Source organism: Marmota flaviventris, chromosome 4, assembly GCF_047511675.1.
Source record: "Marmota flaviventris isolate mMarFla1 chromosome 4, mMarFla1.hap1, whole genome shotgun sequence".
NCBI classification, from domain to species: domain Eukaryota; kingdom Metazoa; phylum Chordata; class Mammalia; order Rodentia; family Sciuridae; genus Marmota; species Marmota flaviventris.
Genome location: NC_092501.1, coordinates 52,610,193 through 52,735,573, shown reverse-complemented (window position 1 = coordinate 52,735,573; position 125,381 = coordinate 52,610,193). Strand labels below are relative to the sequence as shown.

The following is a 125,381-nucleotide window of genomic DNA, read 5'->3' as shown; positions in this document are numbered from 1 at the left end:
CGCCTGGCCTCCCAGGGCATTCTGGCAATACCGCTCATCCTCACAGCAGGAACAGGACAGACACCCTCCCCAACCAAATAACCTTGTGACAGATGGCCCTTCCTGAGAAACTGCAGAGAGAGAGAGGTAAAGTTACCAAACAGGGGCTTCTGAGAAGCAGAACCCAGTGGGTCCCAGAGAATTCTAGACTGATAGAGGTGGACAGGAGTTTCCTCTCTCTTCCAAACTTTGAGATGACAAAATTGTAGTTCAGAGATAGTAAGCAGGGCACCCAAAGCCATACAGCATAGGAGTCTCAAAGTCACTGCAAGAAACCGTAAGTTTCACTACATTTTCTGAGTGTGGGCTTTTGGAGCTGGAATACCGGGAGATCTAGGTTCAGTCTCTTCCAGTTGCAGGACTAAAGCCTAGAAATAGATGAAATTAGAATCAACAGCTGTTTTCCAGGAGTGCACTATACACAGATGTCTAGGCCCCATGATTCCCTCAGTCCGCCAGAGAGCTCCAACATGGGAATTTGGAAAATCTCTGGTATTCAGTGCTAGACAACAAACACAGGCCTGGAGGTTGCTTCGGTCCTTTTTGGCTTGATGAATATCCAGCCGGAGTATATTCCTGACGTCCGCTTGCAATGGCGTCCTCAGCGGGGCCGTCTGGCTCCCAGAGAGCATCCTGGAAATGAAAAAAACGTCTGGTGGTCTCGAGGATGTGAACCCTCTGGCCCTCGGTGCTGGGACACAGCTCCGCACAATGAAAAACTGTCTGGAGACCTGTACCTCTTCCATCCTGCCAGAGCACTCACCTGCATGAAAAGCCAGTTCGTAGGCACAGGAGCCAAAATCTTGACTTTACATACAAAAAGTGCAGTTCTGTTTTTGTAAACTACAGTTTTGTTTTTTTTAATTAATTCATTTTAGTTTTTATACAGATGGAACACAACTTTTCATTTCCCTGGTTGTACATGATGTAGAGTCCCACCATTCATGCAATCATCCATACATAGGGGTAATAATGTCCATCTCATTCCACCATCTACCTCCCCACCCTCCCCACTGCTCAATCCAAAGTTCTTCTATTCTTCCCTTGCCCCCCTGTCCCATTATGGATCAGCATCCTCTTATCAGAGAAAACTCTTGGCCTTTGGTTTTTAGAGATTGGCTTATTTTGCTTAGCATGGTATTCTCCAACTCCGTCTATTTACCCATAAATGCCATAATTGCATTCTTCTTTAAGGCTGAGTAATATTCCATTGTGTATATATACCACAGTTTCTTTATCCAGTCATCTATTTGAAGGGCACCTAGGTTGGTTCCATAGTTTAGCTATTGTGAATTGAGCTTCTATAGACATTGAGGTGGCTACATCACTGTAGCATGCTGATTTTAAGTCCTTTGAGTATAGACTGGGGAGTGAGATAGCTGAGTCAAATGGTGGTTTCATTCCAGGTTTTGTAAGGAATCTCCATACTGCTTTCCTAAGTGGTAGCACAATTTTATTCCAGGCACTTTCTAGAGCACAATTACCACGTGAAAAGTTGCATGTACACTATTCTTCATTGTGTTTAGAACTTCATCAGCTCAACCATAGTGCTGGACAATAACATCACTTGTGGCAAAAATGCTCACATGGTAATTGAGTCACCGAGACGCCTCCTCTTTCCTGATCTGCTTTGTCAACTTCCCATTCATGGTGATTGTGCATGCTGTATGACATTCTGATCTAGTTCTTAATGCTCTGGTATTTGAACCAAAGGACCAAGGTCTCTCTGACCTTCTCCTGCCCTCCTCTCTTGCCCTTCCTTCTCCTCTGAAGTATAAAAAGAGACTTTCTCCAAATTTCCCTTATGCACTTGACAGATCCTACTACAAGTAACTCAATTGCTATGCACCCCCCTCAGCAATCTCATCAACCAGGGAAAAAGAACTAATTGTGTCACAGGAGAAGACACTGGAGGTGACACCACCAACTCTGTCACAGGCTAGCACTTGTACTTTTTTTTGAGGGGGGTGGTACTAGGGATTGAACCCGGGGGTGCTTTAGCACTGAGCTACATCACCAGTTAATTTGCTGAGGCTGGCCTCGTGCTTGCAATCCTCCTGCCTCAGTCTCCCGAGACACTGGAATGACAGACATGTGCCACTGTGCCTGGCACAGGCACCTATACTTCTGAGAGTTGTTAGGCCACCTTTACTACCTGAGAAAGATATATTTATCTGTATACTAAGACAAGCTTTATTTACCATAGATGTCCCCATACCTTGTGTCCCCCCCCCCATTCCCCGCAGAAGCCCCAAGCCCCTCTTACTTTCTGTAACTCAGGACGCTATATAAACTTCAACCATGTGGCTCTCCTTGAGCCTCATAATTTTGTGGGGCTTCTGTGTCTAAGCACATAACCAACATGCTTCCCCTCCTATTAATCTGCCAGTTTATTCATAGACAAATTATCGAACCTTTAGAAGATAGAAAGAAGGTATTTTCTCCTCTGTAGTTATAGGAATTTGATTTTAGAACAATGAAAGGGAATCAGCCTGAAGCAGTGGTGCATGCCTGTAACTCCAGCTACTCAGGAGGCTGAGGCGAGAGGATCTCAACTTCCTGGTCATGTTGGGCAAATTAGCACGATCTTGTTTCAGAATCAAATGTGAATAGTGGGGGGTAGCTCTGGGGTAGAGTGCCCTGGGTTCAATCCCGGTAGCAGAAAAAAAATGTTTGTTGTAAACAAGGATGTTGGATTTGTTGATTCGTGACTTGACAGCTCTGTGGCTCTCGGACAAGCCTAGCAAAGGCCCAGGGTATCCTGGAGAGGGCAGAGGCTCAAATCGTCATGTCCCGATCAGATCCTAAAGGGGATGGGAGCCAGACTAATGGCAAAAGCTGGACTGGGCTTAGCTGATCACAGAGCTCTGACTGGGATCTTGTTTGCATACATCCACGGTGTGGGGGAAGGGTTCCATTAATAATTCTGGCATGCCTCCCCTGGGTCAGGTCCCATGTGTGATGCAGTTGTCTAGCCAGTCCTAGGGGAGATGTGATTCTCTTTTTACAACTGCAAAATCCCAGCTCAGACGGCTAAAGAGCCTCACTGTGCCTTGCTCTGCTTCCCTGGCAGCATATGGCGGAGACAGGAAACTTGATAAGGTGAAACCGAAGAACACAGCCACACAGGAGAAAAACCCACTGCCTTCCAGAGAAACAACGGAATGGAAGAAGCAAGCAGACCAATCCAAAAGAGGGCTAGATGCACGGTGCACACCGCAGAGCTGGCCACTGAGGGAAGGAGGGCTAAAAGCTACTGGACGTGGGAGCCTCCTTATCTCACTTATCTTTTCAGAGTAGGGAATGTGTGCTCAAGTCTGAGGGGGAAGGGATGTCATTATCTTGGCCCCATGGGTGGCTGTCATTTTGTAAGATGCAGAGAGGTTGGATCCAGTCCACTTTAAATGACTCAGCAGCCCCTTTTCACATCAAAGAATCAAGAACTTGTGAAAAGGAAGGCCGTGCCTGCTTCTCCCATCTGCCCGCCTCCTGCGTGGCAGAGAAGGAAAAGGAACTTCCATGTTGGTGAAGGAAGCAGCTCTGGCCGGGATGCTGGTGAGCTCCGGGGTGAAATCCAAGCTGTTTCCGAAACCCAGAGCTCCAACTCCCTCACGCCGAGAGTATAAACCACCCCTGGCCTGTCCCAGTGCCAAGAAGTGAGGCCTCCTCGGCTAGCACAGACTAGCTACGCACTCACATCACCAGGCTTTGTTCTATCAATTGCCATGGCTTCTGGGGGACCCCAAAGAAGCCATCCAGCTGCTTCTCCCCAGTTTGATCCAACTGCATAAAATTCATTACTCTTGTCTCCATCACTTTCTTCTGCAGGCAGGCGGCTGAGTCTGGCCAGCTGGGATCCAGGAAGCCGCCCTGGCTGGGTGGTGGTAACCGTCCAAGTTGTCCTGCAGGCTGTACAATCAATCCAGTTTAATAAGAGTGCCATCTCGTGTGTGTGTGTGCGTGTGTGTGTGTGTGTGTGTGCAGGTGTGCAAATGATTTTAAGTATTGGGATGAACGAATGTTAAATACGCAAGTAGAAGTTTTAAAATTTGGAGGGAAAAATACAACTTTGCTGAGGACCACACAATAGCCCCCAAGGAGAGGCCCATCGGGCTGCCTTCAGAGCTGTTTTGTCATCGCAGGTCCCAGCTGGTTTCCTTCTGCCAGAGGAAGTTTGTATTTCTTTGCTTTTTGATAAAGTCGCTGTTTTTGATGTTTTGCTAGAGGTGAAAGGGCGGCTCCATGGTGGCCTCTTTGGGAAGGGTGGGGTTTCCTTGGGAAATAAGTCTCAGTCCTCTGAGGGTTTGGCCACATTGACTTGGGTTGAATTGGCACCTGGAGTATGTACCTGGGAAGGCCAGGGGGCCCACTTGAGGCATTAGAATTCGGTGACTCTGCCCCTTGATGCTCACTGCAGTGTGGTCAAGTCTGGGCACTGGCTTCCTGCGTGGGTGCTCCCACGTCTCTGTTGGGATCCGCCCAGCCTGTAACTGGAACTGACTTCCGGGCTTCTGTCCTTGCTTGGGCATTCTGGCTTGGGGGCGCTCCTGTGGGTCATTCCTTTCCAGTAGAGGCTGAGAGGCTGCAAACCCCCTAACCCTGACTGTCCTGGGGTGAACTTCCAGCTGAGAAAGGATATCAGGGACAGGAGAGGAGGCCTGGATGGGGAAGTCCTTCTTGTCAGAGTAGGGAATGTGTGCTCAAGTATGGGGGGGGGATGTCATTATCTTGGCCATGGGTGGCTGTCATTTTAAGCAGAACCAGATTTGCTGGCATGAAAAAAAAAATATTTTTAAACAAGCAGTAGATGCAGGCACTGCAGTGAGATCAGCCTCAATTAAAGATGTCACATGGGAAAAATCCTACGGCATCTTCCTCCACTCTCCCCACCCCACCCAAACCCAGTGCCATCGACAGGAATGTCAGCTTCTCACTGGTTCCCCACAGAAACTTCCAGTTCCTCCCAATTTTTGGTTATGTTGGAAGGTACCAGGAGGGTACCAGAGGACAGTTTGGGGAGCATTAGCCCTGCCCTCCCCTGACACACATACATTTTCTTCATTAACCTCCTGAAACTAACCCAAACACAACAATCAATAAAAACATTGTGCTTTCTCTGAAAACAGGGTGTCCAGGGAAGAACTTCTCAAATTTTATTGTGCATATACAGCACCTGGGGATCTTGTTAAAATGTAGATTCTGATTCAAGAGATCTGAATTGGGGCCCCCCAAACCTGCATTTCTAACAAGCTCCCAGAGGATACTAAAGCAGCTCTGGAGAAACCACACTTTGTTTCTGGAAGCTCCAGGCAACCCCATCCCTGCCTCCCACCGGTCAGCTAAATGCCTCCTGATCTTATTCCACAGACTTCTAGGAGGGCTGTAGGGTAGGAAGAGGGTGCCCTGAAGTCAGAGTCTTTCTGTCTGTCTCCATCTCTGTCTCATACACACACACCTCAGAGACTCAGATTGCAAGTCCAGACCCAAGCCATAGTCTCGGCTCAGCAGGGAGTTTCCAGGAGTTGCATCCTTTTCTGGGCCTCAGTCTCCTCACCGGCATTTAGTGGGCTTGATCTGAGAAAGAGCTGAAGCTCCTTTAGTGCCAACATTGTTTCTAATTTATCAACAAGCATATCTGAACCCGTCCCTACAAATCTGAGGCCTTGGCTTCCCATGCAAACTCCACCCCATTTTGCTTATGCACCTTTGAAGGACCATTACCTCCTCCGGTCTTGGTGCCCTTGTTTACCAGGTAGGGGATGACAAGGCACCTTATCTGGGCAAGTCAGGATGTAAACAGGGCCTTGTACCGAAAGGTGCCTAGCATAGTTCTTGGCAAAGTAAGGATCAGTCGATGTGTTTGGATTGGTTCATGCTTGTGGGGAGAATCAGACTGCCTACCCCGTGTCGCTGTAGAGTGGAATCAAACTTGACCCTGCCCTCCAGTCATCAGAGTACACAGATTCCAGGTTAAAGGATGGGAGGTGGCAGCTAAGGAGACCGGGAGGGGATGCCTTTCCTGTGATCTGAAGAAGAAATAAAAGAAGGGTAGAGGATGGTGAGTGGGGAGGGCATGCCTGATGTAACTCCTGATGAGCAGGCATTGGTAGGAGACCCCTGACCATATTCTGACTCAAACACTGAAAATGCATGTTTGTTGGGGGAACCGCAACAAGAGGGGCAGGAGTATGGGGGTATCTAGATTTGGGGGCTTTAGATGGTAGAAATGTGTAGGACTTCTGATGGGATGAGGGTGAGGAAGGTCAGGGATAATCTCTGCCTGACTTCTTCTGGGCCTTAATCATTCTGGCTGGGAAACTGGAAAGTGCTGACAGGGTGTGCAGCAGAGGGCAGCTGTGATAACAAGGAATTTCATCCTAAAAGCACCAAATCAGGATAATGATGGTGGTGATGACATGCCCTAATTTTAATGTCATGACATTTCACCAGGGGAATGGAAAATGGATACCCTCACTGATGACATTTCTGTTTGGAAGCTCTCAAGATTCCATGTAGGTGTTTTAAAAATTTTTTAATTTATTTTATTTTAGAAATTTATTTACTGATAAAAACATACTGTATGCAGGTCCTGGATGCAACTATGCTACCTTTGATTTCCACTTAATTAGTGTCATGACAATATGGGCAAAGTCATGGAAAACCTATTTGATAGTCAAATGGAAATGAAGGGTGCCCTTTGTGACCCTGATGGGTCGTTTCACTTGACTGTTGTTAGATGATTCTCAACATTGCTAATGAAAATAAAGTGGGTAGCATGTTTGCCCAACCCCTGGTGTAGGAGAGGAAGGAAAGGGGCAGTAGGGCGTGGTATTTCCATTAAACAGTTTACATGTGCCCTTTTGTCAGGCACTCAATGGAACAAATCGTCTCTGAGCTAGGAAAGCGACAAGGGGCAACATACTTTAAAACCTCCAAGCCCTCCCCTAGAGACCATGTTGGCCTACTCTCTCAGGGGCTTAAAGTTACCAAAAGTGACCTAAAGTTGTTTTTAATAACGTGGCCTGAATGAGAAGCTGGTAACCAACAGGGACCAACTGCAGTCCCAGGCCACAGTGCGGGAGACCTTCCCTGAAAGGCCCGGGAACCCCTGCCTGGCCAGCAGGCGGCGCGCACGCGCCGTGGGGCCCGGAGGAGAAGGGGGACCTGGCGCCGCGACAGGACGTGCTCGCGGCCGGCAGCGGCGGGACCGCGCACGCCGGGGCTCCGGGAGGCAGCAGGCGCCTCAGAGAGCCACTTCCGGGAGGGGCGGGGCGGCGGCGGGCCGACCTCCAATCTCTGCGGCTGCGGCCGCCCTGAGAGCTCCAGCCCTGCGGTCCGCGAGTCAGTCGTGCGCTGTGGAGGAGACGCGGGAGGTGGGACGGCCGGCGAGGGAGAGTACCCTGGGCAGGAACCGGCCAGCTGGTTCCGGCTGAGGAGGTGGAGGGGCCCCGCGGGCTCGGGCTGGGGAGAGCCGGCCCGCCGTGAGCCCGGGAGGCGGGCGGCCGAGGCCGGGCGGGCGCGGGCCGGGGGTCCGGGCTGAGCGGATGGGAGGCCCGGAGTGGACGGAGCGCGGGAGCAGGGGCCGGGCCGCCCGGGCTCGCTGGCCCTTCTGTTCTGGAGGGAGCCGGGGCGGGGGGACCCCGGGTCCGACCCTCGGCCCGGGTTAGGGGCTTGGGGGGCTGGGACTCGGCGACCCCTGACGAGGGTGGGCGGGGCGTCTCCCCTGGTGTCTGCCCGTGTGCACTGCTTTGTGGGAGGCTGGATCTGGGTCCGTGTCGCCTGCTGTGGGAGGAAAGCAAGTTGCAGCAGGATTCTGATTTTCTGGTTTGGGGTGGAGTGTGATCTCAGGGAGTGAAATCGAAGCAGTCCAGAAAGGGAGAATATTCTGTCTTGGTTGCTTTGGTGAATCTAGGTGGACCATCGGGGCCGTCTCAAGCTTTAGAAGTAAACAAACCTGTTTCCCTTTTTCAGAAGCTGCAAAAGGGGGGCGCCGAGAGGACGTCGGAAGAGGAAGATGCCTAATACCGACCTTCTGATGTTGGTGAGTCTTTCCTCGATGTCCTCCTCCTTAGACGGTTCTTGTTCCGGAATTTTTATTTTTAGTCTGAAGGATCTGAGTGTGGGGATTTTACCCCTGATGTTTTCTTTTGGTAGCTGAGCGTTGTTGCCATCTTTTGGGGGAGAGTCATGATCAGGATGAATAAATGATTGACTGAAATATATTGATACAGCACACAGAGACCTTAGAATCCCCGCCTCTGTGCTGGAGATCAACTCGGCACCTTGCCCACACTAGGCAAGTTCTCTACCACTGTGCTGCATCCCCAGTCCCTTTAAAATTCTTAAATCTTTTTGAAAATTCTTGCAGGTGATTTTAATCTCTTTCTTTCATACTACCAGAGCAGTTTAAAAACTCCTATTTATTCATTTTATGCTGCTCTTTCATGTATTAGTTTAGCAGTATTTGTCTCCTAGAGTTTTGATTCCTTGGAAGGCAGATAACATGGTTTATATGTTTAGAGATGAGTGAACAAGTATCAAAGGGCTCTGAATATAGTAAGTGCTTAATAAATGCTTGTTGAATTTTTTTTTAACTAGTCTGGATTTAAGTTGTTGCCTGATTTTGTGGAAGCTGTTTTCTTGCTTCCTGAAATCTTTTTAAAATATTTTTTTAGTTATAGACGGATGCAATATCTTTATTTTGTTTATTCATTTTTTTTTTAATGTGGTGCTGAGGATTGAACCCAGTGCCTCACATGTGCGAGGCAAGCTCTCTGCCACTGAGCCACAACCCCAGCCCCTCCTGAAATCTTTATGTTTTTTTTTTTTTTTTCACTGAGCAGGAAGAAAAGCATTACAAAATGCACAATGACATTCTATTCTTAGGATATTTATGATTCCATGATTCTGCATAGGCTCTTTAGCGTGAAAGTTGTGGGGAGCCCACAGCAGTACAGAAAAAGTATCTGGGTTTAGTGTTTTGTTGAATAAATCACTACTCTGAGTCTGGTATCTCCTTGTGCACTATCAGTGATTTAAGAACAAGTTTCCCACGGCTGTGGTTATGGCTCAATGGGAGAGTGCTTGCCTACTATATGCAAGGCACTGGGTTCAATCCTCAGCACCACATAAAAATGAATAAATAAAATAAAGGTATAATTTTTTAAAAAAAATAACAAGTTTCTCTTTATCTCATTAACCTAGAGAGTTGGTTGTTGTCATTGAGAAATTGTCAAAAACTAGTTGTATGGTTCTTATATTAGCACTGACTTTCTGTAGTGGTAAACCTGTAAGATCTTCAGGAGGGATAATGAAGAGGGAAACTAAGTTGTGATCCCTCCTGGTTTAAAGTGTTTTTTTCCTGAATGTAAGAGCAAAGGAATACTTGGTTTATATACAGAGCCTGATGATAAGTTCTAAAAATATATTCTTGCCCCAAATGTCATGGATTTTCAGTAGATGATAAATAGCCTTATGTAATTTAAAACTTGTATTATAAGAGCATTATGTTAGAAACATTGTAAACTGCAAATAAGAGAAGGAGACAAATCTCTCATGTCCTCTCCTGCTTGCAATAATTTCATCACCCAGACATAATCACTATTAGCGTTTTGGAATGTTCATGCAGAATGGCTTATATCAATTGTTAAATCAAAAGTTTTTGATTTTCCTCTTATAGATTGACATGTTTACATACATTATAGATATCTATATTTAAGTAGGATATTTCTCCATATACAGAGTTGTGCTTATTTCTTCTGGGGCTTATGAGTGTACTCTAGCAGTCAAAGCAGTGATTGCATTTATTTAGAGTATTAACTTTGGAGTCAGTTTTCTTTTGAAATATTTCTCAGCTGTTGCCATATCTTTTACTTCCTCACCTAATAATCTAGAATGTTCAGTATTGCTTTGCTTTTTGCTGTAAGAATTAATTTATGTAGGTGTGAGTGGCCCTTGATAGTTATCATTTCCTGAAGATAATGTACAGGTTGCGTGAAATGCTTGTACTGGAAAAGCTATCATCCCCTCCTTGATTGCAATGTTCTATAGGCTAAATGGTAAAGAACCAATGACCAGCACTGGGGTTTTCAACAGGACACTAAACTGTCATGATCTAAGTTCAGCATGCTCTAAATAGTTTATGTGATATATAGGACAAGTTCTTGGGCCTCTGACTTGGAAGAAAGGATGCAAGTGAATGAAAAATAACCTTGGTGCAGGGCAGTATCTCATAGACTCTCACAATTAAAAACTGTTAATTATGATATTGATCATATAATTATATGATGCAGCTTCTTATATTGCATATGAATCCTTTTTTGGAACATCTCTGTTAAATGGATACCCAAGTCACTCATCCTTTCTGCTAGCAGAATAAGAGGAGCAAAAGCCAGGAACCAATACAAGGTGGAGTCAGCAATAATAGCATCACTCTTAGAGTTAACTCTTATTGAGCATATATTATATACTAAGTGCAAAATATATATATTCTACATATTTACTCAATTTTCATAAAAACCATTTGAAAAATATGCTGGCATCCTTCTTTAATAGTTGAAAAACTATGCTTATAGCAGATATCACAACAGTGAAGTAGAGGGCCAGATCATACCTCAGATGGTCTGACTTCAGATCCCTCCCTCTTATCTACCTTGTGCCAATGGTGTATGTTCATGATATGGAACTGAGTTTGCTGACTATCCACTGGGACTGACAGGAGAGGGTTAGTGTAGAACACAAAGATTGGATTGCTCTGCCCTCTAGGGAGCACTTTGGAAATGTTGGGGTGAGGGAGAAGGGAGTCTTTGTCTTCTAATATAGTCTTGTCTGAAAATACGTTTCATTATAAAATTTTCTTGTTAGGAACACTATGTAGAAGAAGGGATTGAGAAGGAGGGAGGAAGGAGATACCAGACTCAGAGTAGTGATTTATTCAACAAAACACAATTGATATAAGCCATTCTGCATTCTGGGGAAGTACAGAGGAATGAAATCTACCAAGTTATACTGTGTCCTTATGTGAGTATACCACAATGAATCTCATGTCTGTGTGTGTGTGTGCGTGTGTGTGTATACACACACATATGATTATATATACTTATAATGCACTAATTAAAATAGCTATGATAATAATAGAAGGGAGATTAATAGAGCAGAGCAAGTGGTTTGAGGGAGGCAGGAGGGAAGGTGTTGGGGAGTGAGATTGATTATTTTATGTTATGTGCGTGCACAAATAAGATATAATGAATTCCACTATTATGTATAATTATAATACACCAGTAAAAAAAGAAAAACATTAAAATCTTGTTTATTCTACATTGTAGTTAGGTCATTATATTGAAATTTAAAGTTTGTATCTCTATAGATGCAATATTATAATCTTTGGATTTCACTTCAGAATAGTAAAGGGGCATTATAAAATATTTGTTATTAAAAAAGATTGGGTTTGATAGGGGTGAAAACCACTTGTGTGGACAGATGCTGAGAGAACACCTGAAATCATCTGACACTCACAGGTAACAGCTGAATCCAAGGGAGCTTGGGCTGTCACTCCTCAGTGCATTTCTCCTCTCAATTTTGTACTCATTTGAGGAGGGTGGTTTGCCTGCCTTTTCCCATTTGCTCATATGTGCATGTCAATGACTGTTAATATTTTCCACCTGTGTCCCAGTGAAAATAAAACAAGTATGTTCCTCTTCTGAGAGTTGTGATGCTTTCAAAGGGAATTCAAATCCGGCAACTTGGTAGCCTCCTCTCTCTCCTTCAGTAGCCTTTCTTTTCATCCATATTCTTCTCAGTGCCAGTGGGCGGCGTTACTTTGCAAGTTGCCAAATACTTGTAGTTTAAAGGAAAAGGTACTTAATAAAGCCAGGTGTACCCCGTAGATCACTTTTCTCTTTTCCCATTCAAAGATGATGATTAAATTAGTTGGTATCATAGGTAAAAAGGTTAGCATTTGTGGCCTGGTAGTACTGCGTGGGGTTTGAGTGGTAATTGTTTATCTAGGGCAGTGGTTCTCAACCTGGAGCATGTTTGCTCCCCAGGAACATCTAGCAATCTCTGGAGACCTTTTTGGTTGGCACACCTGAGACCTTCATCTGGAATGAAGGTGGGAATGAAGAATGCAACCAAACATCCTACGATGTACACAGTTCACAAATAGAATGATCTAACTAGGAATGTCAGTAATGCTGAGGTTGAGAAACCATAGTCAGAAGTTTCCTAACAGAGATAACTGGGTGTCAGTGTAGTCTGTGCTTTACTGTAGGTTGGCAAATGAGTCTTTTCTTAGAGTTGGTGGGTCTGTTCCCTTGTTACTTACAGTTGTTGTGACTGTGAATCAAGCCCTGCTGCTTTAGAATAGACCTTGGAGAGTGTGTAGCATGGACTGCAGCAGAGCAGAATTCTTAAGAAATGCTTTTCTTCTCAGTATTTCAGCAGTCTTCTTGATTTCAAGAACAGCAAACCTCCCTCAGTTTGGGGTTTTGGTTCTTGGTTCAAAATCAAATCTTTACATGTCTTTGAGTTTTATCTTTGAACTCCCTGAAACCTTTTTCAGGATTTTTTTCCCCCTGAATTTCAAATGGAATGTAAGTAATAAACTGACATTAAAAGCTCATTTATATTATTTGTGCCTATTTTTTGTTTGTTTATGAAATTAGAAGAAAGGTAAAATTCATTGGAACTGGTAGATAGGACATTTAAAATTTATTGACATTTGGGTGGCCATTATAGGATGAACAATAATATTTGGTATTGTTTCAATCTTATAAATGAAGTGGTACTATGATAACTTCTACAGCCTTTGGTCTAAAGAAAAGGGGAGTTATAAATAGATAAACCCCCAAATCCCAGTATTTGGCTTAGCTTTGCAGTCTGTGTGTAAAGAATTTTTAGTAACATTTGCCTTCTTAATTCGGCATTGCCCAATCTAATATTATATACAGGTTGTACACCTAGGTGGCAGAGTTAAGAACCATCCTGGGGTTAAGAATTTTCTATAGAGAATTGATTTGTAGTGAATTAGTCCACTTGTGTAAACGTCGAGAACCCAATTACTGAAAGGAAAACCATACTGTGGGGTGAGGGGAGATAGGAATCTTCTGGAAAGATGTAATAGTGAAAGCTGTAAGTAGTGTGTTGAATGTACCTCTTCTCTCCGCACACCCCCACAGCGTGATTGAGGTTAAGAGACTGTTTACGAAGGCTGGTCAGGGTTAAGGAAAACCAATAGGGGATGGCCAGACGTCCCAGGGCTGGGGGGAGCCTTTGCCATTCTTAGGCTTGAGAGGGCAGGGAAAAAAGTAGTTTCTGGAAACTTGACAGAGTTTGGCTAAAGGACGGGCTAGCCTGAAGGATTGCAGCCACTGTCACCAGTAGCCCAGGAGGAAGGGCATCATGTTTTCCCACCCTCTGATTCCCTACCCAGCCCAGCTGGAAACCGGAGGAGAAGGAAGCCTGGGTTGATTTAATTCTGAGGGCAGCCTTGTGAGACGCACAGCAGAGTTGGAGAAAGTTGAATGGAGGATCTGGAGGAGAAAGGGAGAGTAACCAGCATGCTGAAGTTGAGGTCAAATTAGTTTTAAAAGGTACAAGTTAATGCTTGAGCAGAATCTTAAAAATGGATAGGATGTAACTGTTATGGAAACGAAATATTCCCACTGGTCACAATGGAAGAGTAGATTCAGAGGCAAAGTGTTGTCAGGCTTTGGCACACCCAGAGCTGCTTTGTCCCAGTGGTAACCTTAGCATCTTAACTGCCTTCATGAAGGGCCTTTCAAAGCCCTGTGGTCCAGCTGCCTTGGTGCACAGCAATCCCTCCTATACTGCCCTGTGGGTGTGAGTGCTGACGATGCTCTCGGGGAGTCTTTGTGCTGTTGGATGACTTCATTGTGGGAAAGTTTTTCATTTGTCCAAATTACTGCATGTGTAAGGATTAGGCTTGACTATATATAACAGAAAAAGCTTAGTAGAGTTTTTAAAAGACAAGGATGTATTTCTTTAAAGTAAAAGAAATTAGGAGTAGGCACTCCTGCCTGATATGACCATTCCTCTGGGTCTTTGAGGTTCCAGGCCACCTCTGTCTTGTGATCCCACCATCAGTAGTGGAATCCCCTTCTGGTCGAGGGTAGCTGCTCTGGGTTCCACTTAATGAGGTTCATGTTTCATTCAGCATGATGAGGAAAGGGAAGAAGAAGGGCTCACTCTCCATTGAAATTATAGATTCTTTTATATGAAGTTTATTATACATACAGAAGAGCCTTTAAAGCACATATCTATATTTTACAGAATAATAAAGAAAACAATCGTGTAATATGCATGTTAAGAAATAGAACATTTACCCTGAACCTCTTGTGCCCACCCTGTTATAGACATCTCCTTCCGTTCCTTCTAGGGGTAACCACTGTCCTGTTAGGATAATTATTTCCTTGCCATTTTTTTTAAAGCCGTGTTATCACCTATGTGTGCGTCATTAAGTTTCGTTTCTTTTAGTTTGAAGTAAATGGATTTATGTGTATTTTTTTTCTTTGTTGTTCAGTATTTGAGATTTGTCCACATTGTCACATGTCACTTAGTTGGACTCATTTTCATTGCTATATGGCATTTCATTGTAGGACTAAACTGTAATTTATTTATCCTCATTTGTACCCAGGAGTGACATTGCTGGATTGTAAAGCCCATACACCCTTGAATTTGCTAGATGCTGCCACACTTTTCTAAAAAAGGCCAATGCATACTGTCAACAGTTTGTGGGAGTTCTTATTTCTGTACAGCCTTGATGAATTTGACATTTATAAGTCTTTTGATTTTTTTTTTTGCCAGTCTGGTAGGCAGGTAAGACTTTTTTTTTTTTTTTTTTTTCCTTTTTTAATTGGTTTTATTTTTTTAAATAACATGACAGTGGAATGCATTACAATTCTTATTACACATACAGAGCACAACAGGTAAGACTTAATGTGGTTTTCATGTACATTTCCTGGTTACTGTTGAGGTCAAGTGCCCTTTTAAATGTCTGTTAACCGTTTGGATTTCCTATTTTGTGGGTGTCTCTTTAAAACATGTGTTTTAACAATCGTCCGTTTCTCCTTGTGATTATATTAGATTTTGTTGTCGTATATGTTGAAATTTTGTGCTAGATGTGTACAGATTTTGGATTGTTACATCTTACCTAGTGAGTCAAGTTTTTAATCTAATAACTTTTTAAAACTTAATATAGCCACATTAGTTTTTTTGACATGAAATAGGCATATGTAAAATTTGATGAATGAATGAATTTCCTGTTGTATAGGCAGAAGATGCAGAATAGTCCTCCTAGCCCAGTCTTCTGTCATATTGTCATTTGTGTGTCCTGTTGTCCCATGAAGTGAGTAAATCATATTTGAATTAAAAAACAAACAAAAAATACAACGAAGGGCACAAATCTTAACTGTATAGGTCAGTAAATATTTCCATATGGATGCACTATACTACTGTCCAGATGAAGGTCTAAAAATTTTCAGCACTCTAGTGGGCTTCCCACATTCCTTCCCAATTGATATCTACCAAAGGTAATCATTCTTCTCACTGTAGATTAGGTTTGGTGATTTTGAACTTTAAATGGAAATATACAGTATATTCTCTTCTGTGAATGACATTTAAAAAAAATTTAATTTGTGGTACTGAGAATTGAACCCAGGGTTGCTCTACCATCAACTTACATCCCACCCCACAACCACCACTTTTTAAAAATTACCAAGCTAATTCCTAACCCTTCTCATTTTTTGTTTTGAGATAAGATCTTGCTAAATTGCACAGGCTGGCCTTGAACTTGTGATCCTTCTGACTCAGCCTCCTAAGTAGCTGGGATTATAGGCATGCACCATTGTGCTGGGCTATGATTGATCTTTTTTTTCAACATTTTGTCTGTGAGATCTAGCTAGGCTCTTATGTAGCAATGCAGTGTGTTTATACAATGTATAATGTATCACAATTAATTTATTCATTCTGTAGTTGAAGAACATTTGTGTTTCTAGTGTTTTGGTTATTATGAATGTTACTGTTACATTCTTGAATTGCCTTTTGTAACCCTAAAACATAAATACGTAAGTACACTTCCTGTATCACAGTGTATTATGCCAAACAGGTTTCCAAAGTGGTTGTCCCGCTTTTCATACCTATTGGGTTTTCTTAATATAGAACTTTTAGATTTAGCTTTGGGCAACAAATGTTAATTTCTGTCATCTGCAAGTGAACACTTGAAGAGAGCACCAAGAACGCTTCCTGAAGCAGCATAGGTACTTTGTAAATATGAGATGCCCTTCCTTTTGAGTAGAGCCTATGTTATAATATTTATAATATCTATAAATATTAATAACATTTGATGGGAACAAAAAAGCCTTGATTTTTATTATTTAAAAGGTCCTGTTAAAAGTCAAATGTAGAGTTGTAAAAAACCATTTTTAATAGTTAATTTCATGGCTAAAATCATAATCCTCTGGAACATTTTAGAGTTAAAGTAGCTCTTGTGGTTTATTTACACTCTATGCTCAGTATTGGGGAGCCCATGGTATCTGGATGCTTCTTCTGAAGTATTTAAATGTACTGTTTTGAACTGCATTTTGGCAGATGGTTCTAAAATCGAATAGATTTAGTTTCTGAATTCCAGTCTTAATGGTGTCTAGTCTTTGAGACATTTGAGGCAAATAGAAAACAAGTTTTCTAACTCTTAAGAGAAGGCAGTCCAGGGCAGATATGAGAATGCTGTGGAGGACTTGTTCCTTATCTAGTTTTAATTTTTTTTTATTTTTAAAAATGTTTGTGTGTGTGTGTGTGTGTGTGTGTGTGTGTGTGTGTATGAGTCAGTTTGTTTGTTCAGGGTGGAAGAAAACTTGGGGTGTATCACTCAGTCCATTTTGAAAAGCATTTTCTTCAGATGATTTTCCAAGAATCATGATGTAACAGTTAATAGCTTCTGTTTGAATGACTGAAAATATACAAGTTTATGATTTGCAAACATAGTGGGTAAGTGATTTAATTCTATTTTTTTGGTAGGTAAGAGGGCACTTGCAGCCTTCTGACTGATTTAGTAGGTTGTTGACTCAACATAATTCTTACCAAACTGAGGCGCAGCTCCTCTCTAAATGTTTATTACCACCATCTGCAAGAAAATATAACAGAGGTGTGGGAGTTGACCTGTTGAGAGCCTCTCTGACTTCTTTGTTATTTTGCTTGAACTCAGCAAAGGTTGCTTCTCCTAGCTGATTGCTTAGAGGAAAGGAAAATGTTTACCATCAGAGAATTCAGGCTTATCAATATTTATTAAGTATTTATTATCTGCAGTCATTTTCTTACCTCATTTAATATTTATAATAACCCTAGGAGTAGATGGTAGTGTTTTTTTTTTCCCCTGTGAATTTTTTATTTTTGCAGATGAGCAAATTCCAGTCATATAGAAGTTCAGTAATGTGACAAAGTCTCACAGCTTCTTAGTGATTGCTAAAGTTGGAGCTTTTGATTACCAGTGGTGACTTTCTAGGGCCATATAGCTGCCTTTCTGCAGAACACATCAACATGTCTTTCAGAGTCATAGAAGTGATAAGAAGTCAGTTCTGGGAGGACTCTAAGGTGACTGTCTTTCTCACATGTTCTAGGGAGTTGCTGTAGTGTGTACTCAGGAATTGCCAAAGAAAAACAATGGTTTTACAAAGTTTCATCATTTTAACAGTAATTATGTTTCTAAGTTCTTAAAAATATGCTTTTAGACAGTAATGACTTTCTTTGTCTAGTTTTATACATAATTGTCCTACAAATTTATTTTTCTCCTTTTTTGTTTTTCCTCTTTTTCAGTACCAGGGATTGAACCCAACAGATGCCCAACCTGTTTTTATTTTTTATTTTGAGATGGGGTCTTGCTAAGTTGCTTAGGGCTTTGCTAAGTTGCTGAGACTGGCTTTGAACTTGCCATCTTCCTGTCTCAGCCTCCCAAGCTGCTGGCATTGCAGCCGTGTGCCACCAAATCCAGCCTGTTCTGCAAATGTCTAAGTTGCTTAGAAACTTATGTTCAATCTTATTTGGAGTTCAGAATTGTACTCTCAATTCTGGAATTGCAGTTTCTGCTGTCTTTGGCTCATTTGGAAACTTTTCAGAAGAGTCCCCCCTACCTTTTCTTTCTTAAAGAAAGCTCGTGAATCCAAAGAATCTTAGGGAGCTAGTCTTAGCTGAGAGAACATCCAGTGATCACAGATAGCATTGCTGGGTCATGGTGCTTTTTAAGTGTACAGCTCAGTGAATGTTTTGTATATTCAGAGATTTGTGCAGCCATCACCACAGTCAATTTTAGAACACTTTCCAAAGAAACCTTGTATTCTGCAGTCATTTCCTTATTTTCCTCTACTTCTAGGAAACTACCAGTCTACTTCTGTCTGCTGATTTGCTTGTTCAGGACATTTTATATTAAAAAAAGTTTCATTGAATTTCATATATGTAGTTTCTCATGATATGATCTTTTGGGATTGACTGTTTTCATTTATTACAGTGTTTTCAAGGTTCATCCATGTTTAGTATGGGTCAGAACTGCTTTCCTTTTTATTTTGGCTGTAGGGCTTTTCCTGGAGAATTTTAAATAGTGGCTATATACAATAGTGTTTCTAAAATTCTCACCTACCAAAGACATAGGAATCTTGGGCTTATTTGAATTGTAATAGGGCTTTTTATAATACTAAGGCCATGCATTGTTAATTAGGGAATATGGGCCCCAATGACTGGCCTTCAGGATATCCTTAACTCTTTTATAATTATTTATACAAGCTTTTATGTTTCTAATCATTTCTGGGGAGGGGTTGAGATTGGAGGAATTATAAAGATCTCTAGCTTTTGTTAAAAGATAATGTTCATCAAGTAAAATCATGACCTGCATATAGATATAAAATGAACAAGTTGAGGATTTTATTTTAAAGGTTATTTATACATGTTATTTTTATTTATACATGAGTGCCACAGGGGTTATATGAGGATTTTCTGTACCTTTCTATCAGTTTTTCTGTGAACCTAAAATTGTCCAAAAAGTCTTATTTTTAAAAAGAAGATTTTACTCAGAATGAGGAAATCAGGCACATGTTTTAACTAGTTCAAAGGCCAGTAATATTGAAATGAATGTGCAAATGGAGGCAGAACTAGTTTCCACAGTGGGGAGGGAAGTCAGCTGAACCTTACAGGACCTGGCACAGTTCACTGGTTTATAGATGAAAGGTAATTTGTATTGCTGTCAGTCTTTAAAAGTGGCTCCTTGGAGACTGGACTTGGAAGGCAGACTTTTCAAAGGCAATTTATATAGGCTGAGGGTCAGTTGGAGACCCGCAGATAGGTACCTGTTTTATTCTTTAGAACAAATTTGCATTTCAGAAATCTCTAGGGAAGTAGCCTTAGCAACTTACTTAGGTTGTTCAGATGTTTAGTATTTCTCATCTCTGATAGCAGCATGACTTTCAAAGGGATGGTATTTTTACAAATAGTTAAAAATTTGGAAAAATCTGTGTTTCTTAATGACAAAGGTAGATAATCCTGTTAGTAAGACAGGTAAATGGAGGGAGAAACTCAGCTCTCTTCTTCCCTAGCTGTTGATGTGTTCAGAGAAATTAAGGCTGTTCTGGGTGAAGAACATGGGGTTATTTCAATAGATCTTACTATCCAAGAAATTCCCTTTTCTAGTCTTCAGAAGTCAATACACTTCTTTTGTACTTTGAAAGATAGCCTCTGTGCATATGCACAGTAAGTCACTTAGCTATATATTTTAATAGACTCTGAGAGTTCATAGCAAATTTTATAAGACATCATGTGCAAGCTTGAATGAGTTTTTCCCTTTGTCTTACCTAGTTACCTTAGGCCAAGAGTGTATTTACCTAAAAAGCCCATAATCACTCTTTTCCTCTGTATTGCTTGGCATGATCTTCTGCTTATGGAACTTAATTTTATGCATTTTACTCTTCTCTCCTCTTTTAAGTTCCTTAGACTACCATGTACCACTGAGCTACATGATGTATTTTAGAAGAGAGGTTCTAAGAATTTAACTTGACATAATCATCCTATGTCTTTACTTCATTCTTTGTCCTGATAACAAGTAAATAAATAAAAACAAGTAAATAAATAAAATGACCTTAAAGCAATGTTTCGCTCATTAGGTTTTATAAGCTTAGTCACATTGGTTTTCTCTGAGTGCCCTCCTGATGACGTGGGCACATTGTATTCTGTCTCCTTTCTGTAGCCAGGATTATTTTGTATCTCAGATGGAAAGATGCTTTCCTGATTATTCCAGTATTAAGTGAAGAGCTGTTAATTTTGGAAGTGCTTGTTGAATAGTACTGAGTATGCATATCTGACCCTGACAAAGTATGGCTGGAAGGGAACCTGTGGATTGTTAAACTTTTCAAGATGAACTCCTCAGTTACTGACATATTGACTCACATAGTGGAATCTTAGGGGAAGTATGTGGTTTTGCTGTTGATTGCCTAAGAAGCGATGATTCAGTCACTCCAAACATTTCTGAATCATACCAAGCATGGTGGTGCCCCTGTGCTTGCAGTTACTTGGGAGGCTGAGGCAGGCGGATTGCTTGAGCCCAGGAGTTGGAAACCAACCTGGGCAACATAACAAGACTCTGTCTCAAAAGAAAAAAAAAAAAGAAAAATTATGTGTGTGTGTGTGTACGTACATTTTCCTTTCCTTTATCTGCAGTAACTACTGATTACTTGGAATGATGTTTAGTTTTGTTGCTCAGTTCTCACTTCTTTAATGACCCAAGGGAGTTTTCCCTTTGGGCTTGTGATCTGTTTTGCTGACAAACTCTAATGCCTTTTGAAGCTCTAAAGACAATAGTGTTTTCTTACCTGTTTGCTTTGCACTTGAAGTTCTGCAGAATGTAACATGAAAGACAACCATGTTGAGTTACCTTTGGTTTGTGTATTTTTAGAACATAAGTACAGTAAGGATAAATATACTAACTCTTTGGGTTTATTTTATATTTTAACTTCACCCTCTAAACTGAGGTTTGGTCCTTAGACCATTTGATCTTAGGACTAAGGCAGTGGGTGAAAACAGGTTTTTCCTTTCCTCAATAGCCCATTCTTGCTTTAAAGCTCAGATTTCTGCTTTCTGGAAGAACTGCTGGATGTTGAATCATGCATTTGTATTAGAGGTGAAGAAAGTGAAAGGATTGCAGGGTGGAAGATTTTGATTTTCATTAGTGTCTGACCAAAGAATAAATATTAGCCAGGAATAATTAGTTGATTTAGTGGATTGATGTGGCTAGTCTCTTACTTAGACAGTTGGCAAGAAAGCTTAGTGGGTATCTGTTTCCCCCTTGGAGATCTGGGTAGTCACTAACTTTGATGATTGTGTCTAAGTATTATGTTAAGTTAGCTGTTGGATGATTCTTTTATAAAAGAAAGAGATGGGAACATTTTTAAATCATGGGATGCCTGTCAGAAACACCTGGGGGAGGTTTTTCAAAAGACACATTTCTGGGCTCCATACTGCACTTTTAAAGAACCTCTGGAAGGTTCATTAAGCTCCTTGGATGATGTTGATGCACCTGGTTTAAGGAAAGTGTTGAATAAGAAGTTATATTCTGGCCAGCCTATGGTAGTGTACACCTCTAAATCCAGAGACTCTGGAGGCTGAGGCAGGAGGATCACGTTTGAGGCTATCCTCAGCAACTTAGGCCCTAAGCAGATTAGCAAGACCCAGTCTTAAAATAAAGATTAAAAGGGCTGAGGATGTGGCTCAGTGATAGAGTGCCCCTGGGTTTAAGCACTAATAACAAAATATGCCTTCCCTGGGCTCAAACTAGAGTCAGAGACATATCAGAATCTAACCTTTTTTTTTTTTTGTGGTACTGGTGATTGAACCCAACACCTTTTGCATGCCAGGCAAGTTCTATATCCCTGATCTACATCCCTAACACTTTTAAAAAATTATCTTGAGACAGGGTCTCCCTGAGTTGTCTAGGCTGGTCTCAGACTTAAAATCCTTACAGGCATGTGTTGCCATGCTCAGCTCATTTTGTGATTTTTGAAGACAACTCTTCCAAAGTACTTTCCAAAGAACTTTCTAACTTTCTTTCTTTCAGTCTTTTGGGAGCAGATGAATAGTGTGAGTGGTGAAAGTCTGGCAGAATGAAGCTTGTAGTTTGAGAAGGCCATTCAGTAGCTTCCCACATCCCAGAAGAGTCCAGCCTTTGTGGACACCTCATCATCTGGCAGTGTTGGCTTTCTTGAGAGTAGCGAAGCTGTGGGCTCTTAATTTGGCTCTTGGAGTAAACTAGATGAATGGACTTAGAGAATTGTTAGTTTTGAACCTATTGGTCTTCTGATTTGTACCACAAATAGTTTGTTTCTGGAAAACTGCAGAGTGGAAAATGTGGAAAAAATAATGTACTTTTGAAACAGGAGGTTTGAGTCCTTTCTATGGCATTTTGAGCTGTGTGACCTTTGGACTCAGTGCCCTTGTCTATGAAGTACATATCACCTCTGATAGCCTGTGGTGTGGCTTGTCAGAATAGTGCCTATGTATGCAGCGTGGTTACAAATAACCAGCCTTTCTCTTCAGATTCAACCCACTACTACTGTCTACACAGCTTAAATAAGAGAGATGTGGGAGATGGGGAGGCAGAGACTTCCTGGGATATTAACAAAACAAAGCTGTCAAAAATTAGTATGCCATTGTAATTATTTTATTTTAATCAAACAAATGTTGAGCTCCTGCTGTGTTAAAGATGCTGTTTTAGGAGGTGCAGGGGTTATGAGACCTATATACTTTCTTTTTTAAAAAAATATATTTTTAGTTATAGATGATACAATACCTTTATCTCATGTTCTTCTTTTTTAACGTGGTGCCGAGGATCGAGCCCATGCCTCACCTGTGCTAGGCAAGTGCTCTACCATTGAGCCACAAACACAGCCCCTATATACTCCCTCTTATTTGCATTTTTATCAGCATCCAGTACCATAAGAGAGGTCATGTGTTGAAATCTTTTACTTATTCTCCCTCACTGGGATTGAATGCTTTGCCTCTAGGTCAGATTAACCCACAATCCAATAGGCTAATTAGTTTGCCCCTGTTTAGCTCCTCAGAAATAACCTGAATTGAGGCATCTCAGGTATTTAGCATATCAGATATTCAAAGAAGACTAACATGGTGTGAATAGGGAAGGAACTTTCCCAGAGCCCAAGTTTTATAGTTAATCTGCAGAGATCAATAACATTAGACTTTACTGTTTTGAGTGTCTCCTTGAGTAAGTGACAAACTTTCTTGGGACTCTCTGCCCCCAAGTCTCTGTGGTGGTCAGCAATCTGCATTGGGTCAAGCACATTTGAAAGGTACGTGTTATTTAAGGAGCCCAAGGAAGCTGGCTTGTGTGCATTTTGCTTTTGACTGTACAGACTGTAGTTTTGTACTGTGTAAAAATCAACACTGAAATTGCTGTTATGAGAAATAGTGATTATATTAAGTTCTCATGCCAGCTCCCCCTAAATGTTAATCTGTAGTTGTAACCTAGCTACACAATTTTTTTTGTATATTTATTTGTTTATTTTTATGTGGTGCTGAGGATCGAACCCAGGGGGTCTTTGCATATGCTAGGCTCAACCGCTGAGCCACAACCCCAACCCCTAGCTACACCATATATCCGGATAGATTCTGCCCAGAATATGAATCATAACAGGAAAACTCTTGGGGTGTCACTGGACTGAAATGTGTTAAGGGATCCTCTGCCCAGGGACACTGAATTATGGGTTGAAAGAGTGCTGAATACTGAGTCAAGGGGCTTGGGTTCCTAGGTTTCACCCAGCATGAGCCTGTCTGTGCAAGGTCAGCCACCCATTTCTCTTCGGGCCTCAGCCTGTGAAGTGGGAATACTGAACTTGATCTCTAATGCTCTCTTTCAGCTCCTAAATCTGATGCTTCCCAAGGGCTGGGGTATTGCATCAGGATCCAACCTGAGGTTTGTGCTGTTTTCAAGGCCCAAAGGAACTACCTTGTCCTTTTTTTCAAGATAGGATGCGTTACCCCACAGAGCCCAATAATTCAGTGAGCTCTCAGTGCTATGAGGTGCTTCTCCACTGGGGACTGAATCTAGATTGTTTGTAGTAACCTAGAAGGACCTTAGAATGATGCCAGGACATGTAATTTCTATGACCAGCTAGTCACCTACTCAAAAAGTTGTCAAGACCCATCCAGTTACAACCTCATGCTGTCTTCAGAATTAGAGAATTTAGAGATTATCTCCTCTTAAAGTATCCCTTTTGAATTCAGGGATTCCCATTATCATTTGATCTTAAGAATCAAACCTATTAACAAGAAAATATATTTTCTCTGAATTTAATTATATAAATGTTAATGAGGCATGTCTTCATATTTTAATTTAAAAACATTTAAAAAATTAGATTGCATTTGTTGTTCTTTGCTTTCTCCCTAATATAGGCTCTGTTATTTTTCAGTTTTGTGCTAGGAAGAATTGATTGCAGTCATTTTTTGACACTGGTAATCTCTAATTTCTGAGCAGATTAGAAGTTAGTATCTGCAAAAGAAAAGCTGATCTGAGTGATTATTCTTTCATCTTTGCATCATTGTATTCATTATTATGTACACTACCTACATGTGGGGGGGGGGGGCGGTGGGGGGCGGGGAGGAGATATGCTGGGGATCACACCCAGGGATTTACACATGCTGGGCAAGTGCTGTACCATTGAACCACATCCCCACTCTTGTACCTTTGATGACAGACTCTGTGGTCTTTCCAAGATTCTGAATGGTACTGCCACTGCTTTGTAGGATTGAGGTTATTGATAGCAATAGTAGGCTCTAGGGGATGGCCACCAAGGACTGTGGGGGGTGGACATTGCAGATTTGGTTGTTTCCATGGATGGCCCTCAAGGGAACTCAGTACTTGCAGTAATTGTCTGTACCACATTCTAATTACTAAGGGTATTGTCCTAGTCTATTTGGGCTGTGATAACAAAATGCCATAAACTGAGTGGCTTATAAACAACAAAAAATAATTTCTTATAGTTCTGAGGGCTTGAATGTATAAGATCAAAGCAACAGCATATTGGGGGTCTGATGAGGGGCTAAAAGGTCTCTCTCATAGAAGTGAGTTCATACAAATGCTTCATAAAAACTGTCTTCTTTCTGTGTCTTCACCTGGTAAAAGGGATGAATTAGCTCTTTGGGCTCTCTTGTATAAGAGCACTGCTCCTATGATGAGAGCCTCTGCCTTCCTGACCCAATCATTTCCCAAAAGCTTCTACTTCTTACACCACCAGCATTAGAGCAGTAGGTTTCAAGGTGGAATTTTGGGGGAACATAAACATTTGGTCGATGGCAGGTGTAAATGTTTTCAAGAAGCACCTGTTAAGCACCTGGCCTCTCTAAGCTTTCATGATCAGTGCATATGGATAGGAGCAGAAATATATGAAAAAGAGAAGAAATAATGCAGGTAAAATTTGATAAAAATCAATCAAGTCTAATCAAGAAAAAAGCAAGAATACAAAAATCAATATCAGTAGAAAGGGAGCTATCAGAGTAACCCTACAGATGCTAAAAATATATTAAGGTAATATTACTATTGTATACCAACATATACGATAGCTTACATAATATGGTCTATATTAGAGAAGATTCCATGTGCTGAGAACAAAGTGTATTCAGTCATTGATGGATGAAATATTCTATATGTGTCTGTTAGTCTTAATTATCAATTGTATTTTTTACTTCTGTAGCTTTTTTATTTAGTTTTTGTTTGGAGCATCTATCCAGTAGTGACAAAGGCATGTTAAAGTCATCCAGGATTATTGTGTTGTGGTTTATTTGATTCTTGAAATTGAGAAGGGTTTGTTTGATGTACATAAATGCTCCATTGTTTGGGGCATAAATATTTGTGATTGTCATGTCTTGTTGGTGTATAATTCCCTTAAACAGTATGAAATGGCCTTCTTTGTCCCTTCTGATTAACTTTGGCTTAAAATCCACTTAATCTAATCTGAGTATAGAAACCCCTGCCCAAACCCATTTTTTTTTTTTTGGACCGGGGATTGAACTCAGGGGCATTCCATCACTGAGTCACATCCCCAGCCCTATTTTGAATTTTATTTAGAGACAGGGTCTCACTGAGTTGCTTAGCGCCTTGCTTTTGCTGAGACTGGCTTTGAACTCATGATCCTCCTGCCTCAGCCTCCCGAGCCACTGGGATTACAGGTGTGCACTACCATGCCCAGCTCCAAGTCCATTTTAAATATAGGCCTACTGTCTTTCTTCTGGCCTTAGTACTCTGACTAATGAGTTTATTAATTTACTTGGCCCTGCCCACACTGTCCAAGTTTTATTCAGTACAAGTTGTGTGCTGGGCACTGTGCTGTGTGTTGGGGCTTGAGTACTGGTGTAAGACAGATGTGGTCCCTACCGTCCTCTAGCTTTATTTTTACCACACGGAACCTCTGCCATTCCCAGTTTCTTTTATGCTTTTGCAGCTGTTCTTTTCTCTTCTGGTGTGACTTTTTTTTTTTTTTTTTAACTTTTCTGCCTAGAGAATTTTCTTTTACCTTTGTAACTAGCTGAGGTTTTATCCTGATTTTCATTATCTCAAGTAGAGTGAGGTAGGGCTTCCTCAGTGATCTCTTAGATCTTACCTATGTCCTTCTATGGCTTTTCCTCTGAAGAGTTTTAGTTGTGTGTGTGTGTGCGCACGCGAGAGAGAGCCTGTGTAGGTATGCACGCACCAGGTATATAGCAACACACAGATGCCTCTCCTGCTAGGTTGTAATCTCAGTAAGGATCAGGAGCTATGCTGCTTACCCAAAGCTTCTCCAGCTTTGTGCCTTCAAAATGCTGAATAAGTGAGTGAATAAGAAGCTATCAGATGAACTTATTTTTGCAGGGCACTATGGGGGTTGTAAATAAGAAAAGAGCCAGTCTTCCTTCAAGGCCCTAACCTTGTAGCCAGCGAGATAAGAAATAGATGAGTAGACTGCAAGGCAGGTTGGGATCAGTTCTATATGGAGCTTATCATGAGTGAATACTTGAATTTAAAGGGAGAGATGAATTCTCACAAAAAAATATTCTGGTAAGTTTACAGATGACAGTGTTTTCTTCTTGTTTATGACAGGGATACATTGTGAGGGATACAAATGATGATAAAATATGGAACCTGATGTAGAATTTTACAACTCAAGTAGAGCCTTACAACAGGGATTAGCAATCTGTAGCCTACAGGCTAAATCTAGGCCATGAACTAAGTGATTCTTACACTTTTTAAATTGTTGGGAGGAAAAAGATTTTGATGTGAGAAAATTAATATGAAGTTGAGATTTTAGTGTGCATTATTAAATTCTGTAGGAACACAGCCGCATTCGTTTGTTCACATACCATCTAGTGGCTCGGGAGGCTGAGGCAGGAGGATCATGAGTTCAAAGCCAGTCTCAGCAAAAGCAAGCAGAATATTTATAACAGAATGATTGATTTGCTATGTCTGGCCCTTTACAGAACCAGTCTGCTGACTGTTGGGTTAGAGAAGAAGAGAAATGACATTTTTATTGAGAATGGTGGCATACACCTATAATCTGAGCTACTCAGAAGCCTTGGGAATCACAAGTTTTAGGCCAGCCTGGGCAACTTAGTGAGAGTCTGTCTAATTTAATTAATAGGGCTGGAGATTGACCTGGATTTAATCCCCAGTACTGTCCAAGAAAAGGGTGGGGGGAACAGAGAATATTGGCAGTTGTATAAAAGCTTTAGAACTCATATGATGATCAAATTTAGCCCTCTTATTTTGCAAAATAAGCAGAAGATCAAAAATTGTGTCAAAGTCCACAGGGCTCACAAGTGGCAGTGTTACACTGGAATGAATGGTGCAGAAGCTTTCAGGGCTGTAGAGGATGATAAGATTATTGCTGAGGTAGGGCTGCATCATGAATGGCCTTGCCCTTGAAAAATGAGAGCTGAGGAACAAAATAAGAACAGGCTTCTTTTCTGACTTTGAATGTAATGTTTCTTTTTCTTTTTTTCTTTCTCTTGTATTTCTAGAAGGCCTTTGAGCCCTACTTCGAGATTTTGGAAGTATACTCCACAAAAGCCAAGAATTATGTAAATGGGCATTGCACCAAATATGAGCCCTGGCAGCTAATTGCATGGAGTGTCGCATGGACCCTGTTGATAGTCTGGGTGTACGAGTTTATCTTCCAGCCAGAGAGTGAGTATACTGTTCCTTCTGTAAAGGCATAGTGGAGTGTCACTAGCTGTGGAAGTCATGGCTGATGGGTTTGGACTAGTTTCTTGACTTTTGGTTCAGTTCCAGTTTTTAATTTTTTTTTTAAATGGAGAGTGATAGATTGTTTCCTGGTTGGTAAAAGAAACCAAATGGGATTTTTGGGTAACCATTACTGTTTATATTGATTTTTTTTTTTTTTTTTTTTTTTGCATTTGTACCTTATATAAAAACTCCTCAGAAAATTAGTCATTGTAAGGATCCACAGATGTCTCAGTGTGGCATATGCCTTCTTCAGTACCTAGAACATAATTGTGTCACCTGGAGTTCCCAGAGTAGAAATTTCTTGCTTTCATTTAGGACCATCCTTTTCAGTAAAGACTAAATGAAAGTGGAACAGCACTCATGCAACTACCAGTTGCGTGCCTGTTACCTGCCAGTCACTGAACTAGGCTCTGGGGATATCTGCATAAATAGTATAGGGTCCCTCTCCTCTTAGAGTTGAACTTCTGATGTCAGGGGACAGTGGTAGTGACTGAGGGAGCCAGATCACCATGGGGAAGAAGGAGGCTAGTCTCAGGGAATGCAGAAGAGAAGTTTCTTAGTGATCTGCTTGTGAATCCTCCACCCTTCCTAATGTGTAAGCTTTGACCCTGCCAACTTATCTCCTCCCCACTTAGAAACATAATTGCATGTAACCTTCTTGTGAATTATTTTCCCCCCTGCAGGTTTTGCTGGGTAAGTTTTATCTGATCACACCTAAATCCAAATAGTAGATGCGGTAGTGGAGATTCTGGAACACCCTCATCCACCCTTTCCCCATTCTTATGAGGTTGTCTTAGTTAATGCCCTTGGTATAAGAAACCAGTACCATTGCTTATTGTCTTAGTTAATGCCCTTGGTATTTGAACATTTGTTCAAAATGTTTGCAATGCTTTTGTCACTCTGATCTCCCTGATAATATCTGTTTATCTGTAATTTTTCTGCTTTTCATTCTCTTCCCCAGGAAAGTCAATTTAGAAGCCAGTTTTTTTCTCTTTACCATGCAGATAGCCATTGAGCTATTCGTGTAGCATTGCAGAGTTGGGCATAACAAACATTGCAGAACATGACAACCAGGGAGCAAGTTCCACTGCTTTTGAGCTTTAAAACTAAAGTGGAAATGGGAGATGACTGTCTTGCCTAAAATTATTGTTCACTGTATCTTTAAAAACCCTGTCCTGAGTTTCTGTTCCCAGTCCTTTCAAGATTTTATCATTAATTTTGACAGAGTAGACTGGCCTTCCTACTGCATCCACTCAGTGGTTTGGTGTGGATGCTGCCTGTGTTTGTCTATCCAAGCATCTTCCTTTCCCAGGAAGATTTGAGTCAGTGACTGCAAGGTGAAGTGCCCCATTCCAGAGGGCTCCAAGAAGTAGCAGTAAATGTTCTTTCTTTCTAATGGGATAAACATAACATAAAATTTACCATTTTAACCACTTTTAAATTCAGTTGCATTGAGTACGTGCACACTGTTGTGTAACCACCACCACTATCCAACTACAGAACTTTTTTTTAATATATTTTTTTTTAGTTGTAGATGGTCACAATACCTTTTTTATTTTTGTGGTGCTGAGGATCAAACCCAGTGCCTCACATGTGCTAGGCAAATGCTCTACCACTGAGCCACAATCCCAGCCCCTACAGAACGTTTTTATCATTGTAAACTGAAACTATTTCTTTAAAAAGTAATTATCTTATTACTTTCCCTCTAGCCCCTGGCAACCATCATTCTGTACACTTTTCTTTTAAAATAGTGTATTTATGAAACCAGACTAAATTTAGAGCTTTTTATATTTCTTTGCTATAATTAGTAGTAATCTTAGGTATGCTTTAAAAATTTTTGTTAATTTGTTTTAATTAACAAAAATCATATCTATTGTGCATCACATGCTGTATTGAACTATGTATACATTGTGGAATGGCTAAATTGAGCTAGTTAACATAGGCATTAACTAACGCTTTCCATTTTTTTACAGTTAGATATCTACTTGCATTTTCAGTTTTGCAGCTCACTGTGCCAGGCATGTAACTTAACTGAGGCACAGTCTTCTGCACCTGGTATTTACTTACCTCCTTTTTATGTTTAAAAGGGAATGTATCCTTGCATTCCATGAGAAAAGTTAACGATAGTATATTAATAAGTTGTGCCATCTAAATCTTTGTGGGCTGAATTCCAAGCCAAAGTTGTTTTGTTTTTATTTGTTTTTGTGTTTTGGTACCAGAGACTAAACCCAGAGGTGCTTAAACACATTTGTGCTGAGCCACATACTCAGTGTTTCTTATATTTTATTTTATGACAGGGCCTTGCTAAGTTGCTTAGGACCTCACTAAGTTGCTGAGGCTGGCTTTGAATTCGTGATCCTCCTGCTTCAGCCTCCCAAGCCACTGGGATTATAAGCTTGTGTCACCATACCTGGCTGTTTTGTTTTTAATAATACATATTTTTCTTTTTATAAAAATAGTTCATGTTTATTGTAGGAAGTCTAGATATATGAATAAGCCATAGGAACAAAATTAAAATCTTGCTACCAAAGGATACCGCTATTTGTATCTTTTTCTATGTCTAATTTCAATCAGGTTGACCCATACAAAAGGTAGTTTTTATGTCAAAAATTGTTGAACACTGATAGTTTTATACTCCTTTACACATACACACAAAAAGCAGTTATTATTTTGTAAATTCCACATTGAATTTGAGATGCAGATCATAATATCTTTCCTCCAAAGATTAGGGATAATTTTAATGGAATTGAGGGTTTTTTTTCCCCCTTAGCACCTTGATAAGGTAGAAATATGCTACCTATTGCTAAACAATCAAGTTATTTTTAGTGTATGGCACTAGAGGAGTCTAAAATCTGGACTCGTATCAAATTTGGCTGATTTTTACACTCTGCATTCCTTTCTGCGGGGGAGACAGTCATTCTGGAACCTCAGGGTGGAGACTAGTGAAGGTAAGAAGTGGGAGCAACAAGAATCTGAGCAGAGGTCAGCCGTTCTGGAAGGCACAGTCTTCCTAATTCTCTGTGGTGATCAGTCATAGCGATGCCTCCATACAGTAGTGTTGATTCTAACTGTGGGATTGTCCATAGCACATTAATAGAAACCAGTTTTATGGGGGGGGGTCTTTAGCCTGGCTTCCTCACAATCAAATGGGCATAATATTATCTACCCTAATTAGTTATTTGTGTGAAAGGAATTTGTAAACTGTCAAGAGCCAAACATTGTTGTTCTTACATTGGCACTTCTTATTTTAGCTTAAAAAATTCTTATTAAAATTCTTTCTTAAAAATTGACAAAAATTAGGGCTGGAGTTGTGGCTTAGTGGCAGAGCACTTGTCTCGCACTTGTGAGGCACTGGATTTGATCCTCAGCACCACATAAAAATAAACAAAGATACTGTGTTCATCTATAACTAAAAAATTTAAAAATATTTTTAAAAATTGACAAAAATTATATTTGTGATGTACAAAGTGATATTTTGAAATATGTATACATTGTGGAATGGCTAAGTCAAACTAAACATACACTTTATCTCCCATGCCTTTTTTGTAATGAGAACACTTAAAATCTACTCTCTAGCAATTTTCAAGTATATAATACGTTGTTATTTATTGAACTCACCGTGCTGTTAATGAATCTCTTGAAGTTATTCCTCCTGTCTGACTAGAATTTTGTATCCCTTGACCAACATCTCCTCAAATCTCACTTCCCAACCATGCTTGGTAACCACCACTAAAAAGTTTTGTTTACTTTTCTTTCTGTATCTCCAGGGACTTTACTTCTGAGGTGATCGCTTAAGTTCACATGATATTTCACTTTAAATTTCTCCATTATTATGCTGTATCCATTTCTTTTGCTCTGTCCCTTTTTTTCCTTACAACTTTCACAGAAGTAGTTTATTCTTTTACTTTCCTCCGTGGACACATTACTATACTTAAGGAAGGCTGGCCCAGTCTGCTGATTTTTAGATAATTTTCTACCTCATTAATTAATTAGTTAATTCATCTGTTAAAGAAGCAGTTCTGAGTCTTTATAAGTAACATCGTTAAAGTTGAATAAGCTGGTTACAGTGGTGCCCACCTGTAATTCCAGGAACTCAGGAGGCTGAGAAAGAAAAAGAGTTAAATAACAAGCAGCTTAAGAATCCCATGTTGTTATTCTTATTTGATAGTATTAAAATGTGCTTGGGGAGAATTTTTAATAATGTAGAAAACGCTCACCATGAGAAGAGGATGTGGTTACATAAAGAAGGCCTCGGTTGTGTATTACAGTGTGTAGAACTTAGGACTGGAAGGAAATGCTCTGAAATTCACACAGAAAAGTAACTACAAATTAATGGTTTTAGTTCCTTTGTCTTACTATTCAGACTGTGTGCCTTGGTGACTGGTTTTGTCCCAGGCATCCACAGAGTGTTGATGATAGAGGGAGGTGGAAAGACAGGGAATGGCCTGAGCAAAAACAGAAGCCAAAACAACTAGCAGAGCTGCAAGCTGTCACGTAATAAAACACGAGAAGAGGGAGGTCGCTCTCCATGGTAGTGGAATGGAGAGCGAGTGGGAATGCCCGGTCTCCTAGACATGCAGGAAAAGTTCATGCCTGGATAACAGCTGGGTCTAGATTATTACAGTCTGATTTGGGATAATAGAAAATTCCTACTGTGCATTTGAAGTAGCATAGATTCCTGGAAGTCCTGGACTTAAAAAATGAAGACTTCAGTTAAATCCCTGTTGTCATTGATCTCATCTGTGGCCTTCAGCTAGTGCTCAAGCTGGGTCATCTGTGCCTTTTTTTCTATTGGATGGTGTGTAAAACCTTTTAGACCAACTTTAGAATATTGTGGTCAGTCAGTTGAGACATTTTCAAATGTGAATATATTAGAAGGCATATCTGTCTATTTAGATGCCTGCCATGTATTTGTAATTATTATAATTGACAAAATCAGATTTCTGTGTTTATCCTTTATACTGCCTGACAATATGGACTTTGGTTTCTATGATTTTCAAGCTCTTTTTAGATTCAAAAAATGTTGCTAGGATCTGTGTTGGTTGAGAGACTGGAGCATAGATCCAGAAAACAAAAACAAAAACACAAACATGCTCAGCCATTTGGTTCAGGGAAAGGAAGAGAATTGTTGGTCATCTGTGGAAACCCTGGGAAAGTCAAGAACTCTGGGAAGAATACATCTGACATTTAACTGAACAATTCTGCTTCTGAGTCTATCCTGTAGATATTCTTGTATGTATGCACTGTGGTATATGTTACAAAGTTAGTTGTTTTAGCCTGATTTGTAATAGTACTATTAGAAATTATCTATATATCTGTCAGGGGAAGGTTAAACGGATCATGGTACATTCATATAGTGGGATAATTTGCAGTTTTAAAAACGAATGAGTGAGGTAGCACTGATCTTTTGTCTTTCTTTTTTTCATTGCAGTACTAGGGATTAAACCCAGAGGTACTGTTCCACTGAGCTATGTCCCCAGTCCTTTTTATTTTTTGAGACAGGTTCTCTCTTGCCAATACTAGCCTTGAACTGGTGCTCTTCCTGCCTCAGCCTCCCATGTAGCTGGGATGACTGACGTGTGCTACCACATTCATGGAGGAAATACAGTCTTTAAGACATTTCTGAGTGGAAAAACAAAGTCTCATATGGTGGTAGATGGTTACCTTTTGTGTAATAAGGGCAACAGATAAGAAGATGCCTTTTTTTCTGGTACTGGGAGTTGAGTCCAATGCCTCATGCATACTAGGCAGGCACCCCACTGGGCTATGCCCCCAGCCCTTTCTTTCTTTTCTTTTGAGACAGGGTCTTGCTAAGTTGCTCAGACTAGCCTGGAACTTGTGATTCTCCTGCCTTAGCCTTCCTGATTAGCTTGGATTACAGATGTGCACCACCATACTGGCTAGGAATGTACTTTTGCTTTTACTTCATATGTGTAAAGAAACCATTGAAACGTAGGCTAGAAACTAATAGAAGTGTTTACTTGAGGGCAAGATGAGGCCTGGAAGAGAAATACAAGAGAAAAACTTTCATTGTAAATATGTTTAAATTTTCGACTATGTAAAACTGAATTTAAAAGTTTTTTTTTTTTTTTTTGGTAATAAAAAAATTCCATAATTCATAGGCAAGTGAGGTTGTGAGAGACATTGAATAATTGCTCTCTTGGACTAGCAGATCATATCTATGAAAATTTATTTGACTAATTTTCTTCTTATAGGTTTATGGTCACGCCTCAAGAAGAAATTTTTTAAGCTTACCAGGAAGATGCCATTTATTGGTCGCAAGGTAAGTGAACTTTCCTTAGGTCTTTTCTCACCCCTCAATAATCATACTTCTTTCTGTTTTTGTTAGATTCTTAAGGTGGAGGGGTGATTTTGTTGCTTACCTCCAGGGAAGATTTGGTGGCAGTATCTGGAGACAGTTTTAGATTGTCACAACTTTGTGGCATGGTATTGGCATCTAGTGGATAGAGGCCAGGTGTGCTGTGACATATCCTACAGTGTACAGGATACACCACAGCAGAGATTCTCTGGCTCCAGATGTCAAAAGGGATGTCAGGGTGGTGGCACATGCTTGTAATCTAGCTGCTCAGGAGGCTGAGGCAGAAGAGTCTCAAATTCAAGGTTATCCTGGCCAACTTAGTGAGAAGGACCCTAATCTCTAAACAAAAGTTTAAAAAGGGCTAGTGTATAGATCATGAGGATACAGATCAGAAGTAGAACACTTGCCTACAAGAGAGCCTGAGTTTAATCTCTAGTGGAAAAAAAAAAAAAAAAAAGTCAAAAGGGGACAAGGTTGAGAAACCTTGACTTAACCCTTTCTCCAACATATTTGGCTATAGGAGGGATGATGAGAGGCCTGTTTCAGACGAATTTGAAAATAGAAACCCTGAAGTGTTACTGAGCTTTAGAACATCATTTGGCAGGGCTGAGTTGGACATTTATCTAGGGGTTAGATTGGGATTGGCACACTTCTATAAAGGCCTACCTAGGAAGCATTTTAGACCCTGCAGACCATACTGTGTTGCAGCAGGAGGACACAGGTTAAGGAATGAGTCTGGTTGTGTTCTGGGAAAACTGTTCACAAAAACAAGCCAGCTTTGGCCTCTGGATGCAGTTTGCTTATCCCAGGTTTAGAAATGTCAAGAGATAACAGCCATTCTCTTGCTCTTTGAACCTGTTTGCCCTCTCCACTGTGTCCTCTCTATTCTCACCCACACTGGGATAAGATATGTTCCTTGGTGTCCTCAGACTCCTTATCATAGGCAAAGATAAAACAGGGCAGGCCTCTTGCAAGCTCTAAGGAAGGCAGTTGAGGCCTTGCTATTATCATACCCTGCTGTACCTTGCCCCTCACCTTCCTTTGGTTTTTTCCAACTTTACCTGCCTTCAAGTGTTTTTTCAGTTTATCCTTTCCTGGGTGGGGAGGGGAGAGGCTGGAAGATAGGCTGGCTCATAGAGGTTAGCAGGATTCCCCCTTAGCATTCCCTGCATTTTTTTTCCTCTTAGGCTTCTCATTTTCTTCTTCAATTTCACAATTTCGAGACAAATAAATGCTAGGGTTCCAGAACCCATCTTTAAATTTATAAAATAACAGAATTGGGAGATCCTTAGAGATGATCTGGTTACCCTCCATTTTTCAGACACAGATTCTGAGGCTTAAAGGCAAAAAGTTATTTATTTCTTCTGTATGTACACATGCAAGAATCTGTTATTCACTTATGCAACACGTGTTATTGACATTTGCTCAGTGTCATCATGTACTTCCCTGGTGCTGGGGATAGGGTGGTGAACAAGAGCAAGTCCTTCCTCCTTGTGGAATTAATAGTTTAGCAATGACGACAGAAAATAAACAAGTAAACAAGTTCATAACAATTTTATTTTGAAATAAATGAACAGATTAAAATTGGGTAATGTGATAGAAACTCTGAGGCAGGAATTGGAGGTGGGAAAGTGCTTGCTGTGTTTTCTAATATTCCTCTCATTGTTGTTTTTAGTCTGCTTTCTTTTATTATAGTATCATAGTCCACACAAAAGCTCAGCTTTCCTGGTTTCTTCCTGTTGCGGGGTCACTGTGTGTTCAGCATAATTTTTTATTTACAACTTTTAAAATATCTCTATGTCCATAGATGCCTCGGCATTGCCTGAGAGTGTGGACTCTGCTACCTGCCAGCGCTGACATGGGATGCTATGTAGACATGCTTTAAAGAAGTGTTTTTCCTGTGGTTTCTCTGAGGGCCTAAGAAGATCTTGTATTCTAATCATCCATGACTTGGACTGAGAAAGTCTAAATAGTTTAGAGTGAGATCTTGGAATCAGACTTTAACAAATACATCACTGAAGCTCTAGCACTGTAACATGGCACAAATTGCAACACTTAGCCCCTCCCCAAACTTACCACCAGAGACCTGCCTCTTACTCTGCTCTATTGTTTTTTTTCCCCTAGCACTTTTCATTACATGGCTTTTCATTTTCTGTCTCTTTGACTAAAAGTACACCTCTTGAGATCAGGAGTGGTTTTTTTTTGCTGTTTCCCACTGCCTAAGTTTGTTTTGTTCACTGTGTAACCCTGACCTGCAGCAAATATTTGTTGAACAAATAAGTAAGGGAATGAATGAAAGAAAATGGCTCAGAAGCTGTGGTTATGGGAATGGAAAAGAAATAACCTTAATTGATAAATTACTTAGCAGAAAAGCCCTTAGTTCCTCTAGGATTTCAGGGTCAGATAGTACAAGCTGTTGACAGCAGCTTGAGGAGGATACAGTTATCCGGCAGCTCCTGAAGTCTTGTGCTTATACATGGGCACTTGAAGGGGCTCTCCAGAGTCCTAATGTGTACTGTGAATGTCTCCTGAAGTTGCTTATCACTTGCACAGTGACCAAGATCCCTTTAATACAGTGTGGTGGGTTTCTTGACTCTGCTTTTTCTTTTTCCATATATGCACTTCAGGCTGCTACCAAGACAGGGACAAAGTCCAAATATTGCATTCAGATTATTGCTGATTTCAGCAACTGCAAACCAAGTAAGGCAGTGGTGATGTCAGCGTGGCAGAGAAAAGGGGTGTAGAAAGAAATTGAGCATATCTTTGACCTGTAGAGAGATGGTTGACTCTTCAAACTTCTAAGAGACTGTTGAATATGCTCGGTAAACCGTCAAAATATCACATCTTTTTATGAAAAAAATAACCTGGTTCAGTACTCCTCATGCATTGCTTAGTGTTGAGCAGTTGATTGACTGTCTAATAACTGGCGTTTGTATACTCTCTAATGCGTCTTCTTGCTAATTTTTTTCTCTCCTTTTTTTTTTAAACTTTGTCTTTCTACCTTTAAAGATCCAAGACAAGCTGAACAAGACTAAGGAGGATATCAACAAAAACATGTCATTCTTGAAAGTGGACAAAGAATATGTGAAAGTTCTCCCCTCCCAGGGTCTGAGCTCATCTGCAGTTCTGGAGAAACTCAAGGAGTACAGCTCTATGGGTAAGATGCTGTTCAAGTGTGTTTTGTCTCCTTCCTTGCAGATGCTGATTTTGTCATTGTGTAATGTTCATGTTGGTTAAGAGTAACTCATTCCTGCACAGCTAGGTGCAGTGGTACAACCTATATTCTCAGCGACTCAGAAAGCCACGTCAGGAGGGTTGCAGTTTCAAAGCTAGCCTCAGCAACTTAGCAAGACCCTTTCTCTGAAATAGAAAGGGCTGGGGATGTAGTTCAGTGGTAGAGCACCTCTGGCTTCAATTCCCTGTATAGCAATTAAAATAAAATAGCTGGGTATGGAGGTGCACACATGTAATCCCAGCAACTTGGGAGGCTGAGGGGCAGGAGGATGGTGAATTCAAAGCCAGCCTTAGCAATATCAAGGCACTAAGCAACTCAGTGAGACCCTGTCACTAAATAAAATACAAAATAGGCTGGGGATGATGTGGCTCAGTGGTTGAGTGCCTCTGAGTTCAATCCCCGGTTACCCCCCAACAAATAAATAAATAAAATAAAAATAAAAATAGCTCATCTCTAATCTTTATATTTTCAAGAGGGCCAAATTACATAATTTGAAAATTATTTTTAGATTCATCTTTCATCCATAAAGCAAGCAAATCTCACAGACAGTGGAACTTGGTTTCGTTTCTTTCTGGAAGCATAAATAAAACATACATTTGTGTTTAAAAAACAATATATGTAATACAAATGGAACACAGAATCATATTGAAATTACAAAGTCTGTATGAAGGCACGAAAGAAAATAAAAGTCATTCTGATTTCATAGTCAGAAGGTGAACACAGGTCACGTATATCAGATAGGTAAAAGTAGGTATGGTCTTTCTCTCTAACTCTACCTGATGTCCCTGTGTATCTCACAGTTACACAGTGCTTTGTGTGTGTGTGTGTGTATGCACATGTGCATGACCATATATGGGAAGGATAAAGACAACAAATAGCTTGAGGTTTAAGAGTGTAACCCCTGGAATCGGCCTGGATTCCTATACTGGTTTTGCCACTTACATGGTAATCCTGGGAGAGTTATTAACCCTCTGTCTGCCCCATTTGCTCCATTTCTACAGTCTCTACTTCCCTGGTGACTGTGGGGATTAAATTAGATCATACATAGAAATGTTGTGTGGCATACCTGGCATGTAGCAGGTGTTCAGTAAATGTTCACAATTATTGCTGCTATTTTTAACACACATTTATGTTTATTATAGAGTAAGATTATATTACAATTACTTTATTTAAAATATGCTTTTTAATTTGGCTTACTTTTTGATTTATGGAAAAGTAGCAAAGATGATACAGAGATGTCCTCTATGTCCTTCATCCAGCTTCTCCTGATGTTAATGTTGTACATGACCGTGGCACATTTGTCAAAACTAAAAAATTCATCTGGGGACAGGACTATTATCCAAACTACACATTCCGTGCAGTCAGTTTTTCTTTTTCTTGTTTTTTAGTTGTAGTTCTACACAATACCTTTATTTTATTTATTTATTTTTATGTGGTGTTGAGGATCGAACCCAGCACCTGGCATGTGCTAGGTGAGCACTCGACTGCTGAGCCCCAGCCCCAGCCCCCCATTCAATCAGTTTTTCTACAAATGCCCTTTTTTCTACTCTGGAATCCAGTCCAGAATATTATGTTGCATTTTGACAACTTTACAAATTTCTAATCAATGTATATTGAATTACTGGTGTTAGATGGTACAGCATTAGATATAGTGCAATATGTAATGGTATAGAGCAGGGTTTAATACCCTGTTTAAAGATTTACATGATTATGAGGGCTGGTTGCTGCCACCATTCCTTCCTCTTTGGTTTTTAAGTCATGGTTCCTTACTATACTCTCTAACATAGTAAAAGAACAGGAGATAAAGCCACGTGTCCTATTCTTAAAAGGCTGGTGACTGTGGGTCTGAAGATACATCTGGTACCCAGCAGTGTCCTCTAAGGAAAGAATGAGAGTCAAGTCAGTAGTGAGCCAGAGCTTGGCAGATGACCTTAAGAGTGAGGAATTTGTTAGTGTACTTGCTTCTCAGCCTTCTGTCTTGTAAAGCTGAAGGTCTTTGTTTTGTGGGGCCTGTGGCTCTGTGCGGTTTTCAGTTAGTGTGTTTCTGTGAGAGCTGTCTCACTATTCACTTTCAGTAGGGCACAGTCACGCTATAGCAAAAAAGGACCCGAGACACTCACATCAGCAAATGTGTTGGTATAAGGTGGAATGTCTCTGGAGAGCACCAAAGACAGGAAGTGGGAAGTCCGACCCTCATTCTGATCCCCCTTTTAGCCAGCCTCATCTCGGGGTGACTGTGCTCCTCATTTTGAGTGGTTGGCATATGCAGCTGGAAACAGGAGGCTGCTTCTCTGTGGGTTTCCAGGCTTATAGAAGAAAGGGCCCTGAGGCCAGATGCTCTCCGCTTGTCCCTCCTCATGGCCAGTGCTCTGTGTGGCTCCAGCCCTGAGGATAGTGTCCTGAGAATTCACACTTTTGTGTTGTTCTGCCGACCTGCCCACAGCAGTTCTTACACTTGTGACTGGACAGGAAGGTAGGGAAGGAGGGTTCGTTAACAGAAAACAGTCACTCTAAAGCCATACAGAGAACAGAGAATAAGTATAGGTAGCTTTTCTGCTGAGAGAAGGGGCTGAGGATGGGGGCAGCATTATCACTAGACTGTCTGAACAAGTTTTTTTCTTTCTTAATTTAGTGTAAGAATGACATGATTTCACCCAACTTTTGTTTTCTCCTGTGCCCAGAGGGGTTTCTGCGTATTTGCTCTTTTAGAACCTAGCTGTCTTCCCTGGGCACCTGCCTGCTGATGGAGTGACCTTGACTTTCTCCACAGATGTCTTCTGGCAAGAAGGAAGAGCCTCGGGAGCAGTCTACAGTGGGGAGGAGAAGCTCACGGAGCTGCTTGTGCAGGTGAAGATGCAGCTCTAGAGCCTGGGTGCTGCTCTGTGTACTTGACCTCATTTTTCTCCTCCTTGTAATTAAATAAACTTAGTTAAGAAAAAGCTGCTTGTTGAATAAAACCACAGAGGTTTAGAAATTTTCTCTTTACACAGACATTCATGAATATGCATAATATTGTTACCTCTTCAGTCTGTAACAAAAAGTAAAATGTTATTTATGTTTCTATGTTTTGGAGAATCCCTATGAAAAAGGCAGAGTACTAGGGAAGGTAGTCCTATCATTTGAGCTTTTAATGGTAGGACAGAATTGATTTGACAAGAAGACACAGCATAGTGTCATTTAGTCATAATTTCCTCAAATCACACAACCTGAGATGAGCAGTATTCTCACTTATACTTCATATTATTCTCATTTTTTGTTGACTTTAGGATGGTCCTTAGCTTCTTTCATTCCTAATAATTTTTTTTCTTTTTAAAATTTATTCATGGTGCTGGGGATTGACCTAGGGCCTTGTGCAAACTAGGCAACTGCCCTACCACGAGCCATGTCCCCAGCCCCAGTCAGTTTTATTTATTTATTTTGTATGTTTAGGTTTGGATTAAACCCAGGACCTCACACATTCTAGGCAAGTGCTCTAACACTGAGCTAATCCCCAGCCCTAGATTCATCATAACCCTACTTCATCATATAAAGTTAGGATTTGACTGATGATCTCTAAGGCCTTTGTGTTTGATTACTGTAATTACAAAATTGCACACAATTTACTCAGTTGTTACAGTTTTGCTTAGCTGTATGTTGGCTATGCTCTAGTCTGTCTTCTATGCTTAAATCTTTCAGTTAGCTCTCCATCTGTCAGATGAAGCCTGGATCTCAATCATCAGGGAATACACAAGCAGCTCCCTCCTGTTGTTTTAAACACTCCCGATACCTTCCCATGTAAACACTTACCTTCCATTTTTCTTTAATCAATGCGCTTACTCTATCTCAATGTTTTCTTCCACATTCAATTCCTCCTGTTCTAGATGAACCTTACATCTCTCAAGGTTCCACTCAATGGACACTTCCAGAGTGCTCAGGTGTTAGTTATGCCCTCCTTAGAGGCCCTCACATTGTGCACGTAAACCCAGTATTGTACTCAGTAATAACTGCAGCTTTGTGCCAGGTGCTCTACGAAATGCTTTACATGTGGTATGTTGTTTAATTATTGCTAGAGCTCTATAAAGTGTGTACGGTGATTTTCCCCCTTTGCATATGAGGAAAGTCAGTCTCAAGGAATTATTTGACCTACACAGCTAAAAGTGATAGGCAAAGCTACGATTTCAAACTGCATCTGTTGGTGTCATAGTCTGTACATTTACTACATTTATAATTCCTCCCTTACCACATTATAAAATCATTTATGCATGTCTGTCTCCTCCGGTATAATTTGATCTTTAGTTGTAGAACATATATAACCTTTTTTTCCAGCTCCTAACATTGGGTCTAATATTTTGAAACTTTTATTTAGTGCATGATTTTTTGTCCTATAGAGTGCAAAAATCTTGTCTCACATCTTACACTTCTTTGCAGGCTTATGGAAATTTTGCATGGAGTAACCCACTACATCCAGATATATTCCCAGGACTACGTAAGATCGAGGCAGAAATTGTGCGGATGACTTGTTCCCTATTCAATGGAGGTCCAGATTCCTGTGGCTGTGTAAGTATACAGAAGTGACATATACTTAGCTTTGAAGACAATAGTTTATTAAAAATGTTTTATTATACAAGTAATGTATGGCTATTGTAGAAAGATCTAGATTAAGTGCAGTTTTAAAATGTTACTTGTAATTTAGTAATCCAGAATATCAACATTTTGGTATGTATTCTTTTTTCAATGTTTTTTTTTTACTTGTGGATGGACACAGTACCTTTATTTTATTTATTTATTTTTATGTGGTGCCAGAGCCTCACACGTGCTAGGCAAGCACTCTACCACTGAGCTACAACCCCAGCTCTGGTATATATTCTTTTAGACATTTTTTTCTCTTTACCTGTTTTAAAAATTTTTAAACCTACCTAGAGTTTCTAGCATGTTTAAAGAATATTCCAGATCCACCAAATGTAAATATTTTGCCAAATCTGTTCTCCACTGCTTTCATTCCCTCCCTCTTTCTTTTCAAGCTTAGTCATTGACATACCTACCTATCACCCATTTATCTTAATTCTATCGAACCCTTTAATAGTCCTTTTTTAAAAAAAAAATAGTGTTTTTGTATTTTTTTTATACTTTTATTTTGTTTATGTGGTGCTGAGGATTGAATCTAGTGCCTAGGCAAGTGCTCTACCACTGAGCCATAACCCCAGCCCCAAGTAGTATTTTTTTAATTACTGTATTAGCATCATGAAAATCAGCATATTCTGGTATTCACTAATTAACCAAAGTGGTATTCCTGGTATTTCTTTTCATAACAAAATTCTGAAACTGTTAGGAACTGAACTAATCACAATACAGCTAATCACAATACACAATACAGGCCCAACTGAAGGGGTAATGACTTAGGGGACATAGTGACGTACTTGCACCAGGTGGGTATTCTTTTCACTATTAGACTATGAACTTTTTGAAGTGACCACAAGTTAAACATCCACAAAATAATTTGACCTTTTCTAGTAAACTTGAAGATACATATGCCTTGTGACCTAGAAATTCTGCTACTCAGGATAGACTTTAGAAAAATTAGTGCACATGGGTATCAGGATATATGTACATGAATGTTCATAGCAGCATTATTTGTGATGGCTAAAAACTGGAAGTAATTCAAATATCTCAGTCCATTGTAGTTTTTATTCATATTCACACTCAAATTACCCATTTTTGGCCAGTGGGAATATCTTCATTTTGGCTCTTGGGTCCTTTTTCATGATTCAACTAACCAAGTAGCCTTTGAAAACTTCCTTGCAGACTCAGAATCAGCTGTTTCTTCAAGGAGCTCTGGTTTAGTTACAGCTATGTAAAATATTTACATGGTTTCAGAGTCACATTTATGGAACGTGACAAATTCTGGAAAAACTTGAACACAACGAGAAGAAGAAAGAAATAGAAAGTACAAAAGAGAGGCTAAGACATAAGAGGGACAGAAAGAGAAGAGCCAGCACATGTGATTTGGCTATTTGAGAACAGCCAGAGAAAACAGATGACCTGTAAAGGGAGAACTTTAAACAACTGATGTTCTCAGTAGCTACTCATGGGGGCTGTTTGGGTAGTTGAAAGATCCCTTATGAGCTGGAGAATTATTGGAGGTAGATGGTAAGTAGAGAGTTTTATTAATTCCCTCTTTAATCATGGCTAATCTGCTTAGTTGTTCCATTGGGCTTTTGAATTCACTTACTGTACTTTTCATTCTTTGAGAATTCTGCTCTTATTTTATGATATTGTTTTTTTGCCATACTTGGGATTGAACCCTGGGCTTGCACATGCTAGGCAAGCACTCTCTCTCTGAGTCACATCTCCAGTCTTATTTATTTATTTATTGAGACAGGGTCTTGCTAAGTTGCCCAGATTGCACTTAAATCTGCCTTAGCCTCTGAGTAGCTAGGAATGTAGGCATGTGCTACTGTGCCCCATTTGTTTATTTTTGTTTCCTTGTTTTAAGTCTGCTTGGTTCTTTAAAGTTCCTTTCCTTGGTTTATAGATTATTTGTTTAAATATGTTGCACATGCATACTTTATGTTCTGCGTGATGATTTTTATATCCATGAGCCTTACCTGTCTTACTCTGCTCCTTTTCACTTTTTATTTCCTTTTATCCATGATTGCTCCCCTCCGCCCATTTGAGTCACTCATTTTCCTGGGAACTTCACCTATAGGGATTCTTTGAGCCTAGATTGAAGTTAAGTTCTTGCAGAGAACATTTTGAATTACTTTTGCCAGTTGCTGGGAGGTTACTGAGTATTGTACAGTTCTCAGGTTGGAAATAATTTTGTAGCACGGAGGTCATGTCAGTTCAGACCACAGACTCACATAAAGCTGTCTTGTCTCAAATTCTAGTCTTTTTCTTTCCCTTAGTGTGAGATTGAGAAAGGCAACATCCTTTTGTTCTAGAGGAGTTTGTTTCTCTTGCACCTAAGAGTGTGTGGGTCTTCAGCCATCTTCTGTTAGAGCCCTCCTTGGATAGGCCCTCAGATTAGCTCCTGGTCCACAAGCTGTTCATTTGTCTCCTGGGGTTGGTTCCTCCTCAGGAAAAGAGCTAGTTTTGGCAGTCACTTTGTCTTGCAGGATTCTGGATTTCACTTTGTTTTGGAGCTTAGTATATTTCTTTATGTTAACTCAGTGATGGGTATAATTTTTTTTAGGTGTAGATAGATACAGTACCTTTATTTTATTTATTTTTATGTGGTTCTGAGAATTGAACCAGTACCTCATGTGTGCTAGGCAGGAGCTCTATCACTGAGCTACAACCCCAGTCCTGGATGTAAAAAAAAATTTTTAAATGTTTTATCCGCCTTTTTACTTATTTTAGTTAGAAGGATTGCTCAGGGTATTAATCTGTGTTGCTGGAAATAGAAATTCCATAATTTTCCCCCCCACGTGACAGGTCTTTGTATATTTGAAAGCCCCTTTCTTTCTGAATCTTGTCTTTCACATCTTTTCTAAGTGGCCTGGGTATTTGTATTATTTCATGGGTTACCAGCCATTGCAGTCCTTCTCTGAATGCCCTTGGCTATATCTCTGGTCAGATGAGCATGCTCTCTAAGTGGAAGGTGGCATTGATCTTTCAGTCTCTCTTTTTAAAATCTGGGTTCACTAAATTTATCTCAAACTTTTATCTCTAAATCAGTAGTTTTATCTTTATTCTCAGTAGTGTTTGTTCTGTTTCTTGCTGTTCCTAATGAATTTATTATTTCTGTATTGGTGCCATTTGCTACTTCTGTTTTTTAGGTCTGTAGTTTCATTGCTCAGTCTTTGAACTCTGGTTTTCTTGAATTGCAATCCTGTGGTAGTGTCCTAGAGTGAGAGGCAGCCATAAGGGATTGCCTTCTGTACTTTGGCTTATTCCTTGAGTAGAGCTTTTATTTTGCATACTGCATACTATCCTACCTCCCCCATTTCATAGGTTGCACAGTTGCTGTTTCTTCATCTTGGCTCATCCTGGGGTGACTCTCTTCAGTCTATTCTGACACACACTGGATGACTTCTTGTCTGTCACTATTTGGTTGGTGGCGGGAGTCAGCTAAAGCTTTATTCTATCTGTTAGAATTTCTAGTCTGTATTTCTGAGATTATGTTATTGTTCTTTCTGGCCAGTTGGAAAAGAGCAACTTGCTTTGAGCTTTGATTATTGCTTTAATCCCCCCTGTATCCCTGAAGTCTTCATTCAAAGAGTCAGGCCTGGTGTTCTGACTCTCCCCGGTTCACTCATTTCTCCTGAGCAGCCATGTCCAGTATTCACTGATCAGAAGAGAGGGAAGGTCAGGAAGCTCTCTCCATTTGTTTCTCTGAAGGTTTTTATAGGCTGTTAATGAGAATTCTCCAGATTTTCTTGACTTCCTAGTACATTTTCCTTGCAGATTAGGAACTATGTTTTGCTATGTAACTCTTTCAATGCTATGTCTCTCTCTCTCTCTCTCTCTCTCTCTCATTCATTCACTCACTCTTTTTTTTTTTTCTTCTTTGCTTCCTATTTTATATGTAAAGGGGAGAGGAAACTCGGTGAAGTAATTTCAATTTTCCATTTTAATCCAGAAATCCAACCCTAGGAGCTTTTTATATTGTGACAATTAAACTAAGTCTCTCCCATCATGATCTTTTCTGGTGACTGGGGTAGGAACCAGGGGATAGTCTGATTCCCAGTCTCTTCTAGTACTTAGACTTCTGTAAGATAACTAATTAGCTCTGGCATTATCTGAGTGTCTCTCTCACCCCCAGCTCTTCCTGTCTCCTGTTTCCCTCTCTCCTCCCTTAGTCTCTGCTCTTATTTCTGTTTCTTTATCTTTATTTTGCTCTGTCTTTCTCTTGAGGAGTCGCTTTTGGTGAAGGAAAAGTTTAGTGTTGAGAAGTAGGAAGCAAGTGAAGGCCAAATGACTGGGCCATCTTTAGACTATTCCTAAGGGTCTTTTACTCTTCTCGTTCTTAATTTTTTAACCTTGAAACTTTCCTTTTATTAACTCTGTTTGCCTCAGCTATTGTGTATGAGCGGTGACTCCATACATTGAAGAAATCTGGTTGTCATGTGGAACATTGCTGGCTTATACAAACATCATCAGGACCAAAAGCGTCTGAAAGAAAATATCTTGTTTTCTTAATATATACATTAGAGTGAGAGTTTTTATACATGCTGAAAGAAGTTGAATAACATAACAAGTACTTAACTGGCACCTCCGTTTTCTTACCTCACAATTAAATACCTGTTTAGATAGAAGTGGGAGAGTAACAACATTTTTAAAAGCAGAATTTAGGAATCAGAAGTAAAAATTAGAAGTAGGATTTAGGCATTCCTGCTTTCACAGTACACTCATGCTTGCCCAACAAAGTAATGATGTTGATTTGATTAGTTATTGATCAAAAAACAGGACACATGAAGTGGGTGCATCGTAATTTGAAAATGTTTTTTGCTTCGGTTATTACCAAACCTTAGGAACCTGAGATTGACGTGCTGGAGATTGGCTTTGCTGGCACTTCCCTGACTTTCTTCACAGCTGGCTGGCTCCTCACATGACATTCTGAGGTTTTGTGCTAGGCCACAGGACGGCCTGCTGATGTGTAGAGCTGGTCTCAACTCTGAGCACTTTATCTTCTCCCGCATGGAAATGCAGAGACCTACAAACAAGTGTTCCATGCCCGCTCTGCATGTGTTATTTTGCGGATGATAATCACATGTTCCATGAAGGCTTCCTGAGTCCAAAAATGGCTTAACTTTTCTGAGTTAGTTTTCATATAACCCCTGGTCACTAGGATTCTGTATCCAATGGTATTTTTGTCCTGTATATGGATGGATATTAGGAAATAATCACCCTTTCTCTTTCCATCTTGTATTAAGCTACACTAAATATCAAAACATAGATGGGCTACTACTCACCACCAGATGCTAACATAAGACATTGAATGAATTGTTAGGGATTCAGTTTTCTTACCTTTGAAAAGAAAAGCCCGAGATGGTCTGAATTTTCAGAAATGGTAAATCTAAGAAGATATTCTGCTAGCTAAGTGCTGTAGTCTTTTGTTTGTTTGGGAATTATTCCTTCTCAGATATTTTTAGAAGATAGCCAAGTGGCTATGATATGCCTGTGCTGGTCACAGTTTACGGAGATCAAGTCAGGCATCAAGAAATGTCAGGAAGAAAAGGCAGGAACCACCCCTAGACTGACCAAAGTAGCTGTGTCCCCACGTCCAGCACCTGGTCCCTCTGCCATCGCCACCGTGCCCAGGAAAAAGGCTGAAGGGGATGTTAAAGGAGATGAAGCCAAGGTGAAGGACGAACCATAGAGAAGATCTGCAGGGTTGTCTGCCAAACCTGCACCTCCTGAGCCAGAGCCCAAGCCTAAAGAGACCCCTGCAGAGAAGCGAGAGAAGGTACCCACAGGGAAAAAGGGAAGAGCTGATGCCGGCAAGGACGCGAATAACCCTGCAGAAAGTGGAGATGCTTTGATAACTGTCTATTTTGGGTGACTGTTCAGTTTGAAATACTATTTTTATCAAGTTTTATAAAAATACAGAATTTTGGTTTACTTCTTTTTTTTTAAGCTATGTTGTTAGCACATAGAACATGTCATTGTGGTTTTGGGGGAAGGAGCATACGTCACTAGTAGAATGTCTCCAAAGCTGGATTGCTGTGGGGGAAAACATCTTTCCCTGATAATTTTAAAAGACTTCCCCCTGGCTCCCAGGAAGAGGGACTCCCTGATATTGGCACACAGATCCTTGGCACAAAGCCTTGTGGTATGGAAAACTCAAATTCATTTTTATATCCTTGTCTCCCTCTCTGCCATTGGCATAGACTTAGCTCTTCTAAACTCAGACCTGTTGGGACCTGACTCCCAACAACTGGTTTTACCCTTAGTGTGTAGGGCAATCTGGACTTCCAGTGACATCATCGAGATTGTGTCCCTCAGAAAAGCAGCAGTTCCTTTTCTGGATTGTGGATCTTCAGATTAATAATTCTGCCATTTTTATTTCATTTTCTGAAAGTCAGGGTCAGCTCTTGAAAAGTTTTAACATGTTAATGTGAAATGTCAACCCTCACTCTAAGTTTTCTGTATTCAGACCATCAAATCAAGATTTCATTGGGTTTTATAGTGGCTTTCTGATTTTGATAGTCCATCTAAGAAGGGAGTTTGAAAGTTATATACTATTAATGATTGTTTGTTCATGTCCTGCCTGAAATACCATGATTCTTTTTGAAAAGTATTTTTCGTAAAGCTGGATACAGTTTGGCTTGGGAAAAAAAAAAAAAGAAAAGAAGTGTTGACTGAGGGTCTGTTAGGTGTCAGCTCTCAGCTGATTTCTAGGAATATAGTTAGGAACAGATTGGCCTGTACCTTCAGGGGTCTGTAGTCAAGTGAGGAAAATAGAATAAATGAAAAGAGTTCTGCATGTTTTTTGAACTCTGGTAAAGAAATTCACCTATCAGTAGGGCTAAGCCTTGCTTTCAAAAATCTTTTATTTCCCTTAAAAACATTAGGATTTTTGTTTTGCTTTCAGATAAGTAAAGCAACAAACTTCTAAGTGGAAACTTCTGCATTTTTCTATCTTCCAGACTTGTCAAAGCCACAGGTTCACTTTGGAAAGTCCAAATTTCTTTTTTCTGATCTTCTAATGTATTGCCTACTTTACTAGACTTGTAACTTCACAACTTCACATTCTTCAACAGGCTTTGAAATTTTAAATTAAAATCAACAATCCTGGGCTGGGTGCAATGGTACATGAGTATAATTCCATTGACTTGAGAGGCTGAGGCGGAGGATCACAAGTTCGAGTTCAGCCTGGGCAACAGAGCAAGCTTCTGTCTCAAAATAATAATTAAAAAGGGCTGGGAATGTAGCTCAGTGGTGAAGGCACAATCTGCAGTGCCAAACCCCCCAACACAAAAATATCAGTAATATGGGGCTAGGGCTGTAGTTTAGTGGTAAGAGTGTGTGCTTAGCATGTGTAAGGCACTGGATTTGACTTCCAACCATGAATAAAATAAATCAGTAATCCTCATACTTGTGAATGGGATAAAATGCACTATCCTCTCTGAAAATCGATGAATTAATGCAGAAAAATAAGTGGATTGTAAACAGGGTGAATCTGGGCAGATACGTGTTTCTCCAGACAGTGCTAAGCACTCACTTATTTAGAGTTTTCTTTCTTTTTCTGAAGCAAGATTAGGCTTTGCAACATAGCCAGTGTTCCTTCTGAAAGACAGAGCAGTGTCTGCCCTGTAGTATGGACCCAAATCCTTATATGTTTCTGCACCAAACAGTGTCAAGATTAGGGCAGGTAGTACATTTTGATATCTGTCCCTAACTCCCCCTATTGATGGCTTCTTTTCTTTATTATAGGTGACCTCTGGGGGAACAGAAAGCATCCTGATGGCCTGCAAAGCTTATCGGGACCTGGCCTTAGAGAAAGGGATCAAAACTCCAGAAATGTATGTATGTGTGTCTCTTTCCCCTCTGAGATTGTCCCTGTTGAGTGCTGCTATTTGTCTGCTGGTGGCCCATTTCCTGCTGCCTCTCTTCTTCTAACAATCCAGTCTCCTGTCCCTCTCTCCTGGCTCCTCTCCCCGTCCTTTCCCATTCAACAAAATTCTGTTACTGTTACAGACCGTTCCCACTCCTGCAAGTTTGTGTGTGATAATGTATTACTAGGAAGAATGACATCCTGTTTCCAAAAGTGACAGAGTTGAATCCTGTGGTTTGAATCCTATGGTTTTTAAGTTTTCTGAAGCCTAAGGAAAACTGTCTACTTATCTTAGTTCAGTGGAAGTTTCTCAAATGTTTCAGGCTGAATGTATTAGGGTGCTCCCTAGAAAAAATTCAATCTGAGGGTTATTCTGGAAGGACAAATTATTTAAAAATCTGTTTGAGATTTACTCATGTATCTACCTGTGAACATAATTTTGGTGTTTAGTTATATATATTTTTTTCTATAGACCATCTCCTACAGTCTAATTACTCTGGACTGTTTGGGTTAATGTGTTTTCTGTAAGTGGCAGTGACGAAGGAGTTTCTGATACACGTGATCTTAGAATGTGACTCATACTTAGCCTAAGAGAATAAATCAGGCTGCCATTCTTGCTTCATGTGTAAGTCTTTGGTGCTTTATACTTACCATAATAAGAGTTTTCTGTCTTAAAGGGAACAGAGCAGTTGTGAGGGTGAGTGAGGAAAGTCAGAGAGCAAGTATGTCTATGCACAGCTCCTCTTGCAATACTGTTTGACATGCTGCTTCCAAGAGTGAAGGAGAAGTAGAGATTTTAGTTTCTCATAGGCTCATGATCTTTCAGAGTTGGGAGGGACAGCTGACCTGGTGCTTGACCACTTTAGCATCCCTGCCAGGAACCCTGAGTCCCTGAGGGAGCATAGGTCGGGAAGCTGCTTCTCTTTGAGGTGCCTTAGCATAGCCAGCCTTTAGAATGCTCCGCCTTGTCCTGCTCTTATCTAAGCCCCTTGTCGCTGAATTCCTCCTGCCATGCCTAATTTGTGCTTTGATTCTCTCCCTTTGGAATTACTTCTGAGTTCTTTCTTTTGCCAGAAGGATTTCCTAACTAAATAGTGGGGAGAAGGTTTCTACAGAAAATGATCAGACTTCTTTTTGTTTACACTTAGAAAACAATGTGAATACTTCCAGTAATTTGAGGAAAAAATAAGTTTACTTCTGATGAGTTAGTTGGCTGCTAACTGTGCCCTCTCTTGAACCCTGTCAGGTCTGAGTTTCATTATTCTCCTTTCCCCCGTCATCTAGTGTGGCTCCCCAAAGTGCCCATGCCGCCTTTGACAAAGCTGCCAGTTATTTTGGGATGAAGATTGTGAGGGTTGGCCTGAATAAGATGATGGAGGTGGACGTGCGGGTGAGTGCTCTGGAGGCATGGGGGCAGGATGTGCACCACTTGCCTTCCCAGTCACACACAGACAGCCCCACTGTCGCAGAGTACCAGCAGCTGCCCCTGACCGTGGTGATGGACTGTGCTTCCATCTTTTCCTAGATCTGTGAATCCTAGAATATGACCAAGCCCCTAGGTTGGGACCTTAAAGACTTGCATTTTGCTTTCAGCGCCTTCACTTTATTTTCCTTTCTCTGGATTTTACTTCTAACATGAAGTCAATGTGAATGAGCCACTCCAAGACTCAGCTGTGGTTTTGATTGGCCTGAATTAGTGCCATTGTCATTCCCAGTAGTAATTGTTTTTAAGCTTCACCTTTGTGTGGAAGAACATTTCTAACTGCAGAGTGCTGTCAGAATCACACTTGAGAACCTTGCGAGAGTCCAAGGGGTTGTGGAAGCTGTTTTATTATTGTAGTCCACAGATGAGGAAATAGACTGTGAGGTTAAATGATTTACTATTGCTTAGTGCATTGTGGGGCTGGGACTAAATTTGGGCTCTCTGCCTCTTACGTCGGTATTTCTTTTCACTTCTTATCTTGTGCTCTGGACAGTTCCCTGAATAGCCTTCTCTGTCCCCCATGGTGGGAGGAAGTCTTTCCCCAGGCTGCAGCAGTGGAGGGGACACTGGTGCAAAACACTAAGTTGTGGCCCAGATTGCACCACAGCAGAAGAGAAGAGTAACTGTAGATTACTCTTTTTGCAGAAACATAGATTCCCATGTTTCTTGAAACTTTAAATCCCTAGGCAATGAGAAGAGCCATCTCCAGGAACACTGCTATGCTGGTCTGCTCTGCTCCACAGTTTCCTCATGGTGTGATAGATCCTATCTCTGAAGTGGCCAAGGTGATGAGATAATTGAGCTAATATGGTGGTCAGACTGATATTTTAAAATAGAATCAAATGGAGGGTTGGGGATGTAGCAGAGTGGAAGAGGACTTGCCTAGATGTGGGGCCCTGGGTCCAATCCCCAGTACTACAAGGAAAAAAAAGAAAAAAGAAAAGCAGATGATATGAAAATAGAATCTAATGGTGCAATACTTGGCGGACAGAAGTGGTTTTGATTTTAGGTTTGAGCACAGTGGTGATGAATTGCTCTCATCAGCCCCTAGGGTAAGCCTTGCAGCCCTGTTTGGGACCTCTGAAAGTCATTAGTTTATGCTTTGGGGAGTGTAATTAATACATGACCAAGGTGTCTCTTTAAACTAGATATTCTGAAATAGTGTTGACTTTTAGATTTAGATCAGGAAGTAATCTGCATTTAGGAACACGGACACCATCGACTGAAGGCTAAATACAATTGAAAGATAACTGTGTTAGAAATATAAAAAATAGCCAGGTTTGACCACAGGGGAGACATGGTACAGGATGGCTGTGCCTTTGTAGCCCACCTTTCCACCCATGTCCTACAAAGTTTTTATTATAGGGTTATAATGAAATTCTCTGTTTTTTGGAACCAGCTGGCTGTCAAGTACAAAATACCTCTTCATGTAGATGCGTGTCTGGGAGGCTTTCTCATCGTCTTTATGGAGAAAGCAGGATATCCACTGGAGAAACCATTTGATTTCCGGGTGAAAGGTGTGACCAGCATTTCAGCTGATACCCACAAGGTGAGTTAGGGAGGAAATCAAATACTGACAGTTGGTTATTTTGACTGTTATCTATAAAATAAATTGGCTAATGCATTAGTTTGTCCTATAAGCATAAAATTAAATCTGGCTCTTTGCTCTCATCTCGTCAACCATTCAGGTGATGGGATTGTAGTGGTACAGGTGATAAGCCATAGTGGAAAGGATCTGGTGTCTTTGCCTCACAGTGGCTAAGAGACCTTCCCTGTCACTCACTGCATGTAACCAGGGCATGCCAGCTCAGTGGCCATTGTAACAGGGTTCGCTGAAGCTTTGAGGCTACTTGAGGTGGTGGTGGAGTTGGCGAGTGTTGATCCTGGAGTTCCTTAGCAGGTGGCTGTTGATGCTGCAGCTCCTGTGCTGGGGCCCTGGACTGAGTACTGTGCATGACTGGGGTGCACTGATGGGAGAATCCTTGGGGAAGAGGGTGCCTGTGTGCTCAGGTGTTTGGCTTATGATGTTTGAAATGCCTGTGCCTGTGCTGTTGGTGAGCCAAGGTGAAGTTGAGATCAGCTGGCCATTCTTGACAGTGTATCCAGATGTAGGAGTATTCAGCCTCAGGAAGCTGAGCCTTGTTGAGAGTGCATGTTTTAAATTAAGAGCTTATTTTAAATTAAGAAGATTTCATAACATAGGAAGATTTGTTTTTCAAACTCTAAATGATCTGCAGTCAGTTTTCAATCAAGATCTGTCTTGCCTTACCACACCAGCTGCTTCTGGGCCCCTGCTTCTTCACCATGCATTTTTGGGTGGGTCTGGGGATGAAATTGGTTCCATATTATCTTCAGTAAGAGTTAATTAGGAGAGCACATTTTCTATTAGGAAACCAGTTACACAGTGTATTTTCATGCTGGATCAAGTAGCTTTTAGATTCTGAGCACCACAATGTTCTTAAAAAGAAATATAATATTAAGCAAAAAAAGATGGGAAAGTGGTCAGATTGTGATTTTAGTTGCTCTGAGTGACTTCTTGCTTTCCTGGTTTCCAGTAGAAATTCATCCTTGTTTCCATCCTGATGTATCATCCAGAGAAAGTTTTTAAATAAGGAAAACCCCATGCTAGGCTCGAGAGGAAACCCATCAACTGAGCGAGGCACCATTCTTCCCTGGCCTCAGTTCCTCACCCCTCACTCACAGAGAGAATCTGAATTCCACCCATTAAGTTCCTTCTCCCTTTCAACACTCTAAGTGTGAACCCTTAGTGTGAGTGCCGAACATCGCTGTGCCTTGTGCTCAGGGCCAGTGCTGCTGGGCAGAGCCACTCTGACATGTCACCTTCTCTCTTCAGTACGGCTACGCCCCCAAAGGCTCGTCAGTGTTGTTATACAGTGACAAGAAGTACAGGAGCTACCAGTTCTTCATTGGCACAGACTGGCAGGGTGGCATCTATGCTTCCCCAAGCATCGCTGGCTCACGGCCTGGTGGCATCATTGCGGCCTGTTGGGCGGCCCTGATGCACTTCGGTGAGAACGGCTATGTTGAAGCTACCAAACAGATCATCAAAACCGCTCGCTTCCTCAAGTCAGAGTATGTGTGGAGGACGGGGACTCTGCCTTGCCTCTTGCTCTTTCTGCTAGTTGGCTTAAGGCATCTGCCTGGCCATGCCCCCATAGCCTGACCCCTTTGACATCTCCTGGGAGATCTGGGTAGAGGACAGTAGCTCAGGTGTCAGTGCTGGCGGGAGGAGACGCTTCCCTTCTCTGCTGTGACCTGGGAGTGGGTAGAGGGATAGAAGCCAGTGGTTCTGATTCTTTAGGTCTTGATGGAGTTTGGATTTGGGATTTGTAGTGTTCTCCTGTGATTCTGGTCTTCTAAGAAACACTGATCCCAGCCTAGCTGCTTTAGTGTAGAAGATGAGAAGACCAAAGCCCCAGAAGGTAGACTGTGTTATAGGGAAGGCTTTGGATGATTGAGAGATGATAGCCAAAGGACGTATGTGGCTGAATTTCCTTTTTGTTTGCTTATTTTCAGACTGGAGAATATCAAAGGCATCTTCGTTTTTGGAAATCCTCAGCTGTCAGTCATTGCTCTGGGCTCTCATGATTTTGACATCTACCGACTGTCTAATTTGATGACTGCCAAGGGGTGGAACTTGAACCAGTTGCAGTTCCCACCCAGGTATGCTTGAAGAAGCCTCTTTTCCCCCCTTCACTCCATGGCTTTTGAAGAACTTGGGTAGCAAGGTAACCTGATGCACAGTTTGACTGCTGGAGCCTAGCATTTTCTTGGTGACCTCATTATCTGTAGGATTTCTGTCTCACCACCTGCAATTTAATTAGGCATTAAGAGATTTGCTGTCGATTTTAGCAGAATCAGGTAGCAGCCACCTGAGATAAGTGGTCAGCTATGAGAACCACCCCCCACTCTCTCTCAAGTCATTATACTTTCTGATCTCTTTTGTATACAGTCATGAGATTGCTAATAAAATACTTGTAGCCTGGTAATATTTATCTCACAACCCTCTAGAAAGGTCTCTGACATCCAGGCCTGCCCCTGTGTTCTTCGTATGCTTTTCTAACCTGTCTTTCACGATACCCTTAGGTCCTTTGCTCCAGCTGAATGGGTCTGCTCAGTGTTCTTTACGTAGAGCCTGCCTTTTGTGGATGGCTGCCATTGCCAGCCCTATATCCTTTTTTTTTCCTTCTGGTACTGGCAATTGAACCAAGGGCCTCTCAAAGGCTGGGCAAGTGCTCTACCACTGAGTCATACCCAGCCTTTTCCTCTTCATAATTCTGCCCTTATCCTCCCTTCAGGGTGAATGAGTTTCCTCATTGCCCTGGAGTCCTTTGAGACCCAAGCCACATGGTCCTTTCCCTATGAAGGCATTTCATCTAAAATAAAGCATCCCGCTGGTGGTCCTGGGGTTGGAGGAATCATGATGGACAGCTTGAAGGGAGGGGTGGCACAGGACAAGCAGCTGTGTTCATTCTCTTAGGATGGTTCTAGATTCTGCCAAGAAGCCCCGATGCCAGCCTGTGCTCGACAACCCAAGGATTTGAGAGCCCTGACCCATAGGACTGGGAACGATGGGAAGAGGCAACCAGTCGATTCCTGTATTGGGAAATGCTTTATTTTAGAGCATATTTTTCTTTTTTCAAGGTTTATCTCTTTTTCTCTTCCCATAGTATTCATTTCTGCATCACATTAGTACATACCCGGAAGCGAGTAGCAATCCAGTTCCTAAAGGACGTCCGAGAATCTGTCACCCAAATCATGAAGAATCCTAAAGCCAAGACCACGGGAATGGTGAGGACACATGGAGATTTTTTTCCCTCCTTGGAAGGTTTTGGCTTTGGTGTGGGGTCTGAAAGAATCAGACACTTGGGAGTGTGTTCCTGTCTCTGTCCCTTTTCACAAACTTCCCTGTTTGTTAGTTAATCGTTGTGGATGATCTCTCCCTGCCCATTCCCAGGGTTGTCTGGGAGTCTCAACCGACATATATTACATATAAAGCTTCTATAATTGTGGATTAGAAAGTGCTGTACAAAAGCAGGTGAAAACAGTGTCCATTTGAAAAAATAATTTGACACAGAAAAGTCAACAGACACATTTTCTCTGGAGTTTTTTTAACAGCAAATCCTGTAGAATAGTTCCTTTATGCAGAAAGGCAGACGGGAAAATACCTTTGCATAGTACACTGTGCCAGCTGTTTATCTGATACAATGAGCCTGAGTCAGGAAGGTCAGTGGGTGCACATGGAGAGCTAGGACTGGGGGAGCAGGGATCATAAGCACAGTTTCATCCTTGTTCCTTATTCATCACCACTGATAACGTATCCTTGATTGGATTTATAGGGTGCCATTTACGGCATGGCCCAGGCAACTGTTGACAGGAATCTGGTTGTGGAATTGTCCTCAGTCTTCTTGGACAGCCTGTATAGTACGGACGCTGTGACCAAGGGCAGCCAAATGAATGGTTCTCCAAAACCCCGCTGAGCACGGACCCTTTCCAGTCCCAAGGAGCATCTGGTCTTTAGAAGGTTCTCGAGGGATGGAACAGGCTGCGTGCAACTTTGACATCTATTCCTGCTCCATAGAGCACCACGAGGTAGACCACGAGACAGCTTGCGCCTCAGGACGTTGGTTCCTCTTGTTACTTTTTAATGATTTTTAATTTGAAGACCCCCAGAGGATTCTACTGCATAATGATTCTTCCTTTGTCATAAATGTTACCCTAGGAATTGTTTTAACTTTTTCCTTCTCTAACTTCTCAGCTTTCATCTTTGCTCAGTTCTTATGTGGTGGCTCTGGCCTGTCTTGATTCTATAGGGAAGCTGTAAGATAGCAAAAGGGTTTCCTTGTTACCTAGGTAGATGTTTTGGCTAGCTAGGCAGCACAGAGTATGTAACAGGTATTTCCTTGGGTGGGTGTTAGGTACATTCTAAGTAGGAGTCTCTCGCAGCCCTCTACTCAAGAGTATTTCAGTTATCTTTCAAAATCTCTTTCATTGTAGCTCGTTCTGTTTTTCCGGGACACAGGTTGGCCAGGTTGCTGTTCCCTGTTGTGCAGCACTGGAGTGGTTGACCACGTCTGCCCACGGCAGGGTATGGAGTGCTCCATTGTCCTCTTGTTTGCTGACAGGCCCTATGAAATGTTGGTTGTCGCCATCTCTGGAGATGTTTATTTGAAATGATGTGCCCATGGGTTTGTTACTGTTTCCCTAGAGTATGAAGAGAATGGTTTCCAGAGCATCTAGGGCTTTCTGGTTGTGGTGCTGCCTCCCTGCGTTGGCAATGGCCAGAGTATACTTGAGTCCTTTCGGTGATGAGCAAAAACCAAATGGTTTTCTATACTTCCCTGAATATCAGCATAGGTGAGCATCCAGGTTCCGTATGGGTCACCAAAGTTAGTGGTGGTTCTGCCTCGCCCTAAGGGATTCTGTCTGCTGAAGGAAAGCTCAGAGCACCTCCACAAGTTGCCTTGATTTACCCTAGATGGGTGTGGAAGGGCGTGGAGAACATTTCCTCTCTCCACATCTTCCTGCCTCTTCTTCTTTGATTTACTTTCCAAAGGTACTAGGCAATTTAGCCTCAGGTACTGGATGCTCCGCAGCCCTGGCTAAAAGGGAGCAGCAGGGGAACAACAAACATTTTGGAATAGGAATGTACGACTTCCAGCAGCCATTATAGTCTAGGGCCTGGAGTTCCTCCAGGAGACTAGTTGCTCAGGGTGTACAGAGGGAAAGAGCCAATCCTGCGCTCACTTCCTACTTTTCTCCCTTTTGGGGGGCCCTGATCTAGGTTGAGACACTGTCCTTCTCTAGTGACATTATACCATGTGCCTTTCTCCCCAGCAGTGAGCTCTTCCTGACCCAGTCCTAGGGGAAGTGGACCAGTCTTAGAAGTCGCTGTTCTGGTGACAAGAACTTAGGAACAAGTCCAGAGCAACTTCACTCTGTTCCCTCCCCTTCTCAGGGACTTGTGCCTCCCAGGCTGCTGTCCTCAAGCTGCCCTCGAGTTCCTTAGCACGTCTGTCACAGGTGTTCTTTAGCACTGTACTTTTCACCCAGTAACTGTGACAAGCTGGCCACATCATTGCAGGGCTGGTGTGTGTGAGTGTGCGCTCACGTGCTTGCTTCCCTCCTGTTTGCTCTGCAGTGCGTTGTGGGGTTCAGGAGCGGTTGATGTACCTTCGTGTGTGTGTCAGGAAGAGGCTGAGATCTTTAGGACGTGGGAGTCACACACTTCCTCCTACTTGCTGAACTGGTGGGCACTTCCTTGAGAGAGTAGCTGTGGGTTGGAGCCAAGAATTGTCCCAGGCCTCCAGGCATCATGTTGGAGGTGGTCCAGGGAGTCGGGGCCACCCAACAAGCTGCACCATGGCTTGCTAGCTGCTAAAAAGGAGAAGCACATGCCCTTTCTGTTTCCCCAGGACCAGACCCTGAGCCACTCACTTCCTCTGTACTGTGACAGCACTGGTGCTGGGGGCGGTGGTGGTTTTCAAAGGGACCGACTGTAACCACTTTAATTTATTATTAAGAGCCTTAGTTTGACTTAACACTTGTGTAGGCTTTCATTTTGTGTAGATTTGTGTGTGTGTGTGTGTGTGTGGGTGGGTGTGCACATAATTCCTAGTATGTGGCTCAGGTGAGTAGGGTATCTATTAATGGTATCATGTTGCTAACAGATGTCACATTGGCTTCTGCAAAAACTATACTGTCTTGTTTCTGCATTAGAAGTAAGTAGTCCTGTGAAAATACTGCCACGTCACTTTTAATATTACCAGTTTTATACTTGGAAAATGGTACTTGCCTCTTTTAAATCTTTTTTGTCTTCTCTAACCTTCCCCCTCTTCAAAAATACGCTCCCTTCCTAATTGCAGCAATAATCTCTTTAAAAGAAATTAAACAATTAAATGTCCCACTGTGGATGGTTGCATTCATTTGTTTACTGGGGTGCACACAAACCAGATCATCATGCCCTGATGGCAGCGCTCCAATGGGCTGTTGGTGAGGGATCGCCCCCTGGTGGTGAATCGTCATGTGGCTGCTAATTGGCAGGGCCAAGGGACACAAGCTAGCAGCAATCGGGCTGGTGTCTAGGAGCTTCAGTAGGTAGCTAATTGGTCTCTCTACACCAGGACTGGTAGACACACCTGTTCTGGGAGTCCTGGAGGACAGGACATCAGTTCCCCAGGACCAGCGCTATCTTCTGTTTCCTGCCATCTTCATCTACTCTACTTGCCATGTACCAAGGAATAAGCCACCTGGATGGTCTTCGGCCAGCTGGGCCACACAGCTCTATCTGACCAAAGGACATGTCATGGCTCTGAGCCTGGCATTTGGTCTTGGGGCTGACAGAGCTCTGGTGATCTTCACACGTCACTACTGGGCATCTTGTTCCATTCTGAAAGAGGAAGAGGTGGTTTCCCAAGGGCTGGTCAGGATCTAAGGCTGTCTTCAGGTAGCCTAGCTTTCCATTCTGGTTTTCATCCCATTCAGACTTTTCCAGAATGAAGGTAAGGAGTGCTGGCTTTGTTGTAGCTACTGTCAAATGGCCTGGTCCCCTGAGCCGCATATAAACCCTAAGGAGAGGCCAGGGTGTGCTTGCAGCCGGGGCCTGGCCCATCTAACAGGTAGTGACCGGGAGGCCTGGCACTGCCTCTGCAGCTCTAGACCCCTTTGCCTTCTCTGTAGGGTTCTTGGAGGCACCAAGCAGCTTCTAGCTGGTCCCAACAGTGACAGAAATAATGACAGGCCATAGCCTGGGCGGGCAGAAGGCTTTGATAGCCCTTTCTTGACTTGGGGTTTTAATGGCCTTAGTTTTCACTTGTGCTTTTGTGCTTGACATCATCTTTTCTCTGCTTAATATCCCCTCTTATTTTCAATTATTGGGATTAGTTTTAGAATAAACATATGTTTCTGAAAAGTGTTGCCTATGTCTTTGTCCCACACAAAGTTACCTTATACAAATGGAGGGCTGCATGGGTGTCAATTTTTTGACTCTTGATCCATGATAAAAGCAGAGGCACAGTCCACAACTCCATGTCTGGTGTCTTCTGTCCCGTAATCCTCAGTCATCAGATATAAGAGACCTCTGTCTGAATCTTGCTGGTCTTGATGTTAAGCATTGCAGAAAAATCACCATCCACATGGGTCTTGATTGTCTTTTACAGCATGTAGGCTAAGAAAGGGTCCTGCTTACCCTCTTTAGACAGCAAGCTTATTTCTCAGCCACCAACCTCTGCCTCTTTTGTGGTCCTGGGGTTTGACTCATCTTGACTGCCTGAGTTGGGATCTTGCAGGATGCCTGCTCCTAATGACTCTGGCATTTGCCAGGCATCTCAGGGCCCAGGCAGTGCTTCAGGTTGGCACCACAGGTGAGCGATCCTGGGAGAGAGCTTCCCTGTCTGTCTCACAGCACATGCAAGGTGGGGGGTCTATGTGGCATGCACACTGGGGTGAAGGTGAGTCTTCTCTGACTGTCCCCTTCCCAGTCATGGTACATCTGTAGACCTATTCTGTCTTGGAGTTACTGACTGGGGACCAGTCCTGTGCAAATCAGCCCTTAACTGACTCCTAAACCACAGCTCATTTCCTGTCTTATAGAATAAAAGCAGGTGAGCCCTGAGACCTTGGCTAAGATTTCAAGAAATGCAAAGGTCATCAGGATTAGGAGCTCGCCTTTGGTGTTACAGGTCAGTGTATGAGGTTAAAATAGCCAGTATACACACAGGAGGAACTGGCTCATGTGACTAGAGATCAGAAAGTCCCAAGATCTGTGGTTGGCAAGCTGGAGCCCCAGGAGACCTGAGGTGCAGCCTCAGTACAGAGGCCAGCAGGCTTGAGACCCATGGAGCAAGGACTGTTCAGTTTGAATCTGAAAGCAGGAAAAGACCAACGTCCCATCTCAAGGCAGATAGGCAAGTGTTCTCTTTTTTTTTTTTTAAAAACATTTTTTTAGTTGTAGATGGACACAATGATTTTATTTTATTTATTTATTTTTTATGTGGTGCAGAGGATTGAACCCAGTGCCTCATACATGCAAGGCAAGTGCTCTACCACTGAGCCACAACCCCAGCCCAGGGCAAGTGTTCTCTATGTGGAAGTGGGCCAGCCCTTTTGCTCTATGTCAGCCTTCTGCCTTAGGGAGGGCACTCTGCTGTACTCAATACCAACACACGAATCTCATCCAAAACATCAACACTGATACACTCAGAATAATACTTGACCCAAGGTCTGGGCACCCCATGGCCCAGCCAAATTGACACATAAAATTAGTCATGACTGCAAGAAGAAGACAACATCATCCCAGACGGTCTAGATAGAGGTCCCATGCCCTATTCATCTTTACCTGTGTTCATGATGCCCCCTTAGCCATCTCTGCCTCTCAAGAACCCTCCTTGGGTCTTTGACTCAGAATCATCTTTGTCACCATTAGTCACTGCTCATTTCTTATCCTGACATTTAGCCTTAACCTAGTTTTCCTCTGCCTAGTCGATAGTCTTCCTGATTAAGTCCCCTACATGATAATGAACCTGAAGTTGCCTGGTGTGTGCAAGGCCCTGGTTCCATCCCCAGTAGGACCACATGATGCATTAGATTTTATTAGAAGAATAAAAACACATGTGTTTCCTAAGATAGGATTTTATTTCACCCTGTGTCACAGCTGCTTGGGAAACGGATTTGGGATCAAGACACATCCTGGGAAGCAAATCACTATTGTTGTTGGGAACCTGCCAGGAAAGGAAGGGCTCACTCTAATGTAACAGCCCAAGGATGAAGAGTGGCAGAGGGGAAGGGGCTCAGTTCCTGGTGTTGGCAGTGACGCTGCCATCTTCCCACAACATGGACTCTGCCCCTACATGGAGGCAAGAAGGGTGGACATAGGAGAGACGACTTCAGCAGTCTCAGGGACCAAGGGCTCCCTACCTGGATTCCCAGTTCAGTCACCCGCCCTTCCCCTGAAGAATGCAAAGAAGGGCAGGGTCTATGTCATGGACACTGCTACTTGTTCGATGAAGCTGGCCAGATTTATGTCCCGTTCTGAAAGGCCCGCACATTCATGGGTGCTCAGGGTGATGTGCACCTGAAACAAACAAACAGAAGTTCAGGGCAACTCCACTGACTTCACCTAAGAGTAGGAGACTCACTAACTTGGGCTCAGCCCCACTAAGCGCTCCAGAACAGCAGCTGGTCACTGCCATCTTTCCTGGGTCCTGCTTCCCTGACAGGTCTGTGACAGCAGTGCAAAGCCATCTTGTACTGCACCTCTCCTTAATGTTTTCCAAAAACAATGGTGACTTCAACTACAGAATAAAAATTTAACATCCAGATGTCAAGAGCAACCTAAAAGCTAAAGGCAGAACCCAAACTACTGCTGGCTCCTAAACTACCCATTTACAAAGAGCCTCTTCCATCCTTAATGTTTTTAAACAGGCCAGCAGAGTTCTTGGCACATGCTAGGTATGACTATTGACTATTCAATTGATTAAGCAGACAGATCTGTTTGTTATGCATGGGGATTCTCAGTTCAAGTTTATTACTTTTTTATTCTTCTATCCCCCCAGAAAGATTAAAACCACGTGGAGCTATTAATAATTATGCCTGATTCCCACAGCCTTTCCTTTCTTGGGTTTTGCCTTATCGATATCTACTTTAACCACAAGTATCTCAAAGTGTTTTAATTTGAATGTCCTTAATTTGTAGTGAGACTGACCACTTAATGTTGATTCTAGGAAGGAGGTAGACAGATTGAATGGACAGTCAACCTGTGGTGGGGGGCAGAGTCCAGTTCAAGGGAGAGCCTTCAGAAAGCGCCCAAGTGCTCAGATGTGGATGGAAACAGAGCACAACACAGGCACACAACCTTGCTCACCTTGTTGTACATGTTAAACCACTCAGGATGGTGGTCCAGCTTCTCTGCCTGCAGGGCCACTCTGGTCATGAAGCCAAAAGCCTATTTAAGTGAAGTGAAACCCAGGTTAGCGCTCTAAGAGAAAGGACTCCTGGGCACCTTTTACTGGTCGATTGATACAGGAGGCTGGACTAGCTTCCCTTAGCTCTAATCATTTCCCATGACAACCTGCCCCTGCTCTGAGATCTGACTTCCAGGTTGTCTCTCTATAGCAGGAAGAAGGCCTTTTACTAAGATCCCTAACAAGTTCAAGAGGTTAAAGTCTTAGTCTTTTGACTATGAAAACATCCTCAGATGTATCTCTGTTTGCTACTTGGGCTGTCTTTTCTGAGGACTGTTCCAGGTAGGGAGAGTCCAAGACCCACATTCCTACTCTGTGATTCCTGAGGATGCCACTTTCCAAGTTATTCAAGGAAATGAATTTCCCCACCAGCGGTGCCTGAATAAACTGGATTAGTGTGTCTGGCACTGTAGGACTTGAAGGGAGGGACAGGTGTGGCCCACCAGCCCCAGAATGGGCAAACCCTCCCACCCTGGACACACCCTATTGAAGTCTTTGAAATGGAACTGCTTGAAGATGGCGTCTCGGCCTTCCATCTCATTCCACCCCACAGCCCTCAGGTTTGGCAGCAGCTGGTCTCTCTCCTCAGCACTTAGCCTGTGTGCTTTGCCAGCCTAGAAGAGGAAGAGAGCAGAGGCCCAAGGGCATTTCTTTCATAGGTCAAAAGAGAGGGCCCCAGACCACAGGGAACTGAGCCAGCCTGTGCTGGCTGCTGTGGACACGGATGACCAAAGGGCAGCAGCTCTCTAGGCAACAGACCAGCAGGACTTGAGAGGGGTGCTTCACCCAGGAGGTGGGGTCTGGGCTTACTCACTGATAGGCTCTCAGGTGTTGAGTTTTACACTCCCCTCAGAGAGAGAAAGATCCCAAAGGAAGTGTAATGCCAATCACAGGACGAAGCAGCACTCCCCCCTCCAACCCGCCCCAAGCCCCCCAGCTGTGTGGATTATATCTATGATGAGGAGTAAAAGCAAAATCCTGCCCAGATCTCACACAAGGTTCAGGAAAAGGGCACCAACTATCAGTCCTCCCTTTATCAATCTTCCTTTTTTTTTTTTTGGTACCAAAGATTGAACCCAGGGACGCTCTACCAGTGAGCCACATCTCCAGCCCTTTTTATTTTTATTTTGAGATAGGGTCTTGCTAAGTTGCTGAGGCTGGCTTTCAACTCATGATCCTCCCACCACAGCCTCCCGAGTGGCTGGGATTAGACCTGCACTGCCACTCCTTGCTCCAGCCTCCCTTGGTATCAACTCTGTCCTCTCTGCGCCCCCCACCCCCACCCCTCCAGAGCTTTCAGAGAAAGCGGAGGTATAGAGAGGAGACAGGGCTTCTCCACCCCTCTCACCCCAGCACTAGGAGGTTCTCAAAAGTGTGGTCTGTGCATCTGCATCCCTGGGCTGGGCTGGGCACAGCATGTAGAACGCGTTTCCAGTGATTCTTAACCACACTGCAGCCGACTGCCGTGGCTCTGCGCCCCAAAGGCACTTAACCACACCACCACCTAGCCTCTGGTCCCCAGCTGCCAGGCCTAGGTTCTCAGGCTTTCTGTCTCCTGGAAGCTTGGGGAGCTCTGGCCACAAGGCTCAGTCCCAGAGGGGGAGTAACTTGTCCTGAGGCAGCTGGCAAACCCCATCCTGTTTGTCTATTGGTAGGGCACACTGGAGGAAGCCCGATGTGACACGGGTCAGGCCACGAGTGAACCCTCAGAGAAGAAACCAGGGTCAGTTCTGTCCTCTAGAGGGACCCAGGAGCTTAAAGGACCCCAGAAGCTAGACTTCTAAAATAAAACCACCCAAGAGCAGACAGGGACAGGGGCCAAGCTGAAATCAATTAGGTCTGGGGAGAGAAAGCAAGGGAGTTTCCTTGAGGTTTTAGGAAGCAGCCCACAGTCTGGACGCCCTGGGGGGAGTTGGCCCAGCTGGTTTAAGTCTCAGTTTTCACAATTTACCAGTCAGGTGGCCCTGTGGCACTCAGAGAATTTTGGATTCATGGGTCAAGCGACAAGAGCTCTACCTCACGAATCATCCAGAAGTGCCAGTGCAACACTTTAATAAACCACACGGCTACTAAGTAAATGCATGGGTTTTTAAAAATACCTCCTGGGTCAGGTGCGGTGGCATAGGCCTATAATCCCAGCGGCTCAGGAGGCTGAGGCAGGAGGATTGCAAGTTCAAAGCCAGCCTCAGCTTACCGAGGCCCTAAGCAAGTCAGCGAGACCCTGTCTCTAGATAAAATATAAAAAGGGCTGGGGATGTGACAGTGGTTGAGCGCCCCTGGGTTCAATCCCCAGAGGCCATGATGGGTTCACTGCATTGACCTAGCACTTTGGGTAGAAGATTTTCTCCCTCCAGAAAATGTGGGATCTTTCTCTGAACTGGATGAGGCTTGGTCCTTCTCTTGCCATGGCTACAGACAGGGACAGGGATGGCAGCTGAGATGTGCATGGTCCACCTGACAACAAGGTCTCCTTTCCAGAGCTGCCTTTTCTGGGGCTGATAAGCCTGGTCTGTTTCCAGGCAACCAAATGTCAGCCAAGACATCAGAGACCAGTTTATTTTCTTTGCTCTGAAAGGGGGCAGGCAGGTACAGGTGAGCTCCTGAAGGGCCCCTATATCTTTTTAGAATCTTCTAGGATTTCCAAAGTCCCATAGCCTGGGCAGACTGACAAAACTGAACTCTGGGGTCAGAGGGAAGGAGCCTTGTTTGCTTAGTAAATCAGGGTCAGGCCTAGACCCACCTCTGGTCTCTGGGGGAGTGTGCGGAGGGGTTACTGATTACCCAAACCTACATCTCAGCCCCTATCACCAAGCTGTAACTGCCAAAATGCCCTTCCAGTCCTGGATGCTCCCAACGACGGTTCCTGGCCTAGCCGCTCCCGGATGCACAGCCCGGAAGGGTCTGATAGCCCGCCCCGGGGTGGCGGGGGGGGGGGGGGGAGTTCAGCCTGGAAGAAGGATGATCCGGGGCCATCAGGAGCCCACGCAGGGCACTGACCTCCAATCAGGCGCAGGGGCGGGGTCTGAGGCCAGGTGCATTGGTACCAGGTCTGAATCCCTGCTAGACCCCCAACCTTAGTGGGGGCAGGAAGGGGCCTGGATCAGGCCCTGCCCGGGCGCTCACAGCAGCTGCCCCCGCTCTCCGCCCCGCCTCTGGGGCGGGCGCGCAGCTGTGCGACAGGGAGCCAAGGCCAGGCCCAGCTGCCGCCTCGCAGTGCCTGCCCGCCACCGCCCCTCAACAGCCCGGTGGCCACCCCGGCCAGGGAGACCCGACGGTCCAAGGCGGGCCACGTAGGCTCTGCAGAGGCTTGAAGGGACCCCACCGCCCTCCCCACGCCCGGCCCTTCCCCGCCCCGGCGCGGCGCGATCTCGAGCTCACCATGTCGGGCGCGGCGCGCGGGCAGGTGGCCGGGCGGGCAGCAGGTGGCGGAGGCACGGCGAGCGCGCGGGGCGCTCTGGAGGCTGCCCCGGGGCGGAGCCGCGCTCGGGCCGCCCACTGGTAATGATTAACGGCGGCCGCGCTCAGCTCGGGGCCTTCCAGCACTTTCCTGGGCCAGAGAGCCGCTCCCGATGGCTGGCCCTTCTGAATCACGCCCCCAGTTCCCGACTGGGTGATCCTGGGCTCTAAGTCACCTGACTTTATCTTGAAAAACAATCGGATATAATTGACTGGGATAAATGGCACATATTTAGAGCACAATTTGACATGTGTCCGCCATGGAGCCATTACCACGATCAAGATCATGAAAACATCCCATCAGTGCTAAAAGTTTCCTCATGCCACTTAGGAAACTCTCCCCCTCCCTAGGCGACCACTGATGTAATTTGTCACTGTAGTTTGCATTTTTTAGAATCTTATGTAGAGAAGATGGAACCGTACTGTACCCACTCAGCATAAGTCTTTTGCGGTTCATCCATGTTGTGTGTATCAATAGTTCCTTGTTTCTATAATAAAGTAAAATTTATTTAATAGTCTTGCTTTGTATGGGTACACCCCAAATTGTTGAGCAATTCACTGTTGAGGGACCTTTGGGTTGTTTCCAGTTGGGCTATTACTAACAAAACCCTTAGGAATTGCATGCACAAGATTTTGTGTGGACACCTGCTTTCATGTTTCTTGGGTCAATACCTAGGAATGGAATGTTTGGGTCCTATGACAGTGCATGTTTATAACCTTGGGAATAACACTTGTTTTCTGAGAGGTTGTATTATTTTACATTCCCACTAGGCCGGAGTTCCAGTTCTACATTTTACACTCTCCCAGACACTTGGCACAGCCGGTTTTTTTTCTTCCTCCCCCTCCCCCTCCCCTCCCCCTCCCCCTCCCCCTCCCAGATTGAAACCAAGGATGATTTACCTTAGAACTAAACTCCCAGTCCTTCTCCACCTGCTTCAGACTCGAAATCCTCTTGCTTCAGCCTCCCAAGTGGCTGGGATTACAGGCACGTGCCACCACATACTTGTGGATTTATTCTGCACTTGCTCTTCTGTTCCATTGATGTATATGTTCATCTTGACACCAATACCACACTGTCTTGATTACTATAAGTTTATTGTTATTATTTTATTTGAATAAAAATAAAATTTATTTTTTATATAAATAATGTGGATTGAACCCAGGGATGCTCTAATGCTGAAGTACGCTACAGCCCTTTTTATTTTTTGAGACGGGTCTCACTAAGTTGCCAAGGTTGGCCTCAAATTTGTGATTCTCCTGCCTCAGCCTCTGGGATAGCTGGGATTACAGGTGTGCACCAATATGCCTGTCCTGTAGCATTAAAATAAGTCTTATAATCAGGTAATATCACTTCTCTAAACATTATAAAAATTTTTTTCTATTAACTTTTTTTTTTTTTTTGGTATAGGGGTGTTGAACTCAGGGGCACATAGACCACTGAGCCACATTCCCAGCCCTTTTTTTATATTTTATTTGGAGACAGGGTCTCACTGAGTTGCTTAGTGCCTTGCCGTTGCTGAGGCTGGCTTTGAACTTGTGATCCTCCTGCCTCAGCCTACTGAGCTGCTGGGATAATAGGTGTGCACAACCATGCCTGCTTCTATTAACTTTTATTCCTGTAATCCATTCTTCTTCTCCCTATAGTAGCAACCTCTCTAATGTGCTAAATTTCTGTAAGTGATGGTGTTACCTGTCACATTCAGTTTCTTATAAAATAGAACAGTTAGTGGAAAATTAAGATATTTCCAAGCATATATTTAATCTGCAGTACTAAGTGTTGTCACTGCTGCTTGGTATTCCTTGATGAATCTCCACTGTGGTTAAACATAGTACTGCTCATACTTAACACCACCGCCATCATTCTCGGGCCCTAGACTGTGGCAGGTGGTCGGTCCCTCATGCCTGTGCACAGCAGTAGACAGTGATTCTGCAGTGAACAGCTCCAGGAGCTCCCTGGTCTGCAGGAAGCTTCTTAACTTTAGTATCTGCATAACCCATCAGCCAGCAATTCCCCTCATGGGTGTGAATCTCAAAATAGTTCCAGATGTTGTCCAGAATGGCCATATCAGTCCCACTCACCTGTGCTGCATGAGCATTCCTATTTCCCTCCACATCTCACGTGGGCTTACCCTTTTTATTTATTTTGGTTAGGCTAATAGCTACAAAATGAGAGCTCACTGTTTTACTCTAAGGGACTTGCTGTTTGTAAACTGCTTTTTAATATCCTTTGCCATTTTTTTAAACAATTTATAGTTCTTTTTTTAGTTGATTCTGTAGGCGTTTATATTTGGACAAATTGCTTATCAATTTAAGATGTTGCAAATATTTCCTTCCATTCTCCCATCCGTAAACTAACTTTAGTCTTGATGTTCTTTGTAGGTAGAAATCTTATATTTTAACCCAATAAGACTTATCTTCTCAACCCACACTGCCTTATAATTTTGTGTTTTTTCAAGACATTTAATAAGCTGGATGTGATGGTGCACATCTGTAATCCCAGTGGCTCAGGAGGCTGAGGCAGGAGGATTGCAAGTTCAAAGCCAGCCTTAGCAACTTAGTGAGGCCCTAAGCAACTCAGCAAGACCCTGTCTCTAAATAAAATCTTAAAAAAGGACTGGGGATGTGGCTCAGTGGTTCAGTGCCCCTGGGTTCAATCCCTAGTACCAAGAAAAGGAAAAAAAAAAAGATTTATTAATAAAGTCCTCTCCTCCCCGGGTCACAAAAATATTCTCCCTTTACTTCTGTTAACTTCATTTTTAGATTATGACTTTTTTTTTTTCCCCCAGTACGGGGGATTGACCCCAGGATGCTCTACCACTGAGCTACATCCCCAACCCTTTTTATTTTTTTGATTTTGAGACAGGGTCTCGCGAAATTGCTGAGGCTGCTCTCCAACTCCCCGTCCTCCCGCTCAGCCTCCTGAGTAGCTGGGATTCTAGGCACATGTCATGATACCCAGCTTGAAAGTTCCCTTTTCATTACTTGGGATATTAGCTAGTCTCCACATGGTTCCTCAACTGACCCTTGACTCCCAATAGTCATACTCTGTGCAGTTCTTCCATGTTGAATCTGGGGTGGCCCTGCATGACCAACTGAATATGGTAAAATATCACCACGTAATTTCAAAATCAAGGTCAAAACCAGCCAAGGACTTCTGTGAATCATTGGCCAGCCACGGAGCCTTGGTTATGCGAATTTTCCCTACCATGGAGCCCCAGCCCCAGCCCTGCATGCAAGTTTTTGTAGAATATCTTCAGTTGGCAGTTGGTTGAAGGGACAGATGATAAACCCACAGATACAAAAGGCCACTGTGCTACAGGCTCGGCCCTTTTCCCAAGCTCACCAAGAAAGTAAGGGAAGGGCAACAAGGAGACTGAATTCTACCTGGGCAGGCCTGTTCACAGGGACACAGGTGACTGGTCACTTGGGTGGTACTAAGAAGGGGTGCCCTTCGTAAAAGAGACTGAGAAAACATTGGTTCAATTTGAACCAACTGCTGGAAGCCAGGTGTGGGCTGCCTGTCGGTCTAGATAGCCGGGGCTAGAGCTGGGGAGAGCTGACCACACTAACAGGTTTTTATCCAGGTAGGGAAGGGTGACAGAGGGAGAGACACCTCCAGGGCGGCTGCCACCGTGGGAAGACACCAAACCAGTCCCGTGCTGATCTAGCCCTGACCCAGTGCTGAGTGGCCAAAATCTTTTTTTTTTTTTTTAAGTGCTGCTTGAGGGAGCACAGAGTAAAAGTGGTCAGCCTGGAGGAGAGGCCAACAGAGCTTCTGGTAGAAGAAAATGCCCTCTGACCCTGGCAAGGCTCAGGAAGCCATACTGGGCCCAAGTCCTACACCAAATCCCATAGAGGACGGGACCGCTGTGAAGAGCTGGAAAGGCCACCTCAGAGCTGGAAAGTCTCACCTACTCAGAGGGTGAGCGGGAAGGCTTAGCACTGGGCTGCCTGGGGCAACCAGCTCACATCTCCACCACTTGCCTAGCACCAGGTAGTAGCCGCTGTCACACTGGAAGAAGGTCCGAGATGGGGAATTCCTAGAGATCCCCTTCCTTGGGGATCAATGAAGAAATGGCAATTAACATCCCACCAAGAGACCCCTGCATACCTCGGGGACCCACCTGAGGACGCCACGGGCATGCGCAGCCCCTGGAACTCGCTGACTTTGCTGATGCACATGCAAATTGCTTTAGCCACTCTGGAAACAATCACAATTTCTTAAACACTCCTGAACCAGCAAGTCCACTCCAAGAGCCATGGAAACAAGTCCCCCCAAAAACCTCTGTGCTGATGGTTAGAGCAGCTACACGTGGAAGCACCCCAGTGGCCTGGACAGGAGTAACCAACTGGTGCATTGGTGCCCTGGAGTCTACTCAACAGTGAAGGCACCGGCGACTTTCATCTTCAGCAACAGGAATGGATCTCAGACTCAAAGGCAGCCACACTGTATTCTTCTAGGACATTCTGAAAACCACAGAACAATAGGGAGAGAAGAGGTGAGCGACTGTAAGGGCCTGAAGGTGGTGGGGGGACCGGGGTCCACCACAGCAGGGCACAGGGAACATTCTGAGGTAATGGGAGTAGTCTGCCTTGACCATGGTGTGCTCACATGACTGGATGCCTTAGTCATAAAGAATGGATATGTAAATTAGGTCTCAATAAATGAAAAACAGTTACCATTGGGAATTAGTGACAAAAAAAGGCCTTAAGTGGACTTCTGTAATGTTCTATGTCTTGGTCCCCATATTGGGCACATTGGTCTGTTAGTTTGTGAAAATTATTCAATCTGTACACCTTTGAATTATGCAGTTTTATATGTATGTTGTATCTCCATAAAAAGTTTTATTTTCTTTCAGTTTTTTTTTTGATACTAAGAATTGAACTCAGGGGCACGTGACCACTGAGCCACATTCCCAGCCCTATTTTATCTTTTACTTAGAGACAGGGACTCACTGAGTTGCTTAGCACCTCGGTTTTACCGAGGCTGGCTTTGAAATCGCGATCCTCCTGCCTCAGCCTCCGGAGCCTCTGGGATTATAAGCATGTGCCACCATGCATGGTTTCTTACCTGTTTTTTAGAAATTAATTTTAACATACAGATACAAAACAAATATAGATTCATAGCATTTACAATAAATCATTCAAATAACATTGTAAATCATTTTTAAAGTTTTTTTTTCCTTTTTCTTTCTTTCTTTCTTTTTTTTTTTTTTAAAGAGTGAGGAAATTGTTAGGACAAAGAAAACTCAAGAACAATCAGAAACATGACTCTTGAGTAGCCTTGGAGAGAGAAATGGCACATATTGAAGTCAGTCCTAAACTTGTAGTGACCTGTGATAAGATTGAGAAGAGTAAACTGTGAGTTTAAAAATGAACAGTTCTGTTTTTGAACAGAATTTAGAGGGCGTGGTGGTGCACACCTGTAATCCCAGTGGCTCCAGAGGCTGAGGCAGGAGGATCACGAGTTCAAAGCCAGCCTCAGCAACTTAGTGAGGCCCTAATCAACTTAGCAAGACCCCATACAATTTAGAGGAAATGTAGGAGGCCCGGGACAGTCTTCCCAGCTGGCAAAATGGTTTTCCAAGTAAGAATTGTTTTATGGTAAAGGTCAAGATGAACCCAAAAGACCTTCTGTTGGGACCTTGGAAAGATTTGAGGCTCTGTTGCATTCAGGGAAACGATCAGGTTTCTAAGAATCTCCATGATGACACTCTTGGAACGACATTGCCAAAGAAGAAGGCTGATGGAAGCCTTATCGCTTCTAGGGCATGAACTGCGCCCCAAAGGACCCCGGTGATGCCTCCTGATGGAGACTAGAGGTCAGGGATACCTGGATTTGTTTGGACCATCTGATTGTCCCATTCTACCCCAGAATTTTGCCCCTCCGTTAAAGTGACTTAGTAGTCACCTCTTCCAAGGACCAGGGGCAGATCTAGGATTTTGATTCTTCTCAAGTTTTGTTCTTTAAGACACAGGGGCTGGGGCTGTAGCTCAGTGGTAGAGCGCTTACCTAGTATGTGTGAGGCCCTGGGGCTGGGGATGTGGCTCAGTGGTTAAGCGCCCCTGGGTTCAGTCCCTGGTACCAAAACAAACAAACGAAAAACACATGACATGTTGCTCCTCAGACGGGTCCCATTCAAGGAGGAGTTCCCAGGCTCAGGCCTCACTTGCTTCCCAGGACACCCAGCATTAGCCGTTGAGCCCGCTTCCTTCAGACCATGTTATGAGGTCCCTTTCCTCCGTATTTCCTTTGTTTCTTTCTCTTGCACCTGAAGGATGAAAACGGAGCATCTCGGGTCTCCACCGTGCCTGGTGCTCTGCCCTGGATTTAATACCTTTCGACAAACGTTTCCCAAATCTATGTTTCTGGTTTTGGGTGGCAGCGATGGCCACTCAGCACCTTATAAACTATATTCAAGAAGAAACATTTAACAATGATGACTCTGACACTCTGCCATTTAGGTAGTGTTCATGTTTTGCCAGGCCCTGGGCTGAAAATCCAAAGATTTTTTTTTAAAGCTTTTTAAAAAATCACAGAAGGAAACTTGTACTCATGGTGCAGGGGACCATATGGTTGGGGTGTGAGGAAAAATGCCCAGGGTTACCACGCAGGTGTCCACTGCCTTTAGAGAGAGCGTCTGCTCTGAGGTCAGGTTCCTTCACTCCATTGTTGTTGAGATTTACCTTTGGAGTATCAGTTTCCTCACCTGTAAAAATGGGGATGGCAATGACAGCTGCCTTGGAGGATTATTCTAGTGATTAACTGAGATATTCCACATCCGGTGCCTAGCATTGTCATCCAGGTCCTCTCCACCCCATGCTGAAGGTCACCTTCACAATGTGGCTTTCTGCCTCTTCTGCATGCAGGATGGGCTGTGCCCAGGTACTAGGCAGACCGCAGGGGACGGGAGTCAGTGCCCTATCCTCAGCCTTCCAATGTCCAGCGGGAGTTCCAGGATGGAGACCCACCCTCAACGCTCCTCTGGCACTGCACAAGGTCTCTCGTGGGGTCCCCAGCAGGGTTCTGTGATCAGCTGCTCACAAGCCCTTTCGTCTTGGTCCCCCCCCCAATAACCCACCTGCTATCACTCCTTTTATTCTCTTTCCTATTTCAAGGTTATCTTTTTCTCTTGGATTTGTAGGGTAATAGCCCTTCATTTATTATTTATGTTATAAATATTTTCTCCAAATCTCATTTGCTTTTTGGCTCATTAATACAGAGAAATGCTTAATTCTTAGATAGCCAAACCTGCCTGACTTTTCCTTCATGTTTCTGGTTTAGGAATTCGACTTTCTGGCCCCAAGATTAAAAAAAAAAAAAAGTGTCCTTTTTTTGGGTGGGGTACAGGGGATTGAACCCAGGGGCACTTAACCATTGGACCACACATCCCCAGCTCTTTTTTTTTTTTTTGTATTTTATTTAGAGACAGGGTCTTGCTGAGTTGCTAAGTGCCTCACCAAGTTGTTGAGGCTGGCTTTGAACTTGCATTCCTCCTGTCCCAGCCTCCTGAGTTGCTAGGATTACAGGCATGCGCCACCCGGTGACAAACATGTGTCTTGATTGCATTCTCAAACTTTACAGTGAGTAAAAAGTTGGAAAGAGGCTTGTTTCTCTGGGATTTACTTTGCGGCCTTATGTGAGGAGCAGTAATAACAATAACAATGTTCGTTGTTTACTCTCTAGGAGGGCCAGCACGCATCCAGGCAATTTTGTTAATACACTGAGGAAGGAGATTGGGATGATGCTCACAGATGTCCTTGCAAGGACGCAAGCAGGGTGACACATCCTTTGCTCGTGTGTGCTGCCTTCCCATAATCCCCTCATTGGTTTCCTCATTCTTCTCGTTCCTTTGATCCAGCAGCTTCACCCTGTTTTAATTTCTCTAGCTTTGTAGTTCGTTTTGATGGCTGGTAGGTCACATCCCTCCTCATTTTTCTTCTTCAAAACGTTCTTGCCTGATCTTGCTTGTTTACTCCTTCGGGTGAGCTTGAAAATCAGCTTGTCAAGTTCTATAAAAATCCCTTTAGGAATCTGATTGGGAATGCATTGAATTTATAGATTTAATTTGGGAGGAATTGACATCTCCGTATTATCGAGTCTCCCCATCGTGGAACATGATATATAACTCCATTTATTCAGAGCTTCTTTATGTCCTTCAGTAAAGTTTTATCGTCTTCCTCATATAGGACTCGGATGTTTCTCGTTACAGTTATCCTTAGGTTTTTTATAGTCTCGGTTGGCCACTGCATATGGGATGTTTTCTCCATTACATTTCTAATGGGCCCTGGCTGGGCTATGGTGGGGGGTGTGGCTCTCAATATGTTATCTTGTCTCCAGTTGGCACATCAGCCCTCTGCTGAATCCTACTATTTGCCAGTGGATTGGAAGACCTTTGAACCAGTACTGCCCAGGCCATGTGGGGCGGGCCTTCCAGTGACTGCTTTTGAACCCACAGGAGTGCCTAATTGTGGCCCCGAGGTCTGTTTCCGTGCCCTGTCTCCCGAGCTGCCTGGTGCTCGAGGGCAAGCTCCCTTTCCTTCCTTCCTTAAGAGTACTTGATTCTAGGTGCCAAGCTCTGTGGCAGGGGCTGGGAAGGCGGGGAAGGAGATTGGGATGATGCTCACAGATGTCCTTGCAAGGACGCAAGCAGGATGACAAGATTCTCAGACTAACATGGGTAGAGCCTGGCTTTGGTGCCATCTGTATCTGGGGGCTTCTCTCCTCCTCAGGTGGCTCATGAACCCCAGGGGTTTGCCTCGTCCCAAAGGAGGGCTGCCACACTCAGTGACCCAAGAGCCCCGCGGCTGTCCCTGGGTGCTGTCCTTGCCTTTGATACACATGGTGCTGTTTTGGGGCCCTGGACTTCCCACCTATTGTCCCACTGTGGGGCTGGGAAAATCTTCTGAGTCCTGCATGGAGGTGGCAACCCCACGGGAACCAGCCTTCAATGACAGGGCCCCGAAGGAGGCTCCCTTTCCCTCAGGGACCTCTCTGCCCTCCTTCTCTAAGTGCATGCAGACTCAGAGCCAGAGGACAAGGACAGCGGGGCAGGCCCTGGCCTGGTGAGCCTGAACTGGCCACCTCTGGTCCTTCCCTTAGGCCCATGGAGCTCCTCCAGGTCTGCTGTTCCCTTCCCTCCCTGCCACACAAACGCCTCTTCCTACCTGGCTCTCCCAGGGGACATGAGCAGAAGGCTCTGGGGCACTTGTTCTCAACTGGAGTGGCTGTGAGTTTTGTTCCCTAGGCGACGGTTGGCAGTGTTTGGAAACGCTTTCTGGTTGTCACAACTGGGGATGGGGTGCTATTGCCATGTAGTGGGTACCGCCCAAGGGTGCTGCTAAGCGTCCTGCAGGGTGTGGCGCAGCTGCTTGCAAGAAAACACCAGTAATTTCCAGCTCCAGTGCCTCAGAGGTGCTGAGGCTGAGAGACCTCTGTCAGCGGGGCGCTGTCCAGCAGAAGCTCGACAGACACGGCACAGGGAGCCATGTGTGAACTTTAAATTTTCTAATGGCTCCATTTTTAAAAAAGCAAAAGGAAACATGAAATTACTTTCAATGTCCTCTTCTATTTTACAAAAATTTTATCATTTCAACCTATAATCAGCGGAAAGTTGAGATATTAAATGTTTATACTAAGTCTTTGAAATCCAATATGTGTCTTACAATTAGGGAACAGCTTCATCTGGATGCTAAATTTTCATCAGAAATACATGATCTATATTTAGATTTCATAAAATTTGCAATTGAAGAAGTAGATTTGCACACCCAAGTCATTGGAGTGTGAATATTTACATGTGAATTAAAATCAATCAAAATTAAATAAAATGTCAAATTCCTTTGTCTCTTGGTCATATTTCAAGTGCTCAGTGGCCACATGTGACTGTTATGAAGCTAGGGCCTTCTGAGAAATTGAGGCAGTATGAAGACCCCCTCTTCAAACCCCAATTCTTACCATCAAGTCAGAAAGATTTCAGACAAGTTGCTTAGAGTAACAGGAATGAGCTTATGGAAGGACAGGAAAGGGGAAGGGGACACTTTCAAGGGAGACAGAGGATCCCCTCAGAGAGAAGAGGGATCATGTACCTCTCCTGCATTCCAGTTTTATTGGGGACCCCAAAGAAGTTTCTAGAGTCCCACCCAGGTCCACCTTTTGACTTTTGAATGACAGCCGGTGACATCAGACTTTCAAGTCCTATTGTGGCACTGTAGGTCTCCTTGGCCCATGCTGCCTGGTTCTGACTGGATTCTTAACCATATATTCCAACAGATTTTATGCTTAGGAGGGACTATCCTTATCTCCCAGAGTTTCAGGATCTGATCACAAAAGTCTCCTCCTTCAGGGAAACTTGGGTTCCTCTTATCAACATTATTTTGGGCCTATATTTCTCCTGCAGGAAACAGAATGTGACATATTCTGTCAACCAAGCCAGGCAGGACTGCAGGTAAATTGCTTTTTGGAAAAGAAAGAATGTAGGGGTCAGCACAGTGGACGCATTTCCTAGAATTATTCTGTTAACCTTGTGTTCCCGTGGTTCTGCCTGTTCCCTAACACGAGTATAGCTGCTGTATTGGACAGCCCAGGTCTGGACGTTAGAAAAGAAAGCCCCAGTTTCTTCCTCAGGGAGGCAAAAACTGCCCCTTGTCCTTTCCCTTGGGCCAGCCTGCCTTCCCAAGGACAGAGGGACTTTCTACCACTGGTGGAAGCTAGACACACAAGTTCACTTGGTAATGGGTCACAGTAATGCTGAGAGCCAGTGTTTTCTGTCAGGGCCTCCTGATTTGGAGAGAGATGGTCACCAGTGCTATAGGTGACAAGCACTCTCATCCAGGGCATGTGTCAGGCTATATGAAGCAGGTGACATTGGGTAACTCTCCATGTGGGAAGCACTTACCCAGGAGGGGGTTTGTTGCCCCCCTGAAAGATCACTAGGGCTTGGTGAGGTAGAGATGGGTGTGGTGGAGTCATGGGCACCCCAAGAGGGAAGGCAGCCTGAGCAAAGGCCCCGGGTCTGCATGGGCACCGTATGCTCCTAAGGTCAGTCCCTAGAGAGCTGGAGAGATGGCAGGCTCTGCATATTCTCCCATGAGCTTGCTGCCTGGATCTCAGTCTCAGCTCTGCTCTGGGCAGGGGGTGGTTGACTTGGACCCCCCCAACTCCCACACCGCCCCACCCCCTGCCCCGCTTCCCTTCCAGCTGTCCTGCAACACTTCTTTCCACCAACAGGGGGCAGGGCGCCCTCAGGAAATGATACCCATTCTTTAGGATATTGCCACCAAGTTGAAGTCTTGAGTTAGGTGAGACCTTTCAATGCTCAGTGGACATTTTCAGGCCCTGTGCTGGGACCTGGCGTGAATTAAGATGAGCCCCATATCCTGTAAGATGTGTGCCCAGTGTCTCAGGCTGCAGAGATTGTGGGGACTCCAGGAGGCAAAGGGCCGTTCTGTCAGCAGGGAGGCCAAAGGAGAATTAGGACTAGCTTCCCAGAGGAGATGATCCGTGAGCTGAGCCAACATGAGAAGTGCCCCCTCTACCAACGGAGAGGTGCCCTCCAAGGGGAGGGGCAGAGCAGGAGGCTAGGCGGTGGGACCTGGGTGTCTGGCAGCTGACTGGTCCTGCATCTTGGAGGGCAGGGGACAGGCACAGGGGTGATGGGCCATGACTTAGAGAGCCCAGGAGCCTCTGAGGCAACAGGGAGAATCAGACAGACTCTCTTTTGGAAACACACACACACACCCATTTTTATCATAAAAACCTTTCACATATGCATCAGAATACAGAGAAGATTTCATGAACCCCATGTCCCCATCACCTAGCTTCAACGTGATCACATCCATTTTGCCACCCATTCTCCCCCTCCCCATCTACAATAAACTTTTTTTTTAATTATAGAAAATTTGAACCCACAAAAGTAGGGAGAGGAGTCACGATCCCCACAAACCTCCCCAGCTCCACAAGGAGCACTAAGCCCACCTTGGTTCAGCTCTATGCCTACCCGAGCTCCTTGCCCTCAGGTTATTTTAAAGTAAATCCCTTATTGTCTCATATATAAATATTTTAGTACGATCTCTAAAAGTTAGAGAAAGACCATCTTCATTGCCCCGTTATGATCACACCTGAATAAAGCCAGCAATAGTCTTCTTTCTATTCCTCTCACATCCAGGATTGACCAAGCCCTGGAAGCTGACCCGGGCACTGCAGGAAGCTCAGTGGCAGAGTGAGGGGAGGAAGGAGGGAGAGGGGCTGGCAGAGCAGCCGCCAGGAGACTCCTGGGAGGGCCTGGAAGAAGCCAGAGGGCCTGGACTTGGCTAAGGCAGAACAAGCAGGGGAGGGGGGTGAGCTATGGGAGGCTCACCAAGGCCACTCTGCTTGTGATGTCGTAAATCGTCCCATGAGGGGTTTTATCATGTCCCTGGTTACACATGAGGAGACAGTGGCTCAGAGAGATCGAATTGCTCAGGGCCCCACAGGAGAAACCACAGAGCCAAGTTGCAGAGCTGGGATTTGAACTCGGGTCTGGGTGTTCCTGAAGCCCTGACTCCTAACCAGGGGACACAGCCTGGGGGCCCAGCAGGGGGCAGCTCTGCAGAGCCCTGCCTGCCTGGACGTGAGGCCTGGAGGAAATAGATTTGGTCTGCATTTAAAGCTCCAGAAGCCGTGGGGGACAAATCTAGCACCCTCTCCTCTCACTAGTCATGACACTTCAGAATTTGCAAGTGACTTCCACAGAGGTGACCTCCCTGGGGCCTCATGACCACTCCGTGAGCCTTGTGTGACCCGTGGAAAACACAAGGCCCAAAGGGGCCCCAGTCCTGCACAGGTCTCCCCCAGGCAGAGGAGGGAGCTGTCTGTTCCACTTCCTCTGGGCGGACTGGGCAGTCCTGGGTGCCCAGAGGGGAGTGGAGGTGGTGGTGAGGGGAGCCAGCAACATGCCAGCTGTCCCAGGTGACTCTGTGCAGGCCTTCAAGCCACCTACCCTTCCCTTTCTTCTCCCAGTCCCATCTTGGTCAGGGTCCCAACAGGTCCCAGGAGGGCTGGACCATCTGTAGGTTCCCGTCTTGGAGGAAGAGATCACACTGGGGTCGTCGCCCAGGGGGGATTCTGGGCACAGAATGTAGCTCAGCTGAGCTGCCCCCCCGCCCTGGTTCCACGTCACAACACTCCTAGGACAAGGCCATGCTCTCCCACTCTTCAGCTCCCTCACACCACCCCTGAAATCCCAAGCCTGTCAGCAGGGCGGCCAGCTCTCCTGGGCACCAGGGGCTGGTGGAGTACCCCTCTTCCTGGGGCTTGTCTACCTGGGCCAGCAAGGCCTTCAGGGACGAGGAGGGTCTTCCCAGGGCGGCCCCCACACGACCCAGGGATAGGGAGGGACCTGCAGTTGGGAGAGTGGGCATGACGACCCCCGCGGGCTCAGGTTGCAGGTTGAGAGCGAGTGGGGGGCCTTCCTGGCTGGGAGTTAGTCTCCCGGCCACTGCTTACACCCTCTGGGCCTCCCCTTCCCATCTGTCACATGAGGCTCATGGAATGGTCCTGAGGCCCCTGGGAGATCACCCCCATCAGAGCCACTTGCAAACTCTGCGGTGCTGGGCCTGGTGAGGGGCAGGCGCTGGATTATTCTCCATGGCTTCTACGGAGACCATTTCTGCTCTTTCGTCCCTCCTCAAAGTCCGGGGAGGGGCTCTGCCCACCTGAGACACCAGCCAGCTGCCCTCTGGGGCTGGAGCCCTGTGTCCCCCCAATGAGTGTCTTTCTGGGGAGGAGGCCGGGGGTCACCCTCCAGGCCTTCGGCTCCCTTTCCTCCTGTCCTTGATAATGAATGCTCCTTCCCTCCAGTGCCCGCCCACTGAGCAGCTCCCATTAGTCCCAGCCCTGCCCACCCCACCTCCCCTGCCACCTAAGTGGCCCCATGCGTCTTCATTACCAGAGATCTGAGCAGCCAGCCCTCCCCATCGGGGCCTCCCAGGGATGGGCACCCGGGCCGAGTGGCTCTGGAGGAGGGTGGACATAGCCTGGCGGGTTCCCCTCTATAGAGGGGAGGGTCCTCCAGGGCCTGGCCATTGTAGAGCACAGGGAATCATGGCTCCAGGTGTCAGAAGGACTCAGAGGTCATCCCTGGAGACGAGGAGACAGATGACCATGGGGTGAGGGACTTGCCCAAGGTCCCTGCCCGTTGGAGGGCAAGTGGGCCAGGCCCTGGGCCCCCTGTCCTGCTTCACCCTGCCCCTGCCAGGCCAGCTTCTCCCCTCTGCTGCGGAGCAAGGCCCAGGGAGGGGCGGTTCTGCCGCTCGGCAGCCCATGAAGGTCTCCTCCACCTGCACCCCCACTTCTGCCTCGCTGCCCTCCTTCCAACCCCCTGCAGGCCAAGGGAGGGAGCTGGCCACCATGGCCATCCCTGTGAGTGGGTCCCAGAGTGCAGTGGCCCTGCCTTTGTCCCCTGTCCTCCTCCTGCAGGATGGTGTAACAGGACAATCTTCCTCCATCTCGTTCTCCTCCAGAGCACCTCAACTCACCTTTGGGGGGGAATGGGACAGGGGGACAGGGAGTGCAGACACTTGGATTCAGGTCGACAACCTGCCCACTGCCGTGTGATCTTCAGTAAGTCACTTCGATTCTCTGATCCCACACAATGATAATAGTCCCATTAACCTTGCCCTGAGCAAATGAGTCAAATCTGGAAAGACACCCCTGGATAAGTATAAGGAGTGGGCCTGTCCTGAGATGGATAGAGAGCTTGACCAAATTACCGAGTGTCCTAAAGCCAGAAGACTTCACAGTCCTCTTGGGCCCCAGAAGACTGTGAGTCTTAATTCCAGCTCTGTTGTTGATTTGCTGTGTGGTTCCATGTAAGTGGTCTGACCTCTCTGGGCTTCATAGAAACATGGAGATCAATGCTTCTCTAAGCTATGGTCTCGACCTCCTGGCAACAAGGGGAAGCTAAATGCAGAAGGGCTTTAAGATCCTTGGAAGAAAGTCCATCCATAAACCTAAGGGATTATTAACAACCTCTAATAATCCTGCTGCCTGCCGGCAAAAGTAATGTCGCCCAAGCTGGGCGGGGAGCAGCCTGGCAGCAGGGGTGGCTCTGGCCGGACTCCTCTGGGCTCTGAGGCTGAGAACCCGCGTCTGTCCATGTGGGTTTCTCCTCTGCAGACCAACCACTCATTAGTTCCTGCCCAGGGTGCCCAGGAGGTGGGCAGGAAGGGCGTGGGGCAGGGAGGGAGTCTGGCTGCCCCTCTGCCCGGGGTGGGGTGTGGCAGGGCTGGGGAGGGCGTTCTCCAGGCTCTCAGCACCACTTCTGCTGCTGCCCTGAGGCCCGCGGGCAGTAGTATTCTTGTTCTGGGCCTCAGTTTCCCCACCAGAGCTGCTGGTGCCAGTAGGCGGGACACGTGACCCCAGATCACCTTCTTCCGTCCTCACCATGTCCTGGGCACTCATGCAGTGTCAGCACACCTGGGAAGGCCACTCGATGTGGCCTTGCATCTGGAGTCTGGGGAATCCCACTGGCACTTCTCGGTGGCCAGGTCCTCCTGGCGGTGCCCAGAGTCAGTGGGCACCTCCTGTGATCGGAGCCTTTCTCCCCCTGGGTGCTGTGGGGTCACAGTGCCCGTCCTGGCCTGACTTGGGGGGGGGAGACCTCCGGGGGCCCCCTGTGCTGCAGGACAGTCCTCTGGTGGCTCCGGGTGGCGGCGGGGGGAGGAGAGCCCCTCTGCCCTGTCATTTTCCATATGGCGGAGGCCTGAGGGGACTTCCCTGGGTGCCTGGCTGCAGGCCCCCTCTCCTCGGCGGCTGCCCCCATTCTGTCTTCTTCCTCACGGCCTATTTTTATCTTTGGGCCTTGGGGGAGGGAGGGAGGGAGGCGGCTTCGTGGTGAACCCCCTTCTCCTTTGTCTTTGCCTCTTTTCTTTTCCTGTCCTCCTCTGTGGCTGTCCCTGCCCTCCTCCGGCTGTCCCACCCTCCCAGGTTGCTCATGGCTCTCCTGTCCCTCCTGTCCCTCCTCCCCGGCCCCTTCATCCTCTCTCCGCCTCTGGGTCTGGCTGTCCAGTCCCTCATCCCTCTTCCCTGTCCTCACCAGCTGCCCCTCCTGAGGTCCCTCCTCAGGAGGGACCACCCCATCCGATGTCCTCTCCCACAGTCCCCCAGGGCAGCAGTTGGTCCCTGGTGCCCCTTCTTGCCGTCATCACTCTTGGCCACGTGGCTAGTTTGGTGGATTATTCGTGGTGGCAGTCGACACGGGTGACCCCTTCTTCCTCCTGGAAGCCTGGTCTTTTCTTGGTGTTCCTGACCTTGAACTGTCTGTGGAGCAGGGCATACTTTTGTGAGTGCCCTTGCTGTCCCTTCAGTGTCCCTTGAATTAACTGCTGTGGGTGCCTGGGCAGCCCTTCCGCAGTCTTTGGAGACCAACCCCAGGATTCCCTGGACCTCCCCTGCCCCCTGCCCACCTCCTGTGCGTCTCAGTCCCTCTTGTCCCCGTGGGCTGACCCCCTGATTTCAGAGATGTGCATGTGATCAGGCCTGGCCAGAGCAAGCCCAGCTGAGGGTTCTTGCTGGAAAGGAAAAGGGGTCTTTCCTCTTGGAGCCTCCCCGGCCATGTTGGCCACAGCAGGGAGGAAACAGGAAGGAGAATAGAGCCAGTGACGGAGGACCCCGGGACCCCACCGTAGCACCTGGGCCCACTGTCCCTGATCTCAGCGTTTCAGTTACATGAACTGATACTGTTCCTCTGAAACCATTTGGAATTTGTAATTGACACCAGTTACTGCAAGAATCCTGGCTGTCACTGGGGTTCACTCTGGTTTCTCCTCCCAGTTCACCCCACCTCTCTGCCCCGCCTTTTCCTGTAGCTCCTCCTTTCCTAATGGCTAAGAATCCACCAACTCCCAGCCCAGGCTGTGCCGTTGGGCCTCAGGCCTGTTACCGGTCGCCCCAGATGCTGTTGACGGAATGCCCTGGAGGTTCTCAGAACACAGCGTGCCCGGGGCTAAACTCACCCTGCAGACAGGGGGATCGATGTCCACTCACACACATCCATCCGTCTGTCCATCCACCCACCCACCCACCCATCCATCCTTCCGCCCAACAACAAAGATGCTAAAACTATCTTAAATTTACAGGGCGCTTGCTTGGCACCAGGTGGAGTTCTAACTAATGCACCCGTACTAACTTATTTAACTCTCAAAACAAACCTATGCGACAGAGGTAGCGTCATCACCACCATCTTAAAGACCAGGAGATGAAGGCCCACAGGGGTTAAATCACCTGCAGTCGGTAAGTGGAGAAGCCAGAAATCCTTGCTGTTCAGGCAGGAGACCAGGGCATTGTCCCCTGGCCCCCACTCTCCCTGATCTGTCACCACATCCAGCCAACTCTGCCTTCAAAGTCACCTCAAACTGGCTCATTTCTCTCACTGTGGCCTCTGGTCTCTCGCGCTCTCTTTCCCTTCGATGCTCAGTCGGGTCTGCCCTGCTGGGTGACCCTCCACAAGAGCCCGCGGCCCAGGCAGGCGGGGACCTTGCTGAGAACTCACACACGTGCTGTGGAGCTTGAGGCCACGTGGGTCTCTCGTGACCCTGTACTCTGCTCAGTGCCTGGTCCCCCGGGCACTTTCTAAACACTGTGGAATGAAAATAGGCACAAGTGACAGCTTGGGGGTCACCGGGTGCCCAGCGCACTTGGACTCAGCCAGTGGGCTTTCGGGAGAAGGTGTCCCTGGTGTACTGAAGCCCCCGGTTATGGGTGTCCTCTCCCTGCAGTCCACTCTAATGGGACAGCTCCTGCAGTCTCAGCACGGGTGAGGGCGCGCCAGACACCGTCAAATGCCCGAGGGCCTTTCGTTCAGCTCAGCACCTATGTCCACCCCCCAACAGTCTGAGTCCCCCAACCCTCTCCCTCTTAGGTAAAGAATACCCAGGGCTGGGGGAGCTGGGGGACTCTGGGTATCTGTCCCTACTCTCACCCCAGGTGGTTGCCCCTAAGTAGGGAACCATCTGCTGATGTACCCTTGGTCCTGAAGCTGAGGTCAGTTTGGGGGTGGCAGAGGTACAGAGCCCACCTTTCAGGCTGCCATGATGAGTCTGGGGTCTGGTTGGAGTGGGGTTCCCTCTGGCAGGCCTGGGGGCCCGGTCTGCTCTGTGTCCAGCTGTCCCAGCCCCAGTCAGCAACATGGCCTTTGGGAAGAGGCTGAGGCACGTGCTGGGCTGTCTCAGGAGGGACTGGGAGGGGCTGTTCCCATACTGGACTGGCCCTGGGAGTCCAGTATGGCAGCCATGGGGTGCCCTCCTTAGACCTCCCTGCACGAGAAGCTACCCAAGGGACACCCCTGGCTTACTGTGGCATCCACGGTCCACCCTGCCTTTCCCCAGGCTCTGGCGGAGGGCTGAGCCCAGGGCTGACAGAGCCGGGCCGTGTTGCAGACGCAGAACTCACTAAGTGGGCAGCTTGTGCCCGGGTCCCCTTGGCCTGGCTGAGATGTCCTCAGGGCTTCCTGGGGCCTGAGACTCGTCCTCCCCTCTCCCCTTCCTGCTCATCCAGGTGCCTTCTCCCATCTATCCTTCACGGACTGTCCAGGAGGACCAGATGCCTACTCAGCCTGAGGAGGGGGCAGTCCCCTCCAGCCAATGGGTTCCTGCACCTCCCACAGCGCTGGCAGTTGTCCGGGGTGGGATGCTGCCCAGGCGAAGATGCAGCTGCCCCGGCAGCAGCTTTGGGGGCTCTGGTACAGGACTTAGAAGGCCTGAGTTCCATGCTCAGCCCCAGGGTCTGACTCAGTCACACACTGGCTCTGGCCTCCTAGTTGGCAAACAGGGGCTGTCTGGGCCTTGCTGGAGGCCCCACCTTGGTCCAGTCGGATCATAACTTCCCAGTCCTCTGTGGGATTGATAGGATCCCAGGGCAGAAGGGCCTCTGGAATGAATGCCACCCTGGAGTCCTGCTGCCCAGAGCTACGGCCAAGGAGCTGGCTATGGCCCGATCAGTGGGGGCTCTGGGAGCTCTGAAGCTCTGGGACAGGCCATCCAGAGACCCCAGGCCCTGGTGGAAGAGCTGGGGTGGGGCAGAGGAGGGACGTCTGTGCTCTTGTCTTTAGGCCAGCCGGCTTTGAGGAGGGGGAGGAGGGCGAGTGGTCAGATGCGGGAGTCTTTCTGGAGTGGAGAGTCCCTTCTGTGTTCTTGGCTTGAAGGTCTCCATGGTCAGGCAGCTCCTAGCTCCTCAAAGCCTGCTCCGATGGTGAGAAGGTCCTCGCCGGGCTGACAGTGTCGCTGTGGCAGTCTCGACTGTGTGGCGTGTGTGCGATGTCTGAGTGCATGGGTGGGAGCCAGCTGTAAGGCAGCCCGAGGCCCTGGGCTGTCCAGAGAGAGAATTCTAGCAACTTTTCCCTGTACCCCCAAAAGAAGCGGAGGTGGTGTTTCTCTTTTCCCCTTATTTGATCATAAGCAATTTCTGGTCCGCACAAGGACTTCCGACAAATCCATTTATACAGAAATGCTAGGAAATCAGTCCCTGCCTCCCTCTGAAGAGGGCAGTTGGAACCCAAAGCGGGACTCCACTCATGGTGGAGGGGCAGGCCGTGGGGTGGGGAGAAGCCTGGGGGAAGGCCACGTCTCTGGCTCTCATTTCCCACTGGAATCTCTTCCTCTCATCAGAGCTGGAGGCTCTTGGCAGGGACAGAACAGCTCCCCAGGCCTTTGTACCCGTGAGCCTCAGCACCAAGCAAGTACCAGCTCAGGGTCCAGCTGTGGGTGGCTTGCTGTCGGCCATTGGGCAAGTCACGCCTTTTCTGGGCCTGCATTGCCCATGCAGGAAAGGCAGGGTCTTCGAAGGCCCTTCACTTGTGACCATCTGAGGTTTGGACCTTAGACCCTCCTTAGGACCTGCGCCAGGCCTTAAGTGCAGGACAGGTGGTTGGACTCCTGAGAACCCAGTGGTCTGAGGCCAGGAGAAAACCAGACTCCTCAATCTGGAAGGAACAGGAGCGTTCTTGGAGCCAGAGGCCTCTGACCCTCTTTCATCCAGTTCCCTCGGTGACAGGTACAGAAACAGGTCTGGGCAGAGGAGAGGCTGGCCCGAGGCCCACAGCAGGTTAGCCTGGGGGCCTCCTGCCACTCTGTGTGGTTAGCTGGGTCTTGAGGGTAAGTTCTGGCAGCCTCCCTGATGGAGGTGAAAACTGAGATAGGTTCTGGAGGAAAGAGAGCTGGAAGAGGTGGAGGGGTGGGTGTAACTGGCAGGTCTTCCGGAAGCCCCGGGCAAGGCCGGGCATCTGGGTGGGCTGTCTTGTGTTTGGTCCTTGATGGACAGTGACGGAGGAATCCTCTGGAGCCGTGGCTTAACCGGGCTGGATGCAGCTGTAAATCTGTGTAATGTAAATGCATCCCAGGCCCCCCAACCTCCACAACCCAGAATAGGCAGCAACATGTCATTTTAACAAGGCTGCAAATTTCCTTGTCACCCAGGAGGTTGACAGCCGGCACCACCTCACTGAATCCCAGACCCCTCGGGAGCCTCCCCGGGCTGTGGCGTGGGTGCAGAGGGCGCAGGTAGCAAGTCCAGTCCACAAGGCTGGGGAGGGGGTGGCCAGCCTCTGAGGTTTGGTCTCCCAACCCCCCTCCCTCCCTCTGTCTCCTGGGCTCTCTCCTCTGGCAGCCAATCCACTGTCCATGAGTCTTCTGTACCAATTTTCCTGTCCAGATCTCCACCCACACGGGCGCTGCTACCCAAACACCGCCTTCTTTCCCTTTGACTATCCAGAATCTTTTTTTTCAATAATTTTATTTTGTTAATTCATTTTTATGTGCTGCTGAGGATCAAACCCAGTGCCTCACACATGTGAGGCAAGTGCTGTACCACTGAGCCCCAGCCCCAGCCCCAGCCCTGACTATCCAGATTCTTTCTTTAAGCCTCAGTGAAGACTTCTGTTTCTAGGAAACCTCCTGTGTTGTCCTCGGCATAACCCTTAGACCTCCCCAGGGAGCTGAGCACTCACGGTGCCTTCTGATGCCAGAGGTCTGGCTGGTGGCTGCTCGGAGCACCTGACAGGATTACAGAAGGTGGCCTGCAGGCTCCATGTAGCTACTGAGGCAGATCTGTGGTGGATTGGTGATGTCTGCCATGGTCAGGGGTGGGGCTGTAGGGCCTGTCTGCTTCTCACTTCTTTAATCCCTTCTGCCCAGGGGAGGCATATCCTCCTGACAGCAGGCACCCCGCCTCCTGCTTCCTGTGTCCCTCCTCACGCTAGGCACACATGAGAACTCCGAAAACCCCAGTCAGTGGAGGGGTAGAGAGTAAAAATGCTGCCACTTCCCACGAGTTGGGGAACTGGGTCACAGGGTCTGGAGGGGAAAAGGCCTTTCCTCGTGGTCCTGGAGGAGGGAGGGCTGGGAAGTCCCTGCAGGGGACCGAGGGGGCCCCTATGTCCTAATGCAGAGTGTTCAGGCTGGGAAGTCACTGGCAGTCATGGTTACTGAGCACCTTGTGATGAAGATGAAGGAGAGGGGTCCCAGAGAGATCAGGGACTGGCGCCAGGAGGCAGGGCTCCCCTAACCACAGGCTTCCTGGCTGCCAGGCCTGCCGGGGAGTGTAGTGTAGAGGGAGAGCGGGGGCTTCTGGCTTGGGCTCTCGCTAGGGCCCTCCCTGCCTGGGGACAAGACACCAAAAAAGACTCTCAGGACCCTGTGGCACCACCCTGGGCCAGCATGGCACACTGCTTGGCTTCCTCTCCCCCCAGGTGGATGCTTTTGTATCCCACCCTTTCTGAGATCAAGACTCAGGAGTGGGGAGCCTGAGCAGTGTAAGGCCACGGCACAGGCTGGGCTCACAAGTTTTCAGCTTGGCCACTGACTGGAACCCTGGGCCTCTTGCCCACTGAGCCTCAGCTCCCTGGTCCCCAAATACAGGTGGAATCCAGGCGACTCCAGAGCCCGTGTGGTGTCAGGTTCTCGCTTTGGTGTAGTGGCTGGTGGCAGAACCATCCCGGCAGCCATGTTGCTGGGCAGGGGAGCACCTGAAAGAGGGGGTAGAAGGCTGGGGTGCTGCCTGGACAGGGCAATGGTGTGGTCCAGGGAAGCCTGAGGGCCTAGACACCAAGCCGCCTCTGCCCTCCCCTCCCAGGCCAGCCCCTCCCCCCCTCCCCTCCTCCCCCTCTCCCCTCCCCCTCCCCCTTCCCCTCCTCCTCCTCCTCCTCCTCCTGCTCCTCCTCCCCCTCCTCCTCCTCCTCCTCCTCCTGCTCCCACTTACTCCCTCTCCTCCTCCTTCCTCTCCTCCTCCCCTTCCCTGTCCTCCTCTTGGGCACCTCTTCCTGCTCCCCTCCTCTGCTCTCCTGTGGCAGCTGTTAATTCCACCCTCCCTCAGTGTCAAGTTGGCCCCCAGCCAGATTTGCATTGATGGTTTATTGATTTAATTAAGCAGGGGCTGTAAGGGGTGTCCCCCTCCTTGGTGTGAGGCTGGGCAGAGCAGGATGGGCATTCACAGGGCAACTGGCTGTTATTAAATACCCAAGGAGGCTGCTGGCTTCAGGGGCAGCCTGTTTGGGGACCGTGGTTCCTGCAACCTCCGTCTGACCATCCCTCTGGAATTCCAGCAGCGGTGCCATTGCACATGGTGGGCCCAGCTCCATCACAGCTCAGAGCCTCTGCGAGGGGGAGAGGACCTTGAGGACGGTGGCAGAAGGGTCAGGGAGCCTCAGCCCTCCCTCAGGCTAACCCCTGCCCTGGTCTGGATCTGGCTCCCGGTCCTCCTCCCCGGGGTGCTCCACCCCAAGCTCTGCAGAGGTCCTCCTTCCTCCTCCACCAGAGCCACAGTCCTGGAGGCCTGTGCCCGTGCTCCCTGCCCACTCTTGCTTGGCATCTCCAGATGCCAACATGAAGGGGCATTTGCTGCATCTGCAAAAGAGGAAGGAGTGACTTTAGATGATCTCCATACTCCCCACCGCCTTCCCCCGGTTGAGTCCCGGCCCAGCCGCACCTCCGGCTGCTCTCCTGCGCTCTTTCTGGATGTCAGGATGAGGTTGTTCAAAGCCCTGTCTAGCTGAGTCTTTTTGCGCATGCCTGGGGAGATGTTCTTAAGTTGGGGGGTGCGGAGCGCTGGGCTGGTAGGGTCCTCACACCCCGTGGGGCCAGCCAGTCCACACTGGCTCTGCCAAACAGGCTCCTCGGTCACACTGAGGTGCAGAGTTTGGTTTGATATCCTTCCCACCCTGCCTGTCCCCAGAGCTCCAAGAAAAGGTCTGCCTGGGCTGTGGGAGGAGCCTGGGGACAGAGAAGTACAGGAAGTCTTTGGCCCCATCCTTTGGAGAGGAAGACTGAGGCCCAGGTTGGTGGGACGGAGCTGTCCACACTTCTCTGGGAGCCGGGAGACTGGGCGAGGGGGCAGAGCACAGCAGTGGGTGCGGGGGACATGCCTCATGGCTCAGAGCCTAACAGAGCCCCCGAGAATGCCGAGGCCCAAGGTCACACAGGCCCGGTGGTCTCTCACGGGCAGGGTCAGGGGTGTTGCCTCAGTCACCCAACCCGTCTGCTCCCAGGCCTGGGCACACTTCGGGGCTCCTGGAACCCTGGATGTAGGTTCCCAAGCCCATTTCCCCAGCTTGATGCTGTCCAGAGGGCCCCGCCCATTCCTGCCAAGCTGTCCCAGGCAAGTGGCCACCACCCCTGGTGTGATGTGATCAGGGCTGTTACCAGATGGGACTTCTGCCACCCGCTCAACTCTCTGAGTCTCAGCCCCCCACTCACCCTCCCTCTTTTTACATACCTAGCCTGGACCAAGGTGGGCAAAGTTAGCTTGCTGGGGACCAGGTGGGCATGAGGTAGAGGGCAGGAGGGCGGGCAGGAGCCGCCCCTTGAGCCTAAGCTAGCAGCAGCACATCTGCTCCGTCTCCCACCCTGGCCGCTGCCTCCCACCGCAGCCCCACTCAGCCTCTCATGCCTGGCTGCTTGCTTCTTTCTGGAATGTTCCTCGTCTCTCCCTTCCCCAGTCTGCCTAGTTCTCTTTGCTATTTTTCTCAGCTTCCTGCATCTCGGCTTCTTCCTCTCTCCTCCCTCTTCCCTTCCTGGGTCTCTCGGAGTGGGTCATCTGGGCCCCTTAGTGTGCTTAGGACCCCTGGGGGAGGGGGAGCCTAGATGGGATCACTGGGCTCAGGGTGCAAGGCAGGGGGACTTGCCTTTCCCGGCTGACCTCCCTGAGCCTCTGCCTCCTCATCTGCAAAGTGGGCAGAGGAGCCGTGGCTGGTCTGGGGGGGTGAAGGCCGAGGACAGTGCTCTGCCATGTCCAGGTTCACAGCTACCACCTGTTCCCAGGCCTGGACGCACCTCAGGACTCCTGGCAGCCCTGGAGGATACAGCTTCCCAACTCGTTCCCCCAGCTTGAACCTACCCACTGGGCCCCATCTGCATCCATCGAGTCGTCCCAGGGAAGTGGTCTCCACCTGGGGGCGACATGATCATTTTCAGGTCGGTCACAGATGGGGCTTCTGACACCCGACTGAGCTCCCTAAGTTTAGTTTGCTCATCTGCAGAACAGGGAGAGTAAGGCCTTCCTGGGCCTCTACAGAGATCCTGCAGGGCCCTCGGTGCCTCCTCCAGGATGCCAGAGAGGCACAGCCCTGACCGTGGGCTGGCTCCTCCTACTGAACCCTCCCCTGCCACACCTTTCCTGGTCCCGCCCACGCCCAGCACCTGCATCCCGGTGGTTTGCTCACTCTTCCTCACCTGCAAAGTTGCAAAAGCTCCCAAACTGGTCGTTCCATCTCCCTTGCCCTGCAGTATTTCTTGGTATAAAGTGCTCATATTCTCAGTGTATAGCTGATGGGTTTGTACATACGATAAACTGTGCAAACGGCCCACAGATGCCAGACTTCAATAGCCCAGGAAATGCCTTGTGCTCCTTCCAGCCAATAATCTCCCCAATCAATGCTATTGAAAAACCACTATTCAAACTTAAACCCCCAGAGTTAAATTCATCTTTCCTTGAGCTTCACACAGGTCTCCTGCCTGCCTTCCCTGAGACCCATCCATATGGTTGCATGCATCTGTACTTTGTTCTTTTCCCTTGCCGAATAGTATTTCATTGATTGAATGTACCATCATTTATTTATTCATTCTATAAGAGATGGGCTTTGGAGTTGTTTTCTGTTTTGGGCTATTAGGAATAAGATGTTGATGACCATTTTGAAGATGTTCTTTGGCAGTCATCTGCTTTCATTTCTCTTGGGTAAATACTTAGGAGTGGAATTGCTGAGTTATACACAGGCATGTACTTAGCTCCAAGAAATATTGCCCAACTGTTTCCCAAGGGATTAGACTAATTAATACTGCCACCAGTGGTGTATATTCATTCTGGTAGCACCACATCCTTGCCAACACTTGGAGTTACCATTGTTTTTAATCTTAGCATGTTTGGTGGGAGTATAATAGCATCTCATTATGGTTTTGTGTTTCCTTAATGATCGATGCGGTTGAGAACTTTTCTCCTAGTTATTCCATAGCTGGATACTGTCTATTTGTTGGGCCTATTTGTTGTGAGAAGTGGATCATCTAATTTTTTTCTTGATTTAGAGCTTCTTCTCTCTCTCTCTTTAAATATTCTGGACTTGAGCCATTTATCAGGTATGTGCTTAGGAAAGGTGCTTTTCTGTCTTCCCCAGTCACCTACCTCCCTACCCTCTAAGAATCCCTTGCCACCCCCAAAGTTTCCAGGGACCTCAGTGTGGGGTGCCCCCTACCAGGTGGGACTTCACCTCTTTTCCACGTCATCAGGGCTTGCTCTCCAAGACCCGAATCAAAATCCACATCCAGAAAATCAGCCTCTCAGCTCACTCCCTTACCCACTGTGGCTGCTCTGTTCTGCCAGCATCACTGGACGCCCTAATGGAAGGATGAGGGGGTGTCTTGGTTCCTGTGTGCACCACTGGGGCAGGGCCGGTCTCTCCGCCACCTCTGCCCTGCGCCTCCACGATGCTGGACCTCAACCAACTCTGTGTTGGAATTCCAGAGGCAGGGGGGAGTAGGCTGAGGACAGGTGTGCAGGGGAAGAAGGCAGACTGGGGCAGTCCCAATCCCACCTGTTGACCCTGCAGGGTCCTCAACATCCCCTCCCGGAGCCCCAGTGGAGGGAGGCGGGAGAGGAACCAAGGGGTGGATGAAGAAGAGGACACTGTGCCCGGGACAGTCCTGGGTCTGGTCTGGACCGGCCTCCAGGGTGCTGCGTGCCCTCAGATGAGCCCCTTGTCAGTTTTCTCCTACGTTAAGTCGGGAGGACAGACCTCCCTACACCAGATTCAGAATGTGACTACAGAGGTTCAGAAAAACAGCTCCCGTCCTCCTGCCGCCTCTGCCTGCAGGGGGCGCGTCAGCCTCACCTCAAGTCCTGCGAGGGGAGGACCGGGCTCCGGAGGCACTGCGCATGCTCAGAGGGGCAGGGGCGTGCCCGGAGCCGACAACTGGCTGATATTAGCATCAGTACAATCCAGGTGGTGTCCTAATGTTCTTTTCTGTCCTTTTCTGAATGTTCAAAATATTTCGCAAGTAACATTTTTTTTTTCTTTATTGAAGTATACTTGACAAATAAAAATTGTATTTATTTATGGTGTCAGTGTGATGTTTTGATGTATGCACACAGGGTGAAATGTTAACCACCATCAAGCTAATTAACATATACATCACCTTGAATAATTACTTCTTTTTGCAGAGGGAACATTTAAAGATCTACTTTCTCAGCAATTTTCAAGTACAGTATACAATATATTATTATTAACTATAGTCACCATGCTGTGCAGTAGATCCCTAGAACTTATTTATTCCACCTAACTGCAATTTTGGACCCTTTGATCCAATCTCAATTTAATTAAAAAATTCTTAATTAAAAAAAATCATTCTGGGCACGGTGGCGCATGCCTTTAATCCCAGCGGCTCCGGAGGCTGAGGCAGGAGGATTGTGAGTTCAACGCCAGCCTCAGCAATTTAGCTTGGCCCTAAGCAAATCAGTGAGACCCTGTTTCTAAATAAAATATAAAAAAGGGCTGGAGATGTGGCTCAGTGGTTAAGCACCTCTGGGTTCAATCTCCCAGATCCTGTATCAAAAAGAAAAAAAAAGAAAAAAGAAGAACCAAACAAACCATCATGGCATAATTTGGGCTCTCCTGACGCCCAGCCCCAGGCTGCCTGTGGGGAGTCCCCCCTGTGGCTTGCTTGGGCCTTGTGGGTGGACTGGGCTGTCTTCCTGGGACGCTGTCACCTGTCTCTGCACCCTTCACACGTGGCCCCTCATCAGAGGACTCTGTGAACAACTTCAGAGACAGCTGGCTGAGGACAGGTGTGCAGGGGCAGAGGGACAATGACTTAGCACCTGGGACTCTGCCCCAGGGTATGGGTCAGGCCTGGGGCAGTGGCAGAGAAGGAAGTGACAAAGGAGCTTGGCAGACCTCCAAAGGTCACAGATAAACCCACACAGGTCACAGCACTCAGGTCTCAACTGAACAGATGGGAGACTGAGATACAGAAGGCACAAAGGACTTGTCAAGGTCACGGGGAGAGGTGTTGGGGTCTGGTTTCTACCACTGGCCCCATTTCCCACTTGTCCTCCAATTGCTGGAGTCCAGAGGCTTCCCCTTGACACTGTCCTGCGACCCCCCAGACCTAGGCTGGCCTCTGTGCCTGCCATCTGGGCTTGGAAGTCTTTGGAGTCATGGGGAGTCTCCAGAGGAGCTATCCCGAGGAGCAGGAGTCCCATGCCTACCCAAGTATTCTGGGATGCCTGTGTCTCTGGACTAACCGTGGGTGACCTTCCTGATCTGGGGTACCTGGAACAGTCTGAGATGACCTGTGGGCTGGGCTTCACTGGGGACTTGCTCCAGGCTGATCTGCAGGACCTGGGGTGGGGGTGGGGCTCCTTCTTCCTACCCTGGGGACAGACAGGGAACAGAGCTCTGGTCCTAATCCCCTCTTGGTTCTTTAGTGGTGGGGAAGAGACCTCGGTTTCCCTTTCTGATAGGAAGGATCCACCAGAAGCTACCCAAGAACTTGGCGCTCCTTCAGGAACGAGCACCTTGGGTGGCGTAGGGGGCTGGAGCCAGCTTCCACCTGGGATCGTGTGGGAAAGGAGACAACGGCTCCTGCCCAGTCAGCTGGGTGGGGCTGATAGATGCCACAATGGGCCATTGTGGGTTCTGGAAGGAGGCCAGACACAGGAGCGCCCCTGCCCTTCCGGATTCTTCTCTAGAAGGACAGTGAGTGCCTCCGGCTCCATCCCGGCTCCACCAGGTCCCCCTGCCCGAGGCCTGCTGTCCACACACAGCTGTGTCTGCCCGGTCACCCATTGGTTTGGAGGGGTGGAGGGTCATCTGCCCGTTTAGCAGATGAGGCAACCGAGGCTCAGGGAGGGGAAGCGCCAGGTCAGAGTCCTAGGAGCTCCTGGCCCGGGCGCGAGTGCTTCCCAGACTCCGCCACCTCCAAAATGCCCGTCCTGGTCTCCTTGTCCTGTCTCTGCCACCTTCCCAGGGGGAGCTGAGGCAAGAGCCGCTGTGTCCACTGCTCTGGCCTCGGGTAACCTCTGCAGCCCTGTGCCGAGGGCCTGGTTTCCTCGGGATCTGCTGGGCCTGCTGGGGAGAGAGTCTTCCCAAATCAGTGTGCCCCATGGTGACGCTGCGTGGGGCCAACGCACTGTGCCCCTGTCTCTACTGAGAAGCCCGTGCTGACCTCAGAGTGCTGCCCATGCCCTGAGCGGGGGACACTCCTCAGTCGTCTCGCCCATCCGCGGCCCTGTGCTCTCCCGCCACCTCCCCAACAATCTGTGTTTGTCCTCCACCCCTAGTTCTTGTCCCCCCAGGGAGGGTGCACACCAGGCAGACACAGCCCCCTCCCCTTGGCTATTCCTGAGCCCACCCAAGACTGTCCTCCACGTCCTCCTCCAGGGAGCCTCGGATCCCCACATGGACCTGCGGGTCAGCCTGTGAGCGCCCAGGGCCCCCTGGAGCCCCTTGGAAACTGCTCCCTGGGAGCCCTTAGGGCAAACCCCGATCACGCCCTGGAGGTGCACATCAGTGTGTGTGAGAGGCCAGGAGGACAGCTGGGGTCCTTCAGTACATCCCCTGCCTCTGGGAAGGCCAGCCTCTGCCATGGAGGCCACAGCCCAGGCACCTTCTTCATTGTCTGGGCTGGTTGGGACCTCTGTACCTAGGGACTCTGGGGACCCTGGGGAGAGAGACACTCTGAGCTGCTGGGCTTAGAACTGGTGCATAAACTCACGGGCCTGACTGACTGATTCTCACGAGTCTCGTTCAGCGCTCACTCTGCTGTGGGGCCGGAGGCTGAGCGGGCAAGCCCATCTGGAGGTGTCCAGGGACCTGAGCAGAGACACACCCTCTAAGGCTCCTGGCAGCTCTCAGGATAGACCCCGACTGCCACCAGTGGCCTGGAGGGCCAGGAGGATCTGACCCCCGCCCACCCCAGCCTCACTCTGGGCTCTTCCTCCCCCTAGGCTCCCTCCTGGTCATCTCCTCCTGGACCCTCCCCTCTCTCCCAGCCCCCCTCGTCGGGGATGCGTCGTCCTCTGAGCCAGCTTCAGACCTGGCCATCCCATCTCCGCTGGCTTCGGACTCCCTCTGCTTCTCCTCTGTAGCCGCCACCTCAGTCCCCATGAAATGACGACTCCTGGCACTGGCTGTTCAATAGCTCCCCTGTGGCTTTGTCCCGTGCCGTGGACTCTCTGTGACTGTGTGGGCCCTGCCCCTCCTCGAACGGATGAATGACAAAACGAACGTGTAGAAGAGACTGAGGGGAAGGTCAGCCAGAAGGGCCGTGTGGGTCCAGGCCAGCGAGCGTGGGCGCAGGAGCCTGGGCTTGTCCTGAGTGGTGAGTGTGGATGGGTGGCCCCCCTGGGCCAGGGCTTGGTCGTGAGAAGTGGTCAGAGCCGGCTGGGTTGAGGGCGGCCCATGGGCAGGTTGGTGTGGGTACACGGGAAAGAGAGTTTTGGCTTGAATAACCGGGAAGACGGAGATGTGGGGAGAATGGAGAAGCAGGTTTAGAAGGAGGCTAGAGCTGCCTGCGAGTCCCCGCATGGGGGTGAATGGTGGGCAAACGTGAGAGTCTGGAATTCAGGGGACATGTGGCCCAGGGGACAGAATTATTAGATAGATGGAATTCAAAGCTATGGAGTTAGATGAACTTAGAAAAGACATGGGAAGCCTGCTCTCCGGGGCCTTTAGACTTAGAAGGTCAGGGCTGGAGGACACAGGGAGCAAGCGGCCACAGGACAGGTCAGGGGAGAGGGCATGGTGGCAGGTGCCCGCTGGTGGGAGAGGAGGGCTGGGAGACCCCAGGAGGCCAAGGCAGAGCAGGTGCAGAGGCAGAGTGAGGGATGACAGTTGGGCTGTCCTAGAGGGCTCTGCGCATCAGCACAGAGAAGGGTGGTTTCATCTGTGGGCACTAGGGAGCCACTGATGGTTGGTAGACACGGCAGGACGAGGCCCACTTAGGAACTGAACAGGAGAGAGGCAGGCCTGGAGCAGGGGACTAGGCTGAACCAAGGATAGGGGCTTGACAAATCCCAAGGTGACCTTGGACTTCAGCTTTCTTTTCTGTCTAGTGGGGTGAAAATCCTAACCTTGCACCACAGGAGCATCTGGTCGGGGGCCGCCACCTGGATGCCACAGCCTGCCATTCCAATGCTGGTCACTAGGTGGCAGCCAGCACCTGGCTCCCCACCACAGACCTGGGAAGGGCCCAAGAGGACTTGCCTGTGTGGGGACCAGGCTCACACCCCCGTCCCAGGGTCCAGCTTCAGGGTGGCATCTTCTCTCTTTACTGTCCCACCAGCTCGGGGCTCCAGGACCCTCGGGCCCCGAGGGGAGGCCATGTGCTAGAAGCTCGCCATCCAGGCTGCCTGTGTGGGGCTCCCTTCTGGGGCAGTTCTGGGGCAGGCTTGGGGCACAGGGGAGCAGGGCTAGTTGCTAGTTGTCCCCAGCACAGGACACAGGCCTGGGCCACCAGGGCTGAGGCTGACAAGGTTTCAACCATGACCACCTCCCCGGAAGCCTGTCCCCCTGTAAGTCTATCCTCCCTAAGGGCATGTGCTGGACTTTGAGGCTGTGGAGGTCACTGGCTGCCCTCACATTCTCTGGGACTCACGTCCACCCTCCCAGGCCCAGACCACTGGCTTCCTTCTGGATCCTTTGTAGAACCTGGTGGTCAGGCCACATGGCGTCCCCAGCTCCTGCCTGCTCCAGGAGCCTGCCCTTTGCTTGTCCCTGTTGTGACTCTGGCTGGACATTGTACAAGTCACCACCCCTGACTGGATGGTGAGTTCCAGAGGGACGGGTGGCTCCAGTTCTCCGCGGGTGTTGGCAGTGAGCCTTACCTGGGTTGGTGTATGCACGAGCAGGACACGGAGAAGGACGGGGAGGAGGAGAGGGCACATGGACAGGGAGGCCTGGGCCGTGGGCAGGGTTCTGAGGCAACCACTGGGGGCCAGGAGGGAGCCTCAGCCACGTGGACCCGCCGCCCTCTCCTCACCTCCTGGGAAGGTGGGGCTTTAGGTGGAGACTGGTTGGCTTCACCCCTTGCTGGACGCCAGGTGTGGAAGCTGACCCCGAGAGGGGCAGCGATAACCCAAGGACACACAGCATCCTGCCCGCTGTCTGACCTGTCCCCCTGTGTCCTCTAGGTGCTGGTCTGTCTTGGCTCTTGGGTGCCAACCCCTGTCCCTCAGAGGTCCCTAGCAGACCCTGAACAGGCCGTCTGCAGGGATGGAGTCCTGGATCCTGAAGCCGTGGCCTCCTCCGCCCTCTCGCTAGGAAGAAGATTCACGAGGCAGGTGAGTTAGTTTAAAGGGACTGCAGTCTTTTTATCACCTTGATGGCCACAATGGATTTTGTTTCAGGGAGGATCTGGGAGACTTTAATTAAATCAGGAACTCAGGCCCCACCAGATTCCTGGCTGCTTATCAGCTTCTTAGGGCCGTGATTCATTACCCAGGATTATTTTTTCTCATCCCTGAAATAATTTTTAAAGGCCTCTATCAGGAGATTAAAGCCATAAGTCACACCCGCCCACGTGGCTGCTTTGTTTCCTCGGCACATGGGCAGCGTGGATCCACCCAGAGGACCGGCCCGCGCTGCCCAGCCTGGTGGCCCCTCTGCTGCCTCGGGTGAGTAGGGAGGATCTGGTCAGCGGGGCTCCCTGGCTGGGCAGAGGCTCGGCTGGTGGAGGGGGCGGGAGACTCGGGCCTAGGACTCGTCTCCTTGTTTCACTTAACACTCGTGCTCTGGGCCCCTCCTGGCCTGGGTGCTGGGCAGAGAAGACAAGTGGCTGCCTTCTGGGGATACAGACAGATGGGCAGTCCACCTCTTCCTCTCTATACCAGGGGAGCGGGGCTTTCTCCCAGTGGGCGCCAGGATTGATTTTTTTTGGGGGGGGTGCTACTGGGGAGTGAACTCAGGGGCACTCAACCATGGAGCCACATCCCCAGTCCTCTTTTGCATTTTATTTACGGACAGGGTCTCGCTGAGTTGCTCAGGGTCTTGCTGCGTTGCTGAGGCTGGCTTTGAACTTGCGATCCTCCCACCTCAGCCTCCTGAGCTGCTGGTCTGACAGGCGTGCGCCCGAGCCCGGCTCAGGGTTGCTGACTGGAGGTCATGGGCTCTAAGCTCCTCTTGAATCGTTCACTGTGACTCTCCCCTGAGCCAGCTTGCCAAGAAGAGGGTGGCCTCAGCCCAGGTCACCAAGCCCTAGAGGATAAATGAAGCCCCCAGTTCAGCCTCTAATGTGGGCAACGGCAACTATGGGGGTGGAGAGGGAAGGGTGGCTCCCTGGAGGAGGTGGTGATGGGGACGAGGTTGGGCTGCAGAGAGCTTGGACCTGGAGCGTGACCTGCCCCTCTCTGGTTCCAGAAAGGGGCCGAGTAGATCCTCAAGCCTGGGCTGCAAGTGCCCACCATGACTCACTGCCAAGTTCACTAAGTTGCTGGTCACACAGCCAGCGTCCAAGGCTTTGGCACAGTGACCATACTGTGTGATGTTGCTTCAGGTAGGTCGCTGGTGAGGCACCAGCCTTCCTCTGACTGGCTGGGCGGGGGTGTAATGGGGACATCTCCCAGGAAGGTTCCCTGGTGAGTCTGACCCAGGACTCAGAGCTACTTCAGGCCAGGGACAACAGGGGCACCTGTGTACATGCTGACATGTGAGGGAAGTATATATGTGGAAAGGACTTGGTTCTAGGTCACAGAGATGGGGAAAGGGGACCCAGGGAGTCCAGAGCCTGGGATGAGATTCAGCCCCCTGTCCGCAGCTTGAGCCCTCTACATTTGAGCATGATTTTTCTTCCTGTTCTCTTCCAACCCCTGGGCCTTTGCACATGCTGTTCCCTGCCTTCCTCTACCCCACATCACCTGAGTCATCCAGCAGTCTCAGCTTCTGCCTCCCTGCTCTAGTGAGGCCAGGTCCTTGCTCTGCCCTCCTAGCTTGGTGCCCTCTTCCCCAGGAGCTGATTTCCATTGGGACTTGGTGGGGTCATGCTCCCTTTGGGCAGCCAGGCCTGTGGCTTTTGGGCCACTCTGCAAGGGAAGTTGTGTGCTGAAGGAGAGAGGGCAGGCCACACTGGGGGGACGTGTCCTAGAGAGGGAGGCATCCTCCTGCTCACGGCTGCCTGAACACACAGGGGACCTTGGGCTGCACAGGGCTGCAGGGGACCAGTCAGGTTGGCAGGGAAGGGATCAGGGGGGTCACTCCCAGCTCCTTCTCACGAGGCCATTTGCCTGGGCAGCACAGGAGCCCGTGGGAGAGTCTCCCCAGACCTTCCTGGGAGTGGGGGACAGAAGTTGAGCAGGTGGAGACCGAGCACACGTGCAGTCTGGCCCAACAGTCTGTGACCTCTGTGCCACTTCCCGGCCCGAGTGGTGGTATTTATGTCACGATGGGTCTGTGTCACCCTGATGAAGCAAAACTCAGAAATCTGTGTGGGGTTTGTCCAGTCGAGGCCGATCAGGATTTCTGTACCCTCTGCTCCGTGCTCTGCGTGTGCTCGGAGAGCCCTGGACTGTATTAGACAGTGATGGAGTCTCGGGGGCTGTGGCCTGACCTGTGGCTCATGCCCAAGTTGAGGGGTGAGGCCTGGCCATCGAGAGGCGATTAGCTGGTGGCCCCCGAAGGGCAAAGGCCTTTGCTTGTAACCATGGCTCCTGTTTATTGACTCTGCGTGCCCCTGAACGTGGTGCTGGAGACACTGTGCACGGCTTCTGAACCTCACAGCGACCTTCCCGGTAGCTGCCACTATTCTGCTTAAAAGCGACAGCACTGAGCACAGGGCACGGCATTTATTGGCTCATTCAACCACGCTTTGACTTTTTTGGTACTGGGGATTGAACTCAAGGGTGCTTAACCACTGAGCCACGTCCCCAGCCCTTTTTATATTTTATTTAGAGACAGGGTCTTGCTAAGTTGTTTGGGGATTCACCGAGTTGCTGAGGCTGGCCTTGAACCTGCAATCCTCCTGCCTCAGCCTCCAGAGCCGCTGGGAGCTGAGGCGTGCGCCACTGTACCCAGCCAACCATGTGTCCTTCAGAATCTTTTTTGTGAGCCCTCCGTGTGCGGGGTGCCTGCTGGGAAGCTGGGGGGCTGGTGGCAACTGCTTGGCTGGGCCCAGACCTTGACCTTGGCTCTGTTGTGGGCTGCTGTCCCCTGTGTCACTGCTGCTCAGAAGGTGGCACCTCGCTGAGACTTGATAAAGGCCCCCATATTCCTGAATGAAGAGCCCAAGGAGATGACAGTGCAGGGGACGGGCTTCTGGGTGGCTGGGCTGGACCAGGGCTGGAGGCAGAGCCTGGTCCAGGGATGTGTGGACTCCGATCTTGGGCTGGTGGCGGTCCTGGGCCCCTTGCCTCACAGTCTCCACGCCCACAAGATCCTGCCTGAAGACGCAGAGCCTCAGTCCTTCTGTTCCTGCCTCCCCTGGGCCCTCAAGGCCCCACATCCTCAGGCAGCAGCCCACCCCCCTCTGTCCTTGCCTTGGATATGGCACGTTGGGGTCTCGAGACTTCGCCGGGCGTCTCGTGTGACATCAAGCTGGCGGGCACCGGGCAGCACAGATGGTCGAATAACGAAGCCCACGTCTGTCGGTGTCCAGCTCAGTGTCCACCCAGATCCTCTCCCCACCTTCCCTGGGGAGACCGTTCCGGGAGTCCCTGCAACACGTGGTCACAGCACATGTGTCCTTGGCTGGAGGTGGCAGCGGGAGAGCTGAGGGCCACAAGGGAACACACCTTGGGAGTCCCCGGCTGGAGTTGGCCTCTCAACTGCTCTGAGCCTCAGGTTCCCTCCTGCGCTCACAGGGGCTCCTGAGTGTCCTCCGCATGAGGCTTTGGTGAAGGGGACAGAGATGGCGTGCACAGAGCCCCCAGTGCAGCGTGGGCACAGGGCAGGTGGGGTGACATGCCAGGGCAGAGAGGAAGTGGGGACACGCGGTGCCCTGCTGCAGAGCGACAGTTGAGCAGCACGCTTCACGGTCCTGCTGCTCCTGGCCCCGGGGATGGGAGGCCATGGGCTCGGCCAGGAGATGGGGAGGTAGGGCCAGGTCCCCTCCCCGAGCCTCTGTTCTTTCTTTATGAAGCAGGAGGTTGACCTGCCACTGCCCACCCTCCCGGGCCCCCCAGGAGCTGGAACAAGGTCTGGCGGGGGCGGGGGTCTGGAAGCCCCAGAAGTTCCCCTGCACGGCCCCCACCTGCTCATCGCCGTCTACACTCCAAGTGGCGAAAAGAAGGGGTGCAGAGGGGGCCTCAGCTGGAAGGCTCCCCTCCTGTGAGGTTCTGGGCTCCTGCCCACTGGCCTCCTGGGCTCCGGCCCTTGCTGCTCCGGGCACCTGCTCTCTGGTTGTTCTCTGCTGTTTGAGTGCCCAGGGTCCAGCGTGATGGCTCCCGAAGCCCCGGCACCGCCAGCTCGCTGGGCCACGGCTCTGACCTCCCCGCCTGCTTTGTCAAACTGCTGCAGGATCCAAAGTGACCGGTGTGGACGTGGTGGGCGCGCAGACCCCAGTGAGAGCTTAGGGAGGAGCGGGCCCCGGGCTCTCCAGGGCCTCCCCTTCTTCATCAGCAGCTCCCTCACCTGGGGAAAGAAGAGATCGGAACTTAAAGGAGGGTCAAGGGGGAGGCCACTCTTGGGGCCACCCTATACCCTCTAAGGTCAGTGGCAGACAGGGCTGAAAACCGAGGCAGTCAATTGTGTGCAGGTATGAGTATGTGATGACGAGTCCATCGTTATGTATATTACATGCACCAGTAAAACTATGGGAAAAAATAAAACCCTGGGTGGTGGGGAGGGGGTGGCGGGGGGGAAGCTGCAGAATCCTTCTTCTACTTTGGTACCAGGGATTGAACCCAGGGGGGCATAACCACTGAGCCACATCCCCAGTCCCCTTTTGTACTTTGTTTAGAAACAGGGTCTTGCTGAGTTGCTTAGTGCCTTGCTAAGTTGCTGAGGCTGTCCTTGAACTCGCAATCCTCCTGCCTCAGCCTCAAACTGCTGGGATGACAGGCGTGCCTCACTGCATCGGCTGCAAAATCCTTCTTAATCCAGGAGCCGGGGATCAACGTGGAGGGCTTTAAAGGGCTGAAAAAGTTCGGAGGTGGGGAGGCTAAAGCATGTCATGTGGGAAGAGAACCTAAAGCCGCTGTATAAAAAGAGGAGGAAGAAGAGCAGGAGGAGGAGGAGGAGGAGGAGGAGGGGGAGGACGAGGAGGAGGAGGAGGGGGGGGATATGGCGATACCCCATGTGCCCTGTTTTCAGATCATTGTCACCCTGGGGTTGGGATACAGAAGGGGCCGTTGCGGGCAGGGTGGCCCACACATGTAATCCCAGCAACTCGGGAGGCTGAATCAGGAGACTCACAAGTTGGAGGCCAGACTGGGCGACTTAGCATGATCCTGTCTCAAAATAAAAAGGGCTGGTAGCTTAGTGGGTAGAACATCCCTGGGTTTGATCCCAGTTCCACAAAACAGACTAACCCACCCAACGGCCAGTCTCCAGAGAGGTGCAAGATGGGAGCCTTGGGTTTGGAAACCCTGTTACCTTCTCCGACCCTTGGTCCCAAAGACGCTGCAACACTTGTCACTGCCATCTCCTTCATTGAGGCCTCCTCTGTGCCAGGCCTTGAGCCCTGAATGTACACCTGGGATCTCTAAATCCCCCCTGTCACCTGCATCCCCATTTTACAGATGGTGAGGCAGAGGCTGCTGAGACACTGTGACTTGGTGGCCAACGACGGCACAGTTAGATAGGAGCTGAACCTGCAGGGCCCCCATCTGTTCCTGCTGGATTCTCCCAGGCCACTAGCCAGGTCCCCAGTATCAAATGAACTCCGTGATTTGTAAACGCAGCTGAGTGGCGTTTACAGAGCATGCTGGGAAGTGATAAAGCACACCTCTGAGGGAGTCACAGAGCAGCAGGGTGCAGCCTCTCGCCTCCTCCTCTTTCTCTAGCAGCCACGGGTGGCTGGCAGCCAGGACTCTGATGGGCTTTTACAGGACAGGTTTATAGCGCAGAGATGGGGACAGGGAAGGAGGGGAGTGCTGTTCCACCTGGGGCTCAGACAGGGACTGACAGACCCTGGGGAAGCCTGGGGCAGTGGTTCTGCACCCTTGCCGAGCCCCAGAGGAAGCCAGCAACCTCTGACTGGGAGCTCTGCGTGGTGGCAGGGACCTGGTCCGGCGGCTCTGGGGTGGGGTCTCGAGAAGGCGCCACTGTGATTCTGGTGGGCAGCCTTGGGCTGAGGACCTTCGAGAGCCATGGGACGGCCGGCTGGTGAGTTCAGGAGTCTGCGGTGCTTCCTGGGTCCCCAGTCCTTGCCTGGAAGCAGAGTCACCTGGGCCCAGGTGTCGTGAGGAGCAGGAGGAGACACCTCCAGGCCCCGCAGCCACAGCAGAGGCAGGCTCAGCATCAGACGCCAGCTGGGAGGGCGAGGTTGGCATTTAGGGCCAGGAACCCTCTGTGCCTCCCTCTCCTCCCCCACGTGGAATCTGCTGCCAGACCCTCGAGAGCACAGCGTCCCTGTGTGTCTAGGGCCTGTGCCTTTCTCCTTCACTCTCACCTGCTCCCCGCCACTGGGGTCCCTCCCTGCCTCCAACCCCCCAGGAGGGCACAGCTGGCCTGGTGGATTCAGACAGAGAGGCCCCGGGGTGGGGAGGTGAGGGGGTGGGGAGGTGAGGTCCCCGGGGGTGAGGAGGTGGGGGCGGCAGGGTGAGAGTGGGGCCGTGATGTGGCTCCTGATGTCCACTCCCTGCTCACCCCAGCACTTCGAGGGTGGACATCACTTTCTGGAAAAGACTAACCCATGGGGTGTGACCACAGCCTTCAAGGGTCTGAAGGACGGTGTCAGGGAAGAAAAAGAAGGCCGGGTGTCCATCAGCTCTCAGAATGGGACAAAGCTGGGGAGGGGGCGGGAGAGTGGCCGCTGCCAGCCAGAATGGGCTCCCTGGAGCTGGGGACGTTCTAGCAGAGGGAAGAGCTGGGGGCGGAGGAGAAGCACGATGGCCTCTAGGGCTTCCTCAGTCCCCCTGGTCCCTTCCTGGCCCTGTCCTGCACGGAAGCCGGTGGGAGGGTCCTCCACGGGGGCGGAGAGGGGACTGGTCATCCTGGTTTGCCGGGGACTGAGGGGTCTCCAGGAATCTGGGGTTTCAGTGCTGACATCAGGAACGTCTTGGGCAGTCAGGCCGAGCTGGTCATCCCACAGAAAGTGCCCTGTGGGACGTGCCTGTCCCGGCTGGCTGGCTCTGGTCCTCAGAGTGAGCGAGCAACGAGGCCGCCCGGATGTCTGGCCCTCCTCCCACTTCCCGACCCACAGGAACACAGCCCACCTGGCTGAGGGGCGGCCAGGGCCAGCAGATTGGGGACAAAGGCCCTTCACATTTGTTCCCTTCACTGGGCCTCTCTTTCCCTTCTGTGAAATGGGGAGGTGCGGCTGGTGGCTGGAGAGGGTGCTCCGAGGTAATTCCCCCCGCCCAGTGACCCTTCTTCTCCTCCCGGCCTGAGGCCAGCTTTCGAGGTCCTTTATTGTGCCTAGGGTACAGGAGAGGGGTCGGGTGGCTGTGGGTCTGGGGGCCTGTGCTCTTCCCCTCTTTCTCTGCAGCTGTGCAGGGGGCTGAGGGCCTGTCCTTGGCCAGTTCCTAAGGTTGCCCTCCCCAGTGTCCTCCGCCATCCTCGGCTGGATCCCTGGCTGCTCTGTGTGGCTCTCAGTGGGCCTTGTGTCGCTTTCCCTCATATCCCACACGCCCTGAGCAGCACGCCCATTCCTCGTGGCTCACTGCCCGGCCCCTGTGTGTGCTGGTGCGAGCCAGCATCTGGCCACACACACCTTCATGCACACGTGTGCCTAAAGGACAGGGCTACATCAGGATGGAAAGCCGCTGGAGAGACTGGCTTGGGCGGGACGCAGAGACGCGGGGAGCAACGGGCAGGGCCCCTCTGTCTGTGAGGAGTCCTGGTCCCTCAGACCAGCCCTGCCGGGCGCCAGGGGGACCCTGTCCTGAAGGGTCACCCGGCCCTGCTCCCCCTCTCACAGCCAGGTTCTGGGCAGTGGCTCAGCTCTCATGGGCCCACAGGCCGAGGCTGAGCTCGAGGCCTCTTTAAAATGCAGGAGGAAGTGAGGTGGGGAGAGAAGGTGACTGGCCCAAGGTCGTGCTGAAACCAGCAAGGAAACCGGATCTCCCCCCGAGAGGCTGCGGAGCAAGGAGCTGCGGCCTCCATCAGGAGCTGCGCCAGGGGGCCTGCCGACCGGCACGCTCCACCTGGGCCTCCTCCCCGGGCCTCAGTTCCTCCTGTCAACAATGGCTTCTCTCGGGGCCACACTTTTCAGCCCTTTCCTTGCCTCAACTCCTCTGAGAGATCTTTAGCCAAAGGGCCTCAACTGACTAGGACTCCTGTGTGTCCTCGGGGAAAGAGAGGCTCCTGGGGACAGGAGGCTGAATTCTGGGCCATAGTAGGTGATCCTGATGGGCCCCAGAGCCAGGGTGCGAGTGTCCCCTCTGAACCTCGGAATTCTCCTCTCCAGTGTTCTGGGGCTGCCAGGGTCTGGTCTCTGTTCCCAGGGAGGGGCACGTGCCCGCTCAGAGCTAAGAAGCCCCCTGGAAGCACCGAGGCACCTGAGGTTCTAGCTGCGGGGCCTGGTGTGACAAAGTTGCAGAGGGACCTGCAGGAGGAGGCTTCCGTCTGTCTGGGGCATGGGGCGTGGTCCTCATGAAGGCCAGAGCTTCCTCCCGGTGGCCTGGAGATAAAGGCAGAGCAGGAGGAAAGCCAGGAGCCAGGCAGCTCCCTGCCTTTGCTCTCTGGTGATCTCACCACCTCCGCCCTCTGCCTGCCTGACTCCTGGTTCTATCCATACCTGCACTCCACACCCTCAAGTGCCTTGCCTGATGGTCTACTGCCCCACGTGGCAGAGCCCCTGGGCCCCAAGCTGTCTGTGCAGGGTCACGTGTGGATATGGGCAGGGCCATTGCAGCTAGGGGACAGGACTTGGCTGGCATTCTCAGGGTCATGGCAGTACCTGGGGGATCTGTGCATGGCCTCCAGAAGAGGGGGGCTGGAGATGAGGGAGGAGCAGGATTTCAAGGCATGGAGAATGTTCTGTCCCCAGCCTAGGGATGCTGGAATGCAGACGGGGGACAGCCACTAGGGGACTTTGAAGCCAGGGGTGGGTTAGAGAGAGCGCAGGGTGCGTGGCTGACTGAGGGTGAGATGTGGGAAGTTCTGCCTTCGAGGAGTGGGGTGGCCTCTGAAGGTGGGGTCTGGCTGTGTCACCAGGCTGTGAGGGACAGCCCAACCAAGGGAAGCCCCAACAGGTTTCCTTCTGCAGGGCGAGACACCGGGGTAAAACCAAGACACGGGATTCAGCAGAAAGAATGTGGTCCGCCATCCAGGGATGAATGGCCGATCGCTCAAGCATCGCTTGTAGGACATTCATGAAAAATCTACTTGGGACTTCCATTGGCTTCTCAAGAGCCCAAAGCGGGAGCAGCTGCTGCCAAAGGTCTGGCACAAGCGGGAGCCTCAGTAACAGAGGACATCTGTCCTGCCATTGCTCAGAACATGGCCCGAGGGACTTACCCTTGGATAGATGCTGACATGCTCGGGCCCCAGAGCCAGGGGGGCAGGGTGGTGGAGGATGTCCGACAAGGAGGGAACATGCTGGTGTCTGTGTCTGAGGTCTGTCCTGGGCAGAGGAGTTCCACCTGCTCCAGGGGATCCCTGCAGGCAGCGCTGGCACCAGAGGTGGGGGGGCAGTGGCAACTTCCTGCTTAAATGAGGAAGAAGTCACCCCTGTCTCCGGGTAGCTGCTGGAGATATCAGGGTGATTGTGTCACCCCCAGCAGGAACGCAAGAAAGGGTGGAGGGCCACTGTCACGTGTCCTGGACATTCAAAGCACCCAAGGGACATCTGGTCCGAAGGAGTCCCAGGGAGTGAACGATGGGTCCTGATCCCTGCTGATGGTGGGGACGGTGGGCAGGATCCTGAAAGTCACAGGGGGACAATGTCAGAGGAGCACGGGAGGCTCAGGTTAGCGCCACCCTGCGAGGCCGTGCAGTGACACCCGCTGCCCTGTGGACAGCCAGCAGCCTGTCCTTGGAGGATAGGGCTCCAGGCCGGCTCACCTTGGGCAGGGGATGCTGGAAGAGCCTCCAGTGTCGGGGGTGAGGAGCAGATGACCTCTGTGGTTCCCCAGCGTCCAGCGTTCCTTGGCAGAGAAAGCACCCGCAGAACTCTAAGTGGCACACAAGGTCACCGAGGACGAGCCGAAATCCAGATATAGCTGTTGGGAGGAAGGCAGCGGCAGGCGGGGGAAAGGAGGTCCTTGGAACAGATGAGGTGGGGCACAAAATTAACGAGGCTGGGAAGGGCTGAGCTCAGGGACTAATTTTTTAAAAACTGTCTCTGAGCAAGAAAAACGAGGGAAAGAAATGTGGGTACTGAAGAGATAATGGAGATTGTGAAGGTAGCTATCAACCGGCCTCCTAGAGAACAAGGAAGAGATGCAGATCAGCAGGTCTCAGGTGACCCCTGCATGCCATGCAGGGCAGACAGGAGTTGGCCAATGCAAGGCTGGTGGCAGCAGCCGGGGTGACCGTGTCCTGCCCGTGCCTGGAGGGATGTCCACACGTCAGCGCTTTAGTCGGCCACCCTCAGGCCCTGCGTGCTGACTCATCCTACTCCCTGCTCTGCGCCCAGGACCTTCTTCTCCAGCACCACTTTTCTGCTTTGTGCCTCTGGGGTCCTCCCCAAGGACCCAGTGGTGTCCCCCTCTCCAGGAAGCCTTCTCCAGTGGCTCAGAGTCCACACCCAGTTCTGCCTGGGCATTGGGGGCCAGCCATCCGCTTGGCATGGAGATGGACACACCTTCTCAGGGGCCCAGCGGCCTGCACAGGGGGCTTCTCTGAGATGACCACCGAGGGTCCTTCTGCTTGGCCACTCTGAGGTCCCTGGAATGGTGGGAGTAGGGGCTGCCTGCGTCATTCCCTGGGGGACTGGTAACCTTCACTCTTGACCTTTGGGGAAGAGTATGGGCTGGTGGCTGGGTGCCTTGGGGCCCTCCCCTCCTCTGGCCCAGGCCAGGTGGCCTGGTCCACAGGGCTCCCTGGGGACAGAGGATCTGCTGGATTTTTTTCTGGTCTGATACTGGGCAGAGGGCGTGTGGAGTGGACAGATGGCGGATGGACAGATCCGTTCTGCTGGTGGACCTGCGTGCTGCTGGCCTAGGGCACAGCTGGCGGTGATAGAGGAACCCTGTCCTTGGCTAGGCGGGAGGGTGGGGGAGGGGAGGGGGAGGGGGAGGGAGGGGTGAGGGAAGGGGGAGGGGGAGGGGGCAGGAGTCAGAGCTCTCTTAGACCTGAGTCTCCAGGTCCCCGAGGAAGAGGAAGGCCCTGTCTCTCAGCCAGAGGTGCTGCAGGTCTTGTGTTGGGTGTCGGAGATTCTGTCTCGGATCAAAGGAGGTGGTGGAGGGTCTGTGCTGGACAGGTGTGGACTGCGTGTGTGTGTGTGTGTGTGTGTGTGTGTGTGTGTGTGTGTGTGGTGCTGGGGATGGAACCTGCTAGGCCAGTGCTCCACCACTGAGCTCCCCCGCTGCACCTGGACCTCAGGCCCCTGCTCTGCTGGGTGGGGCTGGCCCTGCTCCGGCTGCAGGAGGGGCCTGGGAGCCCTGGGGAGGAATCTCAAGGCCTGACCATCCTGCTCTGGGCCCAAAGGAGTGTCCCTCACAGCCGTGGCCCTGGGTCCTGGAGTGTGGCGGCTCAGGGTTGAGCTGAGCCCCTCCAGGGAGTGGCCCCCACCCTAGCCAGGCCAGGGGGAAGGGAAGAGGCTGAGCCAGGAGCTAGGGTTCAAGATCCCAGATGAGCCCTTATTCGCTGGGGACCTGGCTAAGGATGTCCCTGCCTCTTCAACCATACCTGCCTCTGCTGGGGACCCTAGAGGCTAAATTTGTCAAAGCCCACGTGTGCTTTGGAAAATCCTACGTAGTGTCATGGTTCATGTCCTGAGTGTCCCCTGTCCTGTCTCACCCACTTCGTCGGATCTTCCAGTCTCAATCCCATGTTATAGATAGGACCTGAGGCCCAGAGAGGGCAGGGAAATCATCCAGCATCACACAGCACAGGAGAGGGGCAGAAATGAAAAGCTGGGCCCTCCTCCTCCTGAGCTTCTTCAAACCAGGTCCCCTCTCTGGGGGCAGCCCTTCCTTCTCTGGAACCCATCCCTCTCCTCTGGAGCCACTGTCTTCCCAGATGTAGGTGGCAGGGTGGGCTGGGGGCTCACAGGGAGTGGGGTGCTGAGCTTAAGTGTTCCAGCTGCCCATTCACCAGGCCTGGGCAGCAGGCTGGGTGGAGGATGAGGATGCCCTGGGGCCCGGGGGACGGGCCTCCTGCTGCAGAGCCCAGCTCTCCTGTGCCTGCCCAGGTGACAAGGGCCGGAGAGGCCAGGCTGGCTGAGTCCTCAGGAGCTGCCAGGGCCCCACAGTGTGTGTGTGGCACCCGGGTGGGGGTGAGGGTGGGGGCCCCGCCTGCAGCGAAGGAGGCGACCTGGAGGTGGGGGTGGAACCCGCGGCCACTTCACACCTTGCCTGGTAATTGCCAGATTGATTTTGGATCCCAGTCTCCAGGAGGACCCAAAAATCAATCCCCTCCACTGTCGCTTCTCAGGCTCAGGAGTTATTCTTAAAGCGATAGCTGTCCTGGCTGCTCTGCTAAACCCTGCTGTTGAAAAGCAGGCTGCGGGTCCCAGTGCGTGCCCGGGACTGGTAGGGCTGGTGACCCCCTTCCAGATCCATTGTCCCTGTATAGGAAAAATCTTACTCCCCAAATGGGAGTGTGTCAGCCCAGAGGTAAAGGGAAGGGCACTAAGAAGGCTCCCATCCCCGAATTGTCCTGCTGCCAAGATGCCCATGTCCATGATTCCACCGTTAGAAAGTCATTTCTTTGGCTGAATTCAGGTCAGTGGTCCCAGCTTCCAATACAGAAGCCCTGCAGAGGGAATGCTTGTTAGGACTGTGACATTACTGTCCCCTCTGTGGCACTCAGGAGGCTCAGGAGCCTCCGGGGAGGGGGTTCCGGGGAAAGAGTGAAGGGAGAGTGACACCCGGGTTGGCTCAGTCTTTGGGTTCGCTTTCCCCAAGGCACCCTAATTGAAAGCCCAGAGAAGTGTGGACTCAGGCCAGGACTCTGGGTGGTGGCCACAGCATGGGGACTCACTGGGAACCAGGATGTGTGGCTGGCCCAGGTAGGCTCAGAGCAGTCTCACCTGTCTACCTTGGGCACAGTGTGGTCTGTCCTTTAGGGACACTCATCAGAAGCCAGAAGGCCACCCTGGGAGACCAAGGAGGATTTAAGCAAAGGAACCTGGGGGCCCGAGCCACTGAGCTCTGGTGTGGAAGGCTGGAGAGCTGGCTCTGGGAGGGGACGGAGGGATACGCGCTGTGGGAAGGTGATATGAGCTCACGTGTGAGACCCTGCCAGAGGCTGAGAGGTGAGGTGGTGGCTAGGAGAGGGTCAGCCCAGCCAGAGCCTCGGTACCCAGATAGGGACGGACGGGGTGGGGGGAAGGGGGGCCACTGGGAGGCAGGAGGGTGTGGCTGGAGGAGGCAGGGGCGCGCCTTGAGGTGTGTAGTGAGGAGAGTCTCTCTCTGCTTCCTGGTGTGATGTCCTGAGCCACTGTCCTCTGCCGTGACCTTGGATCAAATGCCCAGCCTCACCTTGGGCCCCAAGGAATGGAGCTGGCTGTCTGCAGACTGAGCCCCTGAAACGATGAGCCCCAAATAACCTTTCCCTCCTCTAAAGTTGTTCTTGTCAGGTCTTTTGGTCCCAGTAGTGAGAAGCCGAGTAGAACAGGACACTGTGGGCAGCCTCATTTCTTAGGGGCCTGGGGTCAGGAGCTCACCCAAGGTCACCCAGCTGCCCATGCCCAGCAGAGGCTGAAGCTTAGATCTGAGGCCTCCCGACTTCCAGACTCCTGGCTGCCCCTGGGTGGAGGGTCCAGATTCTGCTTGGAAGTCCTCCATCGAGGGTTGAGGAGGCCCCTGGGAATCTGGGGGGCTGGATGGGGTGAAGAACCCACAGTATCAGGAAGCCAAGGCAAGGCTGGACGGCCTGCTGACCCCTGGGCCAGGGCTGGAGGGCAGTTCTGCTGCTGCCCTGGCCCCTGTCCTGTCCCCAGCCATCCACAGCTGCAGGGATGCAGGCTCTGGGCCGGGTCACTGTGGGTCAGCCACGTGCTTGGGGACATGATGACATCATTGCCTGCCCGCGAGGACCCGGTTATTAAAGAAGCACTCTGTGTTCCCACAGCCGACGACAGCCCTTTTCCTGTAGAATCACAGATAGACACAGACATCTGGGGCCTCTCCCCCACCAGACCCCACCGCCGTCCATTACAGCTCTGTTCAGGTGTGACCCAGCTCTGCCAGCCTCTGTGTGTGGGTGTGTGTGTGTGTTGGGGAGGAGGTGAGGTAGCCACTGTGAAACATCTGCTGCAGGTAACAGGGGACAAGCTGTCTTTGCCGAGCCTTGAGCCCGGGGAGAGGGGGGCCATGTCTATTTTGCTAATTATGGACCCCCATGTACCTGGCATGAAGTGGGTGCTTCATGAATGTTTGTTGAGTGACTCAGTGGATGAATGAAATGAATTCAGAACTGCCACTGCCCCAGCCCCTGAAAGTGAGGACAGGAAAACCAGGGCAGTGAAGGTTTCCCTGCCAAGAGGGAGACGGGAATCTCTCAGTGGCTGTCTCAGTCCTTGCTGTGTGGCCCTTGGTGAGTTACTAGATGTCTCTGGTCTCTGTAGGCAGATCCCTGGGAATGGCATTAACTGGGAAGCATGGCTAATCACACCTAATTGTTGAGGGACAGTGGGTGCTCCCCTTGGTGGAAAGTGCCCGCGGTGTGAATCCCTGGGGAAGCAGGGTCTCTCTGCCAGGCAAGTCCTGTCACCTGGAACTGAGGAGTCCCAGAGTGGATGGGCTTGGGGCCATGGCTGGGTATCCCTCTGGCTCCTGAGTGAAGAGGGTGGCCAGGGCTGGGCCAGGGCTGGGCCTGAGGCTCCCTTCAGTCAGGGCCAGGCTCAGCCTGGGCCCAGGATGATTTCCCTTGGAAGAGAGTGACTAAGAATGACGCTGCTGTCTGGCCTCATCTGCTGTAGGCACCAGCCAGCTGACCCGGTGGACACTGGGGCTTCCTGAGGGTGATGGTCAAGGAGGTGTCCTGCTTGATCCCAAGGTGTCCTTGAGGAAGCTCAGGGGTGCCCAGGGGCCTCTGCGTGTCCTAAGCGGGGGCAGGAGGGGCCTGTCCAGCTGACAGTGACTCTGCCCGCTGCAGGGCGGGGCTGTCACTTCTCGGCTGTGCGCAGGACTCTGCAGGGTGTAGACCTCCTTCCTATCCCGCATCTCTCACCCTACCCACACTCTGAGGATGGAGCCCACTTTGCAGAGAGGAAGACGGAGGCCTGGAGCAGATTTCCCAAAGCCACCCAGAGCTGGGGAGCGTCCCCAGGCTCTCCACCTCCCTCGGGGCCTCCACCGTGCAATTCCTGACGGTGGCCCTGTCCCCAGGCCAGCCCTGGGCACCCACACCCATGACCTTGCTGCCCACTGACGTCCCGCAGAGGCTACCAAGCCAAGCCCGCCCTCCGCCCAAGCTGCCTGGGTCACGGGCGAGTCCCGTGGCTGACATCACGACGGCATAGCATTAATCTACTTAGTGAAGGGAGGTGTTAATTAAGAGTTCTCATTTATTGTGTCTTTGCAGACAGCTCTTGGGGGCTTCTGAGTTGTCAGTGCTGGTGACAGCAAAAGCGAATGGTATCACAAGTTATTAATAGGACGGGGAGGGGAGGGGCTGGGCCGTTAGGGAGGAGACTGGGGGCTGGGGGAGGGGGAGGGTGTCCTGCTCCCTTCTGGCCAAGCAGAGCTGTCCTCTGCGGATTGATCCGACCACATGCCTTCTCCAGGGGACCTGGGGTTCACTGCTGGGCCTTGTGGCACTCAGGATTCTGGGGGAGATGGTGGGCAGATTGTGGGTCCTGGAGGAGTCTCACCAGCCTATGCCACCCCCGCCCCACAGCAGGCCCCAGCCCCATAGCTCCTGTGTGTGCTGAGGGGTGCTGGGTCTCCCCCCAGGAGCTCATTCTATGCTTGTAGGCTTGTCCCAAAACCCTGAATAGCTTGGGATACAGAGAGTGACTGGTTTAGCCATGAGTCCCCAAAGCTTAGCACAGAGCTTAGATCTTGGCAGGTCAGCAGATGGCTGTGGAACGAGTGTGCCTGTGGGGGTGTCTGTCTCCCCGCTGGTCTCCAGGTCTGGACTTCCTGCTGAGAGGAGTCAGGGTGTGGGGTGGGGATGGCGGGACTCTCCACTCCTCAGCCTTGCAGCCCCGGAGACCCTTCCCGGGGAGACCCTAGGTTTCTGCTGATGATGGCTAGGAAGGGGGCATCCAGGCGTGGGCCTCAGGTGTGGGAGGGCCTGCTGGGGCAGGGTGGTGGGCAGGGAAGCTTCAGGAAACTACCCAAGGACCCACCATGGGAAGGGATTTTAACTATTTTTAGCCAAACAACAATGACTTTCAAGAAGCCACCCAGTACACTGGGAAGAACACAGTCCAGGAGCTCAGACAGCACTTCTGTCCTCAGAGGCTGACTGGCCTTGCAAGAATGCCTTCTGGGCCTCAGTCTGCACATCTCTGAAATGGGCTGAGTGGGGAACAACTCCCAACGTGCCCATGCCTCCCACAGTTCAACCAGGGTTGCTGTTGGTAGCGAGGCTCGGGGAGGGTGCCAGGCTCTTTTGTGGTTGACATCTTGAGTGATGATAGCTTCCCTGAGAGGGGGCTACTCACATTAGCCCCCATTACAGTTGGAAGAACTGAGGTTCAGTTGGGGAAACAATAAGTGATTTGCCCAGGACCCACAGTCAGGGGGTTCAACCCAGGTTGTTCTTTCCAGAATTTGGGGCCATATCTATGGACGATCTGGGATGAGGTGGGTACAGAAGAGACTGGTTTAGATGTTGACTGAGAGGAAGGGAGACAGCACCCCTCTGAATTCACGGGCCCTAGCTGTGGGCTACTGGAACACGGGGTACCGGGCACTGAGACCCTGATAGGGGAGGGCACAGCTGGCCTGGGAAGGCCTTGCAGCTACCTGACCACGCTGCCTCCCGCCTGCACCCGCTCCTCCGGCCTCAGAGAAGGACGGCTGTTCAGTCAATGGACGTTATGTTAGGGAGCCAGCCAGACTGGCCCTGGTCCCCAGGATCTGGCCTTTGAGTGGGGGAGGTGACCCTAGCAGGCCCCTGAAGGGCTGTGGGGGCTGTAGCAGAGGCCAGCTCAGCTCAGCTGGAGGCTCCGTGGCAGAGCCATGACTTTTTCCTGAGCAGGGTTTCAGAAATGGTATCACTAAAATGGTCATTTGCCAAAGTGGCCCCTGAACTGAGTCTTGAAAGGTGAGAGGTGTCTTCCCGGTGGAGGGAGGTGGGCAGAGTCCTGGAGGGGTGGGCAGATATCTACAAGACCAGGTAGAAAGCTCTTAATGTCATCGGGAGGGCACTGGGGAGCCATCTGGGGGACATGAGTAGGAAAATGGTAGATCACCCTGCTGCATTCCTGCTGTGGGTCCTGGGGCCTCTGCGGAGGGCAGGGACCAGGGCCTTGCACTTGGGATTCACTAGCGTCCACCCTGAGACGGGACTGAAGTGCAGGAAACATCCACCGGGAACGGAAGGCTGCAGGGGTCACTGGGCCAGCCCCATGGTGGGCGAGCCGAGCCGTTCCCCTGGGGAGCTCCGAGGGGGCAGAGCTGGGCTTGGTCCCCCCCGGGGAGCGAGGGGACTGCAGCTGTGGACCACCTCCCGCCTGCCAGGTTGGACTGGAGCGGCTCCTGGGAACCTTGATCCCCTGCCATTTTCTAGGCAGTTGGCAAAGAGGGTCCCGCAGTCAAAGTCCTCTGATGGACAACTGAAGTTGGGGGGCGTTGGCAGCTGGGGAGGGCATCCTGCAATGGTTGGGGGCAAAGGGGCGGAGCTCCCACGGCCCCCGCTACAGGAGCAGGTAGAGAAGGATTTGGAAAGGAGGGTGGCCTTGGTCAGCTCCCCCAAAGCCCCAGTCACGAGCCCCCTGGATGCACACACAGAACCCAGGGTCTGTGGTGGAGGGAAGAATCGCCAGGGCCTTAGCCGAGGAGCTGGACCTCAGGACAGGGGGGCATGAGAAATCTGGCCCGTTAAGCCCCAGCTTAGGAGAAACACAGATCTGAGTTCAAGTGCTGGCTGCTGCTGCTAAACTTGATTAAATTCCTTAGTATTCTTGAACTTTGGTCTTCCCCTTTGAAAAGGGGGAGATGTTAGTACCCCTGAGATGGGATCTTTGTGATCAATAAGCAAGATAATGCATGTGAAGTACTTAGCTTAGTGCCTTGAATACATTGTGTGCACAATAAATGTTTATGGTCATTATTATTATTCCAGTGATACATAAAAAAGGGAGGAACAAGACTCAGGTTTATAGAAAATGCTGCCCACGAACCAATCCAGAGAAAATTTCAGTGGCTTGTCTCATCTGTGAGAGTTAGAGAACAGATTCACACCAGGATTTGTGAGCTAAAATTGAGCCATTCACAAGTGACTATATATCTGTGGGGACATAAATACTGGCTGTAATGATCACTGATTATTATTATTATTATTTTGGTCCTGGGGATTGAACTCAGGGGTGCTTGAGCACTGAGCCACATCCCTAGCCCTATTTTGTGTTTTGTTTAGAGACAGGGTCTCACTGAGTTGCTTAGCGCCTCAGCTTTGCTGAGGCTGGCTTTGAACTCGTAATCCTCCTGCCTCAGCCTCCAGAGCCTCTGGGATTGCAGGCGGGTGCCACCGCTCCCAGGATGATCATTTCTTTTTGTATGACACCTGTCCCTCTGTCTTGGTCTCTTTTCTACTGCTTAAATAGGATGCCGCAAACCGGGTAATTTATAAAGAATAGGTGTTTATTTGGCTCACAGTTCTTCCCGTTTCATCATAACATGGCAGATGGCATCACAAGGTAAGACAGAGGGAGCACACCAGTTCAAGACTGTCCTCTTGGGAAACCACCAGTCCTATCGTAGGGCACCACTCTGATGACCTCATCTAATCCTGATAATCTCCCAAAGGCTCCGCCCCCCCAGTACCACTGACATGTGAATTTAGGGACCAAGTTTCTAATACACGGACTTTTGAGTTTTGAGGACATAGTCAAACCAGGACTCTTATCAAGAACTCAACCTTGAAACAGGCTCTGAAGACACAGAGCAGAGAAGGGATCACTGGGAAATGGTCCAGATTCTAATTTGGGCTTTAAAGGGAGGTTAGATTCCTCGTCTGAAGTGTGAAGATAAAACCACATGGTCTCTGTCTCCTCCTGGGGCCTCGTGAGGATCAAATAAGAGCATGACAAACAGCCGTGAGTGTGGAACTGCTTTGGAAACTACAGACCACCGCTGACTGGACTCCCCAGTGGCAGAGAGCTGGGATTAGGGCCAGGGGACTTGAGTCCTATATACAAGGGCTCTGCCAAGGGGCCTGGGTAACCATGGCTACTGGAGAAGCTGACCACATCATTGTGCCTCATCAGGATGAGCGGAGGAAGAAAGGGACCATGGGAGCCCTGGTCTTTAGGGGGTGCCTGAAGTTCTCGCTTAGGGACATCAGCAGGGCAAATTCCTGAGGCTGGAGGGGGGCAGAGGATGGGGTTGAGAGTCATTAACACAGGAGTCGGGGTAAAAGCACCACCATCGGTTGGGGACAACCTTCTGAGATGCTGGGGGACAAACTTCTGAGATGCTGGGGGACGTCTCAGGATGTGGCTAACAGGCTTCTTGTCTGTATCCAGCTGGTGAGGCCCAGGAAGTGACATCTGGCCAGGTTGACAACAACAGCAGGTTCTCAGAGGTCACGTGGTTTTCTTTCCTCTTTGACTATGGACGGCCACACTGTCGAGCCCTTGACCCCAGCAGGACTGGACGGAGCCCCAACCCCATCTCAACAGTCAGTCTTGAGGTTCTGCAATGTGAAGCCATGAAGGGCGCGAGAGGCCGCGGGCCAAGGGGGTCTCCACTCCCCTGGCTGCTCTGAACCCAGAATCCCAGAATCCACTCAACCATTTCACTATTTGCAGAAAGTCATGGCCCTGGCTTTCCTTTCTGGAAATAGGAAAATTCCGTGGGACAGGGAAGAGTGCACCCTCGGCTTGGGACGTCCAGGCGGATGAGGCCAGGAGAAGCTAAGGATTTCCCACAATGCCCGAGGGCGGGGACGCCAGGCAGAAGTGTTGTCACCCTCTCTGAGCTCCCTCGGCCCCACAGAAAGTGCCAAACGAACAAATCCCCACAGCCCTCCTGGACCCGACTTAGAGTACGGTGGCCCTGTGGGGCTGGTTTTCACCCTGGGGGCATTTTTCTATGACTTCCTGACTGGAGAGTCCCCAGATACAGGACCGAGGATTCTTAGTGCTATTTAGAATCCTTCCACTGTGAGAGGAAGACCTGCACCGGGGACCCCAGGGCTGAGACCTGATTAGTTTGGGGACAGGAAAGGCAGTACTGAGAAGTTCTTGTTTAGATTCAGGTGTTGGTTTCAAATTTTAATTAGATTCAGGGACTTGGTCAAGCGGATTCCCTAGGGTCTTATTTTGTTTTTCAAGAAAATCCTCTCCAAAATTGGTTCAGCTTGTGATTTAAGTGAAAACCTCCAGGTTCACGGCTTCTCCAGTTTTCCTTCACATCCATTTAACACTCTGAATCCAGAATACAATTTGTGAACAGAGATCATGGGTGGAGGCCAGTGCGGAAATCCAAGGGTCAGAGCAGCCAGAGGGGCAAAGGACAGGGACTCGGGAGGGCAGGGAGAGGGATGTAGTGGGGGAAGTGAAGGGGGGTGCTGATACATCATAGAATGAGAATAAAAGGTTGTGTTAATGTTTAAATATGAGGTGTCCCCCAAAAGCTCCTGTGTGAGACAAGGCAAGAAAGTCCAGAGGTGACATTTCACTGGGTTAGGAGAGCCTTCACCTAGGTGTTTTAGTCAGGTTTCTGCTGCTGTGACTAAGGATCTGACCAGAACAACTACAGAGGAGGAAAAGTTTATTTGAGGGCTCACGGTTTCAGAGGTCTTAGTACACAGAAGGGGGGCTCCATTTCTCGGGGCTGGAGGGGGCTGGACATCATGGCGGAGTGTGTGGCGGAGGGAAGCTGCTCACATCATGGCGATCAAGAAGCAGAGGGAGACTCCAGCTCCAGATACAAGATAGACACCCCATAGCCACGCCCCCATGAACCCCTTCCTCCAGCCACACCCCACCTGCCTCTAGTCACCACTCAGCTCATCCCATCAGGGATTAATTCACCGACTGGGTTAAGACTCTAACAACTCGGTCATTTCTCCTCTGAACCTTCTTGCATTGCCTCACATGTGAGTTTTTGGGGGACACTTAACCTCCAAACTTGAACACTAGGCAATGCATTAACTGGCTCGAATAGATTGGGGGGGGGCGGGGGTAACTTTAGGCCCTTAGGGTATGGCAGGATGGGGCGGGTCACTGGGGGTGTGCCTTTGGGACATGCATTTCGTTTCTGCTGAGTAGAGTCTCTCTCTGCTTCCTGATTGTCGTGATCTGAGTCGCTTTCCTCCTCCGCCATGATGTCCTGCCTCACCTCGGGCCCAGAGCAATGGCGTCTTCTGTCTCTGGATGGGGACCTCTGAGCCCCAAATGAACATTTCCTCCTCTACAGTTGCTCTTGTCAGGTGTTTTGGACGCAGCATTGAAAAAGAGCTGACAAAAACAGGTAGATGATTCAGTGAGCTCGGAGCGAGGGAGGGAGAAAGTGGAGGAGAGAAAGAGAAGACAGGATGAGAAAAGGGGAAAAGACCAAAGCACGGGGAAGAAAGGGAGGGAGGAGCAGCAGAGAGGGAGGGCGGGGAGGCCGGGTAAGGTAGAAAGAAGGTCAAGTGGGGCAGGAGCGGGGTGGGCACCAGGTCTCAAGATCTGGGGTCCTTCCCCCCACCAAGCATCTGTGCCACAGACAAATAAAATACAGCTGGGCTTTTTTCTCTTCTTAATTGACATCTTTGAATCTGTCCCCGCTTGGCAAATCAGGCCACTTATTATTAGCGATGACAAGGATAAATATCACAGGCATTCATTTTACATCTGGGTCCCCTGATAATAGAAGTCAACACACCAGTCCCTCTCCCTACTGCTCCTCGCCCCCTACCAGGGCTCCCTTGAAGGGAAACTAGGTGGCCAGGAGCTGCCCATGGCTTGCACCTTGGGAAAACGTCTGCAACCCCCCACCCCCACCCCTGGTGAGCAGAAAGAAGGAACTGTCCACGATCTTAGGTGCTGAAAAGCCACCGGCTACCCCATGACTCCAAGGTGGAAGCTGGGTGGCTGCACTCCGTTTACAACCTGCACAGAGCTGAAGGGTAGCGTCTACTGTCCCCAGGGCTAGAGTGGCAAGGTTGCATGTCCCTGCACGGAGCACAGTCACCTCTGGCATGGAGTAGACAGGTAGTCCCTCTGGGTCTGGGGATTCTCTCATGCAACATGAAGGGCTGGGTAGATGCTCTCCCAGGGTCCTCCAAGCTCCAGCCCTTTCCATTACTGAAAGTCTGTTAGTCGGTTCTCTGTGCTCATAGGAGCAAGTCATAACTCAGCTCTTGAGACTTCTCTCTAGCCCAGCCGTGCTCCTCCTCTCTGCTCCAGAGAGCATGCCCACTGCCCTTCTTCCTCTCTGACTCTCCCTCCCTAATCTCTGAGACACTGACCACCTGGGACCTTCATTGAACAGCAGTGGCCTTACCCTAAGTATATTTCCAGCTTCTTCGTTGAAGTCTGGAGACCAGGCGCATGTCTTTATGATTCCCCTTAAAGTGCTCCCCGGCGTCAGGACCATGTTCTAAGTCACGATCAGGACTCACCAGATTTTCTTATGACCATGTGGATGGCGGTGGTCAGGAGGAGGGTAAGAACTTGTGGTACTTTGACCCAAAGAATGCTTTTATTAAAACCATAATTGCTCTTTCAAGATTGTGCATGAGGGTACAGGCACAGGGCAGGGGGTGCACACTTCTAATCCCAGTGGTTCAGGAGGCTGAGGAAGGAGGATCGTGAGTTCAAGGTCAGCCTCAGCAACTTAGCAAGGTGCTAAGCAATTTAGTGGGACTCTGCTCAAAATGGGAAATAAGAAGGACTGGGGATGTGGCTCAGTGGTTAAGCTCCGCTGGGTTCAATTCCTGGTACTAAACAAACAAACAACCAGTAGAGTGAGAGGGCCACGAGGGATGGAGTGCCATATTCTCAGAGTCCCCGAGTTACCCTTCTGCAAACTCAGGGATCAAGGGCCTTAGGGATGATCTAGATTCTATGCTAACTCCTTCATTGAAACTGGGGCTTCCCTACGAAGGGGAAAGCATCAGCCGAACTCGGCTCGGTCCTGGGCTGTTCCTCCGCCTGCAGCGCGGTTTGCATTTTAATAGACATAGTAGCAGGGCTGAAGCGCCTCAGTGACCCCTCTAATGGGGGGGACTTCGGGCATGGTGACAGGTGGCAAGAGAGCATTGGTGATACATCCCTACAGGCTGGTACTGCCTGCCTGGTGGAGAGTGCCCATGACCTCAGTCAGAGGACCTGTGCAGGGAGTGGAGACGTCAGGACAGCCCTTAGAAACTGCCCCCAGGGTTCTGTGCTCCCCCAGGCTGACGGGGGGGGGGGGCTTCATTTGTCTCAGGGATTCATCTGCACCCAGGGGACGGATGGCTCAGAGGAGCTAATGAAGCCGTCTTCCTGCCGACATGCCAAGACAGTGACGGATGGCTCTTGGGGAGAAGGCAGGTGTTGGCACATGGCCCATTGGGCAGGATAGAGAACTGCACGTCCCTCAATGTCACTGTGGGCCATAGTGATGGCTGGGCCCCTAGGGAGAGAGCGTGGAGGCTCTGGGGTACAGTGACAGGGGCCCCATGCAGAGCCAGTCCCCTTGGTGTGACAGGCAGATAGAATGTCAAAGTTAGAGGTGCTACAACAGCCGTCCAGTCCAGTTAGCTTATTGTCTGAGTGGAGACACACAGGCCCAGAGAGGGGCAGCAATCGACCAAGACCCCAAAGTGAGCTGCGGTCGGTGGAGATTCCTAAAGGGTGCTGGGTGGTCCAGGGAGGCAGAAGAGAGACGGCAGGAGGCAGCCAGCTCCACTTCCTCACCTGACATGGGCGCAGCCCACTCTTGCTGCTCCTGGACATCTCAATGATCTGTCTGCACCTCATCTTCCTCCTTGCCCCGCAACCGGAGCCTCTGCCCACTCCTCCAACCTCCGAGCCTCCGCTCTGCTCCATGAGGCAGTTGTCCTCCAGCCCCCTCCCATTCATTTGTCTGATGACACATGGGTGGCAGGTGCCCAGATGCCATTTATAATAGCACTTGGCACCTGGCATTCTAAACTCTCTCCCTGCCCAGAGTTCCCCCCAGTGGTGCTCCACCCCCACGCCACATCATCAAGGCCCCTGCCCATTATTATCCAGGGGTCTCCCCCCCGACAACTGTCTCTTCTATGGCCCATTCCTGACCTTGTTGAGTGTCACACTGCTAGATGCCAGAGGCCAGCCTTCCTGGTGTGTGCAGAACCCGTCAGGCCTGAGGGGAGGGGCCATCCAAGGAGAAAAGGGCAAGTGAGTCCCTGGCTCCTTGCTGAACTCAGCAGCTTTACCAACTCTGGTCACTGAGACGTTCACTTCCTACTGATCCAGGTGGTCACTCCGGCCTGAAGTGGACCCAGGGGATTTGAGAGGGTAGGACAGAGCAGGCCCCAGATGTGGCTGCTCCTTTTACCTCTGTGTGGGGATCCTGACCACTCAGGGCACTCTGTGTCATTAGCCCACCTGACAGGTGCCATCAGAGCCCTGGGAAGTGAGTGGGCATCTTGGGCTCCATTTCCCGGATGAGGACACTGAGGTCCAAAGAGGGAATAAGTGGGTGAGTGGCATTCAGTCACTTATTTGTGTCCGTAAATATTTGTTGAGGCAGTGTGCCAGGGGCTGGGGTTGTAAGGCGAGCGAGTCAGACGCGGCCCCTGCCTTGGAGGACCTCTCAGAGGGGCCAGGCTCCTCCGTTGCAGTGTTTCTGGTCTCTGAAGGGATATGCATGGGCAAGAGCGTGGCTTTGAGAGTCCACCCTCAAAGCTCAGGGCCCAGGTCTGTACCTCGGGCTCTTCTCTTCCCCTGGGGCTCTCCTCTACCCAGGCCACTGCATCCTTGAGGGCACCTGCACCCACTACTCCCTCTGGAGTGTCCGCTAACCCCCACACAGTGCCCCATCTTCAGCTTCCCCCTGTGGGTACTTCTTCAACTGCCCATGTTCGCCTTCCCGTTACTCCCCGTTCCCAGGACACGAAAAGGAAAAGCGTGACCCGCACCCACTTTTGGATGAGGGCCCGGCCAGCAAAGCTATGCCCCATTTCCTGCTGCCTCGTGCACAGGCATGGAGATGTCCGGTTGCCCTAGGGTCCAGAGGGCCTAGGGTTTGGGGGAATGGAGTGGCCCTCGTTTGGAAGCCACCACAGCTTCCTGCCTCCCACCCCCACCTCATCCTCTGTCTCTTCACCAAGGCCAGATTTGTCTTGCAAAGTGGTGTCATTACAAAAGCATCAGCCTCCTCTGGACGCCCGTGCTCACTCCCGCCAGCCCATCCGGGCTCAATTACAGCCGTGGCTGTCTGGGGTAATTAAGTGACATTAGGACGCATCCCCTGCTGTAATGCAGTGTTCAAAGCCCCGGGTTCCTGCGTCCCAGGACCTGTCACGGCTGCACCGAGGCCACGTCTGCCTAATGTACCCGCACTGTGATTGCGGCTAATTATTCCACAGACAGGTCTCATTAGTGGTGGGTTTGGTCTGGAAGGTGGGCAGCCGACCGCCTTCCCTGCCGCCCCAGCTCACCGGGTCACACCTGGCCTCCCTCCCTCAGGGCTCAGCTGGCCTTGCTCTCTTGCTGAAGTGCGATAACAAGAGGGCAAGGGCGGTCCCCAAAGAGGGCTCATCAGGTGGGTCAAAGTCACAGGCTGAGTTATCCAGTCTTCTGGAATTTTCCGAGTGTTTTATTCAACTAGTAGGAAGTTAAGGCTTACCAACTTGCCCAACGTCGCACAACCCATGTGACATGTGGCATCTTCCTAACTTGCCAGGCTTGGAGAGGTGGGGGCCAGCTGGAATTATGCACAGCCAGGACCCATGTGGATCGGGAGGGAGGAAGCACCCGCGAGCACCCAGGAACAGGGCTGCCTGAGCATTCTCCAGAGGCCCCCGCTTTGGTCTCTAGGCCCTCACGAGCGTTACCCAGAGTGCTCTTCTCCTGTCCTCCGCCTCCCACCTTGCTCCTGGCTGACCGGGTCTCACTTCAGGTCTCACTTCCTCCAGCAATTCTCCTGAGTCTGAGCTTGTGCTCTCGGACGTGCTCCCAAGATACTCTGGACTTCCCACCTCTGCAGTTGTCACCCCAAGTTGTCCATGTCGAACACCCCGTGTGACTGTGTCTTTGAGGTGCGAGCACTGAGGCTTTCCTCTTCGTGGGATCTCCCCAGGGGCCAGCACAACACTGAGCT

At 48.7% G+C, this 125,381-nt stretch overlaps 2 protein-coding genes across 5 annotated transcripts; one reads left to right on the top strand and one right to left on the bottom strand.

The window, feature by feature from the left end:
• The first annotated feature begins 7,309 nt into the window (after positions 1-7,309).
• On the top strand, positions 7,310-59,754 carry Sgpl1 (sphingosine-1-phosphate lyase 1). 4 transcript variants are annotated; one of them, XM_027931209.2, is made up of 15 exons: positions 7,310-7,412; positions 8,011-8,080; positions 28,093-28,255; positions 34,531-34,598; positions 37,644-37,791; positions 40,640-40,716; positions 42,277-42,405; positions 50,227-50,315; positions 51,632-51,737; positions 52,517-52,615; positions 53,230-53,379; positions 54,685-54,923; positions 55,368-55,514; positions 56,522-56,642; positions 57,191-59,754. In XM_027931209.2, exons 2-15 carry the CDS (start codon positions 8,054-8,056, stop codon positions 57,329-57,331), a joined length of 1,704 nt encoding a protein of 567 aa, XP_027787010.1. In that variant the 5' UTR covers positions 7,310-7,412; positions 8,011-8,053; the 3' UTR covers positions 57,332-59,754. The 4 variants fall into 4 exon arrangements, with proteins under 4 accessions (XP_027787010.1, XP_027787008.1, XP_027787009.1 ...); XM_027931207.2 differs by having other exon boundaries at positions 28,090-28,255; XM_027931208.2 differs by having other exon boundaries at positions 7,310-7,476; positions 28,090-28,255.
• Positions 59,755-62,462: 2,708 nt separating this feature from the next.
• On the bottom strand, positions 62,463-67,332 carry Pcbd1 (pterin-4 alpha-carbinolamine dehydratase 1). Its single transcript, XM_027931291.2, has 4 exons — positions 67,190-67,332; positions 64,294-64,425; positions 63,712-63,792; positions 62,463-62,922 (listed from the first exon to the last, which is right to left on the bottom strand). The coding sequence occupies exons 1-4, from the start codon at positions 67,190-67,192 to the stop codon at positions 62,824-62,826; spliced, it is 315 nt and encodes a 104-aa protein (XP_027787092.1). The 5' UTR covers positions 67,193-67,332; the 3' UTR covers positions 62,463-62,823.
• Between the last annotated feature and the right edge of the window lie 58,049 nt (positions 67,333-125,381).

Bases quoted from the DNA above. Each gene is read 5' to 3' on its own strand.
- Sgpl1 (XM_027931207.2), top strand. From the start codon at position 8,054: ATGCCTAATACCGACCTTCTGATGTTG. The intron at 28,256-34,530 runs GTGAGTATACTG...TTCTTCTTATAG, and splicing joins GTTTATCTTCCAGCCAGAGA to GTTTATGGTCACGCCTCAAG. The intron at 50,316-51,631 runs GTATGTATGTGT...CCCGTCATCTAG, and splicing joins GGGATCAAAACTCCAGAAAT to TGTGGCTCCCCAAAGTGCCC.
- Pcbd1 (XM_027931291.2), bottom strand. The intron at 63,793-64,293 runs GTGTGTCCAGGG...TCACTTAAATAG, and splicing joins ATTTCAAAGACTTCAATAGG to GCTTTTGGCTTCATGACCAG. The intron at 62,923-63,711 runs GTGAGCAAGGTT...TGTTTGTTTCAG, and splicing joins GGTTTAACATGTACAACAAG to GTGCACATCACCCTGAGCAC.